Raw genomic sequence first — 143,271 nt, forward strand, 5'->3', positions numbered from 1 at the left:
TTAAACAAAAATCAGAAAGCCTCGTGGGGATATCACTCTTAGCAGCATTAATAAGCCAAAGTGGAAATTATGAAAACCAAGATAGAGTGACTAAAAATGGGAAACAAGATTTTACCAACAAATGGACCGATTTGTTGCAATTTCGCGGCAGGTGATGAAAACAATAATAATTAAATTGATGTGCCAAGCTTCGCACGTCCAGCACCCAGTTGAGCTCGTCTCCTATCGAAGAAATTTCGTATCCAAAATTGACATAATTTTGTCACCTTCATCATATAAACTATTTAAATACGATTATTAAATTGAGAAAAAAGTTACACTATACTACAAATAAAAAAACAAAATTAACTTAAACGTTAATCACAACTACTAACTTGAACATGGTTCAACTGACTAAGACATGTATTTCCAACCAAAATGTAGTAAATTCGAAGCCTCTTTTGCTACTAAAAAAACGTTCATTACAACTCAAAAAATTCAAATAAAAAAATCATAGTACCAATGACACCAAAGAGAATTACACTTTTTGATTATGCAACTACAAAATAGAAAAATATATATATACACACTAAGCATTCGTTAGTCATTGGTCGACCACTCTCCAATACAATTATTTGACCATGAATGCAGATGGCCGATCATTGATTATAATGCTGGTTGATTTTTAATACATATTATTTCTCAATTGTAACGGTGAATTAAAAAATATATATATATAATTAAAAATATTTATTAAATATCACGTCACAATTTAAAATTATATTTAAGACCCATTATAAAATTACAAGTATCCTAAATTAATCAAATTATGCCACATGTCTCTTTTATGGCCGTCCGATCCATCGGTTAATAATAGATCAACCCATGAGGAGATTGAGTCCAAATCCACAATGAGATTGGATCCAAACTCATAAGGAGATCAGACCAAAACCCATTAAGCTCATGATTTATATAAGATCCACCGAAACTCTAAAAATAGAGGGGGTCACCTCTCATTTGCCACCTTTTGAGAGATTTAGAAGAATTGAAGATTTAGAGTCGTTGGAGCATTCATAATCATCTACAATCATTCAGAGTCAAACGAAACATTCAGAGTTGACAAGACTTGAAGAGTTCATCAAGTTGCAAACTCCATCTGCTGCAAACAAAAGAACAATTCATAAGCTACAAGTCGAAGAACTTCACAAGTGAAAAGTCGAAGATTTAAAAAATTCTTTAACTAGTTTAAAGCTAAAGATTCTAAAGATCCTTCAACAAGCAAGAAGTCAAACTCATTGATTCGAGAACAAGCTCACAGCCATCAGATTAAAGTTTACATATGAGATAATTAATAAGAATATTATACATTAGAGATTATAACACTCACTTATATAAATACAATACAAGTTCATTCAATTCGAATTTCTCTTCTTTAAATTTCTGGTCGAACATATGCAATTGTAATGATAATTAAAAGACAACTAATAATAAAGAGAAACGATATAAAAACGTATTTGACGTGGTTTGCTTTCTCAATATACCCCACGATCATGCTAAATAATACGGTTAACAATTAAAAGTTAGTACAATTTTCAAGCAATATTGACGAATGTATAAAAGAACTCCATTCTTAAATCATGCCACAATACTTAATCGACTCGTTAATTAAATTTTTTCAAACACAAGCTTTCCTTATGTATATGCAGTAGACCATTGGTAGAACTCCCTTTAGATGGATGTACTAACAATTAATTTTTTTCTAGTTTAATAAAGGGATAAAAATTGTTCATTTGCCCATTAAGCTATGCTCAAGTCACGTTGGACAAGTAATTGTTGAATTTTTGGCAAAATATAAAAGAGCGAAAATTTCACATCCGAAAGTATACAACAAAGTAATGTGCTTCAAGTACTAACAAAAATGTTTATGGCGTTGAATTTTATACTTATTTATGTGGTAGAAATAATATTCTCTTTTTTTTCTACCACATTAATAATTTTGCAAATACAGGAAGTTAGTAACTTTCTAATAGAAAAAAAAAGAATAATAATAAGACAAAGAAAGAAATAAATGGGGGGATGCGAGGAGAAGGTGGCGCGTTGTAAGGAAATTGAATGATAAATAATAATAATAATATTATTATGGGAAGGATAATAAATGCTTAGTACTATGCCCGGACCTACACACAAACACCTCTACGTCATAAGTAAAATATCTAGGTACTATATTGCACATTCTGATTTTTTCATAAATAATTTTTTAATATTAGTGGTCCACTTCCATATATCGAATAATATTTAAGAATTTGTCGAGGATCACCCGTCTCATGCTATCAAAGTATTTATAAAAGATTAAAGGTTCAAAGCTACATTTGAACAATATACCTCCATTAAAGTAACAATTTAATCTATGTACTATAAAATTGGTTACAAATTAGTCCATATCGATAAAAATTAGGTTAAGGTTTCCATGCTGTATAAATTATAGAGCCATCTATGTAGATCAGTATAATTTTGGTGTCATATGAGCCTGAGAATTATGCACAAAAGCGTAAGAGCCGAGGGGTGAGAGATGGAAGTCCAAAATTGAGCCCAATTAAATCAAGGTCGAACAAACCAATATGCTGATGACCCTTTAATTTGTACACATTAATTCCAGTTGGTAGCCAGGTCAAGTTTATTAGTCTAAAAGAACTAGAATTAATTGAGAGGAAATGGATTCAAATTACATGAATGTCATCTACTCTATTCTTCTTCTTGTTGGTCCCTTAGCTTCTGTTTTGTGGCCTCTCTTGGGGCTTTTTTTTGGCTTTTTCTTTCTTCTTTTAGGGACAGATTGAGTGAGAGATATTAAGGGCACTGGTCCTCTGAATCTGATCTCTGCCAAAAAAAAAAAGAAAAAAAAAAGTATGCGTGCATGTTTGAGAAATTGTTCTCTCTCTGTGTCTCATCATACATAATATAATACAAATACATCATCCATTCTCTCACTACAGTTTTTTGTGTGTGCGTGAAAAATAAAACTTAAAATTTGGGTTTAAATCATAATTTTGTTGTCTTCACTTATCTATAATTCTTGTCTTGTCTTTATTTTAGTTTTGACAAAATACGATGTAGTTTTGAGTCTATATGTATTAGCGCGTTGATATAGATATATTGTTGAGCCATAAATATTAGAATTGTAAAGTGTGTAAACAAAGTCTCGCATTAGTTATGGAATGGAGTGATACATATGATATATAGATGATAACAGTTATCTCAATTAGGTTTAGACATTTTGGATGAAACAAAAAGCAAATTCGTGAATATTTTGTCTAAAATGGATAATATCATACTATTGTGCCTTAACCATTTGAGCTATACTCGGTTTGACAATATATTGTTAATCATTAAAAAAGTAAATATTGACCAACTTCACGTCACTTCGACCGTAGATTAATTTTCGCGATAGAAACTATATCGTTACCAAATTTAAACAATTAGATTAAAATACCACACATATAAAAAAAAAATACACTAATCTTACAAAATCATTACAGAGAGCCCAAAAAAATGTATTTCAAATGCATAAGGTACAACTCCAACTTAATATATAAAATGGGATTTTGATCACATCTCACTTTCACTATCTCTCTTTCTCTCTCTCTCCTCCGATCAATGACCCAGATGGATGATAGCGGCGGCGGCCACCGGAGGTCCGACAGCTACCTCCCGCCGGGATTCCGGTTCCACCCCACCGACGAAGAACTCATTGCCCATTACCTCCTGAAGAAGGTCCTCGACTCCCACTTCTCCTCCCCCGCAATCGCCCAAGTCGATCTCAATAAGTCCGAGCCCTGGGACCTCCCCGGTCAGTCTTTAAATTTATCCTAATTCATCAACTTAAAGTTTCGAAATTACATTGTACGTCTTTTCAGAGAGATTTGAACTCATAAAATTAGTTATTTTATGCTTGATTTTCAAGTATTCTTTAAAACCCTATTTGAAGTTTTGCTGAATTTCTAAAAACTACTTTAAAATTTTTCGATTAATTTTGGAAACGTTAAGAGAAAAAAGAAAAAAGAAAAAAGAGAAACCAATTTTAAAAATGGTATAGAAAATTGAAAAGAGTAATGGTTTTGATTGACAGAGAAAGCTTCGATGGGAGAGAAGGAGTGGTACTTCTTCAGCCTGAGAGACCGGAAGTACCCGACCGGTCTACGAACGAACCGGGCGACGGAAGCCGGGTACTGGAAGGCGACCGGAAAAGACCGGGAAATCTTGAGCTCCAAAACCCGGTCCACACTGGCCATGAAGAAAACCCTGGTTTTCTACACAGGTAGAGCCCCCAAAGGGCAAAAAACCAACTGGGTTATGCACGAGTTCCGACTCGCCGGAAAATTCGCTTACCATTTTCTCTTCGCCGCTTCCTCCAAGGTCCCCTCTCTCTCTCTCTCTCTCCGGTCGCCGTCCACGTCGATACATTAATTATTATTATAATTTTATTTTTTATTCTTCGTTTTTTTTAGTTGCATTAATGGATATCCATTGTTTTTACAAGAAATTCATAAAAGAAAAAAGAACCCCCATTTGTTTTTAAAATGTAGTTTTTTGAAAAAATAAATGGTAGAAGTTAGTTGGTTTTGGTTCTTTTTTTAATAATTTTTTTTTGTTAATTTATACTAGGGTTTTTGTCTTTTTTTTTTCTTAATATCTAGAAATATTTAGAAGTTTTAGTTTTAGTCAATCGAATATAAACATATATGTAATTTTAATATTTTTGTTCGTTTTTTTTTTCTAAAAAAAAAGTGAACTATGTTTCAAAGACGAACGTTGTTTTTTTTAGTGATTGCAATCAAAGGATTTATATCATTATTATTATTTTTGTTTAGTTGTCGAAATGCTTCTTTATTTTCCTATATTTTAAATATGTGAGACGAGCTTACTATTTATAAGTTTATATTGTTTTATTAAAGATATTTTAATTTCGTTTTGCCATGAAATTCAATTCAAATCATGGTTTAAAGATTTTTCTTTTCTGGGTTTTGCTGTCAATAATATAGAGATTAAATTAATGTACAATTATAGCAAAATCTATATTAATTTTTTTTAATTATTTTTAATTTATCACTTTTTTTAGAAGTAGAATAATCTTCTAAAACTATAATAGATGAAATCCCTAAATAAAACCATGTACTTTCTTTGATTAAATATGGTCAAACTTTATCAATAATGGAAACGGTCAAATTTATTAGGTGTTTAGGTTAATTTAGTCTAAGTTTTTTCCCTTTTTTTTATTTTTATTTTGATCAATTTAGTCTAAGTTTTAATTCTTTTATATAGTAATATAAAATGACAAAAACTATTCTATTTGCATCTGAATAATTTGGATTTAATTGGCATTTAACCCAACCCTATTCCTAAACAAATAATAAAAAAATTATACATTTAAAAAATTACATCATAAATAAGTGTATAAATTGGTAAAATGTACAAACATCTAATTATTACAATAATTAAATATTCATATTCTTATAATATATAATATTTCAAAACATTTATTACGTAAACACATCATTTCAATGCAGGACCAAACTCAGTGAAGAGGTTTTAATGTTCGGGAATAATAATAATAATAATAATTCCATAAATGAAATTTATGTTTTATGTTCCATCCCATTTATTTCCTCTTCAATAATAGACCTATGCGTAGGGTGGGGTGTTCATTCATTTATTTTACTTGGGATGAAGATTTGTTAAATTATGTTCAAGTTTGATGTTTTATTATGAATTTTCCTTGATATTTGTAAAAATAAAATAAAATAATAACAAAATCACTTTTTGAAAACTAGAATTAAGTTAAAAAAAAAGAGGCCTATTTGTTTTTATTTTTAAAATTTAGTTACGATATTAAATGTGTGAAATATCAAAGAGATTAGAAGAAGAAAATTATAATTTTTAATAATATAAAAATAGTAACGAAATTGATCGAAAACACAACAACAATAAACCTCAAAACAATTAACAACCTAGTGTAGTTACATGAATGCTCATGCCCTAATCATAAATATCCCAAAAAAGGGGTGATAAATAATAAATAAACACCATAAAAAGATTATTAATTCAAATTCATGGTTCAATTGAATAATATTAGAACTTTAAAATTAATGTTATTCAATTTTAGGGTTAAGCAATGATAGAGAGCCAAAATTTTAAAGTAAAATTTGAGACATTAAGCAAAATCCTAAACCCAAGATTTTATTATTTTATTATAATATATATTTTTAAGGTTTTGAGCTGAAAATAACACCTTTAAAGAAGACTATTTCCACACATTGTTGAACTGAACAGGGAAAAAATTATTAAATATTGCGTCACATATTTATGCACTTAAAATAGGAAAAAGAAAAACAATGTCTGTTTTCATTTATGATTTTCAATTTCAAACATTATATTAAATGCATGAAAAGTATTATAAATGTATGGTTGCTTTTGAATTAATGACTTGAAGACCAATCCTCCACTCTGTTATGGTCTTTGTGGTCTTTTCACCTTTGTAATATATTTTTTGACTTTTCAAATAAAAAAAATGCTCAATTTGGTTTACTTTGTTGCTTGATTGGTAAGGTGTTATATTTCTTAGATTAAAATATTATTAATTATATTTTCTTGTACTTATAAACAGAGAAAACAAAGAAATACATTGTTATCAATCTCTCACACACAAGTGTTAAGTGAAAATGAAAATTGAAAAATTATTTTTTAAAATATGAAAACTAAAAATTCAATAAAGTTTTCAGATGATATCCTAAATTTAGTGACCAAAAGAAAATGAATCAAAATGTTTTTAAAAGACCAAAAGAAAACTACATTTTAATTATAATAAAATTAGATAGCATGTTATAATTATACTTTGCCATTTTGAAACTTTTATTAATTTTGTGTATTTGTATTCATATTTATTTTATTTCAATCTTTATAAATTAGATTTATGTTTACTTCTCAATAAGTATTAGTTTTTTTTTATTAGGATATTATATAACGAATATAGAAAAGTTTGAACTTGTGATTTAAATTGACAAGAATTTCAGTTTCAAAACATAGAATGACATAATAATAATTATAGGTCAATAATATCTAGCTTCAATCGAATGATGAGAACTAACAATAAAACTTTTGAAATTATGAGAAGCTGTGTCTTAAGCTTTCAAGTAATATATAGTCATTGTTTGAGTGTGTTGGTTATATTTAGTCATTTTGTTTTAACCTTTTTCAATTATTATCATATCTATCGGTGGATGTTAGAATTGATTGATGATGAGTTGACAATGTTGGAAATGATTGAGGAAAAATATGATTTACAAAACAAATCGGTTCTTTTGGAGACTACATTTTATTCTGTTTTGATAATCGTTTTTTTATAATTAAACATTTGATTTTCATGACCTTAATTTACAACGGTTTAAAAAGTTATAAATTAATTGAGTCTATTAATTTTCATTTAATCTATATCAGTTTGTTTTTCACCTATATATATAGTTCCGTTGGTTTTGAAGGAGAGATATAGAATAACAAAAATTATTTCCACATATTTTCTAATATTTTTTGATCGGTTCTTTACAAAAATTTTGAACAAGTTTTCAATTCCAGTTCAGACAAGTGCACATTCGAGTTGGACTTTGTGTTAACTTTGGGGAACAATCGATTTTATATGATTTTGTACTGTGGTCGTGGCAGTGGTTCATCTCACGACACAATAATCATTTTCATCTAAAATTTCCATATTTGTCTGGCATACAATAGGTCTAAGATATCAAAATTTTTTTATTTTCTTCGAGTATCTAAGGCATCGGATGATCATTTCATTTTTGACTATTTGTTTTCTAAAGTTATGTTTGTTTGTTGTATGTTTTTACTTTCTTTAAAACTATATTTGCTTTCTTAGCCAATTCATATTTTTTAAAATCCTTAAATCTCAGAAGTAGATGAAAGAATTATGGAGAAGCTTTTTGTTGTAATTCTAACGCATGGGTTTGTGATATTTGGGAAGCAGGATGAATGGGTGATATCCAGAGTTTTCAAGAAAAGCGGCTCCGGCGCCGGTGCCGCCCTGTGCGGCGGAGCAATGAAGAAGTCTCAGCTGAACCCTGAACCGAGCTCGCCTTCCTCGGTGTCTCTGCCCCCACTTCTCGACTCATCTCCCTACCCCTCCGCCGCCTTCACTGAACGTGACGGCTGCTCTCTCGACGACCCGAGAGAGCACGAGCTGCACGTGACCTGTTTCTCCACCAACAACAACCTTGCCGGCGCCGGCTTCCCCTCCGGCGGCGGCCTCGATTTCTCCACCTCCGGCTTCCCGAGCCTCCAGTCGCCGTTCTTCTCCACCGTGGCTCCGGCGCCGCTGCAGCCGCTGACGCATCTCCTCGCCGGCGGCACCGACTTTGATGGGTGCGGCGGAGGTACGGCGGCGGAGGAGTCGAGACCAATCGGTTTCGCTGACATGGCTGATACGTGGACCTTCTAAAAAAGTCAAACCTCTCTCTCTCTCTCTCGCTAGAATCTTGAGATTTTCATTAATAAATGATTAGCGAAGCAATTTGAATGGTTAAAATTTAGTACAAGTTTGTTGTTCTTCACGTTTTAAAACTTGTATCAGATTAGAAAAGAAAAATAGGCCACTGATCTTTGTATCATACTTTTTCGTTAAAAATATATACTTGGTCTTTGAACTTTTGTTAAAGTATAGTTCTTGAGTTTTCGAAAGTAACGATCCAGTGCGGTTCAGTTTTGGAATTGCATGTATCAAATATCTTTCTCACACAACCAAGTTCTACTTCCTATTTTTTTTAAAAAATTGATTAGTTTAATGCAATCTATAAAAAAATAACGTACAATTTTTTTTTTTAAAAAATATGTTATAACAATTGTTTCTCTTGATAATTAACAAATAATTTAGAGTATTAAATAATATGTATATATATTTTTTGAAATGTACAAATTATCAATGATAAATTGTACACAATTTAACAATAGGTCTATTTTAGTCCCTATAACTAAAACACAGTCATTTAATATTAATTTACTAAAAACTATAATCTATTTTTTCATATTTAAAATTTAAATTTATCAAACATAATTAACTTCACATTGTAGGCAAATTTTCTAAAGTCCCATTTTACTAACAATTATTTTATAATCTACAAAAAAAAATCCCAAATAAACCTTAATTTTACACCTAGCTTGATTTCATAAAATTATTTAGTAAATCCTCAAAGATTTTTATTTTTATTTTGTCAAAATAATGAGTAGAAATTAAGGAGAGGTAAAAATTGTAACACAGGTAGAATTACAATGAATTGAAAGTTTAGAGTGAAAAATTGACGTAGAAGAAATATATATATAAATATAAATATATATATATATATTATATTTTTCCTGAAAATATATTTACCAAATCGATGAAAATTTTCATTAAAAAAAAAATCGATGATTAAAAAATGACAAAATGTTACCACATTCAAAAGTCAAAACTGGTTACAGGCTGAGAGAGAGAGAGAGAGAGAGAGAGAGAGAGAGAGAGAGAGAGAGAGAGAGAGAGAGAGAGAGAGAGAGAGAGAGGGAGGGAGAAAGAAGGGTTCGTTTTCATGGAAGATGGCGACAATTATTCAAAGGTTTCGTTCGGAGTTGGCGCTTTCTTGTGGGTTAAGGAACCGATTTCTCAATAATCCCGCGTCTTCCGCTCCTCCAAGCTTCCTCACTTTCATGTCTCTCTCCTTCTCTGCTTCCCTCTCGCTGAGCCTCGTCTCCAATCTCAAAGGTAATTCCCAACATTTCCATCCAAATTCAAATCATCCAATTGAGTATTGTGATCGGGAGTATTTGTTTGGTGGGGTTTATTTACGGTTTTTCTTACCAACCAATTATAGGACGGAGAAATTTAAGATTTGGGGGTCTGTTGAAATTTTCAGGATCGTTGTCACTAAGCGCTCGGGAGAGATCAATCCGTCGTGGTTCCGTAATTTGTATGGCCAAAAGATATGCTCCCAACACTACAAAGAGAAAGGTACGCAACTATGCATTATATCTGTTGGTGTATGTGTTATGTCGACACTTCTTATGTCAATTTGTATGATGTCCCTCACAATTGCAGCATTCTGTATGATATATGCTTGATATGATATAGATAACTTGTATTTATCTGATTTAATTTGTATCTTTGATATGAGATGACTGGCTGACAGCGAAACCTGATAAAACTTCTGTTGGGATTATTTTGCTGTGAAGTTTGGTACATTTTCTGTTCCAACTTTTTAGTTTGTACGTTATGCAAAAGTGAACCAACTAAATCACTGGGAACAGTATTTTGCAATTTGTTTGTTATGTTAAATGTTACTGTTGATTCATGATTTTCAATCAGGTGTCAACCGTAAGGTATAGATTTCTGTGGAGTTTTGTATGTAGGGGAAGGAATGATCATGTGGCTAACTTATCAATTGCATTCAAATGCAGAGGTTGAGTAGGAAGAGGGGTGGTGATCCAGGCAAGAAAAAGAAGACGAGGAGAAAAGGGAGAAAGAGAGATTTCAAAATAGTCCGACTCTCCTCGGCTGCGGGGACTGGCTTTTTCTATGTGAAGCAGAAGAGCAAGAACATGGCTGACAAGATTCAGCTCCAGAAATATGACCCTCTTGAAAAACGTCATGTTCTGTTCACTGAAGTCAAGTGAGTTAGATCACCCTTTGTGATTACTAATAGATAGATAGGTATATCGAACTTTGTTGGTATTTTGTAGATCCAAAGCTTTCTGATTGCGTGGAAATACTGCTCCTCTGACATTTTGAATCTTCTTCTGGAATTTAGTGGAAAGATATTATTGAATGCTGAGTATATTGCCATATTTTGGGACATATTATCGGAAGGAAATATAAAAGAAACTTCTAAGATAAGTGAAGAAAGAATCGATGATTGGGATTGATCAGGCAGCTTTTGGATTTAAAAGGTTGAGATTCGGCATATTTTGAGCGATTATTTATTCTAGTTGGAGTATGAACTGTTGATTATTGAATTTAGTATGGAAGATCCATTCCTGCCTAAATGAAATCTCTGAAGAATTTAACCCATTCAATAATTTTTTTGATTTTGTCCAACCTGCACAATAAAAGCTTTATAATCAGAGGGGTTCCAGCAGGCAACATTCAACCACATTCAGAAAGTGAGAACCATAGAAAGCTGAACTGGATTGGAAGGCACTCTAAGCATGCCCATTCTAAACAGTAAAACATATTACAAGAAGTTTTTTTGGTATCAATTACAGCTACAAGTATACAACCCCACTCCGAAAAAAGAAAAAAGGTCACTAAGTTATGAACATTCTCCTTCCTTTGTACCCTCATTCCCCCAGCCTGGTAGGATTGATTACAACGGTGTTGCTTTACATTATCCAAATATCAGATGTGGAGGGATGAAATGCAAACCAATTGTTTAGTATGAGAAACCTACATTGTAACACCATCTAGCCAAGAAGAAACTTCTTCAATCGAAGGTCTCTTCCTTGGATCTTGGTCTATGCATTTACAAGTAATACTTAGAACCTCTAAAATCTGTTTTTTGCTATTTGTATCCCAAATTGCAGGATCAACAATCTCCTCTTCTCTCTTTTCTGATTTCTTCTGAATCACCCAAGACACTAGATCCCTGCAGGCTTTTCCTTTGCATACCTCTACTGGCCTCCGACCAGTAAGGAGCTCAAGAAGAACAACTCCAAAACTGTACACATCACCCCTGCATGTTGCAGTTAATGTTTGGCTGTATTCAGGAGGAATATAACCCAAAGTCCCAACCAAGTCCGTGGTAACGTGGGTATCATATGGCCGGAGTAATCTCGAAAGACCAAAATCAGCTAAATGAGCCTCGAATCTGTCATCTAGAAGTATGTTGCTTGATTTTACGTCTCGGTGAATTATGTTTGGCTGACATTCCTTGTGCAGGTAAGCCAATCCATGAGCAGCACCTTGTGCGATTTTGAGTCTTGCTTCCCATTTTAGTATCGACTCATTGTCAACAATCTCATGGAGCCAGTAGTCCAAGCTTCCATTCTCCATGTAGGAGTAGATTAGTAGCCTGTCATTTCCATGTTTGCAGTAACCTTGCAGTGAAACAAGGTTCTTATGCTGCGCTCGAGAAAGAGCTTCTACTTCAGCTTGGAATTCCCGCTCCATCTGACCACAATCTCCTGTAAGCCTCTTGACTGCAGCTTTTGAACCATTGGGAAGGTTGGCTTTGTAAACCAGGCCAAATCCACCACAACCGATTATGTTTGCCTGGTTGAAATTGCTAGTAGCTTTTAACAACTCTGATACCGTAAGATCCCTGCATTCTGAATTTTGAAAGAGCACCAACTTTGATGATCCGAGAGCTCCAGATAACCTGTCGCGTGTGTTAAACTCCTCATCGAAACTGTTATTTTGATCTCGAACGTCTTTCCTGGACATTTTGAGTAGAACCACTGTAAGGAGCAGGAGGACTGCTGCAGCTGCACCGACTGTAAGGCAAAGAATGACGCTTTTACCAATTTTTCTCTTTGAACCAGTGGAGGTTTCGGGTTTTGTTCCTAATCCATTAACAGAGTGACAAGGGTCATCAATTTCCCCGCAAAGTCCTGCATTGCCCTCAAAACTTGAGGTGGGAAAGCTTAAGAATTGTCCTCCATTTGGAATTGGTCCCTCCAAGTGATTATTTGCCACACTAAACTTTGACAGGAATGTGAGCTTGTCGAATGATGGAGGAATTCGTCCATAAAGATCATTATTTGACAAATCTAATGTTTCCAAGTTCTCCATCTCTGATATAGTGCTCGGGATGGACCCAGTAATATCATTTCGACTCAAATCCAAGACATGCAACCATTTCAATCTTCCAATTTCTGGTAAAATAGTTCCATTTATTCTGTTGTAGCTCAAGTAAATCGATGGTGGAAAGCTTGACGCCTGGTTGTATTGCAAACCAGTAGAACTTTGATTTCTTTTGACAAAAAGGGGGATTCCAGCGGATGATGTTGAACTGGAAGAGCTGCAGTTTTTGGAAATTAGTGCTTTCATCCGTGTCAAACTTTTTGGGATTTCTCCTGTCAGAGAATTGTTGGATAAATCCAAATAAAACAAATTCTCCAGCTGACCAATCCAAGGAGGGATACTGCCATTTAAGTGATTCCAAGACAAATCGAGGATACTTAATTTCTTGCAACCTTGTAACCAACCAGGAATTGGTCCTTTCAGACCACAATAACCAAATGCCAAAAGCGTTAAATTATTGAAAACAGTTGCAGTTTGTGGAATTTCCTCATTACGGAAGTTCTTTGTAAGAATAAGAATGGTCAGGTTTTTGCAATTCTGTAGAACAGATAATGCACCGCCCAAGTTTACAATACTGTTGTTCGACAAAGATAGAAATGTCAGAGAGGAAAGCTTCGAGTAATCTCGAGGAATTTGACCGGTTAAGTTGTTTTTGGCAAGGCTGAGAGTTTTCAGTTCATGGCAATCGGATAGAGAATTTGGTAGAGCCCCAGAAAAGTGATTAGAGGCTAGATCAAGCATCTGGAGATCTGGTAATCTAGAAAAATTGAGATCGATAGTACCAGTTAAAGTATTGTTCCTAAGATCAAACACTCGGAGTTTTGAGCATAATGACAGAGATGAAGGCAATATTCCAGAGAACAAGTTAGAATGTCCAACTAACTCCTGTAATTCTGAAAAATTACCAAACACATTTGGAAGTTCACCAGAAAACTTGTTTCCAAATATTATAAAGGATTTAAGCCTAGAAAGCTTACTCAGTTCCATGCTTAATTGGCCAAATAAGCTGTTCCCAGGGATCGAGAAGTACTCCAAAGACGATAATGAATACAAAGAATCTGGAAGATTTCCGGTAAGTAAGTTGTAGTCTGCACGGAAATGTTTGAGGGATTTGCTGCAATTCTCCATATCTTGAAGAACACCGGATATTCGGTTCAGTGATATATCGACAACCTGAATCACATTGGAGGAATTGCAAATCTGTGAAGAAACCTCGCCTGTGAAAGAATTGTTACTTATATTGAAGGCAGCTATATTTTGAAATCCCATAAGCTGGGGAAAATCCCCAGCGAATGAATTGCTGGAAATATTCAGAATACGGACAGATTTCAACCCTGAAGTTGCATTGGTGACTGGTCCTGATAGCTTATTGTAGCTCAAATCGAGAACCTGGAGCTGCTTCAAGCTTGAGAATTCTGTTGGCAATCCTCCTTCAAGCTGATTGTACGACAGATTTAACCAAATTAACTGATCTAAACCAGCAAGCGATTGTGAAATCTTCCCTTTCAGATTCATGTTAGGCAGTACCAACTTGGTCACTCTGTCAGTGAGAGAGGTGTTGCCATAAAATCCACAATCGACACCATCCCAACTGCAGCAGCTGGATTCATTCAACCAAACAGAGAGAATAGAGCTATTTGTAAGGCCTTTCACAAAGCCCCTCAACGCCAACAAATCTTTTGGATCACAGACGATTTGATTAGGCGGTTTCAGACCCAAGGAAAAAGAAAGCAAGCAAGTCAAGATTATCCATGTTTGAAAGGTCATTTTGACTAGATTTAGCACCATCACCTCTGAGAATCTCATGTTGAAATCAAAAGCAGAGCCCACTGCAGACCTAGTCAAGACTCATTTTCTGTGATTTTGCCACACTAGGCTTTTCAGAGATGAGAGGAATCAATCCAAATAAAGAAATCTTGCAAACTCTCTGATATGAGGAGGAGAATCCCAAGTTGGGCAACTTGCAAAAGAAGCAAAAGGAGAAAAGTTCCAATTAAAATAAAGCTGAAATCACCAATCCCTAGTTGATATCATACCGTTCCCCGATAACAGTAATGGACGAAACCCAGAATTGAACTTCAACCCGAAAGATCCTTCAGCAGCTCACACCAGAAAAAAGAAAGCAGCAATTTAAGAGAACAGAGGTATTCGAAAACGAAGAAACTTGAAACCCATATGCCCAAATCACGTGAGAAGCAGATCCCAAGAGAAGAAGAAGAAGCTTGAAAGCTGAAACCGAAGAAGAGAGAAACAAATAAACAAATGGATTTGTTCCCAGTAGCTAGCTTAGCTCCAGAAACGCCTTATTTTGTGGGGTTGTCTTCTGCTGAGAGAAATCTGGGGTTAGAGTCCCGAGAAACAATGTGAAATGTGAAATCTGGGTTTTGAAAATTGGGGCAAAAAAGTTTCCACACATTGTCCATATGGCGAACCCAGAAGGAGCACAGCGAGGAAGCTGTGGTTTTATAATCAAATCAGTGAGCTTTTTCCCAAAGAAAGACGCACACAGAGCTGACCTCAATCAAAATTTGTTCCTTTGGAAAAATTCACGGTTTACGAGTTTCTCTCTCTCTCACTATTGCCTTTTTGTTTGTGATTGTCAGCACAGCAGGGACATGGATCTGTTTCTTTTCTCTCTCTGGAAGAAATTGCAGAAAGGAGAGAGAGAAGCCAAAGTCAGACGGAGTTGGAAGCGCAAGAAACGAGGTGAGTTTTCTTTTTTCCTACTCCCACGCTTACTCCATGCACGTGTTCACACGAATTATTTCTCTTTATTACTGTTTTTTTTTTAATAACCGGGAGTCAGAGCTTTACTTTCCTATATTCAGGATACCCGTGCCTATCCCAAGGTTCGGACTCGAGAAATATCAAAATATTTTTGCTATTAAACTCATCGAAAGATTTAAACTTGAGACCTCTAAGCAAAAGATCTCAAATCATGGTCAATTGGGCTGCCCCTCAAGGACTTATAATTTTATCGCTTTCAATTTGATTCTGGTGGCTTGGGTTAGTTTTAGTTTAGTGTCTATAGTCTTAAAATTTTAAATTTAGTTAAACTTTATAGATTGTTTGTTTTTAAAAAAAATGTATATATTGTTTTTCAACAATTTTTACTCGAGATTCTAATGTTTTTTACTGGACCCTCAGTTCTATAAACAACCCGCTAATGTAGTTTATCAAATAGAATAGATTGTCATGTAAATAAAAAATATGGTGTATTGTGTTCGATATTATAATGACAAAAACAATTTATAAGTTTGGCCAAATTATAAGGATTAAATCGAAATTTTTAAATCACAGAGACTAAATTGAAATTAAAACCTAGGGACTTATTTCTATGGGCTAAGTTAATTTTTTTTTTTTTTTTGCATTTTATGCTTTAAACTTAATTTCAATTTCATTTTTATGTTCATTCCATAATAGGCATGCTTTTTTTATGGAAATAGAGAGAGTGATAGAGAAATTTTCATGTGATATTTTGTTTTAATAAGTCAGGCAAGTCACATTGATTGATAAAATAAAATTCGGTTGGATTTTAAGGTATTATTTTGGGTAGAATTTAGCATAGTGGGTAGGCCTAATTTTGTCTTGGAGTGCATTGGATAATGTCTTTTGGATTCGTGTGACTTCTTTTCAACAGTAACTACAAATAATGTGGTATGTTTGGTTTTTGTTACTGTTTACTAATGCCATAAATATTTGGTGGTATGTTTTATTCAAATGATAGAGATGATGCTAAAACTTTTTAAAGTATTGGGACTAAAAATGTAATTTATGATTGTAGTTACAACTTTTAAATGTTTTGTAAATTCAAATATAACCCTTTATTTTATTATTATTTTTTTGTTGAGAAGATGGCCTGTATAACCTAAATATACATTTAAGTAAAAAAGAAAAAAAAATTTATCCAAATGATCCAATTGAAATATATATACTTCAATAAAGGATGAAGCTACTATTTCTTCGCATGTGTTTGTTCGATTGGATTGAACCTGAAAAGAGAGAAAATGTAGAAGAGATTATCGTTTTTAAAAGTGAGGATTATAACAAAATTTGGTAGACAATGTGACAAACTGAGAAAGAAAACTGAAGTTCTAAGACTATTCAAATGATATTTTTGAAACAAATGAGTTTTTTTTTTCATTTTTTTTTGGTAATTTAGCCATTAAAAAATTTGTTAAGTTGAGAAAGCTAACCCCAAATCGTGGAAAAGTATTAATTTACATAATTAAATCTACAAGGTTAAATTTCACTCAATAGAAAGTGATTTTTTATTTGTTTTCACAATTGATGGTATTTAAATATGCTAGTTAGATTGAAAACCTTGGTCTATCCAATCACATTAAAGACGTCAAATTAGTAATTAAATAATTCGAGATCACAAAGATCTCTCGACAAACTTAAAATATATAAAAAAATAGAGAGAATATAATAATTATATTAATGAAGGGGGGATTTGACGTGAAATGCACGCGAGTGGATGGCGCGAGTGGGGCGGAAGCGAGGAGAGTAAAAAGTCAAAAGGAGTTCTAGTTTTTAGCGGTGGAGGAATGACCGGGAATAGCCGGTGGAGGAGAGAGGTTTGGGAGGGGGTCACGGGCTATCGGCCGTGGTAGAAAAAGTTTTTAGTTTTAGGTGAACTGCCACGCACTTCCATTTGTCGTTTTAATTACTCAAACTTTCTCTCTCTTCATGTGACCTCACCAAACCCACCTCTCTCTCTCTCTCTCTCTCATCATTAACTTTTTTTTTTAATTAGTATTGCTCAACTTAACCTTACCACTAATCCGATTTCATATTTTATATAATTCCGCGAATAAGATACTCGCTACCATTATATATAATTTGATGGTTTTTGTTGAACTTAAAAATTAAATTAATTGCTCTCGATATTTTTTTAATCATCTTTTTCATTTTCACCTTGATAACTGAATTGGAGTCTTTAATTTCAATTCGACTTTCAATTTCATTAGATTGAATTTTAAACTTGGATGAATGTTGTAATCTTTACCTTAAAAGCTTTAATTTTAATGAATTATAAAACATGGGTATGATACAAAATTGATGTATGCTATAACCTTTTTTTTCTTTTAATTTTTGAGACATTTATTTGGTTGACATTGATGGAACTTCGTTTAGTTTTGTGCAAGACTTAATTTTGATTGAAATTAATGAATGTTGAGAGATTTTTATCCTGGTTTAATTTAATAAAAATGAAAGTTTAGAGTGAAGATTGATTTTTCCCTTAGAAATTAACAAAACGCTGCATAGTCCCTTATGTTTCAGTCACGGCATGGATTGAATAAATAAATAAACAAATAAATGATGAATTTATGTTCACGAATAAGAGTTACCTAAAAAACGAGCTTAAAGACCATATCATTTTACTTTATTGATGTGGAAGGTATACGCAAGTCGTGTTTGTTGAAAACAATATATTTAGATTTTTAAACATTATAATTTGATTGAAAAGTAGAAAGGACAACAAATAATAACTAATCGTATAAGGTTTGAAACGTAACTAATACTACTTATTATATCTTTGTAACTTCTTCTGGAGTACAACTACAAATACTTTTTCTTAACAAAAACTACAAATAATTTAAAAAAGACGATCTAATACGGGAAGTTGATGTTGTTGGGTGCCCTTCGAGGTTCCCTCTCCGGTCCGACCTTGATTCTATCGAATTGCGGTCTCACTCCCCCTTCGATTTTCTCGGGGCTCGCTTTTTCGATTTTCTGAAGCCATGGATCGATGCTAGTGGGAACCGTGTGCCGAACGGCAATAAGATAAGTCAACGTTCAATCTCTAAGACAGGTTTCCGCTCACTTATAAGTTTTTATTACTTGTATGTGAAGTTACCTTAATCAAATTATTAACGAAAATTAACTACAGCGACTAAATTGAAGGTAAGCTTAAAATATAGAGATTAAAAAAATATAATTTAGACAACCTACTATTTTACAATTTTCCCTCTAATTATTTAAATAGCGATGGTATTTAATTAAAGATCTTCATGGGTTGGAAGAAATTACAAACTCAATTTTTCGAATTTTGTCAAAAGAATGTTGAAGAGTTAAAAAAAATTATTAAAAAAAAATGAAAAAAGGTGCATCTAACTCAAAGAGAATTCATAAAATCAACACAATCTACGAGGTTCATTTAATAACAATTTCATTATTTAACTTTATGTTTTTAAAATTTATATTGACTTCGCCAAAGCAAGCATAGCTTAGCGATAATTGACATATACTTCAACCAAGAGATTGTGAGTTTGAATCCCTTCCCCAACACGTTGTACTGAAAAAAAAAGCATAATTTAATGATAATTAATTATCCTGGCTTCCTTGCAATGTTTTTAGTACATTTTATATCACATTTCTCAAGAACACGTTTTGAATTATTAGCTAAATTTCAAAGCCATAAAACATTGGGTCTATATGATTTTGATGCCATCTATCTTCCATGCTCTTTAAGAATGTATACTACATGAATTAATTACATCAAGAATTTTTAAATTATTAATGGTTTAACTAATAAAGTCTAATTAGTTTAAAGTTTATGTGTTAACATCAGCATAGGTTAAAATATTTTGTTCTTTTCAGAGGTTCAATATTTTGTCCTCACATTTATTGTACAAAATAAATAAGTGTATATATAGTAGTTTAAAGTGTATATTGCAGCGGGTTGAAATCCCTTGAATATTTTGTCAAATTACAAAAACAATCCCTAACTTCCATGTATTTTACCTTTTCAATAAATAACCTCATAATTTAAAATCCTACACAAAACCATAACATAATTTCATTCTCGTGAGAAATTTTGCTTTTTGTATTTGTTGGAGTCCATTTATCGATTGCCATGTGTCAACGTTTAAGAAGATGAACTTACTGAAAACCTGCAGATTGATGCAAGTTCAATTAGGTCGACATAATTTGTTTGAGCCGAGCTATTTCTCTATTTTGGTCGACCTGTCGCAGGTACGAGCTGACCTATTGATGATGTCCACAATAGCAAAGGCAACAGAGGCGTTTCCCGACAACACGCCGCATTTCACGGGTTATCAGATGACCGTTAGAGCGCTATCGGGAGTCTTGTCGGAGTTCATCCCTATAAATGGAAATGGCTGTCACATAAACAAGGAACGCGAATCTACTCTCACTTGAAGCATTAGATCAGACCGAGACTAACTTGCTCGTCGGAGTGCTAACCTTGTTTTACAGGTACTTGGAGGTCAGCTTCCTTCTTCCGATATTCGTAGAAACAGTGTTTAAAGTATAAAAATATCTTCAATCAAACTCCATATGCAGTAATGCACTATTGAAATTAGGGTGTTTTAAGAATATTATTTATTGGTTAGTATCTTTTAAACATTGAATATTCACGCTATTTTAATTAAAAGAAAAAGAAAATAACTTGGCTCATTTGGAGATATAGTTAATTTTTTGGGAGCCAGGTAATCTAAACTTAGAAAAAATTGTATGTAAACATTGGGGACCAAATTATAAATATGAGGTAAAGTTCTTCAATCGGGTTTGAATCGATAGAGGGTAGACTCAACGAGTTTAGTCTGAATAGCAAATCAAACGTAGACCGCTTCTAGATATGAAATGAATGATGAGAGAGGGCATGATCACAAAGACAAAGCAAGCATGGGAAGAGACATTGATGAAAGTTAGGCTCTCGTGCTATATGGCATTCCCACTCCCACTTGACTATTTTTCTTAATAACTTTAAAAGCTTTTCATATATTATCATTGTTCATCATTCAACCTTTTGACACCAAATGCCCCTACTTTCATTTTTCAACTTAATTTTCTTTTTTATCCCGACAAATTTACGATTCATCTCACAAGACAGCCATCCGATCCTACAACATTATTCAATACTGGAAAATAGATAAGAATCAGTTCTTAAAGTAGGTGACCCTTGTGGGTCTGAACTCAATCTCTAGTCCCTCTGGACCAATCAGCCACCATGATGGTTAACTTAATCCTGTTTCTATGTGCTTTATATTTTTTTTCATTTTATTAATATATTTCAAACCATATATATACAAATCCATATAGGTGGGGGTGAGTGAGTTTCTTTTTTTATTGGGAATTTTTTATTTCACTATTTGAATTTTGCTATAAAATTATCTTGAAAGAACATAAAAGGAGGTGCATTCACAAATTGGTAACTGATTGGTTGGTTATATACTAGTATTTTTTTTTCAATGGATCTATGCTTTTTTAGATCTTCCATTTTGTGGCCAAGACCTGTCCAACCCATTAGATTAAAATATTAGATATTTTACTAATTCATTCACCTTGTGTTTGAAACCTTTGATTTGTAATTATTTCCGATGTTTGATTTGAAAAGAAAACGAAGGAATTTGAAACCATGTTTTTTTTTGTTAAAAAACAAATGGTTCGAATTTGGAATGATTTGAAATTAAAACGGAACAAGTTCTAAATTTACCGTGCTTTATAGAAGAAGAAGATAGATTTTCTATTTTTTAAATTTATTCACACCGCTCCATCTTACACCCATATAAGTATACTACAATCGTTTCCTCTTTTGCCCTTATACATAAACCTTTTTGGATCACAATTCAATTAAAATTCAAGTTGATTCTCTATTTCGTTTGATGTGATCCAATCAGTTTTCTTTCCTTTTCATTTCAATTTTATAACATTAATTCGGTCAAAAGAATTCCCATTCAAAATAGGATGAATTTGCAGAGAGATAGGTAGTTTGATACGTTTAAAATTTCTCTTTTATTTTTTTTAACTATATTTGTTATATATATATATATATATACTCTTTTTTTTCATGTTGTTGTGTTTTAGTATTTGTAGAGGAAAAGTTAGTTTAGGTTTAAGTTTTTTAGTCTAAACATATTGGTTCTTTTTTTTAGATTTAAAAATATATAATTGAATGAAAATATTTACCTTTTTTTTTCTTTTTTTTTTTATTTTCATTGGAAGCTTTAATTTATTAAGTTGATTTAATCCATGTCACATTACTATTTCATATTAGAATATTATATTATTATTAATACAATATCATAGAAAATTATATAGCATAATGGTAAAATATTATACTTGCTTTTCTATTTTGGTCAACATCTAAATCAGAAATTTTAATTTCAATTATTTAGAATCAATTTGGTTCCACGATAAATATTAAGGTTCTACTTTAATTGCTTTAGTTTGAAAAATTTAAATCAATTCATTGTCATTACAACTTCGAGTGTTTCAAAATTTTCTAACAATATTTTCTTGGATGGGATTAGACACACTTCAAACTCCATCTATATTATTATTATTTTTAAATTTTATAATAATTTATATTTATATCATAATCTTCATGTGTCATGAAATATTAAAGATACATGCATTAGTGCATGTTAACCAAAAATAAAACTGATACTATCATTTTTTTCTGTTTAAATTTTCAACTCTTATTTTGACCATAAACTTATTAAATTTGATGAATGTCTAGAAAACAACTTGTTTAAATTTTAAGAGGGAAAAACACTAGGTAGAAAATTTAAAGACCAAAATTAAATTTTACATTTTAACTGGTGTCCAATTTTTACTAATACAATAAAGATTGGTCATTGTTGGAGGCAAAAATAGAGCATGACACGTGGATCAATCAAGTCAGTTTGGTACAACCAAATCCTTCCAACTAACTCAACAGAGAAGATCGACCTGTCTTTAAGATCTGACCGAAGAGATCATAAACCAAATCTGAGAATCGATCGAGCTCTACAATTGACCTGAGGACTCTGACCTTAGATACAACGACCGATTTGAGGTTAGATAATCCATAACCGTCGGTCGGGTAGTTCCAATGACCTTGTCCCCTCCTACTGCCTAAAAAGAGACACTCCACCACTCATTTGGGTATACAAGTCTACTATGAGAACGACCTACTTAAGCTTGTGGTTTACTCACTTGGCGTTGGAGTGTTTGTTCCCTTTTTGTAAGTCCTATCTTCCTCAAGTTCGCACTTTGTTAGTTGGTCCAATCGACCATTAAAATATTACGGGGGATAATATGGGTTTATGAGAATTATGAGACCTCATGGGTTTTTTTCCAACTTAGGATTATGAGTGACAGCAACATTTACCTACCAAGATTTAATTTACTATAAAGTTCACGACCATTATGGCATATCTTTTCATCATTATTGGAGTAAATTTTTGTCAAAATATTGTTTGGATGAAGTTGAAAAGAACTTGTTGGTGGGGCAACAACCCAACCAAAATTAGAAAATAAACATTGTTCCATAACAATATATTTAGATAGCTGTGTTTCAAAAGTTTTTTTCTTTTGATCAAATTTTTAGAAGTTTTTCTTTTAAAAATTAAGAGAAAGAATAGTAAATTTAATGTATACAATGTTATTAACTTTTGCAGGTCACGTTATCACATTTTTTTTAAATTGAAAAATATATTTTTTAGGATAAAAGACTCAATCGTTGCAAACTTTAAACTATTGAACTAAATCGTTACTTAATTACAAGACCGAAAATATTTTTTAACCAGTTTATTTTAGAAACAATGCTTCAAACATACATGATATTGGTACTACTAACGACCTATTATGTCTTTATTATTATTATTTTTGACTTCTATTATGTCTTTATTAGTTTGTAATATATTTGTAATAATTACATATAATTTTTTCAGTATAACAAAATATAGGATGAGAGTTCGACCCCACGTATTTTTGGTCGGGATATGTGCTTTACCAGTTATGTTCAAATTATGTCCAAATTGACAATAATTAACTATAATTAGATTGAAAAATATCTTCCCTATATATGATAAATGTCACAATTAATTACCTTAAATCAAATTACCTCAGTAAGAAAAAAAAACTCTCGATTTCTGTATACATTTCCAACCAAATTTTATACAAACCCACACAGACAAGTTCACAAACTTGGACTGGGCCTCTTTGTTTTTCTTATTTATTCTTTAGGCCCAAATTCTTGGATCCACCCATGTACTTTTCCCTTTTTTCGGCCGATGGCATAGTCAGAATTTTTTTAGTTGGAAGTTGGAGCTTTACTCCGCTACACTCGGGGACACGCTGAACTAACTATTTTGTAAAAAAGAACCATTGACAATTTTATTTTATTTCGAAGGTGGAAGGGTCGAACTCATGACCTAAAAAAGAGGTGGCAACTAAATGTAGGGTAAGATTTTTTTCTCTTCGTATTATAAGAATGGTTATTTTATTTTATTTTAAAATGTAGGGTAGGAATGTTTGTAATTTGACTTGGAGTTTTCTATATATAATAATGCGATTATGTTATAGATTATATTTTAAATATCGATGTTGATGGAAATGTCAAAGTCTCAATTTCATGAAAATGTTGACAGAAATATCGATAAAATATTGGTAGATAGATATATTTTTTTTGAAAAATCATAAAAATAAAAAATCCGTAAAAATATTTAAATTAATAAATAAGAATTTCACCCTTTTCTGAATAAGTTTAAAATAATTAATATTAATATTATATTTATATTAGTGAGATTTTGTTGATATTTTTACTATTGTGTCTGATTTGTTTTATAATATTATGGAAATATCAATTTATCCCTCATGTCGATGTCGGACCCGTAGATACATGGAATTGTCGATGAAAATGTCGACATGTTGACCAATATTTAATACCATGGTTACAGAAGTTCATATGTTTTTCGAAAAATTGACGAGAAAGTTATGTGACATCAGACACACTTAATTTTTTTTTCTTCTAGGATGTGCAATCTTAGGTTATTGTTTTTGTATTACCTATTTTATCTAGATGATTTATTGGTTTAGATGCTTTTGTATTTAGTTATATAATCTTTGAGATAAACTTTATAATATTTATTGAAATACAATGTTGGATTAGAATTTGTAAAATGGGCAAATATAAATAGATTCGACAATATTTGGGGTCCTTTTTTTCTAAAGGAAAAGGTACATAAGAAGTAAGGTAGTTAAAGGGTTGGAAAGAAATGGCATTTGATAAAAACCAAAATGGAATGTTTGGTAAGGTATTAAAGAACATAAGTGATTATATTAATTATATTGTATATGGTAAAAAGTTCCTTAGCAGTATATGAAGAATATTAAAGCAACAAATCAAACTACGTTATTTGTTTTGATATTTATTACGATGTTAGTAAATTATACGTTGTTTTACATATTTAATATATATTCATAAAAGTCTTACCATGCCAAAATGACAGAGTTATGACATTAATTGTTATGGATGAAATCTATGTGTTGATGTCGTGAATCATGAAGATTCATATTAGGTATATATGTTTGAAAGTAAAATTTGATAAATATACACCTGAAGTTACATAATTTTGAAACAACAAGTTCTCAGTTTAATTCAATGAACTTAAAATCAACAAGTGATTTTAAAGTAATGAGCACACGTCAAAGAATACATTCATATATGGTATAAGAGTTGCATCCCTTCAGGTTTGAAAAGACATCTTGTCCTCCAAGAAAATTCATGAATCTAAAAATCCAGATCCATTCACATATTTAATACATCATATATCTTTCAAATTCATGTATTTGCATTTAGTACGGTTCATGTATGGATTTGAAAGGGTGTGGGCTGAACTTAGACTATAAACATGTATGTAAATTTGCTTTTCAAACACACCATTTTGAGTTTAATCTCTCTCAAGTTTTAAGTTTTCTTTGTATCTTGTGTTAGAATGCATGTTTTAGAACTTTCAATCTAGTTTGATCAATTAGGATGTGGAGAGTTCGAAATCTTGAATATAGGAACAAGTTCTCATTTATTCTTGATCTTTGATCATATCTTTCCAAGCATAAATATGTTTTAATTTTCTTAGGGTTGGTTTATCATCTTATTATTGAGGTTATTCTTATTATTGTTATAGGGGTTCACCTTGAATAAAGGAGTTCTCATGCATAATTGAAATAGTTCATTTATCATTTGGTATTAGAGCTTTGGTTCTAAACAAATTATATCTTTATTTGCTTTACATTCTTTTTCTTCTTTCTTTATTTTTACTTTCAACCATATCTAATTATATTTCGTGTGACTCTTGATCTTCTCATCTTTGCTTCATCTTTTATCTTGCTTGCCTGAAAAAAAAAGGTTACTTATCATCTTCTTTTGATTCACACCAGTTCACTCATATCTCTTTCTTTTCCATTCTATTTTTTCTTATTTAAAAAATCTTTCTGTGTTTCCTAAATTTGAGATATTTTGTCACTTTTCACATTCTAGGCTATATTGAAATGTTCTTGCATGATTTTCATAAGAATACTATAAGACTTGCTGGAATTTGAAATATTAAAAGTCATAATGTTTCACGAAAGGCGAAGATGTCATGAGAATCATCATATTAGTGAGGATCCATTTTGGAAGGTTATGATAGAAAGCTTGGTTGAAATGTGTCGATCCATGAAGTACATTTCCAAGTTAAATCAAGAATTAAAATTGAAGGACATGGCCATGGGGAGACAAGCTGCACAATCTATTTAGAAAGAGTGAGATTTTCCCGAGCCTCAAAAGGATGACAAATCAATTCAAAATGAGAGAGAACATCCAAATCCCGAGGAAGAGACGAAAGTTGAGATTGTTATGTATGCCCAAGAGGATGACAGATCAATCAAATATGAGAGAGAACATCCAAATCTCCAAAAGGATGATTCGGACAATGTTGAGGTCATTATGTATGATGCCAAAAGGGAAGATTCAAATAATGAGGTTGTTATGTGTGATGAGGAGACAACCGAAGATTGTAAGAAGTTATGCTCTAAAAAAGAGGTTGAGACAAAAGTAGTAGAAAAAACGAAGAGGGTAAAAAAAAGTGAAAACCAAGAGGGAAAATTGTTGATGAGAAAAAGGGTCCAGTTACGAGAGTTTCTAAAGCTAGTATTGTTTTGTTTTCAAAACGACATATATAGGAGATTGTAACTAAACAAAGTTGCTTTCTAACGGATACACTTAAACCAAGTGTAACAAGATTTTCTTTTGAATTCTTGCAGGAGGTTAAATTGCTTATTGAAAAGTAGAAGTCAAGAGTTGCTTCTAAAATGAGTCAATGTTGTTTATATGGGACAAATGAATCCATGAAGCTATATAAGAAGCATCATTCCACCTTCACTCCGCATCCAAGACCAAAAATCCCCAAGTGGAGGGGGATCCAAATAATGCAAGACCGTGGAATCATAACTTCAAATTTGTCATGCGAGGAGATCCTTTAGATTCGAGGACGAATCTTTTCAAAGAAGGGGAGAATGATATGAATATCCAAATCAAGGTATTCACACTTGTTGCCTGTCCTCCAAGAAAATTGATGAATATGAAAATTTATTTTTATTATTTTCTTTTCTATAAGGACATGTTTGGGAGTGATTTTAGCATTACTAAATCACTTTTATTAATATCAAAATGATATGTTTGGCAACAATTATCAATTGATTTTATAAAAAATTTGAAATCAAAATGATTCCCCATGGGAGGTGATTCTCAAGTGATTTTTTGATAAAAAAGAAAAAAAAATTAATAGGAAATTATTTTTTAAAATGGTTATTGATTTAAATTTTAAATTTATTTTTCTATTTCACCTTAAAATTTGAGAAATTTTATTTTTTTTCATTTCTAAAATTTTTGTCACTCTTTGTACTTTATTTATCTTTAATTTTATTTATTCTCTCTCAGTTTCCTTTAAAATTTTTAAATATTTCTCTAAATTTTTAGTTTTCATCCTATATTTAATGCGCTAAAATTTTTGTCAAATTCTATCCTTAAACATTTTTGATTATATAAATATTAGTTGAAAATTTGTGTAACCAAACGTTAAAATAACTATATAAAAATCACTTTCACAATATCAATTATCATTAAATCTAAAATCACTTATTCTAAAATCATTATCAAATATGTCCTAAATCTTTTTATACAAACTCCGTAATTTTTCCAAACCAACCTTAGCAGCACGACTTTCGCATCGTTTGCAAGTGCCCTAATTCGACCCAGATTCATCAAATTCAGATCCATTTAAAGGGAAGAAGAGAAGCAAAAAGGAAGGAGAAGAGAATGGAGGGAGGAAGAGGAGAAGAGACAAATGCCGCTTAAGAAAAGAAAATAAGAAAATTTGTCAATTCATTTAAAAAATATATAAATCAAAGAAGCTTAGTCAATTTTTTGATAACTGTAAGTGTCCAAGTTAGCTTGCGAGCACCTCTACTAATCTCACGGGATAACCGCCTTGACCCTATTTCATTCGATTACCAAGGTAACTTAGCTTGTAGGATATTAAATCCTAGTTAGGTGGCAACCATGGTTTGAACCAATTACTTCCTGGCCACACCATTATGGTTCAAATCCCAAAGACTAATTAGAAACCAACAATTAAGAAATTTAAACTTCAAACACCAAACATGTCACGTTCGAAACTTTAAGGATCAAATGAAAACGAAGTCAAATCTTAGAACCAGAAATTAATTTTAAGTTACATTTGCAGCATTAGGAGATTCTTCTTCTTTCTTCGGTCAAGTTTTCCTCTTAATTTTCAATTCATAGCAATTTCTTCTAATACGCTCTCTCTATCGTAATAAAAGCATCTCTTTACTTTACCTTTTGGGACGTAGATTCACCTCGATTATTATAGCTTCCTGAAGTTTTCTTTTTCTTGTCTACCTCTTGTCATTAAAGCTTCTCCCTAATTTTCAAGGTCTTTAGGTCTCAATTGCATTATTTATTGTTGTCTTAATCTCATCTCCCTCTACCAATCTAGAGAGTTCTTAGACAACTCTCAAATTTAAGAAACAACTTTATTTAAGCGATTCATGGCAATGTCACTTGAAATTAATGTCTATCCAACAATTCAGGCCACTACTACTAATAAAATCCAAAACCAAATATACGTAACTCTCCAAATTTAGCGGCGGGTAGATAACTATTTTATTTTTAATTTTTCGGTTTTTAAAAGTAAGTACACTACTTACTTTTGTACAGTTTTATTGGTAAGTTTTTTCTTGACGGTTGAAAATATATTTTGAATTATTAGCTAAATTGAAAAAAAATTCTCTAAAATCTATTGTTATTTATTTAAAAAATTTTGACCTAAAATTTGAAAACATTTATAAAAGTAATATAACAAAGTTAAAGAACACATATGTGAAAGTAATGTTACTCAGCTTAATTTAAGAAAATAGACGATAAAAAACAAAATGATTCTAAATTTTTAGATTAAAAATACTTTTGGTTCTTGTACTTTTATCGAAATAACGATTTAGATCATGAATTCTGATTACTAATGATTTAGTATCTGTATTTTAAATTAGTAATAAGATTGCTCTCTAAATATTGGAAGCTTAATCGGAGATTTTTTATAGCAGAGACAGCTTCCAAATTATGACTAAATCGTTAGAAAATTGAAGTACTCAATTGTTACCAAAGTGACTAAATCTTTACAAACACAAAAATCAATCAAATGTGTTCTTTCTTTTTTTTTTTTACTAAATTTATAGCTTTTGACATTTGTATTTATGTTTCATCTCGATTGAGCACGAGTTCATAATCCGATCCACCTCGCCGGCGGATTTCGCAGTTGCTCGACGATGGAAATCAGGACCATCGGAGTGGTCGGCGGCGGTCAGATGGGCTCCGGAATTGCTCAACTCGCCGCCACACACGGTTGCCAAGTATGGCTAATCGATTCAGACCCTGCTGCGCTCGCTAAAGCAAATGAATCCATCTCCGCCTCAATCCAACGCCTAGTTTCCAAAAACCTTCTCTCTCAAGTAAGAATCTCTACCTTCGATTTCTCCGCCTGGTTGGAATCAGTACCTGAGTGGAACTTATTTTTCATATGTGCGCCGTGATCTACTTATTATGATTAGGTTGACGTTTTGGTTGAACCAAGCTGATTTACGTTGATACTGTATCTCGTTTTATGTATCTAGTCCAAGAGGCAATCGGTTAAATGTGATTTCTGATTAGTTTTGGCTGGACGGATTTGAGTGTTTATATTAGGAATTTTATGTTGTTTCGCTGCTCTGTGTAAAAGCTCTTAACTGATCAATTGCAGAGAGTCACTAGTAACAATAATTAGGTTTCGATTCTATGGAGTTATGAGGTCGCAATCCATTGATACCCTTTCTTCTACGGTTTAACAACAATATACTACTTCGGAGAAAATAAATGAGAGAATCCCTTTCACATTCCATGTTTGTGCAGAGGAGTTTGTGGTATTGCTGTACCATTCCATACTGAAGGACTAGGAAATCTTGATACTGCCATGACCTGAAAGGATAAGGCACTAGCCCAAGTTGGAAACTAAGTCAACGCAAAGAAGCCAACGAGATCAATGATAGACTTTGGCACATTTGGATGCTACTCAGTATCAGTACCAAATATGAAAAATTGTGGGGTCTTGAGCCAAGGCTTGGCTAAGTCCACTTGATATTTTGAAATAGATCAGTGATTGAACTTGGAAATAGACTCATTCAGAGGACATAAGACCACAAGGGGAGATTTGAGCGGATGGAACTAATGAAACAAGAGTGTACCTTGGTGAGCTTCTTTTGAACTTCTGAAGAAGCCACAAGATGATATGGATTGAACCCAATCCACTTTCTTATAGCTCTTCATATTTGTACATTAAACAGTTACAACAGCCATGATCATTATCAAATAAATCCTTAGAGGAAAGGTTTCAGAAATGGAGAGTGGTAAGGCCTCAATACATTTTCTCTGAGTTAGCATCTTTTTCATTTTCTGTAGCAATAGAGAAATGTAATTGAGAGGAAAGTTTATGGCCTGCTGTTGCAATATATCACAGGCGGTATACAGCAATAGTATGATTATAATAAAAAGCTAATGAGTGATATGACTAGAATGAACAACATGATAGGATCTTTCTTGATTAGCTGGAAATATTACAAATATGTTGAACTATTTTCTTGGGCAGGCTAAAAAAGTAAAGTGACTATGAGACTGCAGGTTCAACCCATGGTGGACACCTATCTACCATCTATCTAGGATATTTAAATTCTATATGTTGAGCTACGTGTAAGCAAATCTGGATACTCACGGTATAAAATGGTTATATGCTAATTACTGGGCATGTGTTATGATAGGATTAACTTGGGATATATCAGTAGGTGGGCTTGTCTAGCATAAAGGTGGTCATTAATAATGTGAATTATGGAGGATGAGGGTTAAGCAAATATTTGGGCGGAGTGTGGGATATAGCCTCTTGAATGTCTAGTTAATCTCTGTATTTCTTCCTCTTTTATTAGTATTACCAATAGCATGTCTCTACCAATGCTCTTTTTCAATTTTTTATGCAAAATAAATGTTTCATCTCCATTGAGCACGAGTTCATCCGTACTGAAAAACTGAGTTGCTATGTATTGACATTTAACGTGGAAAGGTTGACATACCACATTAAAACATAGTTGTTGTTGTCCAAACTTCTTTGTTACTCTAATTAAAATTCTACCGTCTGAGCGTAGACATTTAATCAGCTTGTTAAATCCACCTTACAGGAAGTCAGTGTCAGTGCTCTTCAACGTTTAAAGTTCTCAACTGATTTGAAAGAGCTTCATTCAGCGGATGTTGTAATCGAAGCTATTGTGGAATCAGAAGATGTCAAAAGAAGGCTATTTCTTGAACTAGATAAGATTGTAAAACGCTCCGGTATACTAGCTTCTAATACGAGTTCCATCCCTATCACTCGCTTAGCATCAGCAACCACACGTCCTAAGCAGGTTTCGCCTTCTCTTCCCCCTTATGGCCTTAAATGCATGAATGCTGATACAAACCGTAAGCATATAACTGCAGTTTTTCTTTTAATTGTCATTTTATAGATAGATTTTACTACCTAAGCACGCATGATGTGGTTGGGGAAACATGTCATTGATGAAATTGCAAGTTAGAATGAGATCTCCCTTTGGGCTTCCGTCACACATTAGTGATTGTCCTCTATCTCTCATTTTTTTGAATTGAAAACTCTCTTGGTTATTTGCTTTTCTTTCCGTTTTCTTTTGTTTTGGGTTCTTTTTGGCTTTTTTGACTTGGGCTTGCCCTCTTGTATTCTTTCATTCGTTCTTAATAAAAGTTGTCTTTTCAATAAAAGAGAATGAGATTGCTTGAGATTATAGAGCCATAAATGAAACATTCAACGCCATTGCAGGTCATTGGCATGCATTTCATGAATCCCCCACCAATAATGAAGTTGGTTGAGATCGTTCGAGGTGCAGATACATCCAATGAAACGTTTGATGCCATAAAAACCTTGGCAGAGAGGTGATAGTGACACACTTACTCTTAACGTCGCCTTTGTCTTTCCTTCACCATCAGTTTTCTTCTTTTCTATCACTGCATTTGGTACATGAGTTGGTTAACGACTCTCTCTATTTCAATGTCACGTTCATCTTGCCAATGTCGATATAGTTCTGTGACATCATTAAAACTAATAATAAGCTTTAACTTCTTTACTTTCAGGCTTGGCAAAACAGTGATATGCTCTCAGGACTACTCTGGCTTCATTGTGAACAGAATCCTGATTCCAATGATTAATGAGGCGTTTTTCGCTCTCTACACGGGGGTGGCAACGAAGGAAGACATCGATACAGGAATGAAGCTAGGAACAAATCATCCCATGGGTCCCTTGGAGCTTGCAGACTTCATTGGTTTGGATGTCTGTTTATCAATCATGAAGGTTCTTCACTCTGGACTTGGTGATGGTAAATATGCTCCGTGCCCTCTTCTCGTGCAGTATGTCGATGCTGGTCGCCTGGGAAGAAAGCGAGGAATAGGCGTATACGACTATCGTAAAGTAACACAACCAAAAAAATCGACATCTCGACTTTGAGCCATTCGATTCTGTAAGATACATTTTAATATGCACAATCTTGTTCCATATAATCACCCCTTATGCTGCCTTCAATAAACTCCCGCTGCATCGAGGGGCGGATGTATGCTGGGCTCGGGAGCTCGAGCCCCCCTCAACTTTTGGACAATATTGAATAAATAATTGTCTAGTGGTGCAGTGGTCATGCCCTTCCTGAAAGCTCAAGCCTCCCATCGAATTCCTTGTTTTAGACTCGCAGCCTTCAAATGAGTATTAATTATTACTTTTAATTAAGTTTTGTTTTTTAAACTTGATATTTTTTCTTGGTATTAAATATAAATAGAAATAATAAAAAAATCATTTCAGTAAATTATTTTTTAAAATGATTTATTGCATAAAAAAATCTATAATTCTTATAAAAGGCGAAAAATTAATTTATTATTTCAAATTTCATTATTTTTCTTTCATATTTACGTATAACAATTTGTTATGTGTCCTAGTTCTATTGAATAACTTTAATTTAATAAATTATAAATTTGGTTCATAAATATTTATAGTTGTATTTTATAGGTTCCTAAACTTAAAAAAATATTCAATGGATCTCTTAACTTTCATTTTTACATCTAATAGGTTCTCGAGTTTTTAATTTTATGTTTGATAGATCCTCAATCTATTGGACTTTTTTGAGAACTTAAAAATTTATTGGTTCAAACGACACAGGATCTGTTTTGAGGTTGTATTACTATGTTTACGATTTTTTTTTTCTTTTTCTAAGTTCATAGACTACAAGCTAAATTGAAAGTTTAAAAATTTATTATAATTTTTTGAAGTTGAGAGATCTATTAAACACAATATTGAAACTTTAAAGAAAAAACTTGTAACTTAACTAATTTAGTATCAAAGTATATAAACCGAACGTACATTTTTTTTTACCAATGTTGCGGGACTCGTGGAGAAATCTCCAACTACGCATCCCGCGGAGCTCAAACTTGGGAGAGGGTATCTCCATTTAGTCACAGGTCACTACGCCACCACTCGAGTGTGGCATGCAATTCCCCTAACATTGGATCAACAATTAAATTAAAAATTCGAGAATAAGTTGGTTGTGCATATTTACTGAAAGTTATGTAAAACTCCTTGAAAAAAATTATGAATCCACCGCTAACTGCATTCAATGTTTCCATGCAAATTTCTTGGCAAGGATTTTTCTTATTTGTTCTCTATCAATTAGTTCTTTCTTAATGAATAAAAAAAAAAATTCTTTCTTAAATCTCACTTTGGTCTTATAAAATTTGGTACTTATTTTGTTTTGATGGTTATATTTTAGTGGCCCAACTTCCAAATATTCTATTTTATTTGACTTCGATAAATTTTCAATAATCATTTTGACAAAAATTCAAAATAATTTCGAAACTTTGCTATCATACCTATTACGTCGTAGACATTGAGTCATTAAGTAAGGTGTGTTTGCACCAAATTTTTTGTTACAAAAAATTAACTTCATGTTTTTACATGAAATATATATGAATGTTATTAAATTTATAAACTAGGTTTTGTCTATGTATACATTATAATAACCCCTCACAAAAATGTATCAAATATAATACAAAATTAATTGAATCAATTTAAAGACATTTCAACTACATAAATAATCTAAACTTTAAATACCTACGTGTTTGCATAATTTAAAAACCATCCAAATTCAAAATACTAAAAAATAACATATGTTTATGTATGCTGCTAATTTACAAAATCATTCGTCAATTTTAGTTTCCTCCAATCCTTCACCATGCCTCCAGCATCCATCTCCCCTGCCATAGCAGCACAAACCACGGCACCCAACCGCTACCTTAGGGAAACGAGTCTCTACGTGAAGACATAGGTATGCTGCTCGTTATTCTTTTTTGGGAGGAAAAACAAAGGTTACTCTTTTCACAGTTCAAAATCAAACCGTTATAAAATTCTTTTTATGTATTCAAGAACAATACTTACAAGGTTTAAGACAGGTGAGAACAAAAGATAAAACCTCCCCTTTGAATAGATTTACAAATACAACGTCACAAAGAAAAAATTTTACAAATTGTGGGAAATAAATGACAGGGCTATCTGATTTCTTACAAAATTTTCTTCTTCGCTATTTGAGGAGGAATAAGACCAAATACTAGTTTATGGCCACGTGTTAGTATGCGATTGGAGAAATGAATTTGATATTTGAAAAAGGTTAAAAAATGTTTAAATTTTGTTATGATTTAATCTCTATTTAAAAAATATTGTTAAAATGACATAGAATTTCTTGTATGTAAGATTGATAGGTGTTGAATGATAAAATTTAGTCAATAATTAATTATCACGTCATCAATTTAAAATTATATTTATGACAAATTCTAAATTTACAAGTGTCCTAAATTAATTTTAAAATCGACGAATCAAATTATGCCACGTGTCTCTCTTATGGTCGTCCGATGAAATCAAAGTAATTGGACCAAATCCATAAAGAGATTGTGTTCAAGTTCATGGCTCATACAAGACCCATCAAAACTCTATAAATAGAGGGGGTCATTTATCATTTGGAGAGATCCATAAGCATCAGAGATTCAAAGCATTTGGAGTCATTTACAACCATTCAGAGTGCGAAAGATCTAGAACCAACAAGACTCAAATACCTGAAGACTACGAGACTTCAAGAATTCTGAGTCTTCTCTTTGCCAAGCAATCGATCGAAGAACTTCTCAAGCTATGAGCCGAAGACTTCACAAGCCGAAGACCTCACGAGCCGAAGTACTTCATCAAGCTGCGGATTTCGCCAAGCAAGACGAATACTTCATCAAGCCACAAACTTTACCAAGCATCAAGTTTCATAGTTGAAGACTTTAAAGTTCATATTTGAGAGAATTAATTAGATGATCATATATTAGAGATTGTAATACTACATACAATACAAGTCAAGTTCATTAATTCGAGTTTCTCTTTATTGAATTTCTCGTCGAACAATAGTATCAAATATATTTATAAATTACAAATACTAAATTGTTAAATAATAATAATCAACAATTAAATTTGATGAGATTTTTCTCACTAGAAATTTAATTGTTGCAAAATTTAAACTATAGAAACTAAATTGTTAACAATTTGATAATATAAGCACTAAATCGTTACAATCTAAAGGTCAAACTGAATTGTTACTTCAGTGAAAGCATAGGAACCAAAAGTGCATTTTAACCTTTAAAAAAAATATTAACATAATAATATATTTGGTGTGGGTTCTAGTGAAGGAATAAGTTAGAGAAATCATTATGGATAGTTCATTGGTCCAAATAGACCTAAATCAAAAGGATTTAGACATAATGGTTCTTATCACATGATAGTCACCTGTATAAGAATTAATTTTATACGTGTTTCCATAACAACTAAATGTAGTAAGGTCAGACAATTGTCCTAAGATTAGTCGAGGTGTGGGCAAACTAATCGAGATATTAACAGATAGAAAATAATAATGCTGAAAAGAATTTAATGCATGTCAGGACATACAAAAGCTCGCTTTCCCTTATTCACGTGCTTTTTCTTATTCACGTGGTTTTTATTTAATTTATTATTATTATTTTTTATATACAATTCACAATACTCTCCATTATTATATGATGGATGTGCTTAGGAGAAATAAATTGGACCATTGAAGACGCCTCATTGGGAGCGTGTTGGGCTAAGATGTTACCGTTGGAATATTTTTTATTTCATTTTTCTCTTTTTTTTACCTTAATTTTAGTTAGTAAACATTCAAAACGTCTAGTTAAAAAATTTATTTTTATTCTCTCCTATTATTTTGTGCTTCAACTCATCTATGCTCATCTAGTATATACCATATTAACAAACTTAAATATATTCATTAAATAATTATAAATAAAAGATAGTAAATATTAAAATAATGATTTAAAAGGAGAGATTAAATAGATATTTTAAAAGTTCAATAATTACACTATAAAATATAAAAATTTAGAGATTAAAATACATATTTTAAAAAGTTAAGAATTAAAATAGAAAAATGAATATCACCATTTATTAATCACTTATGAATTAGTTACCAAATGAATTCCATTCCAATTACGACTATTATCCAAAAAAAAAAAAAGAAAAAAAAAATTCCAAAGACGACAAAAGTTCAAATCGTTGAGCGAAATGCACGCGATTATGGCCTCAAGGATAGGACAGTCACGTGACGTGAATAGGACAACGAGAGAGCCGTGATTTTATTTTAACTTTTAACCTTTTTACATTTTTGTACTGAAATCGTGAACCACGCCGTGCTGCGCCATTAAGATAAAATTGACCTTTTTTGTTTTTTAATATAGATCTGAAAATAAAAAACTTAGTAAGAAAGAAATATCGTTTTCAAATTTTCAATATTTTCGAATATGTGTTCGTAGTCTTGGATGTGTTCTATTATTTTGTGAACTAGTAATACTTATCCATTCAATATTTAGTTTGATGTAAAATATTATTTATTAATTTATTAATATATATACTGATGAAGGTAGAGCTCCATTCGTCATCTCCGACTCGACAGGAGACTACACAGGAGACAACTTGCTCAGTAAATAGCTGAACTTGATTATTTGTATTGAGAGTATTTCCAAACTCGACTTTAACGTTCGAATGCATAATTGTACAACCGCATTTCCCTCTTAATTTCACGCCTAAAATCTTGGGAATAACTGTGAATTTTAATTCTTAACACCAACTGTTACCTAGTGTCCTCTCTAAATACTTGAAATTAAAAAGGAAAGGTATACAAACTTTTGATATCAAAATTTTGGAAATCAATTAATGCCAGCTCCTTTCTTGTTAGGATATTTAGTTTTGTATAACTATTATTTTACAATAATATCTAATTTATAATATATTATATTTTATATGTTTTAATTTTGAAAAAATAAAATAAAATAATATTCATGATATTTTAAGTTCTTTTTCTTTTTAATTTAATCATACATTATAAAGTTTCAAATTTAAAATCGAAAAATACCAAAGTTAAAAAGACAAATCTCCGAATGGGTAATCATTGAATCCACTTATTCAATATTCATTTAAATCTGTCCCCAATGGATAGTTTGGGTGACTTGGGGCCTAAACGGAAGACTTTCAAGTCTTGGATTCAAATCACATGGAAGGATACAAGTATGGAATTCGGATGATCACTGCATCAAATGAATACAGTATTTTTATTTATTATTTTGTTAGTATTGTATCTAAAGAGTCTACTGATGTTGCAAGAATTATGTGTTAAAAGTTCCAAAATGAAATATATTAATGGGGGAGGTAAATTGACTCGCTTACAAATGTTTTTTAATTGATACAATTATTAATTTAAGATTTTAATTTATTAAACCTAGGAATATAAATGGATTTTTTTTTGTTTTTTTATTTATTTACTTTTTCTCTATGCATCAGACCTAAAAAAATTAGGCTAAATAATCATAATTATAAAAAAAAACAATGTGTCAAAATATTAATTAAATGTTAACTTAAATTACAAATTTTGTCATTGAACTTATAAAGTTGTATCTAATAGGTTCTTGAACTAAAACAAAATATCTAATACTTCTCCAACCTATTCGAAATATTTTAAAATTCATAGACCTATTAGATAAAAGATTTGGTATCCACGGTTCCCATCTGTTAGAAAAAAATATATATAAATATAGAAAAATGAGTTTAAATCATATGGTGACTACCTACCTAGATTTAATATTTTATGAATTTTCTTAACAACCAAATATAGCATGATTGAGCAGAGCAGTTGTTTCGTGAAATTTATAGACCTTCCAGACAAAAAGTTCAAAGACTATACTTTTATTTCGACCTAAATTATATTGCTTATTTTAATTTTACATTCTAATTCTACATACCATTTTAAAAAATATTTTCCATAAAGATTCCTTTTTGTTAAATTATATCCCAAATTATTTTGTATTATTAACCATGGCAATTTAAGTCAAACAAGCATGTAAGCGCACCGTCAAATCGATCATAGTTTAGTAGTAATTGACGTATATCTCCAACAAGAAGTTGTATAAATAAATAATATAAACATCTTTATATTGCGGAAATTATTGAATTTGGTATTGTTTCGACGTTAAGATTATATATAACAATAAATAATATAAAATATTAAATTGTCTAGTTCATTTTAATTAAAATAGAAATTCAAATTACATTTCTTATTTTTAGATTCATATCAAATAGATTATTAACTCATTCCCTCTAACAAAGGCCCTTATTGACCACTTGAGCCATCTCATGATGGTTACAATACTTAATGTATTTTGTGTTTTAATTTGTTTTCTTCTCTTCCTTTTTGAGGGGATAAGCAATATTGTATGTGATGTCAACTTGTCAAGAAGCCGTGCTATTTTTATAAAAATGTAAAAGTAAAGTTCTTTTTCTTGCAAAGGAAAGGAAAGGAAAGTTATTTTACTTTATCATATCATTTTAAATAATATTTGACAGTACGTTGTCTTTAATCTATGTCTTGAGTCACCGATATCATTTTGTGTCGAAATTATCATTTAATTATCTAGTTGACGTCAATATTTAAATATCAATATTAAAAACATGAGTTTATTAGAAGGGAAAAAAAAAACCTGAAAGTCTACAAGGGAAAAGAAAGTTTTTTTTAGTCGTGGTTAATCAGATAAAATCAAGATTTTAAATAACGATATTAATAGAAACGTGGAAATCTCGATGGAAATATCATAAAACTGTTTTTTAAAATTGTAATTTAACATTTTAGTGAAAAAAAAAATTGTAGAAGAAAGTAAGGAAAGGACAGAACAGGACACGTGAGGCAAAGAGATCCACATGAGACGCCGCGTCGCGTATTATCCCTCTACGTCAGGGGCTTTTTTGTCATTTCTTACCGCCCATGTGTTTTTCACTTAATTATTTTATAAAAAGAGGAAACCCTTTTTTATTATTGCCGCTTGTTTTTGGTGTGGACCTCCTTGTCCTTTTATCTTATTTAGTGACATTTTTGATAAAAAAAAAAAAATTGAAATTGGGAGTGTGCAAATTTTCATAACCTAACATCTATAAGATTAACATACTTTTGTTTTTTCTTTCTCTCTTTTTTTTTTTTACAAAGTTATCAAGTTTTCCTCATTTAACCGTGAGTTTGTGAGTTTGTGACTTGACAATGTAATCAAAATTATCAATCCAAACCTTGTGTAGCTAGGGCTATTATTTCTTATAATATTAAGTAATAACATATATAACTCTCTAACTTCTTTTTCTTTACAAATTCCTAAAAAATCTGAACCATTAATACAAGAGTCTTATTAAGATATCGGTAAAATATTCTATATGGAGGTCTCTCTATCAAAATTCAGCCGAACATCTCATATCATCGTGAGTCGCTTTTGATTTAATATATTTTTATTATCTTGGAATCTTCTATTTTAGTTTTCTAAAGATGTTTTTTTTAAATGTATTTTTTTACATTTAAAATAAACAATTTTAACTTTTTTTTTTCTTTTCACAAAATATCTAAATTAAGTTTATGTCATTAAACATATTTCTTTTAATAAATTTAAATTCGTAATTCTAGACTCAGATAAATGTCATAATTTTTATCATTTTATTCCATAAAAAAACCACAAAAACTCACAATTTTAATAAAAATCAAGTTTTTCAAATTAGATTTGATTATAAAATCTACCGTTAAATAACTCTACAAAATCTTACAAATTTAAGCCAAGAAATCAACTCTAATGTCGTTTTTTTAAGTTAGTAGCATGACAAAAGTAGACATTTTATAAATTTGAGGAGCTAAATACAATAAGCTCAAATGTTTAATCACTAACCTATAATTCTAAATGTAAAAGGTTAAAATTAAAAATATGATCCATGAACTTTGTTTATTGAGCAAAAATATTATTCTAATTGTCTTCGAATCTTTCAATATTTGACAAGCGACCAAGTAGATGATATTATTGAAATTAACCCACCACTTTAATCTTTTATTAATACATTGAGAAGACCGATAAGTGTTAAAGATTTTTTAGTACTACGTGCTGAAGTGGAGAATCACTCACAACCTCTTGATTAGAGATGTATGTCAATTATCCTGAATTATGGTTTAAAGTTTCGGGTAAGTTTTTAAAAGTTGAATGGAATCTTAAAAAAAAAAGAATAAATAAATAAATAAAGTTGAATAGAGCACGTGACGGAATTATATTGCAGTGCTGGTCGTGGCTAACCGGCAATCTTATAATTTGTTGTACTAAGATTAAGAAATAAAATAAAATAAAATCATTAGCCATTCGTTTTTTTTTTTTTTTTTCCTTTTTCGATTTCTGTTTTCTGCGTCTCCTTCACTCCATTTATTTCAATTTCTCGGCTTCGTGTTTTTCAGTACTCAAATTCAACTTCTCACTCTAACCAGTAGAGAGAGAGATATGGTGGGGAGGTCAAAAATGGAGGATGAGAAGAATGCGCCATTGTTGGAGCTTCGTTGTGACGGAGAAGAAGCGGCGACGGGCGGCGGAATCCGGTGGTGGAACAGACTCATCGACGTCGAGGAGGCCAAGACGCAAATCGTGTTTTCGCTGCCGATGATTGTTACCAATACTTCCTATTACTTAATCCCTCTGGTTTCCGCCATGTTCGCCGGTCATCTTGGTGACCTCGAGCTCGCCGGTGCAACTCTCGGCAACTCTTGGGCCACCGTCTCTGGCTTTGCTTTTATGGTAACTTTTCTCTTACTGTCCCATTTTCCCCTTCTTTGTTTTATTGTTCTTTCTTGCCGATTTTTTTAGGTTTCTGAAACCCATGTGCTTAAAAGCAGAACCTTTAAAACTTTAAGTATAATTGATTTTCTAAAATCAGCATCCAAACTTATACAAATAATTTAATGTGATTTAAAACTTTCTAAAATCAAAATTTTAATTTACTCTGATTTTGAGAATGAGGAAAGTGATTTTAGCCGTTCCCAAATACACCCTCTCAAGTTTTTGACCAATACACCCTCTCAGGTTTTTGGTCAAAGATAAGAAACTGCTTTTGGGGTGGTTCCTTTGTTTAGATGATATATAACTTGACCAAACAGAGGGCATATTTTTGGATTTCCTCTGGCTCAAAGTAAGGTACAGGTTTCTTAGTCCTAACTTTTGAAGTCTAGTGAATGATCACTTCAAATCTCTGCATTTTTCCTCTTTGTTTTGACATCTCTCTATAATAGAATACTGTTTCCTCTCTTCTCTGGTCTCTAAGCTGTTTGTTCATGATGCTCTTCAAAAGGATTCCTACTGTTCACAAGAGCAATCTGCAGGGTTGATAAATTCTTGAAGTCTATAATGTATGACACCCACCCCTAGAAATAATGCCTTGGTGGTGTTGGGATATTTCGAAAATGGAAATTATCCTCCAAGGTGTTGAGTTTGAGCTCCAAGTTGAAAATTTAATAATTTGTTGTGGATAGAACTCTTTCCTATGATTGATATTAAAGAGGCATTACAAGGAGCCAGAGAGAATTAGAAAGCTCCCGAACCTCTCCCAAATAGTCCCGACGAAACGACAAAAAGATATTTCTGCCTTCCACCGAGGATGAGTGTATTTTCCATATTTGCAAAAGGAAAATACTTGGCTGGCTCCTCAACGGTAAGGAGCAATCTTGCTCTCACCATCACAATTAAGAGAGAGAAATACAAAAATAATGACATTTTTTGTAAAATAATGAGTTGTCAATTTTTTAATAATGGTGAGGACAAGATTTAGTCCTTACCATTAACCAAGTATTTTCCTTTACAAAATACCCATACAACCCATAACGTACAATGACTCACTAACTCACATTCTATTTGCCTACCCTCCACCTTCTCTTCCTCTCTTTCTCAAACACACTTTCTTCACTAGGGCCTATCAGTGGTCACTTAGAGCTGGCCTTGTGTGGGTGAAACCTCTTCTGGGATGAGTAGGGTGGGCCATGAGCCTAATACAAAGGTGGAACCCGGTACCCTATTACCAAAATATATATAAATATCTAAATATATGAAACTAATCCCCATCTTATCTTTCTCTTCATGCTCTTATTCCCTTTTATCCGTTCAATTGTTCTTTGTTTATAGATAGGACTTAGCGGAGCACTCGAGACACTTTGTGGGCAAGCATTTGGTGCCAAACAATATGGAAAGCTGGGGTTGTATCTGCAAGCCTCTTGCATTGTGTCTCTGTTTTTTCTTGTTATTGTATGTGTCGTATGGTACTACACTGAGCACATCCTGATCTTACTCCATCAAGATCCTGCCATTTCGAAAGTCGCCGCCACATATGTTAAGTTTTTGATTCCAGGAGTATTTGCATATGGCTTTCTGCAAAACCTCATGAGGTTTCTTCAAACACAGTCAATTGTTAAGCCCTTGGTTGTCTTCTCAGTTGTGCCAATGATCATCCACATTGGTGTAGTATATGTTTTGGTGAATTGTACAAGTCTTGGCATCAGGGGACCTGCCTTGGCAAGTTCCATTTCCTTGTGGATATCTTGTCTTATGTTGGGGGCATATATGTTTAAGACAAACAAGTTTGAGCTAACATGGGAAGGACTTTCATCCGAATCCTTAAACTACTTTCTCACGACGCTCAAACTAGCGATACCGTCTGCAGCAATGGTTTGGTAAGTGCCCAATGAGTGGATATATCATAATACCTAGCTATGCTTTCACTAAGTTTAGTTTTCAAAAGTCTTAATAGTTTCACCCAATGTTTTTCATCCAACTTTCTGGCTAAGAAGTAAAGGACTTGATCTAATGCACTTGCTTACAGTTTTTTGTTGTTTAAAATTTCCTAGTTTGGAGTACTGGGCTTTTGAAATTTTGGTGTTCTTAGCTGGACTGATGCCAGACTCAGAAATAACAACCTCACTACTTGCAATGTGGTATATATCTCTACTTTTACCTTGTTTCTATGATATACTTTTACTCGCTTTTATGACTCTGGGCCGATATTACAGTGATAATACAGAATGTATCGCCTTCACGCTCACGTATGGCCTCGGTGCTGCTACAAGGTATGCTACTAGAGATTAGCATTCATTGTTGTTGTGTTCTTTCCTCTGCTTTCTCTCTGTTGGACTGAAATAAACAAACTATGATATTTGTGTCAGCATGAGGGTGTCGAACGAGCTTGGAGCAGGCAATACTAGGAAAGCTAAGAAAGCCATGTTAGTGACTCTAGAAATATCTCTCCTCCTCGTACTTGTGGTTCTTCTAGCAGTAGGTTTTGGTCACAATGTCTGGTCTAGCTTCTTCAGTAATAGTCCGACGATCACGGAGGAATTTGGTTCAATGGTCCCTTTTCTTCTGATTTCGATACTCTTGGAATCGGTACAAGGAGTGGTATCAGGTACAAATAAGCCAGTGGTCTCTGTTTCCTTCCTTTGAAAAGTGCTTTCTTTCTCATATGCTTGCTTCCAACTGCAGGTGCGGCGAGAGGCTGTGGTTGGCAGCATTTGGCTACTTATATAAACCTCCCAACATTCTACATGGTCGGCCTCACGACATCAGTCGTTCTCGGTTTCAAGTTCAAACTATACGCCAAGGTAAACGATTCTTACACTCATTGTTTCTGAAACAGAAGAAGAGCAAGCTTGTGGTTTGGTTATGCAAGTTTTGATTGTTTTGTGCAGGGCTTATGGATTGGCTTAACTTGTGGCCTTGCCTGCCAAACTGTTTGCCTTCTGTTGCTAACATTTAGAGGAAATTGGAAAGGACTAGATGTTACAAATAATGGAGAGAAACAAAAGCAGCTGCTTGTCTAGCTTAGCTAACATTCCAAGGCAACAGCATAACCATTTGCTGAAAACTAACGTAACCAAGGCCCTGGAAAAGCAGTTTTGTTCGGTGTAACCGGTTCGTGGATCCGAGTTCGAATAGCGACTTTGTCCCGACAGGGTCTCGGATTTTGACAGTAGCCTTAGTGTCTAGTGAAGAATGTTGATCTGAGTGAATTTTGTAGCTTGGTCTTTCAGAAGTAATGTAGTGTATGAATGGGAGGAACTGTGGTAATTTTAATATTCCATTCCAACTTATGATGGTTTCTTTGTCTTGTTTTGAAAGGTATATTTGTATAGTGAAAGGATATTTGTAGTAACAAACCTATTTAGTAGTTACAACTTTTCATAAATATTTGTAAAATAGTTGGTGCTCTAGGCTGATTATATTTATTTAACTCATTTTAATAAATATATATATGATTTTGATTTCCAAATCCAGACAATTTGATTAAGATATTAAAAATACCGACACCTAAAACAAAATAAAAAATAAAAAAAAAATTATTCAATATTTTTTTTTTCTTTGAGTACAACATATGAGGTGGGGTATCAAATTCACGATCTCTTGATTAGAAATATATATCAATTATAACTAATCTACGTTTGCTTTGATTTCAATATTTATTGTTTCAATCAAAACTTTTATTAAGGGAAGAATTTGGCATCGTTGACCTAAGAAACTTTTGAAAAATTAAGAGTAATATAAAACTTTTGAAAGGATAGGATACTTTTGTGAGAAATGTTATAGTTCAGGGGTATTTTTTTAATTTACCTAGAGTTAATATTAGACCATTTTCCCTATTCCATGTGTTAAATAAGATATTATCTCGTGGTTGTTATAAGAAAATGACTATATATATATTTTTTAGTACAACATGTGAAGGTGGGGATTGAACTCACAACATTTTGGTTGGAGATATATGCTAATGGAGTTTGCTTGCAAGCATATGTTAAACAAAAAAATCAAATTTGGATTTGAAAGTCACGTCCAAATTCTTATCGTACGAGAAAAATTAGTGAGAGAAATGGTGGAGAAGAAACATGAAGGAAAAAAAATAAATAAATAAGATAGTTAAATCGATAGATTTCCTTTTTTTTTCGAGATAGTAAATCAGATAGAATTTACCATTAAAAAAAGAGAGAATGAAGTTGGTAATTAATGAGAGAATCTACAACTAAAATTGGGAGAGAGAATTATGTAGATTATTTTTATTTTAAATAGGTAGACTCTACTTAGGAACGTATGTTATTTTTTTATTTAAAATAAACATTTTACACGTGACATGAGGTTGTAATTGACATATATCTCCAACCAAGTTATAAGTTCGATCTCTCAATTCCCAGTATTGTACTAAAAAAAAGACTAGAAATTTTTCCAAAATGGAGTTACCATGTCATGAAAATTCTTTAATTATTTTATAAATAAAAAAATAATCCAATTAAGTCTATATTTTTGTTTGAAACAAAATATAAATTATCTCTCTTTATTGTTTATTAGTTTAAGATTTTACTAAAAAAAATTATGTTATAGTTTCAGGACAAAAATCAAAATTTACTCCAAACCTAGCAAGATATATTATTTTTTATCCCAAACTTTTAATTGCTAAGACTTTAACAAGTATTGTAATCTTTCCTTGAACTTAAATAATTGTTACAATTTTTATTTTTTAATAAACTATCATTTGTTAAAAACTAAATATTCTTATGTGTATTTAATTAATTATAAAACATATATATATTTGATATGAAATTGATGAGATTCAATTAAAACTAAGTCGTGGATTTTGGGAGGTTTGTTCAATGATTGATCTTTGAAAATAGTGAGTTTTAGGAGATTTTTACTTGTCTCTTGTTAATATGAGTGATTAAATTTAACAGAACTTGAATGAAGGATAAAAATGGTAACATTTGTTAAGTCTTAAGGTTCAATTTGGTGAAACTTAAAAGTTGTAAATAAGGTAAAAATGATTTTCCCTGAACTTTTATTAATACATAAATAGAAATAGAAAAGTGAAAAAGTATTAATAATGGTTGATGTGTCAATTTGACCGAGAAGATTGACCAAATTATTAGAACCATTATTCTTGAATAAGTGGATTTTTTTGGTACAACATGTGCGGTGAGCGGTGAGGGATCGAACTCACAACCTCATGATTCAAGGTATATGTCAATTACCACTGAACTATGTTCGTTTTGACTCTTGAGTAAATGTATTTGATTAAACCTGCAAAAGTAAAGAGATTACACAGTGCTAGTCACACAAACTCAACTCCGATGCTTAAATTAGAAAAAGTTGGTGTGATACCACGTGTTCATTCTCTATGTACTCCATATGTTTATTATCCACACACATCTGTCCTAGTGTCCAATTGTTACACTTCATGGTTGTCCAAATTGTCTACAAATAGTGGCAATCTATGGATCATATTTGAACATGAAATCGGAATAAAAACAAATTCAAAATGATATAAGTAATTTTTGAATTTCCAAATTTCTATGTATACTCGCTGTGTTTCGTTTAACTCATCAATTTCATAACAATTAAATATTTTTTTAGAACCAATAGATAAAAATAATAAATTATTCAAGGTTTAATTTTTCTCTCAAATTTAATATAAATATGTACACTTAATTGTTTATTAATATTGATTTTTTTATAATTATGAAACCACAAAAAATAGGGGAATAAGGCAAGGATCAAGATAGAAATTCTCCACAAGATCAACCCCACCTTGCCCCTTTAATATATAAAAATAATTTTATATTTTCCAAGTTCTAACCATGTATAAAATATATTTTATATTGATAAGAATGATAAGTACATATTCCATCTATCACATTAAATAACACAATACAATATATTTAACTATGTATCTTTTTTTTAATATAATAATTGGAGTTGAGATTTGAACTTGACGGGAATATATGACTTAATCAGTTAGTTGAGTTAAGTTAATGACAATTACATTGCATCCGCATGCATTAAATAATTTGATTTTTTTAAAGGTCAATTTCACAACGTCTTTTTTTTTTTAATTCAAAACCTCAGTCTTAGCTTGATCAATCATCTCACCTTTTAATTTTTCATAGAAAAGATATAATTTTCAACCAAATGTAGTAGGGTCAGGCAGTTGATCCGTGATTAGTCGAGGTGCGCGCAAGCTAGCCCGGACACACGGATTCCAAAAAAGAAAATGAAGAAGATAGAAAAGATATAACTCCTATAAAAAATCATCTCATCATGTGTTGGAACTTAAAAAAAGTATATAACTTACATCCATGACAAAAAAATGAGAAGAGGAAAAAGGAGAAGAGGTGTGATTCACGTCAACTTCAAGAACAAATTTAAAAGAAAACTTTCTTAAAAAAAAAAAGATGTCCCTTTGAGAAAACGACGTCGGTTTTGGCAATAACACTAATTATTTCAGAGTGTATTTTTTAACAAAAAAGAAAAAAATCTTAATTATACGTCGATGAGTCGATTGGCTTTTAGTTTTTCGACATGAACAATCGACTAACTTAATAGTTTTGATATTGGAAAAATTGACTCCAACCAAACTAGTGGTCAGACCGACCGACTGATGTCGATTTGATCGGTTTTGATTGATCGGATTGACATTTTTTGGAATTTTATGTTCACCTCTAACTATTATAGATCCATGGTGTCATATCAAACATTAAATGATAAAACAATTACATAAAAGTTGATGATTTTATTTTTTGTGCGAGTATAATGACATGTTGGGGGTGGGGTGGGGATTCGAATTAACCTTTCGAACAAGGATACTATAATGGTTAAGACATACATTTCTGATAAAAAGGTTGTAGATTTGGATCCTATCCGATGCACTAAAAAAAGTTGAGAATACTATTAAGAGACAAAGCGTGCCAATAATTTAATTGTGCATCACATCATAATTTCTACTCATGTACTAAAAAAGTTGTGGTTTAGGATTCTCACCCGATACTAACAAAGATTGAAAATGTTAATAATAGACAACGTGTGTCCATAATTAATTTAATTGTGCATCACATCATAATTTCTGCTTAGGTCAATGTGGGTCTATTTTGCACCTAACAATATAGTTGTTCAAATTTTCAATCAAAGATTTATTGCAAGCCAAACGTATCTAACTTGTACTCTTTCAAGGTAGGTCATAGAATTGTTGAAAATGACTTTTTGGACCAATATGGTTTTCCAATTAAAATATTAGTAGCATAAATTTAAGATATGTTTTAGAAACTTATTTTTATAAATGGCCTAAAGTTTTCCAATTTTACATTCCTGGATTTAGCAATTTTTATTAATGTCGATTTTACCCTTATTTGTGACATTTATATTTATTATTTGTTAGTTTTTTTATTTAAATGTAAAAGATTTAAACCCCTAATTTGATTTTCTAAACTTTTAATTATTGTGGGGCTCAAATCATTTATTTCATAATCCCTTAATTTACTCATTGATATATTATACTAAATTGTTAACATCTATTATACTAATCTTTTTGTATTTAATGTTAAGGGATTATGGAAATAATCAATTCAAATAATAATACTTTACGATTGTGTGTATGTCAGTAAATTATATACTTCTATATCCCAATAGACGATACAAATATATATAAACTATATCAGGTTATTGAATTCTTATAATTGAAGCATAATTATCTACCAACTTGGTATTTATTCATAGATATAAACTATATCTGGGTATAAACAATAAGTGTCGATTTCATGATAAAGAATCGATCAACCGAAATCAATCTCACATAAACTTATGAACTATAAACAATAGTGCTCTATATCATGGAATCTTTTTTACCTCTTTTTATCTTGGTCTTTTTTTCACGTCTATTTTTTTCTTTGTTTGCAATAGTATAATAAACATGGTTATATAATATATACTTTTTATTGGTATATATACTATTAAGTTATATAATATATTCCAATTTATAGTATGATATCAACATATTCTAGGTATATATTCAATATTAAGTTATATAATATATACTTTGAAGCATACGTGACATATATTCAAAATTTAATCCTTATTAACATCATACCTCAGCATAAGTATTCAACATATACTCAAATTTGGAGGTTTTTCGTACTAAAAATTAGGTTATATAATATAGTAATATAAAATTTGGAGGTTTTATATAATATATAACCTTTGTGACAAGAATTTTTTTTCTGAAAAAAGAACGAGAAAATAAAATTAAAAAAAAATTGTAAAAACCTAGACTTTTTCCATCCCCTCCCTCTTTCTTCTCTAATCTGTCGTCCACCCCTCCACCCCGTACATTTCCAACTGCCGCGACGATCTCCCATTCAAGCAAGCAGCAGACGGTGGCATACTAGCAGACCATGAACCCACCTCCAAATATTATCGTCAGCTGTATGCGTGTGCGTATGTTCGAGTTGTCGGTGTTCGTGGATTGTCCCTGCAAGGCATTCGTCAGCTTTTGCGATGGGATCGCCGCAACACCACTTCCTGCCGCTTGAGTGCTTCTATCGTGGAGTCGCTGCCGCTTGGATACTTCTACCATGGAGTTGCTGTCACTCGGGTGCTCATCTAAGTGAAGATCGAAGAACATCTCTTTTCCTCAAAACTGTGAAAGGCGAATAAAGGGAGGGATTTGAGGATTTCAATTGAATTATTAAATCTAGGCATGATTTTAGGGATTTGAGGATTTCAATTGAATTGTTAAATCTATGCATGATTTTAGGGATTTGTATCGAAACCGTCAAATATTTAGTTTTTTTTTTCTATTTTTCTATTTTGTATTTATATTTTTATTAATTCTATATTGTAGAGGAGAAATTTATAATTTTATAATGGGTTCTATAAAGAGCTAATCTTTAAACAATTGTGTAAATTCTTAATAGTTAAGTCATTTTTGTAATTTGAAACTCAAAATAAACTCATTATGTACTTATCCATAAATTTAATATATATTCTGGAAAAATGTCACAATGATTTTAAAATATAGTTTAAGTGTGATTTTTTATTTTTTATTTTGAGATTTATTATTTAAGTTCTTTTTTATTACATATTAGTAAAATTTCAAACTTTATATTTTACTCGAGGAATACATTTTTTTTTTTATGTCTATTCATGTGAATGTATGTTAAACTTAATTTAGGGAGTGATTTTGAAAAAAGAAATTTAAGTATTACTGATTTTCTAAAATTACCATCCAAGTGACCTTAAAAATGATTTAAAACTTTTCTAAAATCAATTTTTTAATTTGTCAAACATAAGAGAAGTGAATTTGACAATGACAAAAGTGATTTTGGCAACCCTCAAACACACCCTTACAATCTTGCTCTCTCTGTATTAGTGGATTGGATATATATAATATAACTCAAGATGGGAAGAAATTAAACTATAGGGGAAAATTTTTGATTTCTAAACTCATTATTTGGTATGTAGATCCACGTATTTTTTTAATAATGCTATTTTTAAAATTTATTCCAAAAATATATCATTAGTCAAACTATTTTCAAGAATAATGCTTGAAAAATAGATGATCGTCTATGAAGTGACATTCACAGGTCATCTCTTAGAGACGACCTGCAGATGTGGCACTCATTGGCACCACGTCTTAATTTAAAAAAAATATCAAAACAAAGTCGTCTCTTGAAGACACGACTAACTATTTATGTTCATCTCTTCAAGAGACAACAAACATTACTTAAAACAAAAATAAAAAATAAAAAATAAAAAACTGTTGTTTTTATTTTTAACCAAAGTCCTCTCTGAGTGAGAAATTTCAAAACTACTATATCCTTGGGTATCCATATGGGTCTTGAAAGAAAATCGTTCACTACCTTAGGCTTTCACTTTTGGTGAGAAATTTCGTCCTATTTTTTAGAACAACATTGAGAGAAATTTGAATATTTTACCTTTAGAACAAATGTATAATACTTGAACTCCTCGAACTTATGATGAGAAAAAAAAAGGAAAAGGAAAAAAAGAGACCTACTTTAGCTATACTTTGGCCTTCATAACTATGGTGTTGTAACGATGGATTTGACCCATCTTTAAAATACGTAACTTTTCTCAGGAAGTTATTAAACCTACCTAAAGAGTATTGAGGGTTGAATTGGGTAAAAATAAAAGAAGAATTTTTCATATTTCTTCATTATAGTAAAGAGAATACAAGTTTGTATGGGTGAGAAACAAAAAACCAAAAAACAAAAATTTGTGAGTTAAATCAAACCACACGAGTCAAGACCATGAATATAGATTGATGGATCGAACTTGGAAAATTACACATTCCGAACGGGACCAGCCAACGACCAAAACTCCAGATCGACCAGCCCGTGGGCTTACCAGCCAAGCTCACAGGCTAGTTTGTGGTAGACCTGCTTGAGTTCGACCATTCCATGTGCCAGTCTGGTTGACCATGGGTCGACCCATTCAAGGCCGACCAGCTCGTGCCTGACCTACCGGCAGACTAGGGCCATGACACACTTTAAGCCATTTAGATCGAGGTACAACTAGACGGTCCAAGGATGCTCTTGAGTTTAACAATTTCCTCGATCATCAAACAACCAAGCTATCAAATTTAAATCACACAACCTAAAGAGTTTAAAAAGAGAAGATATTTTGATGACTTTAGATTTTCAACTCTATAAGTAAAGAGAGAAGACAAATAATCAAGGTAAGCTACAAAACTCAATTTCTTACTACGTTTCGTATATACACTTGATTTTGACTAAGAATCGGAATCTGTGTGACTTCAGTAACAAACTTGCAAGTTTTGTTGAATCTATTGGGATTATGAAGCCAAATCGAAGCCGAAACGAGTCAGGACGAGTCGCGATGAGGCAAGAAGTGCAAAGGAACGAAGCGGATTGCTAAGGCCTTCGAGCCGGGAGAGCAGTGTTGCGATGCTCGCGAAAACTCAGAAAAAGAAGGGGGCGCATTTTCTGTCTTGACACTGTGGAGTTTGTAGCGTTGAGACATTACGACCAGTGTCTCAACGTTGCAGCGTTCTTTATAAAAAGAACATGTTTTCATTAGGTTTTTTCGATGGTGTTATTGCACATTAGAGGTGCGCCCAAAGTAGTGTTAGTGCACTGATATTGAGGCATGGCAGCAGTGGTATTGGCATAAATATAGAGACAAGATCCTGGGATTTTAGCGCATCGTCGGTAACCAGATGTCGTGAGTATTTGGTGACATTTTTTATTCCTGTATTCCTAGGGTTCTATTGTTGTAGTTCCTAGAAGTTAGGTGACTTTTGTTGAAGACTCTATATTTAAGAGATTATTGTATTCCCATTGTATCATCCTAAAATCATAGTCGAATAAGTGGTTGTGGAAAACTGGATGTAGCTCATAGTTGGATGAACCAATATAAATTGTTTGTGTCGTTTACTGCACTTTCCCTATATTTCTCTTATTATGTTATCGGCTTAGTTTTCACCGACGGACTGTGGAAGGGAAAATGTTACTTGGTAAGTAATTTTCCCAACAAATGTTATCAGAGCTGTAAGGTTTAGTATCATGGGCCTTAGTGGGAGGTCAACTTCGAGGGGATTATGAGATTTGACGGGGAACATTTTGGGTTTTGGAAGATGAAAGTGAAGGATATTTTCACATATAAGAAGATGCACAAAACCATAAATGAGTTGGCTTGGATGATAGACAAGGAATGTGCCGAGATGGATGACAGGTCGTAGCAATCATCATGTCATGCTTGTCGATGAACGTGGCAAGTCTCATGGCGAGTCAGACGACGACAAGACTGATGAAGGCACTGATGGACATATATGAAAAATCTTCTGCCAACAGCAAGGTCCATTATGAGATACTTAAACATTCATATGGAGTAAGACACATCGGTGAACTCCGACGTTAATGAGGTGACTAAACTGATGAATCAGTTGGAGTGAAGATGGAGATCACTTTTTTAGAGGAAGTGAAGACTATAAAGTTGTTGTGATTGCTTGAGAGCTAGAAACGATGAAGACAGTTGTGTCAAATTTGCCAGTGAATAAAAGTTTGAAGTTCTCATAGATATGTGATGCTGTGATTGCCAAGGAGATTTTCAGGAAAGGAAGTGGGAAGAATTCCGCATGATGAGAACTTTATGGAGTCAACTTTGACAGTTCATAGCAAAAGTAAAAGGAAAATGCATTATGAAGAACAACAAAGACATGGCCAAAGGAGTGGGAATGACGAGATTGAATGTTTTTACTACCATAAGAAGGGCCACTTCAAGAGACACTACATGAAGCTTAAGGAGGATCGAAAAAGGAAGTATAGACAATTTTTTTGTCAGATGACATGTTGTTAGCATGCGATAAGAGTGACACGACATTTGTGGATCCGTCATCAGAATGGGTAGTGGATAGTGCAGTCTCGGTGCATGTATCTTCAGACAAGAGTTAATGTCCTTCACTGCAGGAAATCATGACTCGATGAGATAGGAAATGGGAAGCTCTCCCAGATTCGAGGAATTGGGGATGTTTGTTGGTACGATTTAGAACCCTTTGTGCAAGTGTACATAACCGTTGTAGCAAGTGATAAAAAGATCGTATCAACAAGGATTGATAACTAAAAACTTCAATGTTTACCTAAGAAAACAAATAAACTTAACAAAAATATGTTTAATAAAGAAGCTTGTGAAACCAAAACTAAATAGTGCAAAAAATATTCACTGAGTAAGAAAACAAGTAAATAAAACAATTAAAATCAATCTGGTTATAGAGCAAAATGGGCTTTAATGGGGGTTAACTACTAATGTAATAATGGGGAAGAGTTTATATGACTTCTTCTAGGCTCATGTAAACTATGCTACAGCATTAACGATGTAATATACTGGCGAAACAGACATGAAATCTTTCCAGATTTTCCAGATTTTCTGCTATTCATGTTTTTAGACAAACTTGACAGCATATATACTCAGTTTATAACATTGCTAGGCGAGCTTTATTCCTAAGTACCCACACTCTAACTAAAGTAGAATCTAGCACGAGTTGAAACCAAACACTCCCTATTACAATTTTCCAAGAGTTAATAAGAAGATATTCCAATATGTTGGCCAAGCACATTGAAAATAAAACATTAAAAACAACTTCAACTCAGTATATATATATATCATCATCAAGTCAAAGTAAAGTTTACAGCCCAAGAACAAGTTCATAACATCCTCCCCCTTATAGATACTTAGCTACGCAATGTGATACAAGAAAAGTGAAGAAGAAAATACAAAAATCGTGTACTAAAGAGTACAAAAGAAGAAGAAAATGAGGAAAAATAGCAGCCCTTCACTCTCTTTGTTGTCTTCTTCGGGTTCCTCTCCAAGTGTGTTCCTTCTTCTCTAATCTTGTTCTCTCTAAGGTTTAATGAAGAATGAATGAATGGAGGCAACCTTGAAATGAAAGCATTTATACCCCTCCTCAATTTTAGGACAATCAAAATGGATAAAACGGGGTCCAGCCCAATTTAATGGTGAATTTGTGTTTTACTGCAGTAATTTTTCGAGTAAAAATATGTTACTGTCAACTCTGTTTTTCTGCATTTTTTATTCTGATGCTGCATCAAAACATTCAAAATTATGTCATTCTTCATAACTGTTAGTATTGTCTAATAAGGTAAAGATTTAATTAATGTAAAACGTTATTTGCACAAAATCAGTGTAGAATGGGTGTTAGTGTGGCTATCCTTAGCTAATTTATATGAAATCCTTGTACAAATAACTCTTCTTTGGAGAGTTATCACAACCCTAAATTTGAACTATTGCTTGTCCCCAAGCAATGCTACTCCCGACTCTACACTCAATAGAATGGAAAAACAATGCATGCTAACAACTTCACCAAATGCCTATGATCCATTACTGTGGCTAAGAGTTTCTCAATCTACTCAAGCATCAAACCAGAAAGGAATTAAACAACTCTTGCACTAAGACTAAGGTGTTTTATTCACATCTGACAACTTCATTTCACCCTCACCCTTGGCAACCTTTGAAAAGTCCCCCAACTTATTTTCTTAAATTGATTACCACTCTCCTATCTTTGCTAACTTGCTACTGACTTTAGCTAATAGCTATGGGCTATTAGCCATTCCTGACCCTGCAGCTCTTTGGAATGTTTTTTCTCTCTCTTAATTTAGCATAGCTTTACAAATGAATGCATTGCAAAGGGAATTACAAGAATGAATGCTACAATAAAATGGAAGTCTCCCACCCTCAAACTTAAAACGAAGCATTATCTTCAACGCTTGGTGAATGATATTGGATAAATAAGGACAAAACTCCCCAAACGTAAAATGAAGATAGGATAGATGAAAATGATATATGGAATACTGACTATCTGAAGTGTTTCTAAAGAGGTGAAATTCTTGTAGATTTTCTAAGGTCAGTAGCTTGCTGGCAAGTTGGAAAGGGATACTCAGCCCTTGAAATTATGCTAAGGTTAAATTTCTAGGGCAGCCATGGAATACTAGCAAAATGAAGCTATCCTACACTACTTTAAAACACCATAGAAAAAGGGCAAGAATTGTGTCTTTCCTTTCTAACTATCGCAAGAGTAGAAATCGTGTAAATTTCCATTGACCAGACATCAAAGGCAAAAAAGCTTATAATCAATCAGCGTGCATTATCAGACCATTCTACATTGAACTTCTCATTTTCAATCTTGCTTTTCATATTCCTTTCATTGACTTACACTGAGTGCAGCTAAGAAACAAAAGCAAACTATCCTAAGAATTGAAAAACTAACCATTACTAGAAATTAAACACTAATCTAAAACATGCAAACAAATAAATTAGAGTCAGTATAAATTGTTTGTGTCATTTACAACACTTTCTCTATATTTCTCTTATTGTATTTTTGGCTTAGTTTTCACTAACGAACTGTGGAATGATGAAAGGTTACACAATAGAACCTCCTTTCATTTTAGAAGATTGGGTAATTTTGTACATCCAAATTTATGCATCTAACACGATCACAATGAAGCTTTTTAAAAGGGACCAAATTAAAACCACACACAACTTTCTAAAACGTGACCAAATTAGAACCAAACACAAAAGAGTAGGCCCAGTAGGGTAGGATTAAAAGGGTCATTTAAGCCAGTATATCCTCTTTCTGTTTGATTGAAAATTTCTTCAACCTTGATGGGAAATGGGGAAAGAGATGGAAGATTACAGTAGAGCGCCATTGTTGGAGGTCGGGTGTGCAGCAGCAAAAGAAGAGAGATGGTGGAAGAGAGTAGTGGTGGTGGACATGGAGGAATCAAAGCTCCAACTTGTGTTTGCCCTTCCAATGATTCTCACAAATGTTTTGTATTACATGATTACCTTGGTTTCTGTCATGTTTGCTGGTCAACTGGGTTAGCTTAACAAATAACAAGAAATTGAATTTGGAGTTTGCCCCCAAATGGCTCTGACATCTTTGGACTTGTTTGGTAACGTTCTTCTTTCTATTTTTCTTCAAGAAAACTAAGTATTTTAGAACGTTCCATTTTCAAAATTGTATAAAATTTTTTGAAAACAAGCGAAACAAGTTTTTTATTTTTTTTTCCATTTCCAATTTTCTCCAAAATATTCATAAAATGATTGTTTTGTTATACTTGAGTTGGTATACATTGGAGTCCTGCAATTTATTTTTCTTTAATAAAAAGAAAGAAACAGAAATAGAAACGAAAATATTACCAAACGAGGCCTTAATAATTTCATTCTTTTAAGTTTATGTTTTTGAAAACATGGTGGTGTCCTTGTTCCTTGCAATTTCTTTTGGATGTTTGTTTCACCTTTCCTTAAAACATATATTTAATTTTTACCAAGTTGTTGGTTATATTGATTCAGTCCCTGAACTTTGAAGTTTGAGCTTTGAGGTTTGAATTGTGCTTCTATCTAATTTCTACTACTAACATTATTAACTAAATAATTATGTCACATGCTTATTACATAAATGTTAATTGATTTGGTATGACATGAGAGACAAATAAATATTGCACTTGTCATTCTATCGGTCAAATTATCCATTTCTTTTGGGAATTATGCCTATCAAGTCATGTGAAATCAATTAACGTTTATTTAATAGACATTCCACTTCATCATTCAGTTAAGAATACTAACAACATTTGCATAAAATCATAATTAATTTTAACAAATGGAAATGAAACTTTTGAAAGTCTAGTGACTCGTTAGACATAACAATCGAAGTTCCGATTAGGAACGGAATTTGCAGTTCAAAGTAAACAAGGCCGATGAATTAGAAGATCCCCTGCTTGGTATGGTCTATTGTAATAATCTCTAACATTTCCATTTCAGCACATATCATATAAGAAATGGAGTATTCAACTATTATGAGGCAACTGTGGCAGCAGATCTTAAGGTGAGGATGTCAAAAAATCTGTTGCCCATTTTCTTGCAGTTAGCATAAGATTGTCCTGATCCAAAGCTCATTAGCATCACTAAAACTCAACATGGCCTTAGTAAAATCTGTTCTAAATTCTAGAGAGAGTTGAAAATAAGATGAGAATGCCAACTTTTATCTGTTTTGGTTCTGATGGTTTCCATATCATTTTGATGAAAATTTCTTCTTGTTCTTTAGACAGGACTGAGCGGAGCGCTCGAAACGCTTTGTGGGCAAGCGTTTGGTGGGAAGTTTTACGGGAAGATGGGGCTGCATCTTCAAGCCTCTTGCATCTTATCATTCTTTTGTTCCATCATTGTATCAATTCTGTGGATTTACACAGAGCCAATGCTAGTCTTGCTCCATCAAGACCCCGAGATTTCGACGATGTCTGCAGTGTACATGAAGTTTCTCATCCCGGGACTATTTGCATATGGCTTGCTGCAGAACATCCTGAGGTTTCTGCAGACACAATCTGTTGTCATGCCTCTGGTTTTCTTCTCTGCAGTGCCAATGCTCATCCACATAGCTATCGCATACGGTTTGGTTCACTGGACGCGTCTCGGTTTCACGGGAGCTCCGTTGACCGCTTCGATCTCGTTATGGATTTCATGCCTGATTTTGGCTATATATGTACTTAAAGCAAAGAGGTTTGAGAAATCTTGGAAAGGCTTCTCATTAGAAGCTTTTAGCTACAGTTTTTCAAGCTTAAAACTAGCTATTCCCTCTGCAGCAATGGTGTGGTAAGTTCCCCCAACACTATGTCCTCAATGCTAACTTATCGAACAACAACTGTGAATATTTGAAACTGTTAAAGTTTCAATTTACAGTAATCCATCAACTTAAGCTTTTAATGTTGATTGGTGATTTAACAGAAACAGTTCGACCGATAAGCACACTTTGAAAATTTTAAGTCGCCCACATGTTTTGTTCATGACTCATGAAAACCTTTTTGTTCTCTGTTGTTCGAACTGGTTGAAGTTTGGAGTATTGGGCGGTCGAGGTTATGGTATCCTTAGCCGGGTTGATGCCGAACCCGAAAACGACTACTTCACTAATAGCAATGTGGTAAGTAAATTTACTTTTTCCATGTTCTTCTGATACAAATACAGTCCTTGCATTTTTCTTACTTGGATTTTCATTTTCTGATCCTTTAGTGACAACACACAAACCATTGCCTACATGATCACCTATGGTCTCAGTGCTGCAGCAAGGTTTGTTTATGACAAGAAAGTTCAAATTATCATTTTAGCTTTGACTTTAGTTTCTATTAGTCTGTATAGTTTTAAAAGTTTCATTACGTTCTTTCTAGTTTAGTTGAATCTCCTAATCGTTTTTCTTATGTGCCACTTTTTGGGATTAGTTTTAAAGAACTCAATTATTTACTTGAAAACCTACCCAAGCTTATTTATTTCTTTGGTTTAAACACCATTTCGGTATCTGTAGTTCCGATTTTTGTTCATTTTGGTCTCTGTACTTCCAAAACGTCTATTTTGGTCTTAAAACTTTTGACACGTCCATTTAATCTCTATACTTTTGAAACGTCTATTTCGATGCATCTACTACCAAAAAGTGACTAATTTTACCTCTTAGTTTTCATTTTTTATCTCATTTTTTTCTATTATAAATTTAGCATAACACTTCACTCTCACCAAATTTCATGAAATGTAGTCATAAATTTATATTAAAGGATTTCATTAGGTATAAACTTTGTGTTAAAAGTTTACAAAGAGGACCAAATTAGTCCTTTTTTAAGGATATAAGAACCAAAATGAACACTTTCAAATACAAAGACAAATGAATAAAAGTTGAAAGTATAATGATCAAAATAAACGTTTTTAAAGTACATGGACCAAAATGAACCAGAGTCAAAGTAGATCAAAATAATATTTAAACCTATTTCTTACTCAACTCAAATCCGAGTATAATTAGCCAATTTAACCTTCATAGGTACTTCATATTGGATAATGGATACCAATGCATCATCTCTCTCCTATGCCTCAAGAAAAATGTGTCATATTTGAATTGTCAACATCTAGTTTGGGAAGGCACGGAAAAAAATTGTTGGGAGGACAAACAAAGTCTCATATTGGCTAGAGTAGAATGAGGACAATTTTCTTCATTGGTACGAGGTTTTCTAGACAAAACGAAAAGTAAAACTAGGAGGGTTTATGCTTAAAGTGGACAATATCATACCTGTAGCACGCTAAGATAGAGCACAGCCACGGACCACCTCATATGATATACCTAGTGTCGACACAATCTCAGTCTACCCGACCTGATACGTTTGTCCCTTCACCTTTCTATCAATTTGATAGAGCTTGTCTTGCTTGACATGCCACTCAAGCATTTTTTGTTCCATCTAGGAATTCATGGTCTTTTTCTCAGTTTCATGGAAGGTTTCTTCTCAACCAAATGACAATTTGTGGCAGTACAAGGGTCTCAAATGAGTTGAGAGCAGACAATCTTGACAGGGCCAAAACTGCCATGTTTGCAACTCTCAAGCTCTCTTTCCTCCTCCCTCTTCTAGTTGTTTTGGCACTTGCATTTGGCCACACCACCTGGGCTAGCTTCTTCAGCAACAGCACTGCAATTGCAGATGAGTTCTCTTCGATGGTACCGCTTCTCGCTATCTCAATAACGCTGGACTCAGTGCAAGGCGCCATATCCGGTTCGGTACTAAAAAACTTCATTCCCCTCTCAGCAAACTGCCCTCTTTCTTATGATTCTCATTGAGCTGCACTGCAGGGGTGGCTAGAGGCTGTGGTTGGCAGCACTTGGCTGTATACATAAACTTGTCATCGTTCTACCTCGTCGGCGTAATGATGTCGATCCTTTTTTGGTTTAAGCTTAGATTATATGCTAAGGTGACTTGATTTAACTTTACACAGAATGTTCATAACTTTACATTCATACAAATTTGTATGTTGAACTGAGAATTCTAAAAGTAATAAGATTTTTGAGAAAATGTCTTTTTTGCTACTTTTGCATTAAGGTGAAGGTGGGTGCTATATAATCCACCATTGGAATTATTACAATGATCTTATTTCCATGTATACATGGTCTGCTACCAAATTGGTTATACAAGAATGGAAACAAACATAAATACAGAATATTGACAGTAACGAATAGGAGGGAGAGAGTAATCAATTCCTTGGTTGAAGATGACCTTAATTGAAGGGATGACCATTTACTGAGGTATTGTAACATCCCCCCTCAAACGAGTGGGTGATAAAGTCACGCCGAGTTTGCTTCGTAGCTCACAGAACCTATTTTCGGATAGTGCTTTAGTGAGACCATCAGCTAGTTGGTCATTGGTGGGTACATAACGTACATCAAGAGCTCGAGCTAGTAGTTTATCTCGGACATAATGAACATCCAATTCAACATGCTTGCTGTGAGAGTGAAACACAGGGTTGGCGGCAAGTGAAATGGCACTGGTGTTGTCACACCAAATAATAGGGGTGCTAGGTGGACAATGACCGATTTCGGTAAGTAGGGACTGAAGCCAACTGATTTCGGCGGCAGCATGAGCTAGCGAACGATACTCAGATTCAGTGCTTGATCTAGCAACGACATGTTGCTTCTAGAGGACCATGAAACTAAGGAACTCCCAAGGAAGACACAATGTGCAGCAATAGAGCGGCGATCATCCACGTTACATGCCCAATCAGCATCTGAATAAGCGATGAGAGGAAGTTTCGTGGATTTTTGCAAGAACAACCCATGGGTAGAAGTACCTTGCAGGTAGCGGAGAACGCGCTTAACAGCTTGCCAATGGACAGTGGTCGGATTTTGTAAGAACTGATTGAGTTTGTTGATGATAAATGATATCTCAGGCCGTGTATGAGTCAAGTATTGGAGGGCGCCAATGGTGCTTCTATATAGAGTAGGATGAGGCATGGGATCACCGTCACAGGTCGATAGTTGTTTTCCAGTCACAGCAGGAGTCGGGCAAGGCTTGATGTGGGACAAACCAAGGCACTCCAGGAGATCGGTGATGTACTTGGTCTGTGTGAGGTGGAGACCGGCTGGTGTGCGTTGGACTTCAATGCCGAGGAAATAAGATAGGGACCCCAAATCTTTGAAAGAGAAGGCTTGATTCAAGCGAGAGACAAATTGGTCAATGAAGCACTGATCACTACCTGTTATAAGAATATCATCAACATAGATTAAAATAAAAATGGTTAGTTTCGCAGTGACCAAGTAGAACAAAGAGTTATCAGCTTTCGAGTTGGTGAAGCCCCAACTAGTCAATACACTGCGAAGGCCATTGAACCAAGCCCAGGGAGCCTGTTTGAGACCATACAAGGCTTTATGGAGTCTGCAAACATATTGTGGTTTACTTGAGTCAACAAAACCGATAGGTTGAGCCATATAAACAACCTCATCTAGAAGCCCATTGAGAAAAGCATTGTTTATGTTGAGTTGACGAACATCCCAATTCTTACATACGGCAATAGTGAGGATAACACGAATGGTAGATGATTCACAACAGGGCTGAAGGTCTCGGTGAAATCGATTCCAGGATTTTGATGAAACCCTTTAGCTACAAGTCGGGCCTTTTATTTGTTGACACTACCATCTGGGTTGCGTTTGATTTTAAAAACCCACTTGTTTCCAACAAGGTTAACATTTGGAGGTGGAGGAACCAGGGTCCAGGTGTTGTTATTATTTAATGCAGTCATTTCAGCACGCATGGCAGCATTCCATTCAGTGGATTTGAGAGCTTGAGTGATGGATTTGGGCTCAATATGTGGAATAGGGAGGTCGGAATTGGGTGTAGAGGAGATAGAGAGAAAAGTGCTGATTTTAGGCTTGTAAATTCCACTTTTTGATCGGGTTTGCATTGGATGAGAGGGCTGGTGGAGCTGAGTATGTGGGGCTGAAGGTAGGTGGGAAGAGGAGGCTGGAGATGGGGGAGAAGGAGATGGAGAGCCATATGGTGCTGCTGCAACGAGGTCCAAATCTGACGGTGTATGTAAGGTGGAGCTAATGACTGAAGGTGGTGCAACTACATGGGTGGGAGTAATAATGGGTTGACTTGGGGGGTAGGAGTAATAATGGGTTGACTTGGGGGAGACACATTAGGGGTAGGAGAGTTGGATAGATGGAAAGGAAACTCAATATGGGTAATGATGGTATCATTCTCTTGCTGGTGAGAAATGTTTCCTTGAAGGGAAAAACAGATTCATTAAAGGTGACATTTCTAGAGATGTAAAGCCTACCACTTGAGCTAAGATATTTGTAACCTTTGTGGGAGTCACTATAACCAAGGAACACACATTTGGTACTATGAAATTGGAACTTTTGAGATTGGTAAGGTCGTAGACAAGGAAAACAAGCACACCCAAAGGTTCGGAGAAAGTGATAGTTTGGTTTTTTGTTGAAAGCCTTTTTCCTAGGGTGATATGTTTCGAAGAACTGGAGTTGGAAGACGATTAATGAGATAGACAGCAGAGGTGAATGCTTCCCACCAATACTTTAAAGGCATGGAAGCTTGGGCGAGGAGGGTGAGACCCATCTCAACGATGTGTCGGTGTTTGCGTTCGACAATTCCATTTTGTTGACTAGTATGAGGACAAGGGTGACGGAAAAGAATGCCATGTCGTTGAAGGAAAGAGGAGAAGGGTCGGAATACACCACCCCAATCACTCTGAAGAGTTTTAATCGACAATCAAATTGATTTTCAACAAGGGATTTGTATTGAATGAATGCAGTTAAAGCTTCAGACTTATGTTTGAATGGGTATATCTGAGTCAAACGGGTGAAATTATCAACAAAGTTTATATAGTAGCGGAAGCCGGAGGTCGAGGCTATGGGTGCAGGACCCCAAAGATCACAATAGACAAGCTCAAGTGGTTTGCTTGTGGTAGAGTTAGAGAGAGAATAAGGCAAACTATGAGATTTTCCATATTGGCAGGCATCACAGAAAGGTACTTTTTCATTATTGGAAAATTGGACATTACAACTCTTTAGAATAATATTGAGGACGCGCTCAGAAAGATGGCCCAGACGTTGGTGCCATACATTCTTAGACACACTACTAACACTTGAACTGGAACTAGCAACACAGGTTTGAAAAGGAAATTGACGATTCGACTCAATATGGGCTTTTTGGCCATTATTTGGAGACACCTGACATTTTACCGGGAACTTCAACTGGTATAATCCGTCTTTAAGGACCCCGTGCAGCAACAACCTCTTGGTTTCCATGTCCTTCACAAAACAATGGTGAGGGTAAAATTCAACAAAACAATGATTATCGGCAGTGAGTTTAGCAATGCTCAATAAATTTCTTTTGATATGTGGTACATGAAGAATATTTTTTAAACTAATAGGAGTGTGTTTTGTGTGGTTTGAATGAATTAAATTATGCCCAATATGAGAAACATGAAGTTTAGAGCCATTACCAACTGTCAACATCTCATTACCATTGTAATATGCTTTGATAGTCAGATTTGCAAGATCTGGAGTAATGTGGTTTGTTGCTCCACTATCAACAAGCCAATGAGGATCAGCTACAATTTCTGGAGTAGCCATAAAGGCAGTAGCATTCTTGCTTGTTTTCTCCAAGTTGGTGGGGTTATTGAATTCTTCATTGAATCTATTGTAGCATACAACAGCAACATGTCCAACCTTTCCACACAATTGACAAGTGGGTCGTGAGTTGTTACCTCTATAACCATTGTTTCTACCTCGACCTTGCCCTCTGTTTCTACCAGCCCCCCGTGCACTGTTGTTGCTTCCTCGTGACTGTCCATGGAATTGATTTGAAGAATATTGCTGCTGTCTATTGTTGTAGGGTTGGCTCTGTCGGCTGTAAACATAATTGCCAGTGGCATTTCCTAGATCTCCACTTGTATTCACCAAGTTGAGTCGTACAAGAGTATTTTCAAACGTTATAAGAGTAGAATATAAATCTTGCCAAGATAGTATACCTTTATCTTCGATTGTGCAAAGAATCGGTAAATATTCTGCCTCAAGGCCCGTCAATATGTATGATGACAAATAGCTTAGCGTAACGGGTTTACCAGCGAGTTTCAGATCTTCGGAGGTCTGTTTCATGAAAGCGAGATATTCTGTCATTTTCATGGCTCCCTTTTTGGTGTTTTGCAAACTGTTTCTTAATTGATTGATGCGTGCCTTGCTGGTTGACCCGAAGAGCCTTTCTAGAGCAGTCCAAACTTCATTTGAGGTTTGGAGATTGACAACATCAGCAGCGATGGATGGTGTCATGGACCCGAGCAGCCATCCACAAAGGGCCTGGTCTACAGCGGACCATTCTTCGTGTGCCGGATTGAGTGCTGGTTCTAACGTTCCAATGTCACTTGTTGTCGTAGTGTATTTGGAAGGACATGTATTTGTCCTGAGAACATAGCCGTCGACCTTTTGCCCTCACAAGACCGCAAGGACCATTCCTTTCCATAGTGTGTAGTTCTTGTCGTCAAGCTTTACTGTGAGAACAGTGCTTAGAGGGTGACCGAATGATATGTTGATGGCTGATTGGGGATTGACTTGTTGAGAGTTGTTTATGGTTGAGCCGAAGGATCCTTCGTTTGCCATGTCGGCGTTGGCCTTTGCAAGCTCTGATACCAACTGAGAATTCTAAAAGTAATAAGATTTTTGAGAAAATGTCTTTTTTGCTACTTTTGCATTAAGGTGAAGGTGGGTGCTATATAGTCCACCATTGGAATTATTACAATGATCTTATTTCCATGTATACATGGTCTGCTACCAAATTGGTTATACAAGGATGGAAACAAACATAAATACAGAATATTGACAGTAACGAATAGGAGGGAGAGAGTAATCAATTCCTTGGTTGAAGATGACCTTAATTGAAAGGATGACCATTTACTGAGGTATTGTAACAGTTGATATTCATTTTCTTTTGTTGATTTTACACTGAATGCAGGGTTTGTGGATCGGATACATCTGTGGTCTCTCCTTGCAAAACGTTTGTCTTGTGTTGCTCGTTTTGTATGCAAAATGGATCAAAATGGATCAATCTGTTAATGAAGTAAACGATGTTCCACTTCTGGTGTAGTGGAAGGTTTTAGAAATTGTAGTATGGAAAGAAATAATTAAAAATAAATATTTCGGCATAGTTTGATAATGATTTTGTTGGTATCTCTTGTAATTTTTTTTAGTACAATATGTAGGGTGGAGATTCGAACTCACAACCTCTTAGTCGGAGATAATACTTTGTTGAGTTGCTTAAAGTAAAATCTTAGCCAATATTTAAAAACAAAGATGTATATGTAGAGAGGTTTTTTATTTTATTTTATTAGTTTCTAAATGGAATAGAAGATAAGGAAAAAAGATAAGTAAATAAGTTTAATCTATGAAAACATAAAAATAAAATAAAAACATTCCAACAATCAAAATTTTTATTTAGTCATTTATCTGACATAATCTCAAATTTGTTAACTTTTAACTTTTTATTTTGATTCTAACACAGAATTACGGTATAAGATTCAAATCTTCAATCTGAAAGTAAAAAATATCTTGATTGGTTCAGTTACGTTCATGTTGATAATTTTTTCTCTACTCCTCAGCAACAAAACTATTATTAAATAAGTTATTAAAAGTTTTTTTTATAGAAAATAAGTTATTAAAAGTTAGTATCAAAAGAAAAATTATTAAAAGTTTTACCTAATACCATTTGATTTAGATTATTGCTTCTAAAATATGATTTTTTATTTTTATTTTTTTTAGTTGGGATGAAACTTATATAACTAAATAAACAGGTGAATTAGAGCAAAACAAACGAGGTGATTATTTCATGAATAAAAATCAATAATAAAGACAAAAAAACTACTTAATTCGAAATTGGTGTACATAATTGGGTCTAAAATAGTCATATTGGAACAAGAGTGATTTAAATCTTATTTTTGTCATAGGTCTCTTTTAGTCTATTGGAATATTTTTTTAAAAAAATAATGTGTTTTTCTTAACGAGGCGGATCCATGAAGGAACCAAGGATATTTAGTAATATATACTATACTTGCTGGCGTACTATTTAGCTTCTAGTCCCTCGTCCTATATTCGAACCTCTAGCTTGTAAATTGATATATTTTTCTTTTCCTATTTATTTATGATAGAAGAGATATTATTTTTATTTTTAAATAAAAAATATATTTCTTGTTTAATTAAACTTTTAAATTTTGAAAATTTATTCTTTCAACTATTATATAAAAACAAATCTAATTTTTTTTTAAAAAAAAACCTTTACTAAATATTTTAAATTTTAATATCTTTTACCTGAATTTGCATGGATAATTCATTTAGATTTTATTTTATTTATTTAATTGTTGACATAAATCATATTTTATTTTGAAGAAACTAATTATGTACGTATAAAATCATAATTTTTAGTATTTGCTTCACAATAATTTTTAACATTTATATTAAATAAACTAATATTCATGATGATTTTTTTAAAAAAAATGCATAATGATTTATTATAGTTTAGTTTTCAATATTACTTCTTATAAAAAAAAAAAGTTTTCAATATTACTTAATTTGGATGTGTATAACAAATACATGTAAACTTATAGTGGAAGAAACCATTTTTACCCTAAACTCATCAAATTGTTTTAATTTTCACAATGAATTTTCAATTTCTACAGACTCAACCCTAAGTTTTAGATAAATTTTGTTGTAATTTTTACCCCCTATTTAATTTTTGTTAATTTACCTATTAATTAATTTATACACAAACCAAAGGAAAAAATAAAATAAAAATGACAAAAAAAAACCACTTATTTAACAAAAATTTAACTTTTCTCAAGTTAAGTTTGATTAATTCAAATAAAACAATCATTAAATAATTCCGTTAATACTAATAACATTAAAATAAAATCAACTCTAATGTCATTTCTGTATGAATTCTATCCACTTCATACTAATTATATGTTTCATAACTATTTAACAAATATGATAGTACTTTTTTCAACCATTCTTCTAATGGAAGTCTATTAAATAGTAAATATTGCAATCATTTTTAAAATTTTAGGTGAAATGCAACACGCTTATTCAAGTTCATGGTAAAAATTGATCTTTTTACTTTATATATGTTTGCATTTATGCCTAACGTGATTTGATACTAGGTAAATATTCGAATTCACAGTTTTCTGATGAGAAATAGGTGTTTAACTAATGATCGAATTGGCAAAAAATAATATGTTAATTTTAGTTTCTATTTACAAAATCATGACACCAATTTTATACACAACGAAATATTTTTAATACAAAATTATGAAAATATTTTTTAAAAAATTATGGATAATTTATAGCCATTCTCAATCCTTCTTCTCTGCTCTCTGTGAATCACTCAAATGGCAATTGCATCAGCTGTGGGCGTCAATGGAGTGAAGTTGGCTACAACTTTTCAGGCTTATTTGGAGAGAACGGCCGTGAACGACACCAACGCTCTGTTATCGGAGCTCTGCCGCCAATTCCAGGGCCTCCGATGGGTCTCCGGCACCGGCGCCAGCGGTTTCATCGCCATCAAGGTTCACGGCTACTCCATTCCCAAAAGACAACAGCTAATGGCAATGGCGGCTTCTGGTGGACATTTCTCCATCTCTCTCTCTCCCTCTTTTTCGATTCTTCTGTTCCTTGTTTTACTTCTTACGATTTATGGGCATTTTGTTACTCGAATTGCATCCAATCGAGCTTATTGAATTTGTTTACCTAGTGGAAAAGTGATTTTCGAGGTTTCCCCAATTTTCTTGTCTTCTGTTTGGTTGAATTTTCTGTTGTTAAGGCAAATCCTTCTGCGTCCACTCTGCTTTCAGTTGTCTTTGCTTTCCTTTTCTTTACTTTCGGGGCAATGTTTAGGATGACTTCTAGAGAGTATTGCCCTTCCTTTGGGCAGCTTTTTCCATGATTGCTCTTGGTTTCTTCAGAATGTTTCGGATAATTTTTAGGAGTTCTGGGTAAGTTTTTGCTCTAATTAATGGCTTCCTCGTTTAGTTCTTCTAACAGCACTCTTTTGACTATACAATTAAACTCCATGCATAAGATTATAGAGAGCTTGTTCCTTTGTTTCTCCATTTTCTTATTTGTTGGATTGCAAATAGGTGTTCAGAAGGAGAGAATGGTGCCAGAGGATATGTATGTGTTATCTCATGGTGGGTCTATCTTATCTTCATCACCTCCGAAGCCATATCCACATAACTCTCCAAACTGTTTTGATTGCACACCTCTTTCTATGAAGGTACCATTTCAAGTTTGCTTCAGCACTATAAGTCTGTAACTAATTTTTTCTTATCAATCCCCTTCTATTTGATAAGATACTTCTAATAAGAAGTTCCTTTGAAGATGATGAAAGGAAGTTTCATAAAATTTCAAGATATTGATTCTGGGTCTGTCTTGCTCTAGCATTTGGTTTCAGTTTAATCAATAACTTAAATCTTACAGGCTGATTGTATCACTATCTCTTTGATGCTGCTATTAAGCTTCATCGACTAGGCATTGATTAGTCTTCTCCGACTCAGGGTCCGACTCAGAGAATCAAAGGAAATTCGAGAAATAATGCAGGCATCGACGTTTCTGTGAAGGCCAGGGCTCAAGGTTTAGATAATAGAAACGAAGTATTACCAGTGAGTTAATGTTAAATTGCATTCTACTACTTAATTGGGAAGCTAAAGATTTCTTGGGAAGCTAAAGATTTCTTTCTTTTAGTTTTTCATTTTAGGCACGCCATTTCTGGGCTGCAGGTTTTTGTTAATGGTTTGAGTTCAATTGGTCTTCCTTTCGATTGCAGTTAGTTTCTCATTTATATTTTTGGATGCAGCGGTGCGTAGTTCTTGATATCGAAGGGACTACTACTCCAATATCTTTTGTTACTGATGTACTCTTTCCATATGCTCGTGATAATGTCGCAAAGCATTTGATTTTAGCATACGACACAGCAGAAGCTCAAGACGACATTAAGTTGTTGCGTTCACAAGTAAGATATTTCGGTTCAACAGTTTTTTGATTATGTTGCAATCTGTAGAATGTCTATGTTCCATTTACAGTATTTAACTGGAGATTGTTGTTCTTTGTTAGCTCAATGATAGTTCTTAAATAGAGAAGAGAGTATTTTCTTAAAGCAACTTCCAAACATACCCTAAATTTTTCTGATAAATGACTATGTCATTGATGGCAAGCATCCTACATGGATTTGCATCTCGTAGTCAAACCAATCGATGCTTCTGGTTCGACAACTGGACGTACAGTAAATACAGTTACAATTGTTGCCATAGGAATGGACATCTTTGTAATTATCAACAAAAATGTGTTCAGGTTGAAGATGACTTGAAAAATGGTGTTGATGGAGCTGTGCCTATTCCTGCTGATAATGCTGGGAAAGAGGAAGTCATTGCAGCATTGGTTGCTAATGTTGAAGCAATGATAAAAGCTGACCGCAAGATAACTGCCTTGAAACAACTCCAAGTATGCAACTAAAATGATTTTCTGAGTTCATCTTACTGCTATTCATTTAGCAGATTTTCTGAGTTAGCTGACTTCTAGCTATGCAGGGTCACATATGGAGAACTGGATTTTCAAGCAATGAATTAGAGGGGGTAGTTTTCGATGACGTGCCAGAGTCTCTCGCGAGATGGCATGCTTTGGGCGTTAAGGTCATTCCATTCCCCCATCTTGATTTTACATTCCATTCCCCCATCTCGATTTTCATTAAAACCGGTCACTTGATGCAAAAACAAGTGAATGTCACATGGATTGACAAGTTGCTATTTGGACTAGCCAGGGAAGGTCCTCCTGAAGCTCTAACTCCCACATCGGATATAGACTGAACTATCTAACAATGTTTAGAACCCAACTCACATCTTGCTTTAATGGCTGAACAACCCAACCTTTGAAACATACCAATTTTGAATCCTTATTACTAATGGAATCAAAATCTTTTTCAAATCTCTCTCAATCCAAAAATCCAATATTTGAATTGATGTTCTTTCATTTCTGGCATTATAGGTCTACATATACTCGAGCGGGAGCAGGTTGGCGCAAAGGCTTATATTTGGGAAGACTAATTATGGTGATTTAAGAAAATATTTATCAGGATTCTTTGACACTGCTGTGGGGTAAATCAATGGCTGTTTTTCTTTTTCAATGTTTTAATCATACTCATATCACAAACATGGAACTGCACTTGGATCTCAGGAACAAAAGAGAAATAAGCAGTTATGTTGAGATTTCAGAGTATTTGGGAGTGGACAAGCCATCAGAAATATTGTTCATCACAGATGTCTATCAAGAAGCTGTAGCAGCAAAAGCAGCAGGTAACGAGGTTCTACCTTTTGCTTTTGCTTGCTGTTAGTTTGTGAGAAATTTTCCAGAGGAATTCCAATTGGCTGAAAGATTTCTGTGAAAACTGTCTTCCCAGTTTTCAAATTCGACATTTCTACTTACAAAGTTCCAAGGAATCGTCAAGCTGGTCTTTGTCATCAACTTTCTGTAAATGTTAGTAATAGGAAGTTTACTGGACCGATGTAACGCAAATTTACTAATTTTATACTATCGATTCAAATGTAAATCAACGTTTCAGGGCTGGAGGTGGCAATTTCAATCCGACCAGGAAATGGTCCACTGCCTGATAAACATGGGTTCCAGACGATCAATTCCTTCTCAGAAATCTGAAATGAGGAACTACTTTTTATAATTACATTCAAGTCTGCTGTTCCATTCAGTAAGTTTCCCCTGTTTTCTCCCTCCCTCTGCCATTGATTAAATTGAAGCAATAGCATTTTTGTTTGTACTAGAATAGTTGTACTGGCTTTCGCTTTTGAAGTATTGTAAGGAAAGTAAATAATGGATACTCTTGTGTTATTTTAACATCAGAGTTCAGTTTTGTACATCACTTCTGCTTCAAATTTGTAAAAATTCTTTGTCTATATTAAATCACCAACACAAGCCTAAGCCGATAAGTTGGGATACCAAAACTAACATTTATGGGTTTAAAAATCAATATAAGAACGAACAAGTGTCTAATCTGCAAGAAAATGATATTTCAGGAATTTGAACACATAACCTCTTGTTCGATACGGTACGAGACAGGGGAAAATGGAATCAAATATTATCAAACAACATATTGACTTGAAAACTAAATCAGTAATTAACAAAAATTGATAGTTGTACAACAACCAATATACATTAATAACTGCATATTACGGGATGGAAATAGGTCAAATATCATTGGATCTACAAATAGTTACTGCGAAGCTATAACTTTTGTATTTACATTCCCTCCCTTTGACAACATTAATTTGCATAATAAATTCCATTCCAGGGACATAAAATCACACATCCCAAAGACAAAAGAACCAATATTTCCCGGCATAGAAATGTGAAGAGATAAATTTTCCAAATGCAAAATTTTTAAGAATGGATGAATGGATGTTCAGATTTTATGTACAATCAGGTTCGTGTCATGTTGAACAGTGACTTACCTTCCTTCTTCCCAAAGAAGGAATCATGATGTTCATGAGGGAGCTTTTGCTACTGATATCTTACTTGGTTCAACTCGAAACGATCCAATAACGCCAGAGCTTACACGTACCTGATAAGCTCAACAGAAAATTTCCCTTTTTTCGTAGAATTTATTTCTCCAATCTGAATATGAGGAAAATAACCAGAAGTCAGGAATGCTAAGTTAGCAAATATATAAACTCGGTGCAACTAGTTTCAGTTTCCATTGAGCTGAAAAGCTCACCTTTAGTCTGCCTTTACCACTAACAGAAACAACATCACCAGTCTTCAGTGTGGTTCCATTTTTTGTAACCGGTGTCCAATTGACACGAACATCACCACTGCTGCTCATATAACAACTTCAGGTTCATGTACTTTCACAAAAGAAATGGAAGATAATACATTGCTACACCCTATTCCCCAGAAACTTTGAGAAAGTTATCTATTATCATTCACTACCATATGATGGCACGTTTTAACCACTTACAAATACTTCGATGCCGTAATTCAACAAAGAATATAAGCAAAGCATTACATTATTATGAGAGTTTGTTGTGTATACCCAGTTTAATGTAACTTCATATGTTTTAATTGCCCATTTTAATATTGAGCAAAAGGTGTAACCGATGATTAAGACAACTATGCTCCACTAAAATAGGCAGTAGAGGAGAGGAAACACTATGCTTAGGAATCAACAACACAAAAACCAAAAATTGTTATAAATTATTCCTTTATTTTTCAGGGTAGAAACTTAGAAAATATTCTTCGAATCATTCATTTGAAAAAAAAAATTGAAACCCTTCTTCTTGGATGATCATGATATTTCCTAAAAATTGAAATACTTGATCAATGGAGAAACAACATCACCATTTTTTCAATAAGATACCAAAGTTCATGATTGACTCATTCTATTCTACAAATGATAGCAATGTGAAAGATCAGTTGGTTAGTAGAAGCCGTTGTACCTGATTAAATCCACTAGTTTGGACCGTGAAATCTTGAACCCAGCACTTGCTATAGCATCCACCCTAAGAGATGCCTCAATGGTGTTAAATGTCTTAGTCCTGCAAAGGAGAAAATAAAATAGTACATCAAAATAAACATGGAAACCAATATGAAAATCACTGATATAACTTCATACTTTGGTGGTTCATAATCAAGAGCTGTCAACGGAATCCTCGTACAAGAAACTGTGACATTACCAACCTGAAATTAAGAATGCCATAACAAATAATTACATTTAAAAAAAAAAAGATAACAAATAAAGATATCAATGAAGCAAATATACAAATAGTTTGAGTATCTATTAGGCTATGTAGGCTTCACCAAAATATGTATTTATAGTTTAAACACACGAGAAATGCACCCAGAGGAAGAACATATTTCATTCTTGTGTTAATTTTTGTGTCATCGTGTTAGAAGCAATCACCCAGGACAATGACACTACCTTGCGCAGTGACGATATAAGGAAGTCGACGAGTTCTGGAACAAGTACTACTTGAGCTCCATTTTCTCCCTGAAAATATGGTAACAATAAGAGAATAAAAGAAACATGGCTCACGATAACCTTGTTGCTGCTTTGGATAAAAAATCTAAAAGATATACACAAAGGTACTTGTGGATATAGTCATATAGACAAGGCAAGGAATTAGACATTGTAGCGTAATTTTTTTCATAAAGTTTTGTTCCACGTGGATGGAGTGAAACATAGATTTTAAGAAGTAGCATTTCAGATCAAAGTTCTGGACACAGTCAGGTGGCAGAGCATGATAACCCGAAACACAAATTTTACCATCCGTTTTTGGGATTTGTTAAAGATAATTCTACTTTTTCATTATAGAACCAAATGCAGAGAGCCAAAGTGTAATGCATTTATAATACTTGATGAGTCAAATTCAAACAAAGAACACAAGTCATTTAAAAGAAACCGAAAGTAGCAATGTGCACAAAGAATAAGAACAGACAGTTGTAACTATACTTCAAATGGATACAAAGTAAATACTGAATGCAATGATACCTGGAGTATGATATCGCCAAGCTTTTCCCTAGCAATTCCTGTACCAAGAATTGATCCAAGGAAGTCCCCGTGTGAGCAAGGGTGAAACGTAAAATTTCCTGTGATACTGGGAAGGAAAACTATATTAAGAAGAAGAAAGAACAAAAGAACAACTGATTTTTCCAAAGCTAAGATAAAATGGATTAATGCAGAAGATTAAAGAAAGATACCTCAATGCCGAAATTATGTCTGGATCACTTGTTAGTTCATCTGCATGCCCAACAGAAATCCGGCAGCGCTCTGCCTAAACATTTGGTCAACTTGAAAGAAGTGTGGTATCAGCAAGAGGTCTTAGATTCATAAACCCAAGCCCCAACTTAAAAAATAAAAAAGAGAGAAGCAAAACTTTTATATTCACCTCTGGGTATCCTCCCTGAGCTATTGCTTTCACGTCAGCTAGTTTTTGTATAGCTAGCATTGACTCTTTCACCACAGGTGGGGTGAGAAAGTTCGTATGGAGAACTTCTCGTCTTGACAATGAACGTTTGGCCTAAATGAAACCAAAAGAGTGAAGAATCAGAATCATCCCTCACAACTAAGAGACAAAAGGGTTATCGTATTGCTGTTTTTATACAAAATTCATCAAATTAGAAGGGAAAGGAAGGATTTCTTTTGATAACCAATACCATCACAAGAATATGCTTCACATCTACAATAACACCTTTATCTCCTACTCCGTTGAGTAAAACATCAATGTCTCCTTTTACAGCTTGCACTAATTGACATATTCCTGAAACAGTATAGGGTGGACTCTTAACATGCAAATATTGAATCATTTAAGTAACAATATTTGGGTTACCATAAAGGACTGTGTCGAGAAGAAGTACAAATGAGCCTTTATCCCATTCCACGTACAATATGTATTATTTTTAGAGTTATAAATTGCATTCTTACTACATTTCCACAATGAAATAATTCAAGGATTTGATAGGTGTAGGAGACAGGCAGGAAGTACTTTTTGCCAAACGAAGGTTACGTTGCTCATAATTTGTTATGTTTTTTTTTTTTGTGATATCTAAGGTATCAAAAGGTCTCACTCCTTGCATTATACTCATGTCGTTCTAGGGAAGTTTTGGCCACTATTAAGACCGACTCGAAGAGACAACGTGGACTTTAAATTATTAAGTTTTTAACTTGGAAGCTTGAACCCCATAGCTCATAGGCACCCCTTGGGTACCTGCAAGCTCAAGTGCTCTTTCACAATTGAATGAGACCCTAGAGTAAAAATAAAACTACAAAAGCAGATACGCTGCAGAAGCACTTGATGCAGTAGAGACCAAGGAACATTATGGAAATCGTCAATCATGCTCACCCTTTATGCCATTAATTCAAAATGGAATTTAAGCAATCATAGATAAGTTTAAAAAAATGGAAATTTACTTCCAATTGATTCCCAATCCAAAGGTTATTATCTCCCGAACTAAAACTAATTGTTCTACAATTTCGATCTTAGTGAGCTACCACAGGGCAATTGGAGAAAAAATGCGCCTACTAATCAATAACAATTCATAGTTTCGTAATTGCATTCAGAGGATTTTGCATTGTAGAAGAAGAAACAATGGAGAAGAAAGGGAATCGAGACCTGACGACCCCGGAGGAGAAGACGGCGAAGGAGGAAAACGGGCCTGGTGGAAGGAGAGGTTTAGGGCAAGGGGAATGCGGAAACTCGAAGCTTGAGCTGCTCTTCTGAGACTCCACAGAGCTCCGATGCTCGTAGCGGCCATTGTTAGTGGTACGCGAACTTGATTATTTTCTGCCGCAGATTTTCCGAACTTAATACTTTTAAGTTTTACCTTATTTCTCAGGTCAAATTTTTAAAAAAAAAAAAAAAAAAAAATATTTACCGTATTTCTTATATATTATTTTATTGCCTCGACCGTTAAAATATCTAAAAATTCGATTTCTAATTTTTATAATTGTTGTACTGAAAAAGAATAGATCCATATTTTCATCACATCTTATATGGGGCACAACATAAGAATGAAGGTAAAAGAATCGATAAAATATAAACATATTATTAATATTAATAATTTTTAACTAATAATGATAAAATATTTATTTATTAATTTAAATATTTATTATTAATTTTTTATTTTTACCATTTTAAAAGAAATATCTATGACTATATCTTCATCGTCATTTTAACAAAATTCAAAAATAAAACCTTTAAAACCTTCCTTATTAGTTACCATGTTAAATTACAAATTCGTCCATAAATAAAAAAACAATTTGAGCATATTTCTCAATAGAAAAAAAATATATTTATTACCTTTCACAAATTGAAAATGAACGAAAAAAGATTGGTAAAACTTAACTATTGTTAATTACAACGCCACATGGCAACAACAAGCAACTCAATATGAGGTAGAGTGATTTTTAGATGCTTAGCATACTTCAATTGTCAATTATTACCCCGACTAGTTAGACATATCAAATATGTGAAAGTTCAAAGATATTATCAAAACTTGAACTTTTTAATGTTCATATGTTAAATTTTATAGTAAAGTAATTAGGGTATTTTTGCTTTACCTCTAAGGTTTAGTCAGTAACTTTATTTATAGATATTCTTGTATTCTATAACCTTCTAGTTGAGCCCACATAACTCTTTGTTGTTGGATCACAGGGACTTATGGATCGGGACATCTCAACCAATGGGAGAGGAGGGAAGGTAGGCCCGACCAATGGGCCGCGTCCTGTTCGGCGTCGAGCAGGGGTTAGGACCGAACCCTGGTCAATTTGATCTTCCTTCCGTCGTTGCTTGGTTGGGCTTCTCTGATCTGAAGAGGTCCATTTCTTTGATCGATTTCTATCACATAACAAAAGTTAACCAAATTTATTACTTATTAGAAGGTTAAATTATAAATTACTGTTACGATTTGTTCTTATTTTTGAAATTATTTTAAAGAAAAACTCATTAATCACTCATAAAATAAAAAGTTATTATATCCACGATGAAACTATTTGTAGTTTCATGATTTTGAAGGGAAAAAAGCATTCTAAACAAATAAATTCTATAGAATAAACTCTTGGGAAAAAATAATTTCGACAAAAGCAATTACTAAAAAAAGATTTTTAAATGGTTTAATTATAAAAGTAGAAAATTAGTTTATCCAAACACTCCCAAACAGCACTGTAATCTCCAGAATTATAACTATTTTTGTTTGTTCTCAAAAATAAAAAAATAAAAATTTGCAGTTTCTAGTGTTGTTATTTTATTTTAGACGAGGATTCGAAACTCAAATATTTTAATCAATGATATATATCTTAAACAATTATTGAAGTTAACTTCACTGTATTTTAAATTATATATTTTTTACTATACTAAAAAAAATGAAGAGAGCGAGGTTGCATCTAAATTATATTTGTTACAAATTTTATTATTTTAAATACTGTATTTGCATTATATTATAATTTCATTAAAATGTCTATTTAATTTTTGGTTTTAAAAAACAATAGTGAATCAAATGAAACTACATCCTAAAATTTTAGGAGTTAATTAATTATATGATTTGATTTGAAAAACTAATGCACCACAACAGTAGATATCAAGAGGTCTATGTATCTTGCACGTTCTGAAGCCTAAACAATTATAATAATAAGGACGTCTAGGTTGGATAATTAGAAACTCCCACAAAAAATTATCAGATTGGAACAAAAATTATCACAGGCACCTCGGGTGGAATTAGACTCCTTTTTGAAGTCATAACAATTTCGATGTAGACATATCTTGCTATGAAATTACTGTACCAGGTTCACCTGAAGTAAGATCAAGGAAGTGACATGGATCGAGGCATCTAGATCAAGCCATCTGGGTTGGAGTACTCGATCGGGCCTGATCAAACTGATCATCCGAACCAACCCAATAAGGAGTCGGAGACACAAGGTATCTTTTACACAACTCAACTAAAATCTTTGTTCGATATAGGTATCAGAGTATATTGAGAATAGCATCACATCAGTGTACAAACAAAATTCTAATGGGTTATTGAGATAAATCTGGTCACAATTCCATGCGAACTATGCCCATGGGCTTCCAAAACTAATTCACAATAAGCCCATTTGATGGTTTGGTCCAACCACCAAACTATTTCTTAGTTTGGATGATTATTTTGTATTTAATTTTTAGATTTTAGAAGTTTTAATTATGAACTTAATTAAATTTGTATTTTGATTATAATATCAACACTATTACTTGTATATTTAAGTGACATGTTGAATGACTATAATTTGATAATGCAGCACAATAAAATAGGCTGATTTTAATGGAGTAGATAAATGAAATACATTTTCAAATTAAAATTTTTAATTCGCTCATTCTTATTTCTATCTCGTTGGTCTGGGTCATTAAATTTTCAAAATTGTGTCTAATAAATCTCTAAACCATATATAAAAATAAAATCTAATAAATCACTACACTTTCATTGTTATATATAATAAGCCTCTAATTTTTAAAAAGTGTTTAATAGATCATTAAACTTTTAGTTTTTTATCTAGTATATTCTTAGTTTATCTTGTTAAGGACAAAAAACTTCATGACTTTGCTTTTGGTTTCACCTAAAAGTTCGTCTTATACGAATAAAGATAATTGTCATTACTTATATACCATGAATCTTCTTTAATCAATGTGGGACTTTGTTTGCAATTCTAACAATCCTCCCCTCGAGAATAAAGTACTAGTTGAATCTTGCCTTTGAATAGTCATTCCTCCACCCACAAAGTGTCATCACAAATCACATTGTGGTGGTAATAAAAGCTTGCTCTTATTCAAAGTTCGAGCAGGCATAGATAGATCACAACCACGTATCACATTGTGGGATATACTTGGTGTTGGACACCATCGCACCTTTAATCTCCTCTCCCTCCCTTCAAACAAAGTTACATCCTTCCTATCATCAGTCTACCACTCTACTCGATAGCAATCGTCTCCACTCAAGCAATTTTTATCCTATCTGTGGATCCATCCATAGTTTTGTATGGCTGTAAGGCTCATCCATTTTTTTTTGTTTGGACTTTGAAGATTTCACCAACACAGCTAAATTTAGACCATGGTGAACAAAAAACCCCCACATCTTCACTATGTATGATATAGTCCACTTTGGACATAAATTTGGCTTTTCTTTTTGTTTCACTTAAGATATCTCATATTAATAGAATAATTATCCTCACTTATATATATTATAGATCTCGACTTTATTTGCCCTTCACACAATTTATGGATCACTTTTAAAAATTTGTGAGTCCATGGGAGACGAAGATTGAGGGTTGATAGACATTTGTACAACTTTTAAATTTAAAGATCATAATTTAACCTCAAAATTAAGAGAAAAATGCATTAAAATATTAAAAAAAACATATTAAAATTACAATTTGGAGCGAAGGGGTCAGCACTCAACTTCGGCAGATGATCAGTTAGAAATGGGGCCCAAGGGTTTCAAAAAGTCACGTGCGTCCCACTTTCCATCTCGTGGTCCATAAAGCTCCACGTCATGATATTTCTGAGCCCAGATTAAGATCATACGGCCTATAACTGCGTTTCAGTTGCGGTGTAATAACTACGTGAGTGATCGCGTCAGCATCACCGTCTAATGAAAATGTCATGAATTTAGAATTCAAACACCTTTTACATTTTTCTGTAAAAAAAAAAAAAAAAAAAAGAAAAGAACACCTTTTCTATTTTGCCAAGTGGCCCCTCTTAGTTTTTGCTAATACAATTTCCGCTTAGCTTCAATAATTGGTTAAAAACTTTTTTTTTTCATTTTTTGTTTTTGGAATGATTTTAACGATGTATTAACTAAAACAAACATAGTTCAGCGGTAATTGAATTGATAAAATATCATGGATATTTTTATAAAGGTTACAAAAAAATCGTAAAAAATATTTAAATTAACAAATAAGTATTTCACAATTTATAAATAAGTTAAAAATGATTCATATCAATATTATTGATATTTTGTTGATATTGTCCATATTTTGTCCATGTTTTTATAATACCATGGAAATGTCAATTTATCCCTCAAGTTAATGTTGAACGTATGGGTATATGAAAATGTCGACATGTCGATAAAAATTTAATACGTTGATATATTTAAAACTTTGCTATTAACCAATGTTATTAATTTCCTGAGATGACATGTTTCTCTGGATATGGTAGAAAGATTATGAGATGACAAGCTTATTGTTTAGTTTAAGTGAGTTGAAACTTAGTAGATTGAGAGAGATATATATATATATATATATATATATATTTATTTAGTACAATGACATGTTATAGGTAAGGAATTCCAACCTCACTTTTTAATCGAACATATACACTTTAACCAGTTTAAGTTCGATGAAATTGAGTAAATTGAGAAAATTAGTCGTCCAAAGAAAGGTTTTGCTACACATTTTCAAAAACCATAATCTATGACTCATGCATTTTTTTTATTTTATAAAACTCATTTTCTCATGACTAACATGAGCATATCTCAATGCTAATTGATACCTACTCTTTCTCAAATTGAAAGTTCAGACTCTCGTACTCCCGATTTGTTGTACTAAAAAAAATCATTTTCTTCATAGATGGACTTATCCAATTATCTCTATCTTTTACCTTATTCAAATTTTAATACGACCTAATGCAATCGACTAATTTAACTTTAATGGATATTATATCAAATCATCACCTCTCTGTCACGTTTGAAAAAAAAAAAAGAAAGAAATTGTGTCATATAAGGAAACAATTAACATCCGGTAATAACGAACATAGATATACTAGAGACATGCTTTTTAAAATTATGAAGATCAAATTAAACCAACTCAAAATCAAGTGGTATGTAATCTTAAACCATGGATGTAATATGAAAATTTTCAATATATTAATAGAGGTAGTATGTTGGTATCATATCGTAAAGAAATTTGAACATGCAATGCGCATGAATTTCTACTTTTTTTTTTCCTTTTAATATAATATATGAAGGTAGAGATTTGAACTCACGATATTCTATTTTAGTTAGAGATAGTTGTCATTATTAGTTGAGCTATACTCACCCATCTATAAATAATTTTAAATCACCACATTTATAAATAATTTTCTTAAGAATAACATATATAAATGATTTGTTGGAAAACTTAGAGACTATTCAATTATTTGTTTATACCATAAACAATTATTGATAATTTTATTGAAAAATCAGAAAGGCTTATTCAGTTTTAGAGATGAAAACATTAAAAAGAATAAAGTTGAAATATATAATTACATATACTTAAATGCTTCATTTTGGTCTCAATGAATTTTAGAAGACAAATGATCTTTCTACTTTAAAAGAAAAAAAAAAGTAACGACAAATGTGACCCTATAGAAAAATGGTAAAATGAAAACATAAAATTATACTCTATAGTATTATTTTAACTTTTTTAATTGATATTTATTTAACTAAATAAAAATAATAAACGAGCAAGAAAAAAATAATAAACTACAGATAATATATTTAAGTAAAGTAATTAAAGTGAACTAAAAATGAAAGGGAGAGAATTTATCTAGTGTAGCCTATTTTATATATATATTATAGATTTTGCCTTAGTGTTCTTAAAATATTTTTCTAAAAAAAAGGGTGAAAATTTAAAATACTTATAAAACTAGTTTGAATTCTATTATTTGACGTTGTCTTTGAAATAATTACTTTTACATCCTTGTAAACAGTGACTTTTCGAGGGAAAACAAACATTTTCAATTGATGGTAAAATAAGAAAGGAAATGTCTTCAATTAAAATTATGACATTGTTTCTATTAGTTCTGATTTCATCTGTTAAAAATTTATTTATTTTTCAATTAAGTTCTTGTAGAACTTAAAGTTAAAAATACTCTATCTTTTAAATTAATATGATCTGTTATAAAAATATATATTTGACCCTAAATAGCTCATCAAAATATTGGTATATTCAACAATTGGCAACCTTAGAAAATTTACTATTTAAAAAGTTATAAATAGTCATTTTCTTTTAACATCTAGTTATGGTAAGCACTTAATTAAAAAAAGTTATCACATCATACATTAAAACTTTTAAAATATTAGGAATGAAATTAGGAAAATGTTCCAAATATGAGACAATTATATTTTATCCTTTTTAAAATGAAAATTTAAATGGATAATTACTTGATGAGTTAAAAGAGAATGGGTTTTTTATAATAAATAATAATAAAAAAAGACTAAATAGATGATTTGGTCCTTCAAGTAGCTAGAGGTATATACCATCTTTTGAATGTTTTGAAAATTTCAATTTTACCATCTATGTTTACTTAACTTTCTACTCAAATAATATCATCATTAAAATTTAAAGAGAAGTGATGTTCGAAAATATTATTCTCTACCCAAGCTATCATAATATAAATTTTTTCATATGTTCAACAATAGTTATATATTTAAGTTAAGTTAATACAAGTCAAGATAAGTCATGAAGAGTCTAGCTGAGCACTTTCCAATCGAAACGAGTCAAAACTAATCAAAATTTAGTCAAAATGTTTCCATTTTTATTAGCCGAGAACATAGCGACTTTGTTGGCTTTTATCTCTAATCTTTTGATCTTTTGCTTAGGGTTTTTTTATATGCTACGCTTTTTAATTATTTATCAAGTTAGGAGTCTTTTAGTTTGCTAGTCTTTTTCATTTTATAGCTTTTCATTTCTAAGTAAGTTACAAGTATTTTTATTTACTCAGGACTCTTCACATGGTAATTATTAAGTATATTATTTCAGTTAGTTGTATGGTAGGTAGTTATTTGTCATATTATTTCCATGACATCTATGTATATATAAGGATGACTGTATCATTTTAATCTTTAATGAGAATAAGTAATTGTCCTTTAACTCATTCCTATTATGGCATCAGATGTTAAATCCTTTCGCGTGAAAACTCTTCTTGATTGTTCTTGATTTTTCATCATGCCGCCAACTGATGAGTTGCCCCCCGTTGATCCACCAGTTGCTCCGTCCACGGTTGATCCTTTGGTTGCTTCGTCGGTCATACCAAATTCTTCATCATCGATCTCGCAATCTTCTTCTCTGCCTGGAACTGATTCTGTTCTTAGCCCTTACTATCTTCATCACACGGACAATACTGGTCTTGTCCTCGTCAATCAACTACTCGCTGAAGAAAATTACATCTGGTGAAGCAGATCAATAATGATCACTCTCTTTGTCAAGAACAAATTGGGATTTATCGATGGTACTATCACTCATCCTTCTGGCGACTTATTGCTTGCATGGATCCGTAACAACAATGTTGTTATAGCATGGATCCTCAATTCAGTTTCCAAAGAGATTTCTAGTAGCATTCTCTAATCTGAATTTGCTCGTGACATTTGGATTGATCTAAAAGAGCGATTTGAGATACGCAATGGGCCACAAATTTTTCAATTGAAGCGTCAACTTGCAACTTTGTCTCAATATCAGAATTCTGTAAGTCATTACTTCACAAAATTGAAATCTGTATGGGACAAATTGCAGCAGTATCGTCCTATTTGTTCGTGTTGTACTTGCGGTGGTGCCAAGTTTGTAGTTGATTTCTTGCAATATGAATACCTAATGAACTTTCTGATGGGTTTGAATGAATCGTATGCCAATACTCATGCTCAGTTGCTCCTCATGGATCCTCCACCCTCCATTGACAGAGCTTTTTCTCTTGTTAATCAAGAGGAGCAACAGAGATCTATTTGGTGTCTTGTCTCCAGCATCCACTCCGAATTTTGCAATGGCTGTTCAACAGACATCGAATCTTGGTAAGTCTACTGTTAAGCGAAACTCTGCCAAAGTTCGAAAAGAATGCCCATTCTGTACGCATTGTGGCCTTCAAAGTCACACCATCGAGCGTTGTTACAAGTTACATGGGTATCCACCAGGCTATAAAGTTCCTCATCAAAGATCATCCTCTACTGCTCCTGCTACTCCTACTGTTTCGACTGTGAATTCAAAGACCGCTGATTCTTCAGCGCTTGTTGTTATTCAGAATGCTCCCGATCTTAATCATCAGTATCAGCAATTGATTGCATTAGTACAATCTCAGAAGGGTACCTCCAAGCCTTTGCTTTCTGTCTTTAGTGATCCAACCACATCATATATGGCAAGTACATTGCATCACTTATCATTGTCACGTTTATGGATTCTTGACTCTGGGGCATCCGCACATTTTTACTGTTCTCAATCCATGTTCACATCTATTTTCTGTATTATGCCTGCATTTGTCAGTTTACCAAACCAACTACAGTTCCTAGTAGAATTCAACGGTTCTGTTCAAGTTATGGATGGTATTGTCTTGCATAATGTGTTTTATATACCACACTTTAGCTACAATCTGCTTTCGATCAGCATTTTGACCAAGGATATGGATCACATTAGTGTCACCTTTACTAATGATTGATGCATTATACAAGACAAGTCCACTTTGAGGACGATTGGCAAGGGTAATATGCACCATGGACTATACTTACTTGGAACGACAACTGGTGATATTGATTCAATCGCCCCCACTTGTCATGTGTCTTTAGTGTGCATAAACCCTCGTTTGATGTCTGACATAATCGTTTTGGCCACCCCTCCTTTAAACCTATTCATGCTTTGAGGAAGTCTTTGTCTATTGATGATGTTAGTTCCAAGGATCATTTCTGTTCTATTTGCTCACTAGCAAAACAGAAAAGATTGTCATTTGAATCTCATAATAATAAGACTGATAAGTCATCTGCGTTGATTCATGCTGACATTTAGGGTCCATTTGCACATCCTACACATAATGGCTACCGCTATTTCCTTACTATTGTAGATGATTGTAGTCGTTTTACTTGGATTTTTATGTTGAAGCATAAATCTGATGTTGCTACTGTTGTGCCTCAATTCTTTGCTTATGTTGAGAATTAGTTTGCTGCTCATATTAAATTTTTTAAGTCTGATAATGCACCTGAATTATTATTCACAAATTTCTTTAAGATAAAGGGGGTAGTACATCAATTTTCTTGTGTTGGACGTCCTAAACAAAACTCCGTAGTGGAGTGTAAACACCAACACATCCTCAATGTTGCTAGAGCTTTCTATTTCCAATCTCGAGTTCCTATCAGTTTTTGGGGAGAGTGTGTTCTAACGACTGCATTTCTCATTAACCGAACCCCTTCACCCACCCTGTAGTGGCAAACTCCCTTTCAGTCTCTCTATGGACATGATCTTGACTTTGCTTCGGGTGTTCGGTTCCTTATGCTATGCATCTACCCTCTCTATCCACCGCACAGACAAAATCGTTTTATGTCTCTTGAGATGTAGTAATCCATGAAAATAAGTTTTCTTTTCATGGCACATCTGCTTCTCAGCCAGTAGATCCATTTCCACATGTTGTACTTTTTATTGCCACTGATTACTCAACTGATTTGCCTACTGGTATTACTCAGCCTAATGTTGGGATGTCTGGGATGTCTAATGCATTGCCTACTGATGCCTCTACTCATAGGGTCTCCATTCTTCAGTCTCATTTGCCCCTTTATGAGTCTCATTCTGATGACATGATATCTCAATCTATACCTGTTGAAGTGCCTCATTCTGATGGTGTTGTTGATATATCACGGCCCTTATCTTCTGATCCAACACAATCATCTATTGATCAGGGTACATCAACTACTGTTGCTTCTGATCCAGGTACATCAGTTGTTGTTGCTCATAATCCAGTTATATCAGGCCTTGCATGTATTTTACGAAGGTCTATTCGGACATCCAAGACCCCTTCTTACCTCAAGGATTATCATTGTGCCTTCTTAAATGGTGATACTTTGCCTCTATGGTTCACTAAACATGCATTACATAATCATGTCTCTTATTCCAAACTATCACCTTCTCATTATAGTTTGGCTGTTGGTATCTCTTCTATTGAGGAACCACAATTTTATCATCAAGTCGTCTGCTATCAGCATTGACGTGATGCTATGATTGCAGAACTCTCGGCCATGGAAGCTAATAAGACTTGGTATGTTGTTCCTCTCCCACTTGGTCACCACACTGTTGGTTGTAAGTGGATTTACAAAATCAAGCACAAGTCTGATGGTTCCATTGAGTGTTACAAAGCTCGTTTAGTAGCTAAGGGATATACGCAGCAAGAGGGACTTTATTTTATCGAGACATTCTCACCGGTTGCTAAACTTGTAAATGTCAAGGTCCTTTTAACTCTTGTTGTCTCCAAGCAGTGGACACTTATTCAATTAGATGTCAATAATGCTTTCCTCCATAGTGATCTATTCGAGGAAGTTTATATGGACATGCCTCTTGGGTATAAGCCTTGTATTCCCTCTACCCGATAGGGGGAGCGGTTAGTTTACCGTCTTCACAAGTCTATCTATGGACTTAAACAAGCATCCTATCAATGGTTTGCTAAGTTTTCAGAAGCCCTTTTGTCCTTTGGTTTTCATCAATCAAAGTCTGACTATTCTTTATTTGTACGGGATTCTGGATCTTCATTTACGGCACTGTTGGTTTATGTTGACGATATTATACTTACCGGAGCTTTTTCTCAAGTTCTCACGGATTTAAAATGTCTTCTTCACCAACGTTTTAAGTTGAAAGATCTTGGTCAGCTTAAATACTTTCTTGGTCTCGAGCTAGCATGGTCATCTTGTGGCATTTCGCTCTCTCAGAGGCATTATACACTTTCTCTGTTAGAGGATACTGATTTGTTGGGTTGTAAACTCGTGTCCACTCCTATGGATCCTTCTACTCGCCTTCAAAATGATGCTCATGATGCTATTCTTGATGACACATCAGTTTATAGGAGGCTTATTGGTCATCTTCTTTATCTAACTATATCTCGGCATGATATTACTTATGTTGTTCACAAGTTAAGTTAGTTTGCTTCTTGTCCTAGCAAGGTTCATCTTGATGTTTTATATCATCTGCTCCGTTATTTGAAAAATGCACCAGGACATGGAATTTTTCTGGCTGCTTCCCCTTGATTTCCGCTGAAAGCTTTTTCTGATGCTGATTGGGGCTCATGCCTTGACACTCAACTGTGTAATTCTGGATTCTGTGTTTTCTGGGGTAATTCACTGGTGTCCTGGAAGGCAAAGAAGCATACCACAATTTATCGGTCCTCTGCCGAGGCTGAGTATCGTGCTTTGGCCGCTACAACTTGTGAGATCATTTGGTTAACAAGTTTACTTCATGAACTGCAGGTTCCGGTCCTATCTCCTGCTCTTTTATACTGTGATAACGAAGCTGCCATATACATCGCTACTAATCTGAGCTTTCATGAGCGTATTAAACACATCGAATTAGATTGCCACTTTGTTCGAAAGAAGGTTTCCACTGGTGCTATTCGGCTTCTGCCCATTCGATCACACCTCCAACTAGCTGATGCATTTACGAAACCTTTGCCTGTTGTTGCTCTCAATTCTCCTGTTGGGCAAAATAGGGTTTTTTTTTTTGACATTTTTTCTCATTTTGAGGGGGAGTGTTAAGTATATTATTTCAGTTAGTTGTATGGTAGTTAGTTATTCGTCATATTATTTCCATGACAGCTGTGTATATATAAGGACAGCTGTATCATTTTAATCTTTAACGAGGATAAGCAATTGTCCTTAACTCATTCCTATTAGTAATTGATAGGTGACTAGATTCTCAAATATTTCAATAGGGTTAATATAGTAGAGTAAGTGAATATTTAATGTGAAAAATGCACCTCATAAAAATACATGATATGTTACCATTTATTTACTTAATTTCAACAACATTATTGTTAAGTGCTTCATACGGGAAAAAATATTTTTCTTTTTTAAATTGATTGTGTTTGGTTAAAGTTTTAAAGAATGATTTTAACCGATTAAAAATACTTTTAAAAATTTTCGACAATACCTTAAGAAATTCTAAAAACAAATAAAGAACACTTCCTCTAAAATATATATATATATATATATATATATATATATATATTATTTTGAAAAAGACATCTAAATCCTCGCGTTGTTTCCTTCTTTTTTAAGATTTTTTTTAGTACAATGTTGTGGTGGGGATTCGAACTCATAATCTTGTGGTTGGAGATATATTAAATCTTTATTTTTTCTCTTGAACGTAGCTATATTATATAATTCATAGAATAATTTATCAAACATTATTAGATTTTTTTGTTCAACCATTCCAAAGAAAATGAGTTGGATAATTTAATGAGAATAATTCATGCCTAATAAAATAGGCTTCCTCTTTGCTGAAGCCAATGATAAAGAGATGAAGGATAATCTTGATTAATTAATCCAATTAATGGGATTAGGATTTTTTTTCCTCCATAAAAGGTAGGTCAAAGTTCATAATCAAGTTGAATTTATTTAATGTTGGGATGTCTTTATCCTTTTTTTTTTTTAGAATTTAATTCAAATTGCAGTTATTTCATGTATTATTCAATCTGCTCGTGATTGTATTGAAATCCAAAGGGTATTTTTTCTAGATATTTCAAATGTTAGAGAATCAAATTCAAATCATATTATTTTATGAGTTTATTTGTAAGTATTTTGTCCAAAATTGTACAATTGTTGTCACTTGGCCATTATCACCATATCTAATATTTTCGGCCGTCCTTTTTTTTCCTGTAATTTTGAAGAATTGTGCCTGGATAAGGACCTAAATCCAATAGTTCGGTTCAAAATCATTCAATTGAGCCACCCTTTATTTATTTCAAAGGTCCAGAAGTTAAATAATTCAGAGACTTTTTGAAGTTCAAAGACTCTGAGTACCAAGACTTTGAATATCAAAAACTAACTAAATATAAAATTAATATACTTGGAGCGTACAAAACTTCAAGACACCAATTGATATGATCTAAAGAGGTCGATATGTCCAAAATATTGCTCTAAAGAGATCGACGAACTTGATCCAAAGAAATCGACGAAACTGATCCAAAGAGATCAACAAACTAGGATGATCATTATTTTGAAGCGGTCGATTAACAAGCTATAAAGAAAATAATTCAAACAAGTCAAAAGGTAGATCAAAAGATATCACAAGGCAAGAGGTTAATCTACAAGAAAATCTATAAGCTAGAAGTCGAATGCCTTTTAACAAATTAGAAGTCAAAGGCTCCAAACAGTTTGATTCAAGAATAAGCATTCCAACCAAATTCACGTAGGAGTAAACATGAGAACTTGTACATATTACACAAACTTAATACAAAATTCAAAGTCACCTTTGCGAATTAAATTTTTCTTCGAAAATCTAGTGTCAACGAAGCTTTATGTTTTTAATTGGATGGGAGCACTTGAAATTTTCTAATTGGGTAACATGAAGGATGAGTGTATAACATTCCAAAAATGTCAATTGATAGAAAATAATTTTGTAAATGTCATATCGCGCAACGATTTTTCAATTGTAATAACGTGATTAAGAACTTCATTGAAAAAATTTTATACCTCGAAAAGTAAAATTACAACTTCAAAGACATTGGAGATCAAATTTAAAAATAGAGCAAACTTGTAGGTCAAATTTGGTCCATATATTCTGTGATTAAACTTTGACAATAAACTTTAAGGATGATTGGGCCGATCAATTTTGGCAATTTATTCCAGTTGGTGAATTAATAAACTTCGATGATATTTTTCATTTTTTATATCAATTAGATGTAAGAAAATTAAGATATTTCTAGGAAAAAAAAAAAAGAAAAAACACATGCTTATTTATGAGAATGGTACAAATTAATTTATACAAGCAAAGAATACCCTATGGTAAAGGAAGCAAAATTCAACAATAAATAATTATGATATTTGATTACGGAGAAAATAATCAAAACTCATCCCTAAAAAAAATATAATAATAAATAAATAAATAAAAACTCAAAACTTAAAAACCAAAACATTGAATACGTGGAAGAAAAGCATGATGGCTGAATACAAAAGAGCAACCATGACATTGAATTTGATAGGGACATGTTACAAGTCAAAATTCCCAATTTAATTAAAAAATCTTATTTATATATTTATCGATGAGATTAATCGATTTTTTTACCGCTACTAAAAAATTAACAGTTTTTAATTTTTGAAAGATAAAGAAAAATATATATATTATTTTATCCATTCAATCTCTCCTATTTTTAATCAAGTGATCCGTAAAAGAGAGATGTTGGTGTATAAATATCTAAATATTATTTTTTACTCAAAATCAATAATTTTCATATTTATTTCCAAATATTTAATTAATTTTATTCTATGTTCGGTATTTAACGGACGTTCTCTTCTCGAGGTTAAATTTTAAAAAGAAAAAAAATGGACTTTTTTTCCTCTAATAATTTGTAAATTTATAATTACAATTCACGTAGATCGTAGATGGATTGGGTAAACGAAGTATCACTATTTTTTTTTAATATAGGACAAACGAATTAGTTTTCTTTTTTCTTTTTTCCTTTTTCTAATACAACAGTGAATGCGGGAATTCGAACGAAGAAATGAATTATTTAAATTCCAACTATTCACTTCTTTCTATTTTATGTCTAATCAATCAACATTTATCTAATAAATATGTGAATTAACAATTGGTTAAATAAGGGACATAAAAAAAAGAAACAATTGGTTAAATAATATCAGGATAGATAGTAAATAAAATTATAGTTCAAAGTTTTAGGATGGAGTAAAAAAAAAATATTTAGAAACTAAAAAATATAATCAGGCTCATGGTGATGAAAAAAAGATAGGTTATGGGGGATATTTAATACAAAATCAAGAACATGAAATTTTTCTAATTGGGTAACATGGGGATGAGTATATAACTTTCCAAAGATAAATTTTTCCAATTGATGGAAAATACTAGGATAAATTTTGACCTACTTTATTAAGAACATTTTATACCTTGAAAAGTAAAATATTGGAACTTTAAAATATTGGGGATCAAATTAAAAAATAGAGCAAACTTCGAGGCCAAAAATTATATATTTACCCTATTTTTAAAATAAAAGATTGCCATATTCTTTTAACAACCACGAATTTAAATTTCTATATATTATAATTAGACTTTGACAATAAGTTTCAAGAACAACTGGATCAATTTTGATGATTTATTCTATCTTGTAAGTCATTGAACTTCGATGATATATTTATTTATATCAATGTGGGGAAAGAAAATTTAAAATATTTCCAAACAAAAAAATCACATATTTATGAGAATAGTAAAATTTATGTTATACAAGTAATTAATTTCAAATAAATATGATATTTGCCTACCTGAACATAGCTCAGCGAGTTAAAATAACTATATCGTGAGTTGGAATATCTCATCTAATCCAATATGAAAAAAATTAATTATGATATTTGACTAAGGGGAGAAAAATCAAAACTTAGAACCCAAACATTGAATACGTGGAATAATGCAATCATGATAATTGAATTTGATAGAGACATGTTACAAGTCAAAAATTTCCCATTTTAACTAAATCAACCCGTCTTTTTGATCCCCAATAAAATTTTTGACAATTTTTTAGTGTGTATTTGGTTGAGTCTAGAAATAGAAATTTGAAAATAAGATATTCAATAAAAATAGAGTACTACCCGCCACGTCTCGAGAAGTCTACTGAACATTATCATTTAGAGGAAGGAGATATCGTAATAAGGTTTTCGTAGGTGAACCTGCGGAAGGATCATTGTCTATGCCTAAAACATCAAACGACCCGCGAATGCGTTTTAATAAAATGTCTATGCTAGTGTCGGGGGGCCTCGATTTGGTGGACTCTCGCCCTCATGTTTATTTTTATTGTTTTCAGATATGTGTTTGGTACTATATTTAAAAATCGAATCTCAATTAATTAAAAAATGGTTAAATTTATGTTTAGTAATATATTTGTTTGTCAGCTAAATATTTCGTTCCATCTAAAATAATATTTAATTAATTTATTAATGTTTTTGTTATAAATTTTGTACAACTATTATTTTACAATATTCTATAATTTATAATATATTATATTTTACCTATTTTAATTTTAACAAAATAAATTGAGTTTATAACACGAAATAATATCTTCATTAAAATTTTTATCTTAGAATAATTCTTAAAAAAATTAAATTCAAAATCTGGAAACCCACTCGTATGGTCTCATAATTAGAATCTCAAAACAGTTTTAGAAAAACAAATATGGTAAATGAATATTCACTAAATCAAATCTGAAAACAAGAAACAGATCTGTCAACTAAATGACCTTAAATTTTTTTAAAACAAAAATAAATATTCTTTTCGAATGAGTTCTCTCATATTTATCATAAATTTAACGGTGGTGGAGAGGCAGTGAGTATCTAAATATTATTTTTTTAATTAATTATTTCATACTTTATTCCCAACCATCTAATTAGTTTCAAATATTTAATTTATTTTATTTTTTATATATATACACATATGTATTATTTTTTGCAAAGGTAATTAATTTTATTGTTATTTGACAAAAGGTTTTCTTCTTGAGGTGAATCTTGAAAAATAATTTGTACTTTTTTTTCTATTATAATTTTTAAAATACAATTTCAAGTAGATGGTAGCAAATGAAGTATTATTAGGACGAACGAATTAGTTATGTCCTAACTATTCACTTCTTTTAATTTTAGGTTAAGTCCACCAACATTTATTAATGTAAAATTAATAATTAGTTAATATTAATCAATAGATAACAAATAGATATATAATTAAATAAAACTTTTCTAATATTTAGAAATTAAATAATATAATCAACCTCATCCTCTCTAGATAGTAATGGTTTAATTTAACCAATCTTAAAAGAGATAATTTTGAAATTTCACCCAAAAAATATTTAATGCTTATTTTGTATACCTATTTAATTTTTTTCAGAAAAAAAAAATTATGATAAAATTACTCATAGATGTTATGTTGAAAGTTAAGATTACTGTGTGATTAGAGATATAGTTTTTCACTATTTTTTTTTTCTTTTGACGAGGACACAGTTTTAGTTCCTACAATTTACCTCTTTATAATTCGGTCTCTAAATATATATATATATATATATATATATATATATATTAATGTTGTATACCGTTGAGTTATGTTTTTTTTTTTATCGAACTCACAACCTCTTAGTTGGGGATATATATCATTGTCAATTACGGTTTATCCATGTTCGTTTTGACCAAAAAATTAACCGTAATAGTTAACACTCCTAATTAAATTCCAATAAGTTCTAGATTCAATTTTTGCGGCTAAAATTTAGAATATAAAGGTGATCTTAGTTGTTTTTTCGATCATTTTACTCATTCATTTGTCTTTAACTATTGAACACACTTATTTTTCGTTAAACAAATAAGAGAATGGATAATCAAACCTTCAATCTTAAGAAAAAATCCATATACTTAATCATTGAGCTATGATCGGGCCAACAACTCTTGAACATATACTTCAACCCAATATTTTCCGGATTTTTAACACACATATAGTCACGAGCAATTAACTATCATCGACAACGAAATAGTTCATATAATAATTTTGTTTCTTTCAAACTCAAACTTCAAAGGGTAAATACTAAATTAAAAACCTATCACAACCTCAGAAAAAGAAAGAAAAAAGAAAAAAAAAACTATTAAAACTCGGGTAAATTGTAGGGATGAAAATCGTCATGGCTCTTGAGAAATAGAAATGATTTTTCTACAAGAAGTTTGAGACAGTCCCCAATATTCCGCGGCTCTTTGAAAGTGGAAACGAGGCAAAGCTTATGAGATAAGTTGAATGCGAGCGAGGAAATTGGGGAAGAATATTAGGCAGAAACGAGAGAAATTCCCAAACTTAGCGAAAGAAATCCAAACCCCAAAGAAACCAAAGAGCCTCTGATATAAACACTTGTCCTCCATCTTCCCCTTTTGCCCAAAAAAAGCTCCCTTCTCTTCCCATTTCAATGTCATCTCTCTCTTTCTCTCTCTAAATCCATTCCCTCTTATTTAATTCCCTCTTTCTTTTTCAACCTCCACCAACGCCATTGCTCTGCACCAAGCATAAACAACGGCAGGTTTCTCTCCCTCTCTCTCTCTCTTCATTCTTGTTGCGTTTCTCCTTGTTTCTTCCTTGTGTTGTACGTATTCTCCTTCCCCCATTTCATTTTCGGACGGCTTTCGTCCTTTTATATTGCTTTTGTCTTCTGGGTTATTCGAATTATATCCTCCCCTCTGATTTTCCCCTTCTGGGTATTGGACAAATTGGACTAATTGGACGAATTGGACTAATTGTATTGTTCCCTCTTCTTATTTATGGTTTTGTTTGAATTTCTGTGATGTTTTTTCCTCATGGTTTGGTTTTCTGTTGAATGATTTGAGGATCTGCTCATCTGGGTTGCGTTTGTTTTGAGAGAATTCTATGGCATTTGGCTGTTTCAGAGTGTTTTCCCATGGCTTTCCCAGTAATGGACAAGTTGTCTTCCATTCCATCTTCATCATCAATTTCTTGCCTGATTTAGAATGTACAGATTAGGGTTTCTGCCTAACTATCTCTTGAGTTTAAATATCACCATTGGCTTTGTCTGGTGACCCATACATTTAGTTTTCCATGGATGTGATTTATTTTCCCATTCTTGTATGCTTCTTAAGTTATATCTTATTTTTATATAATTAGCAAATTCCTAATTCTTACCAAAGTTTTGATATATAACTCGGAACTTTTTGGCTGTGTTTTTTTTTCCCTTTAAAATATTTGAGCTAGTAGTTCACGCAAAGCTTGAGGTTATTGTTCACTGTCAATATAAAAAGTTTGCAGACTTGAGGCATTTTTATATTTGTTAATGTTCAGCAACCTTGTGTGAGGTATAAATTATTGACTTGTTCTATTTTTTTAAGGGTCTTGGTCCAAATTTGAACAACTTGGGGTTGTCATTTGGTGCCTTGATCCTATCGGAATCGAGCAATCATCAAGTCCCTGCCGTGGAGAATGATGAACAGAAACCTGAGTTGATATCGATCCATGATAAGATCTTGTGATGGGGTCCTTGAACTTGGAGAAGAAATGGCTATTTCCTCTTGTTATAAGCTCTCTTATATGCATATTCCTTTTTGTCACCTTATTCAACATGGGTCTTGTCTCCTCACTTTACACAATCAATTCGCTTTTCGCAATCTTTCCTGCTCGAATATCTACAAATGACACTGGAGTTTTTGCTGAATTAAAGATTGTACAACCTTCACCTCCTTCTCCACCGCCAAGTCCCCGTTTTGGTTATTTGATTTCTGGGTCAAAAGGTGATCTGGAAAAGCTATGGAGAGTCCTTAAAGCAGTGTATCATCCTTTGAATCAATATGTTGTCCACTTGGACCTCGAATCACCGGCCGAGGAACGATTGGAATTGGCTTCCCGAGTGGCGAATGAGTCCCTTTTTGCTGAAGTCCAGAATGTTTTTGTGATCACCAAGGCCAACATGGTTACTTACAGGGGACCCACCATGGTTGCTAATACTCTTCATGCCTGTGCCATTCTTCTTAAGAGGAGTAAGGACTGGGATTGGTTTATCAACCTCAGTGCCTCTGATTATCCTCTTCTGACTCAAGATGGTTTGTCCATTTCATTTAACTTGTAAATTTGTATCCAATTTATTTCATTTAATCCAATTTTCATTGATTTTGCATTGCAGATCTTATTTACACGTTCTCGGATTTAGATCGAAACCTAAATTTTATTGAGCACACAAGCCAGTTGGGGTGGAAAGAGTTAGTATATTATTCTCTCGTCTCCCTTGTACTTGTCTTTATTTTATCGCATATACTTATAGTCGTTTTTTTTATTGTATTTTACAGGGATAAGCGAGCAATGCCATTGATCGTAGATCCTGGTTTATACATGTCGAACAAATCAGACATATATAATGTCAATCCATCGCGAACTTTGCCAACAGCGTTTAAATTATTTACTGGTTCGTATTCCTCAATAGACCTCTGTTCTTTTTCCCTACAGTAGCTAATCTGCTCTGCAGTTAACTATGTTGTTTGTCGAAATGTCTGACCGAGAAATAATCATCTTCCAAGGGACCGAATCGAAAATTCTTCTGATCTTAATGAAAAATAAATGGTTATGACTTTGAAAATGCATTGAGATCATTGACTTGCAGTGGAGTTTGAACTAGTCTTTTACTTGGTAGGACCCTTTTCCTCATCAAGAGAACTAGTTGAGTATATTCAGTTTTGTGGGAAGATTGAATCTTTCGAGATTCTGTAATGTTTGAACATTCATTATGCAGATAATCCTGGTTAGAAGAAAAATATGAACATGTTCCAAATGTTAAAATTTACTTGTTAAAGGAGATACATTGTGATGGATGGGCCTGCATGGTCTAATTTTTTGGAACAATTGGATAACATGCCTCTCCTTCTGCAGGTTCGGCATGGATGGTCCTGTCTCGTGCGTTTGTGGAATACTTGGTTTGGGGTTGGGATAATCTTCCAAGGACCCTTCTCATGTACTACACTAATTTCGTTTCGTCGCCCGAAGGTTACTTCCACACGGTCATATGCAACGTGCCCGAGTTTGCTACCACGGCTGTGAACCACGACTTGCATTACATCTCTTGGGACTTCCCCCCCCAACAGCATCCACACATACTTTCTCTTAACGACACGGAGAAGATGATCACAAGCAATGCTGCCTTTGCTCGGAAGTTCAAACACGACGATCCTGTGCTAGACCAGATTGACAAGGATTTGCTTCGTCGGAAGAAAGGGGGCTTCACTCCTGGTGGTTGGTGCGCAGGCCACCCCAAGTGTTCCACAGTCGGTAATCCGATGAAACTCAAGCCAGGCGAAGGAGCTCAACGGCTTCACCGTCTTGTAGCTAGACTTGTTTTGGCAGCTAAGTCTGGGGAAAACCAGTGTAAATGATTCTTGTCCGAGTTTCTTGCAATAAGACTCGAACTACACATTCGAGGAAGCCGGAGGCGGAGGAGGAGAACGTTAAATCCCGGGTTCGTCCATCAACTCAAAAAACGCAGTCCATTGCTAAAATGCAGGGAAGGAGATATACAAACCATGGCTACAATATCCATTATAATCTGAAGAAGGTTAGTGCAAATATTAGCATAAATGCATTTTTCCACAGGTTGGGATCGTTGGAGCTTATTAACCAAAGTTACCGAGTTCTATTATTTACACAAAAACTTCATCCCACAATATTCTTATAAATGTTGCAAATTTTTTTAATCTCTCATTTTCATTTTGAGCTTATTTAGATGTTGTATTTCTTCATGAATTTTCAGTTTGTTGACCAAGCTGCCCTTTGTACGTTGAATGGGAAAAGAGTTAAATAAATAAAACCTCTAACCACTCGATTCAAGGCCATTTGCTACTTCTCACTCTCGATGTCGAGATCGTCCCACGTGACTTCTTTACAGTAAATATTTACATATTAGTTCATCTTTTTTTCATGGTCCATTTTGCCATCATAAATGAACTCTAGTTATTAGGAAGAATTCAACTAAGGAATTAAATGGGTATGATAAATTTATTAAACATTCAAATCTGAATTGACTATTTCTCAAGGAAGAAAAAAAGGACACTGTCATATTGTCCATTAATTTGTTGATCAATTTTGTGGAAGTGAAATGGACCTAACATTGACTCAATCCAAAAACAAGGAAAAAGAATTGGAAGATAAGCCAAATTGGGTTATTATTATGGCAGTGTTGACTTTTTGTATTTGTGGAATATCTGATTCCACTTTCAACTTTTCATTAAAAAACTATTGGTGGAAAATCATATTAAGGGTTGACTATGACATATTTTATTTTGAAATTATAGCAAATTATTCCAAAGGTGATGGGTCTTGCCACACCTATGAATCTATCATGTTTCATTTATTTATGTGTTACATTTAGACCTACCCTCAGAATCCTAATGTCTATAAAATAAAATATATGGAGGCAAATACTTCAATATTTGCTATAATTCTCTTTTGCCTTTTCATTTTAAAGCATAAACTTGTATGGTTAAAAATAGTTACAATAACAAATTCTTGGACGACCTTTTCAATCTAACAATGTTTGAAGTTATCAAATTAGTTGGAGCTGCCAAAAAAATCAGTTGAAATCACATAGTTCGACTAATTTCAAAAGACAACTATACGTTTGAAACGATGACCATAATTTGAACTCATGAACAAGAAAAGTCAGCATCTGCAGCCTGATTCTCTGAGGACTAGACCATCATAGTTGCATGCTAAGAACAAAGTAATGGCTAAAAGAGGGGATTTGAATTTGAAGAGGTAATACTAAATAAGGCCTGCCTCTGCCTGCCAATAAGAAAATGTAGGAGTAAACATCTCCTTCTTTGGTCCAACAATTCTCTAGATAATGAAACAAAAACAATGTCATATCCACTTTAACTATACAGCCTAAGGCCAATATTCAAATACAAATTCTCTACAATGGCCAAAATATTTAGACCCTACATCATTTGCAACCAAGTTACACGTGTTACCCTTACGCTCGAGTGCGAGAAGGGAGGAAGTTTTTTCCCCCTTTTTTTCGTAGTAAAAAAAATACTAGAGCTAAAAATAGTCGCGACCCGACCCGATATTTCTTAGGAAGACTTCCCTGTACAAGTACAAGACCACCACCAGCCAATCATTTGATCACATTTCTGAAGTAATATCAGCTTACCCTAACAATGAACTCTACCATTTGCTGTCTTTTGGATATCTACCCATCGCCCCGCTTAACGACCAGATACGAATAATGAATTTGTTGACATCTGTTTCCCGTCAGCTTGAACTTTCCGTCCCTTAGCTTTGTCAAGCCGAGCCCGTCTTACGGCTTCTTGGATATGACGATCGTGGTCCTTCAACATTTGGTCCATGTTGCCAGAAGGAACCAGCAATGGACCAGAGTAATGAATCTTATGACCCTTTGAGCCATAACCTACCTGTGGTATTGATATCATGTACACATGAACAGATACTCAGAAAACAGTTGTAAAAGCATATAGCTCACATTTACTGGCCGATATTTTACAATCTTAGTTTCAAAAAAACCAAAATGCGCTTGAAGGCGTCGTAGTTGCCATACTTACAAGAATAGGGTCTTTGGTGCTGCTCCTTTCTTTGTCGTGTGAGCCTACAATACTATGATTTGAGAACTTCTGATCTGGTACCATCGACGACTCTGAGGTTTCTTTGAAGGAACCGGGAAACCTGCCGATTAGTTTTTGAACCTCTCCTTGTGAAGAGTCAGATTTTTCCCTGCAATCTTCTGCCAGCATACTTCTTCTAGCTGCTACTAGTCCTGTAGTTGTGAAAGAGTCGGCCCCGGTTGAGATTTTTGGAGCATCATCTGGGTTCTTACTGGCCTTTGCCCAAGCAGCCCGCTGAGCAAGTGGCCCTGAATGTGAGGCTTTCTTGGGATGACGCCCCTGAGAATCCAGTCTTACATCTGCTCCTTGTGAAGGTCTAGGTGGATCAATTGGGAAGCCAGATGCTTCTTCGGGATGTGGGTTAAACTTCTCGCTCCGGCTCTTCGAATTTGACTGGCCTTGTCTTTTCTGCAATCAGTAATCTTATTATCAAAACATGTCAACAAAAAATAGAGCGGTTAGACAGACTTCAGATAATGTGATGTTACTCGAGAGGGAGTATGTTATGCTTCCTCACTGGAGGAAGAAACCATAACTGGTGACTGGGAATCCGATAAAAGATATCCAGTTTTGGTTAAAAGATGAATATCTAACCAAAATATGAGAACACAAAACGACAGCAATGCAGCCGCTTCTGCACATTTTGAAAATAGTAACGAATATGATTGATCAAGATCAATAATACCACTGGGCTAAGTGCCTCAAGGAGAAGATAAGCAGCTCGGCTCCTCAAGGGAAGGGTTAAAAAAAAGTTCTTAAGATGTCCGTAAGGATACAATATAAGAGAAACATAAAGTGCACGAGAGTCAACTGGCAAAACTAACAGGATTCATTAGTCATACAATAGTTGAGCTCCCCAGTTAGATTGCAACACCTCAAGAAAGAACTTTTAACAGAATGTTACCTGCATTGACGAGGCTAACTCAGCATTGGCATCTGGTGCAGGGACGGCTCGAGACTCTCTATCTTTCCTTTGGAGGTCTAGTCGATGTCCCTTGCTTCCAACTGCTCCTTGTCTACCAAATTAATCAAGGGAAGTTGTTTAGAAACCACATAAATTGTTCTCATGATGCAAGTCTGATAGAACGACGGGAAACAAGGACAAAGTGCAGTCTGAGATCTATATGGACAGTACCTCCAGGTGAAATTTAAAATTCCTGAGTTTAACTTTTTCCAGGAGGTACGTAGAATCTATAACATTTTGGGAATAACATATATAACTCTTGAAATTTTAGAAAGGAACTCAATACTCATCAGCCAAGAGAGAAAAAATCAGTATAATTTCTAATAGTATGTAGGGTGTGAGAAGGTGGGTTCAGGCTTCTCCCCCAAAAACCAACTAAATACATCCAAACCAAAGAGGTAACTATTTTCGAGTTTTATACTTTAGGAAAACAAACTGATAAACTATTTTCTAGTTTTGTACTTTAGGAAACCAAACCAACCAACATATGAACTTCAAAATATATCCAAACCAAGTCCCTTTTCATGGTTTCGGCTTGTGTACCTACTAGTACCAGAATCTTGAAGTGATGTTGAAAAGTAACCACTAAGTTTAATCTATTCCGGAAGCATAAAGAATTTCAAACATTACAAAGAAAAAGGAAAAAAATAAAGGATAATTCCTTATAAGGTTTTAGTAAGGCAACAGACTTGATAGGACTTGATACTCTTCAGCAAAGGGAGAAAAGTTGATAAGATTTATAATGGTACAGGTAACCATTGGTGATGTTGAGAACTAACCAACACTAAGCTTTCTTTTTCTCAAGATGCATAAAGAATATCATACTAAAAATATATTTATTTATAAGATTCCAGTAAGGAAAGGAACTGATACTCTTCTTCAGCCAAGATAAAAATAAATGCTAAATTTTAATATATTTTTGTAGCATATCAAATACCTTCTGGCCTCCTCATCCCTTATCTTAGCATCAAATTCTTTGCTGGGAGGATACTTCGGCAAGCTAGAAGGATCACACGGAAGTGGCTTTGTTGAAAAGAACTGAAATGTATAAACCAAAATAGTCAGGAACATAAACAAATTGTAGTATCTAGATCCAAAGAACAGGAAAGACACCACAAACACTGATGGAGCTTGTGCTCCACAAAAAATAAAGTACTCATGGAGGAAGAAAAACGATGGGCTATTAAATAAGACCGTGAGATCAATGCACCTTCATAATATTCCCCAAAAAAAATAAAATTTTCATATAGAGAATAAAACCATATGGAATAGATGGAAATTGGATACTCTACTATAACAGTCCTATAAGAAAAATTAAATCATCCAACACAACATACTTCGCTTTTAAGGGCAAGAGCAGCAGACCCACGATCAGCAGGATCTATAGAGAGTAACGTCTCAATAAGAGCTAAAGCTGGTGCAGGGAAATCCTTAAATGTGTCTGCAACACAGCGCCTATAGGGCTGTTGGGGCTTAAATATGGTCGCATGTGGCAACCTTGATTTTCTCCAATAATCCTCTGATGGTGAGCCACATAGCTTAAATATTTTATGTAGCTGTTCCACCTACAACATATAAATCAAGTTTTAACATTAACCTTATAACCATAATGCTAGGAAATCATGACAGCTAACATGAGATAGAAACATAAAAAAAGAGTGCAACTTCTGATTGGTACACTTTATGACAAGGAAAAACACAGCTACTTGAGTATTTACAATGTTGGCAAAAACAACATAGTAACAATTAACAAAAGGTAGTCAAATAAGATGCCCATCTAATCTTATAAAAAAAAAAGGGATGGGCATCTAATCTACACGAGCTCAAGCTAAAGAATATTAGATTGTCAAAGCAACAAAGTTCAAATCTTGTTTCAATAGTTTTTGACAGGAACTAATCCCTAAATGAGATGATGCAGTCCAAAAAGCTTATAACTTGTTTGGATATGATTGTTAGATAAATTGCTATAAACTGACTTGAGTTGTATTATAAAGTCAGGAACCAGAAATAAATTATTGAATAAACATGATCTCATAAGATAACAATCAGCTAGGTGGTTCAACCTACATATTCAAAGAACTCAGCTTAAAATAATATACCTCTGTTCTTCCTGGCATAATGGGCTTGCCAGCATACAATTCAGCGAGTATGCAGCCAGTGCTCCACAAATCTACAGCTGTACCATAATACGTGGCACCAAGTAAAAGCTCAGGTGGTCGATACCAAAGAGTTACAACCCGGCTTGTCAGTGGCTGATTTTGGTGGATATCAAAAAAACTTGCTAGACCAAAGTCTGCAATTTTCAAAATGCCATTATTGTCAATCAAAAGATTGGAGCCCTTTATATCACGGTGTAGAACTCCATGACTGTGGCAATGATCAAGGCCACGTAAAAGTTGTTGCATGTAACATTTGACCTGACCCAAGATAAATTAAACTTCAAGCATCAGTGATTCAAATATTACTAAGTGAACTGAAAGAATGCAAACGTAGTATCTTAAAATGATTAAATCTTCTAGACATTAAGGAGCAAAACCTTGACATTGATAAATTATATTAAACTAAAATTCTGCAATTACCTGAGATTCTGTAAACTTCAGACCAGGGTGTGAAGCTAGTCCAGCCAAGTCATGTTCCATGTACTCAAAAACAAGATAGAGGCTGCAAGACATCCTTGATGTAACTAGACCTTCTAACTTTATCACATTCGGATGATCAAGTCTTCGCAAAATGTGGATTTCCCTTGCCATAAAGCGCACACTCTCAGGTTCCAGGTTGTCAAACCTTACTTTCTTCAGAGCAACAATTTTCTTTTGGTCAAGGTCACGAGCCCTATATACATTACTATAAGTTCCTTGGCCAATCTGCATAAGTAGTCATGTAAACATTAACTATCATCCGAAAAATTTAAATGACCAATACGGCAATACCACAAGATTGTTATAATGCTATAAGGAACAGCACTTAATTCGATTTATTCCAAATATTATCACTCTTGATTATGAGATTTCTTCACTGGGGCCATTTCCACATGTTCCCAAAGACAATGGTAATGGAACAAGGAATGGAGAAAAGCATATGGATTTTGTTCCTTTTTTTTTCTTGGACACTGCAACTAGAGGATTACTAAAAAATACCAAAAGAATCCAATTGAATGTAACATGCTGTAATGGGCATGAGTGGAGGAAGTCAGCAATACATACTGTACGCCAAAACTACGACCATCTAATTTCTAACCATAGCATATGTTAAGATTTTATTCATTTAAAACCTAAAAGAAAAGTGTTTAGCAGCATATTTTACCGTTTCCCTTTAGAAAAAAATAATTAATGCAAATTATGAAAGTTTCAAGCTCCCTATTCTCATTATTACAAATATGCTGCTGCAGAAATTAATTTTTAGTCAATCCTTGTAAGACAAGCTACATTAGTCATCATTGAGCTAAAAAGAATGTGAGGGCAGTTCCAATAAAAGATGTTAATGCGAGGACAGCTCCAATAAAAGGCATGTTGGGTCACCTTATATATCTTTCATTTTATAAGAAAACGCTAGGGGAACTATATTCCTTAGCAAAACTGCCACCTTGACGTCTAAATCATTTCATGAGTACAAATAAGTCGTCTCTTGCCCAATTAGAAATGTCACTTTTAACTGAAACAAGAAGTAAATTTTCCAACGGCATAATTTTCTATAAATGATGTGATGGAAACATTGAAATCTAAACCCTAAATTACATATTAAGATTTCCCAAAACTTGAAATTTTCAATCAAATGCCCAACTTTTTCAGGATGGGGCGTGTATATGTGTCCATTTTCTTCTTTCCCTTTCCTTTTTCTTTTCTGGGGGTGTGTGTGTGTTGGGAGGGGGCCAGTAACATAAATTCAAAATCAAATCATCAAAAGAGCATACTTTATCCAATTTCTCAAAAGAATCGGCCCGTCGGGGTAACCACCCTCTGATTGCCTCTCCAGCAACTGCAGCCAGCCACGGTGGCCACCCTGCAGCAATGTGATCCCCCTCTGCTGCCTTCGGAATTCTACCCATTGCAGGATGTTGAGCACCCAGATACTCCATCTTCTCTCGCTTCCTCTCAAGATTCTCACTCTGCAGTCGACCCGACCCATTCACCTGCTTGTCAATCAACACCACTCTTGCATCATTACCATCATGCTGATCTTTAGATCGATAAGCTTCCTCCCTCGATGACGAAGTCACTCTTGCCACCCGCAGGTCGGAGGAGGTCTTACTTGACAATCTCTCCCTTGGGCTCTCCTTGCTATCTTCTATAGCAGAGGGCTTACAACAAACGCAACCCATAATGTAATAAAACCACCCCCAACAAAATCCTCTTTCAGAATCAATATTCACCCTTCAAAATCATTCATTACTGATATATCCTCCTCTTCTAACATTCCCATATCGTGGAAACTCAACAAAAGAAGCTCAAAAATTAAACCTAAAACACCCACAACTCAACTCATTGCAACTGCAATTACCCTTCAGCATTAAATTGCAGTAAAACCCAACTCAGCCAGAATAGCAACCCCCCTTTTGCAGCAGCAAAAAACCAAAGCAATTTCCGCAACTAAACCCCCAAAATCTTGCAGAATCCTACCAAAATTGAGACGCAGATAAATACCCAATTACATTAATACATACATTCCAGAACCGCGGTTGCAGTCTGTGGAAAATCTCTGCACTCCCAAAAGGTGCGCAGAAGAAAACCCAACAAATAAAACCATCAACTGAACTTACAAAAAGCTAATGATGAACAAAAGGGATGACCCTCGAAGCAGTTTCAGGTTCCCTAGGCGAGAAAAAGGCTTAGAAAAAATGGGGAAAAAATGCAGATAGAGGGAAAAAGAGAGTGAAGGCTGAAGCTTATGGAGTGAACTGGGGCCTGAAGAAGAAGGAAGACATGGATCTAGGGCACAATGATAACAGAAGGTGAATCAAGAAACGGAAAAATCAAATTTTTTTATGAAAAAAAAAAATGAAATGCGAAATTATCATAATTGTTTCTGCAGCTTTCAGTAAGAGAGAGAGTGGCCGTGAACTGCCCATAACATTCTTCTCGGTTACTCCACGCGCTTCTGTTAGCGAGTGTTACACAGTGCCACATTTAATTACTTTAATAACTAACTGCATTTTAGGCGTTAATTACCTTTTAATTAAAAACGAATTTATTGGGAACAAATTATTTTCAATTACATATAAACAAGGAGTTGGAATTGGAATTGGAATTTAATATTTAATATTTAATTAAAAAGAGATAATGCTAAAAAAAAATTTATATATATTTTTTTATAAGAGATAGGTGTCTTAACAAATTTAGTTATAGTTATGTTCGGATTGACATTATATTTTCATAATTAAAGTATAATAATTTCAAGTGAATGAATATATTTATTCTTATTTAACCAAATTCCACTCATTTTCAAAACGGAAACAAAATACTTAAAATTTTAGCTTAAGAGGACTCAATTAATAATATATGATTTAGAATCTATTTAGGTTTGATCGGTAATAATTTACTTTAATTTTAAAAAAATAATGTCTTCTTCTAATTATGATGATTATTGACTTGTTATCTACATTTCTAACCATGATATTTGAGTTACCAAATATAGTAGGAAAGAAAAAACTCTTGAATGTGTAGTCTAGGATTAGAAAAACTCAAGTTAGGAATACCTCATGTGGCACCCAAGTAAATAGGAGGGTACATGAATGAACCTAATGCCACATTCAAATAAGAGATATTCTGAGATCATGGAAGCATGGTTAAGAAAGGCTTAAAAAATTGATAACCACTGCCTATACCAAGAAGGTTTATCTTCCTTTTGGACAGCTCAATCATAAGAACTTCAAATCGAAGCATATTTGATTTGAAACAATCTTCGATTGTGAGACCACGTAGTTGATTTACTAGGAAGCATGCGCACGAGGTCGGAAAATGTCGCAGCAAATAGGTGTCCAATCAAGATTCACGTAGTTTATAGCAAAGTTTAGGTTAAGAAGATACAATGCTACACCACTAAAAAAGATTTGCTATCGAGTATTCTTCTTCTTCTTTTGTATAAAATTTGAACCGACTCCATCCAGATTTTTTGACTTCATACTTCAACATTTCTCAAACCAGTCAATTTTGTTGGTTTATCAATACGTGACAATGAGAAAAGGATGAAGAGTAAATTATGACAAAAGAGTTAAAAGGTAGAACAAAACAAAAGGTGATGAATATGGAAGATTAATTTGTTTTGTTGTAGCATAGTATTGGATAGTGTAGATCTAAAATAGAGGCGCGTAGAAGGGACGCGCGTGGAAGGCGAGTGGGAAGAGGGGAAGGCAAGGGAAATGAATGTGAAGTTTTGGGGACGCCCCACTGCTGTCGCTCTCTCTTCGCCTCACAGCCTATGCTCAGCTCAGTGATGCTCGTTTCGTTTGGCTTTTTTTTTTTCTCTTTTTTATTTTTTTAAATTTCATAAATACCGTTAGGTGAGAAAGTTACTATGCGGCTCACTCACACGACTAAAAAAATAATTTAATTAAATTGAATATGCCACATGCTTTCTAACTTTATCTTCGGATTTTTCTTAAGAAGCATTCAATTTTACCCTATGTTAAGAATTCTCAATTGAATCCATTGCCCGAAAATTTTGTTGATACAGAGCTAATTATTATTTTATTAATATATTTGGATATATAAATATAATAAATTTTTTTATTTGGTGGGTGGAGTTTTGGTTACGAGTGAGTTGGGCCTCAGAGTATTTTTTTTTTTTTAAGAAAAGTGATAATACTTTCATTAAAAACTCTTGTTTAGTTCAGTTCGAGTCAGGTTACGTAACCAAATATGGAGAGAAAAATCTCAGTCCTCTACTCTAAAGCTTTTCTTGTTAGATTGTGGGCTACGGTGTTTCCATTTCGCCCAATGTAACGGTTAAATAACACATCAATAGAATATTTACGTGACTAAACGTGTTAATAAAATAATAATTTAATGATTTATCAATTTTTTGTTAGACAAAAGTTTAACCGTTTATTATACGTGGAATGATATAATTAAAATTTTTTAATGGGTAAAATTCGAGAAGTAAAAAAAGAAAGGATAAATAGTTGAAATTAATCATCAAAGATGACGACTGATTGGTCCAAATAGACTAAGAGTAAATTTAAAGGAAATATGTTTAAATTTCATAATAGTCACCAACCTTAAGAATTAATTCCCAATTCTTTTCGATACCAAATATTATCGAATCAGGTCGTCGTTCCATGAAATTAATCGAACAACTTGTTTGGTAATTCGAATACTCACGGATATCAAAATATATATATATATATATAAATAGATTGTTGGAATTGAAGAAGAGTCTGGGGAGGGGTGGGGCGTGATAAATAATTTTATTTTGGGAAATTGATAATGAATTGATCAATCTTCCGGTGGACATTTTGTCTGCCTCAATCGGTCTTTTTTGTACCCACACACACTCCCTCGTCGACACAGAGATAAGTTTTGGATTTTGTTTGCTTCCCAAAATAATATTAATAATAATAATAATAAATTTAAATATTAGTTTGTTATTTGGATGAATGAAAAATAAAGTCATAAAAATTATGTTCATGCTAGATAATGTCTAATATATCTATGATTAATTAAAAAGTTGTGAGTTTGAATCCTCTTTTGCCACGTGTTGTATTTGAAGAAAAAAAAGTATCTCAACCATCGTTCGTATGGTTAGATTATGGTTGAATTTAACTAAAAAAACGCAAATAATATTTCTTTTTTACGAATGAAATTGCTATTGTTATTATTTTAACAAATTTGATAGAAATTAACTTCATGATCCAGAATTAATTTTTATATTAATTGAAAATACGAAAATTAAAATTAGAGATTGAAATAAAATGAGTCTCAAATTAACTAGATTAAAATAGTATTATGTTTTTTATAACTAATAAGAAAAAATAACTTTTTATTCTCCTCTCACATATTGTATTTAAAAAAAGAAAACAAAAATTATCCCAACAAGAGGTCTTATTATTAGATTATTGTTGAATTTAACTAAAGAAAAAAAGCAAATAATTTTGTTTCTTTTTTTACGAATGAAAATTACTATTATTATTATTTTAACAAATTTGATAGGAATTAACCTCATGATCGAGAATTAATTTTAAGATTGATTAATTGAAAATACAAAAATTAAAATGAGATGTTTGGAAGTTTGGAAATAGAGAGATTGAAATAAAATGAGTTTTAAATTACCTAGAGTAAAGTAGTATTATGTTTTTATATTTATTATTATTATTTGTTGCTTTTGAATAATATTTCATCACACATAAAGGTGGAAGACATTTATCTAAATAATATAAAATAAATATGTATTTTCAAATATATTTAAAGTTAGAAATTTATGTGACGTAAACAATAATATAAAATTTTCTATATTTGGTTACATTGAAAAAGTTAACATTTTTTAAAATTGTATATTAAATTTGTTTTTTCTTTTCTTTAAGCTGAAATTTCTTGTTTGAGTATTTCTTGTCCTGCTAGAGCTTGTTTCACCGATCACCGTTTGGGTTCCTTTTTATAGACGCTTTAATTATTTAAAAATTTAAAATTTGATCAATATATGATTGAATCCTCCCGTTTATATCTCATTCTGGTCCTTGAAAATTTAAGATTATTTTAGTATAGTCCCTGAATTTCATGTCTACTTCATTTGAGCCCTTAAAATTATAAAATGTCAATTTTAATCATTAAACAAAAAATAATTATCTTGAAATATGTGTATTTAATTTAACACACTCATATATTAGAACCAGTGTTCAAAATGTTGATGTCGATGAAAATGTCGAGGTCCCGATTTTACGGACATATCGATGTCGATAGATATTTCGAGAAAAGTAATGGAAATTTATGGAAATTTTTTGAATTAGCAAATAAAATTTGAATTGTAGCTTAATTAGCTTATAATTGATCACCTTTAACCATTAAGTGTAAGAATATGACCATTTTACTTATGAAAATGTCAATGTCGATGGAAATATCGAAAAAAGATTTTTTCTTTAATGAAGATTGATGGAAATTATTTGAGTATGTAAAGAACTTTAATTGTAAATTTTTGACTACTTGTATTTTTCATAATAGGATTCATTTGGAAATGAGATAATTATCGATCTGGTTTCCAAACACATTTCTAAGTTCTAATTAACTCGTACTTTTTACCTACTTCTCTTTTCCAATTTGAATTTACACATTTTTCAAACACATTTTCAAATCAATCATCAATCCAACTTTCCAATCAAATTTACACAATTTTCAAACACCTCAACGTGATTATGTAATTCATCCAAATTATCTACCAATGGGATCCATATGTGCTTCATATTCTACTCATTTGACAACTACCTTCAAAACTTCCAGTCTATGATGACTTAGGAGAACTATTGTAATTTATATCAAAGTTATCAAAATAGTGCACGAGATCATCTATTTGGTATTAATTAAGTTACCTATTCTACTTCATGTTTAACCACTATTTGTATATAATAATATTTTATTTTTTAAAAATTCTAATATTATTTCAATCTTTATTTATGTCAATATTTTACATATATTGTTCAATTCTGTAACTAAGGACTAGATTGGATTAAAAATTATCAACAAAGCAAATTTATTAGTTATACTTTATACAATATTAAAATGCGAGTGTTTCATTGAACAGACTAAGATTACAATCATTGAGGTTGTGAGAAATTATAGACGGTAGTGGCATAGTAGGAAAATGATGAAAATAAAATAACCTTAAAAGAAGAAGAGGAAAAAAAAACATGTCGACATTTGAGTTGACATGTCGACATTTTGTCGATATTTTGTCGGCATGTCGACGACATGTGGGGAAAATTAACTTTTCTCTCCTATGTCCATATCGAGCATGTCGACATGTCTCTCGACATTTTGAACTCTGATTAGAGCTATATAAGTTAAAAGACAAAAAAATGATTATTTTTGTTTAAGGATTAAAATTGATATTTTAAAAGCTAGTCACGAGGAAAATGTAATTTAACCCATTTTTAATATTATATTTGAATTATATTTTGGTCCTTCAACAACCAAAACTTCACACTTTTTTTTTAAATTTTAAATATTCTATTTTAGTTATTGGAATTCTTGCATAAAAAGATTTTATTTATTAATATTGATTTTTTTTTTGCAAAGTTATCATTAAACGATCTCAGGTAAGTTTTTGGAAATCAAATCATTGATTTTTGAGATAGTAATAAGTATTTCAGCCGACTCGAATTTACAAACACAGCTAACATTTTACTATCAGTTGGAAACACGACCAAAATCTCACATTTACTAGATAAGAGAAAGATCACGAACATATAAGTGAGAAACATCATCTCCATTAGTATGAGACATTTTGGGTGGAACAAAATAAAAGTCATAAGAGCTCACGCGCCAAAGTGAACAATAGTAGGATTTGTTGTCCCTAACATTTATTTGTTCTCAATTTTTTGTTTTTTAGTACGACAAAAGTTGGTATATCCAATCTAAAAAAGAAAGAGTAAACACCAATTATCATAGATTAATGCACTACAAGAATAACTCTCTGCAGGTTCATTAATGTAGTTAGAACAAAGAACAATAAAAAACGATTTGATCTATTGAGAATTTTTCTTAGTACAACAAATTGAAGTATGAAAATTTAGACTCTAAGAGAAAATGTAAATATCATTTACTATTAAACTATACTCACGTCGATGCTTCAAAGGTAAGATAATGTAAATCTCGTTTACTAGTTACATATCACTTTATAAAAAACTCACCTAAAGTTAAAATTTAAATATAGAAGGAAAAAGCTAAAAGGCCAAAAAAATATGAGGAAAAACAAAAAAGAAAGAAAGGCCATAAATGAGGAGTGGAAAAAATTGGACCCATCTTCTGTAACTGTGAGACTCCAAACTATAGATGTCTCTATACATTAAATTATCAACAGTTATCCATAAAATCATGCACACATGAAATTTATGGCTCTGTCCTATTTTCTTTGGACCAAACCACCCCTAAATGGGACCCTTTCTTTGTCCTCTCTTCAATTTAACCAATTTTACTTTTGCAAAATGTTTTAATCTCATGTTCATGAGAATGTGAGAAGTATTATAATTGAGTAACAGACAAAATGAAAGTATGGGACAATTTTTTTTAGGTACAATGTAAAAATGATGTGGGATTTCAACTCGCAATATATTTTAGTTAGAATAAGTGTCTTAATTATCAAATATTTCTGGAGTTACATCAAAAAACCAATGATCGTGGTTCTTTTGGTTCATCGATTGATCATGATCGGACTCAATTTTCGGACCGAATATTTGTTTGAGCGTTTTAGGCTTTGATACCATATCAATATTCATAGAATTTCTACAAAACTAATTAACAATAAGATGAATAATACAAGGCTATTATAAACTCTTATTAAGTCCCTAATTATCTTAATATTAACTAGTTGAATTATATCTTAGGTTAGTATTGCGAGACGATTAAAAAACAAGAGTTATATTAAAATAATAATGAAGTATTATTATATTATATGGTAGTTTAATTGTTTATTTTGGGCCCATGTGTAATTGTGTCTCCATAGAGCTCAACATTGAGCAGAGGTTCTCTCATGCCATGCACGTAGACTTTCTTTGGATGTATTAAAAATTCAACTTTTGTCTATAATAATTGACCTAACTTTTATTTTTTTAAAATAATAATAAAATTGACCCAACTTGATTACAAAATATCACAAGCCACATGTCACACTAATTTTCTTTTTTCCATTTTTATATATATTAGTATTTAACACACATGATATATCCAATTTATTCGATTATATATCAAAGTTAATGATGAATTTATCCATATATACGAAACCATTTAAATTTTTGTAAGTACTAAATTAAGGAACCTCTAATTCTACATAATTTTTTTAGATAGAAATTATAACAAAATTAAATAAATTATGTATTTTCAAATCATAAAGTAACTTCCAAACATCTAGTGATAACTTAATGAACTTTATAAAATATGGAATTGATGGAGGAAAAAAATAACAATAAGAGGAGGAGGCACAAAATTAGAAAGAAAAAAGAAATAGAAGAGGAGAGCGGTAGAAGTCAAAGAATATTGTAAAATTATTAAAATTCTAAAATTTTTAAAAAATTTATCTTTAATTAATTAAAGGTTAAGTCATAAATTTTATAATTAATTTTTATTTCATTTTTTAACTTTTTACATTCTTGTAATTTCTGTCATTGTCTTATTTCTATGTAGTAATATACCTTCTACCTACCAAATGAGAAAATAAAAAGTCATGTATTTAGGCTTTTTGAAAAAAGTCATATATTTATTTGTTTATATTGTTACATTATTAATCATTATCACGTGGAGGACAAGAATCATAAAAGGCTTTTTTAACTCAATTAATTGACAAATAATTGGAAAGATTTTTTGCTTACATAAATAAAATGATATAATTTGAAGGGTTTTGTAACATTGAGAATGTTGAGTACTAATATTTATTAGTCAACTGATTAAGAGAGAGACACATTGAAATAAATGAGAGAGACGTGAGGAAGAACAAAACTTGAAAATATTGGTATAAATGGTCACTTTTTGAAGTATAAGGACTAAAACAAATATCTTGAAAGTACGATATCAAAATGAAAAAAACTTGAAAATATAGAAACGAAAATAGACATTATGAAGGTACAAAGGCACAAAAGATGAACAAAAGCTAAAAATATACCGACTAAAATAGTATTTAAACCAAAACTATTTAAATTGATTTTAATAATGAAAAAACAAAGAATAATGTAATTTTTATTTTATTATTATTCAAACGAGTATAACTTAGCAATAATTAGTATATGTCTCCAATGGGGCATGAATTTGAAATAGATAAAATATAGTATACAAAGTTTAAACCCTATTTTTTTTTTTTTAAATAGAAATCTTCGTGCTTCATCCGTCTTGGGATCGAATCGCGATGGCCTCGCTATTTTTATTTTTGTTTTTACACCCTCTGCGTTCGGGGATCAATTGTAGCAGCCTTATTTTATTTTATTTTTTTAAATATATCTCTATTGATTTTTGTTTTTTAAGTATATGTATATTGATTTTTTTAAACATAATTTTATTAATTTTTGTTTTAGATTTAATTTTATTGATTCTTGTTTTTAAATATAAATTTTATTGATTTTTGTTTTTAAATACATATTGATTCTTGTTTTTAAATATATTTTGATTGATTTTTAGTTTTTACATATATTTTTATTGATTTTTATTTTTTAAATATATTTTTATTGTTGATAAATGTCATCATTTTTGTCTTTCTATTAAAAAACACTAATTTACAAAATTCAAGTTTAATTAATATACAAAATCTACCGTGAAAATTTACAAATTTAAGTTAAAAAAAAAAGAAAAAACTCTAATGTCATTTTTATTTACATCCTGCCAATTGTTCATTAAAAAAATATATTTATAACTAATTTGACATACAAAAATATTGTTTTCAACAATTTTTCAGTTGAAAATCTATCAAAGAGTAAAATTTGTGATTCAGATGAAAATTATCACCCTTATTCAAGTGTAAGTAAATTGATACACATTGTTAAAGTTTGATATTTTTCCATTATGTTTAATATGCAGTTTCCCCCTAACATGAAATCCTAGATCCGCCACAAATCAAAAAATTTTGAGTTCAATCCCCCACTCCACATGTTGTACTAAAAAAAACAACGCATAATGTAATTTTTATTTTATTATTTCCAACAATCCAAGTGGTGTCATGGTGTAGTTAGTTATCACGTCAGTCTAACACACTGAAGGTCTTCGGTTTGAGTTCGGGTGACGCCAATTTTCATTTTGAATAAAACGTGTATTTTACCTTATATTATTTTATTACATGAGGTAATTTTTATTTTATTATTTCCAACGATCAAAAGTGGTGTCATGGTGTAGTTGGTTATCACGTCAGTCTAACACACTGAAGGTCTCCGGTTCAAGTCCGGGTGACGCTAATTTTCAATTTGGAAAAAAAGTGTATTTTACTTATATTATTTTATTACATGAGGTAATTTTTATTTTATTATTTCCAACGATCAAAAGTGGTGTCGTGGTGTAGTTGGTTATCACGTCAGTCTAACACACTGAAGGTCTCCGGTTCAAGTCCGGGTGACGTGGTGTAGTTGGTGGTGTAGTTGGTTATCACGTCAGTCTGACACACCAGAAGGTCTCTGGATTGAGTCCGGGCGATGCCAATTTTCAATTTGGAAAAAAAATGTATTTTACTTATATTATTTTATTACATGAGGTAATTTTTATTTTATTATTTCCAGCAATCAAAAGTGGTGTCGTGGTATAGTTGGTTATCACGTAAGAATATATGCGCCAAATTAAGAACCTGATTGATGCTTTAAGAGTCATAGGTAAATAATCACCACAGAAGATCATATCCTACATATTCTATCAGGACTAGGTCTAAAATATGCTTTACTCCTGTCACATGAAAGCAGAGTAAATACTACAAAAGATAATACACTACAATCAGTCAATTTGGTGCAATAGCAGAGTTTAGCTCAGAGTACTACATATAATCACAGGCCCTATAATAACTCAACATATGACGATCGAGGTTATTCTGATCATAACCGTGGCCGTGGAAGAAATAACAGAGGAGGTGGACGATCCTGGTATTCCAGAAATAGAGTACAGTGCCAAATCTGTCACAAATTTGGTCGCACTACTGACAAATGTTACTTTCGGGCTCCAAATAACTCTGCAATACACTATAATGGCAGACAACAATCAGTAAATAATTTTCCTCCATGTTTATGCAAAGAATTGCACAACGGTGCTTATAAACCTAGCTCGAACCCGGTCTCCGGCTCGACCTGAACCGTGGAGTGAACCTGCACAAGAGGGCAAACTCTCCGACGATCAAGTCAGTATAGGTCGGACTCTATATTAAGTTCGAGGTGAAATTTCATACCTGAGTGTGAAATGAGGCCCTCTATTTATAGGTGGTGGATCCGACAACACTTATGACCGGCAGTTATCTTTGATTTTTATCATGTCGAACTTGTCGGGTTTGAGCAGATCGAACCTCTTCGGGTCGAACCACGGCTCTTTACACTTAGCCTCATATACAGATAAACTTGGTCTCCTTGGCAGGTTCGAGGTGGACCTGAGATATTTTTTTATTTCTTTAGCTCCACTAAACGTCCTCCACGTGTCCACAACATTTCTCCCCCAAACACTCCACATCAAAATATGACAGCTATGCTGATGACCCCTGATCTAAACAAAGATACCAACGGGTATCCAGATTCTAGAGCTACAAATCACATTACCAATGACCTGAACAATATCACAAATAGCAAAGAAGTAATGGATGGACAACAAATTCACACAGCTAATGGAGCAGGTTTGTCTATTACACACTCTGGCCCTTCTTCTCTTATTACTCCGTCTAAGCATATTTTCTATCTCCAAAACCTTCTACATGTTCCCTCGGTTACCAAAACTTACTTAGTGTTAGCCAATTTACTAAAGACAACAAAGTTTATTTTGAGTTTCACCCAAATTTTTGTGTTATCAAGGATCAAGCTACTGGTAAAATCCTTCTCCAAGGCCTACTTCATGATGGACTATACTCATTCAAGATGCAAGCATCTTCACCAAAGCTCATGGGCCATTCCAACATCAATCAAGTTTTTCATACTACTACCCCTCTACCTTCCTATACTCTACCTAGTTGTAATTCTCCATTTGATATTTGGCATTGGCAACTAGGCAATCTCTCTACCCCTGTTACCAACAAAGTTCTAAATGATTGTATACCCAATGTTCATATCAATAAAAAGCTTTCATTTTGTACATCTTGTGCTCTTGGCAAAAGCCATTGTCTCCCATTTACCCCTTCTAAAACAATATATACTGCCCCCCTTCAATTAATTATCTCTGACTTATGGGGGCCGACTTTCAAACCTTCTAGAAATAACTACAAATATTACATTACCTTTATTGATTTATTTTCTAAATACACATGGATCTATTTTCTAGAAAACAAATCCCAAGTCTTCTCAACCTTCATTCAATTTCTCTCCCTAGTAGAAAAACATTTCAATATCCCTATCTTAGCTTTCCAATCCGATGGTGGTGGTGAATTCAAAACTTTTACACCCTATCTCAAATCTCATGGGATAGAACATCGAATTTCTTGCCCTCACACCTCTCGACAAAATGGCATTGCCAAACGAAAACATAGACACATTGTAGACATTGGCCTAACCCTTTTGTCCCACTCATTTATGCCCTTAAACTTCTGGAATGATGTTTTCTCAATAGCAGTCTATCTTATTAATAGACTGTCTTCTCCAAATCTTGAATGGGTAAGTTCTATGGAAACGCTTTTCTCACAAAAACCAAATTATTCTTTTTTTAAAACCTTTGATTGTCTCTGTTTTCCTTGTATTCGACCATACAACAATCACAAACTTCAACCCCGCTCTACTCCATGTATCTTTCTTGGCTACAACAACTTGCATAAAGGCTACAAGTGCTGCCTTACTGTTTGTCTCTATATTTCACGCCATGTTACCTTTAATGAAACTGAATTTCCATTATGCAACCAAACTAGCCTACATACTCCTCTCTCTAAAACCACATCTAGAGTTCAAAACACACAGCCAATTATCTCAAATTCGCCTATGATTCCCGGCCCCTTTCTAACTTCTCTCCCAACTAGTTCACCGATACCAAGCCCAAATCTTCTACTTCCTCATCTACCTCACCTAGCCTTAGTCCAAATCCTATTTCTATTAATCCCCAACCTTATCTTGAACCATCTGTCTCTCCACCTACAAATTCGACACCTCCAAATCCTACACCTCTTACAAACCCTTCAAACTCTCCAATTCCTACAAATTCTGCTCCACTATCTGTTGTGGATCCTCCAGACACCTCTCAAAACACTCATGCTATGGTGACTCGTGCCAAGAATCACATCTTTAAACCTAAGGTCTATCTAGCAGATTATAAAGAAGTGGAACCTACTTCTACAAAAGAGACTTTAAAACATAATCATTGGAGGAAAGCTATGAAAGAGGAGTATTCAGCTTTAATGAAAATGGTACTTGGGAACTTGTCTCTCCAGCTCCAAATCAAAAAATAGTGGGTTGCAAATGGGTTTCCAAGATAAAAAGGAACAGTGATGGGTCGATACGAGGTACAAGGCTCGTTTGGTGGTTAAAGGTTTTAATCAAACTGCTGACATAGACTACTCGGAGACCTTCAGTCTAGTAGTTAAACCTATTACCATCAAAGTATTGTTTACTTTAGCACTTGCATAAGGATGGATTCTAAGACAAATCGACATCAACAATGCTTTTTTACACGGATTTCTACATGAAACAATTCTTATAGAACAACCCATTGGGTTTATTCAACCTCAGTATAAACATCAAGTCTGCTACAACTTTGTATGGATTCAAACGGCTCCAAGGGCCTGGTTTGAAAGACTTATAAATTTTTTGATTGAACTTGGCTTTATTGGTTCTAAAGCTGACCGATCCTTATTCTACAGATTTCAAAATAATCAGTGCTGCTACATAGTAATCTATTTTGATGACATAATCCTCACGGGTAGCTCTCCCTCTAAGATACAACAACTCATTATACACTGAATAAACAGTTCTCTCTTAAAGACTTGGGCAAACTAAGTTTTTCTTAGGTATTGAGCTATCCTATCCTACCAAAGATAGCATATTCTTGTCACAATCAAAGTATATTACAGATCTACTACAGAGGTCCAAAATTCTTAAAGCCAATGTCATTTCTACACTTATGGTCAGTGGGTCAATCCTATCAGCTAGACAAGGTGATCCTCTTCTAGATCCCTTCTTGTACAGAAGTGTAGTGGGTGCCCTACAATATGTCACACTAACTAGACCTAAAATTTCCGATTGTGTTAATAAAGTATGCCAATTTATGCATGCCCCTAGCTACCACACAACACTGGCAAAGCGAATTATTCGCTATCTAAAAGGATCATATCATACAGGTCTTCTTCTGTCCAAGTCATCACAATTGACTCTTCAAGGGTACTCAGATGCCGACTGGGCATCTGACCCAAATGACAGGAAATCAACCTCAGGGTTTTGTATCTATTTTTGGGGAAATCCTATTTCGTGGGGATCGAAAAAGTAAACAATTATTTCTAGGTCTAGCACAGAAGCGGAATACCGTGCATTAGTTTTGGCTGCTTCAGAACTTGTCTGGTTAAAAACACTGTTTCGCGAACTTCGAATCACGATTCCCAAGCTCCGATTCTCTGATGCGACAATCTAAGCTCGATACATCTCAGCTCCAACCCTATCCTACATTCAAGAACAAAACATGTTGAAATAGATATCTATTTCATATGAGATCTGGTTACCTAGAAGCAAATCAGTGTACAACACTTACCTTACGTAGCTCAAATAGCAGATTTGGTCACCGAGTCGTTGTCACCACTTCGATTTCATACTCTTGCCGACAAGCTCAATGTTCGAGCTCCCCTCCCCATTGGCTTGAGGGGGTGTTAAGGCAAATCACTATGGTTGTAGAAATCTGTAACAAATCGTAAAAGCCCATCAATCTGTTAAAGACCAAAAATCCTCTATAAAAATGCCTTTAACCCATTGTAAAAGTAAGTGATTTCCAAATACAAAATATCACTTCAAGATTTTCCAAGAATACCTACATGATATTATGCTTTAGATTTTATGTACATAAAAAATACACTTGATTCATACTAATAATTTATTTGAGGAAGAATATTTACAAAATTCCAAAAGAAGTTTTAAAAACTAAATATAATGGTTTAAGAATCCAAACTTTCAAAAGAAAATATAGTTCCAGGAAATTTTGAGCCCCTATTTGTGAAGGGGAACTTGAATTATTTAATGATAAAGTTGCCTTTTTAAGTTTGATTGTGTTAGGCATTAATTATTATGTTTTGGTTTCTTTGGAACCATCAATTGCGCCCAAATAAACTAATTAGAGAATTCTTATGATTTTTTTTTTAAATACATTAAGAGCTTCAACATTTAATCAATTATTTATTGAAAAAGAGCATTTAATGAGTCCATGAAGTTTGTGTACTCTTGGGTGTTTAAAAAATGGAAAAAACTTCCCTCCTAAGATTAAGAGGAAGCTCGTCCGTGGTCCAATAACATATAGACAAGTGGATCACATAGGAATTATACAAAATTAAAAAATCAACTTGTTTATATGCTATTGAACCACACATGAATTCAGGAGGAGCTTCCTCCTAAATCTTCAAGAGGAAAGTTTTAGGAGGAAAGTTTTGTCCTTAAAAAACATGATGACTCGAGAAAACCAATCAACACAATCCAATCTTGGGTACACATAAATGAAAATTCTATTGGTGGATTGGTTCAAGTGTTCACCTAAAATAAGTTTAGGTTAAACCAAACCAACTCGAACTCATTATTAACTTTAAAACTTTTTTTAATCACCATAAAATTATATATAGTTTTATTTATTTCAATTTTATTTTATTAAATAATTTTTTATGAGCATTTAAAAACAACTTTTTAAAGGGTTTTAAGGTACATTTTCACCATATAAATAAAAATCAACTTACAAATTTTGATTCAATGTTAGACAATCGGGCAAATCTACAGTAGCTAGGCCGAGGGCTCGACCCCCTTCAACTTTGAAACGTTTTGATTGTTACTAATCAATAGTCTAATAGAGCATAAATTTTTAAATTGGTGCAGTGGAGCATGGACCAAGCTCCCTTGGCTGCTCGTGTTTGAGCCTACACATACACTTTTGATCCTGAATTTCACGAACGGAATGATGACATGGAGATGAGTGGGTGATTTTAATAATATAATAATATTTATTAATTTTATTCTACTTTTAGCTAGAATTTTTTTTTCCTCTCTAATCTCTTCCTTCCTCCCCCAATACTTCGTTCTTCCCCTTCAATTCCAAAGCCCGATTCCTCCAACCTATCGTCTTCATCTCCAAACGAACCGGCTTATTGGGGAATCCATGCAATGGCTTCCAAACGGGCACATCTGACCCAGTTCCCAAACACTAAATATTTATCTTTTCTGAACCTTGATCCCAATTTCGATGAATCGATGTTTTTTTTATCTCTCTCTACATTCAAGAGGGCATCCGATTATAAGGAAATTGTGAAAACCTAGAACCACGAACCGAGAACAGAGGAAAGTAGGGATGAGGGGGGACGATGTTCTCCAACTGTTGGGGGCTAACTGTCGTAGGTCGACCTGTTCATAAGACATCACTAGGCCGACCTGACAGGTCGGCTCAGACAGTTAGATGCAGCAAAGGACCCCTCACACGTCACACTCGAAGGTAGTGGTAAAACCGGGAATTGCTACGAACCAATGGCCCTTGGAAGGCCACTAGACCGAATAGTGGAATACCCTGATGGGACAGGGAACTACCCATTTGACTATTATAAATACACCCCCACTACACCGAGCCAAGTATGAGAATCTGTCTAAAGCTGATCTGTCTAAGTTCGGATTCTGAACTGACTTGAGCGTCGAAATGTCTTATCTGTCTTTGCAGGTGCCTATAAGAAGCTCGCTCCGAACAGCTCGCGCCAACCTAATAGGTCGCTCCACAGAACTTAGGCAGATTTTAGCATCAACACCAGTAATTACAGAAAAAAAAGAAAGAAAAAAGAAACCGATTTACTTGGAATGTGACGAGATGTTAGAAAGTGTTTTACTTGGGAGAATTTTAAAGAGAGAGGAGTTGGGCGTTGGATCAAAGGGTAACAATGGAGTATTGGAGGAGGAGGGAAGAGGGAGGAAGAAAAGTAAAAAAAAATACCAATTAAAAGTAATATAAAAATAATAAATATTATTATGTTATTAAAATTACCAATTTATTGCCATGTCAGTATTCTGTTAGTGATACTATCTGAATTTTAACCCTAATGACTTTTTAGAACTATTTTCTAAATGTCGGAACCAAATAAAAACATATTCTCAAATTTTTGGACCAAAAGTGTATTTTACTCTATCATTAAATTATAAATATGAATACTATTTTATAAAATATGCTACATAAAAAATATGTTATATAATTTTAAATATCCCCATCCTTATTTGTATTAAAACAAAACAAAACAAATATATATAAATGAAATGATGCATAGCATGTCCATAATTATACAAATGTTAGGTTGATTTCGCACACCTATATATCATAATATCAATGGAATAAAGTAGATATCTATATTTTATTTAGATGTCTTTAAAAATACTAGAAATGGATAAATAAAAGAATGAAAGTGGCATTTCACCATAATTATTGGTGGGTTTGGAATGGGATCTTCAATAGGCCTTTTTTTTTTCCTTCCTTGTCTTCTTTTAATCTTATTAATTAGGATTTGCTAATTATTTATTTGAATAAGAAAAAAAACTCAATTGGCATTATTTGAATTTACAATACTTACAAGTCACATATTTGCTAAAAATTATGTTGAATGTGATAAAAAAAAATCCCTATTGGTGCTCCAAGATGACTCATGAGTCATGCCCAGCTCGGACTGCCGAGATCACCACCACTAGCGTTGAGAGATGCTAAGTATGAGGACCGAGGTGAACCTGGCCGAGGTCCGACCTACCGAGAAGCTCGGTAGGGGCCGATGTGAGCTACTGTCAGCGGCGTGATTATCGGGTGTAACCGACGGTCCCGAAATTACCGGGTGTAACCGACGGTCCCGAGATTACCGGGTGTAACCGTCGCGAGATTAGGGGGATTACCACCCATAAGTAGAGGACCTCGTTCCACGATCAGGTACGATGATTTTCTGACCTCGATCTAAACTGGGAATCCGACCTATACTGACTTGATCGTCGGAGTGCTCACATTTTTGTGCAGGTCCGCCCAAGTATTCAGATCGGTCCGGAGGCCGAGTTCGAGCTGCAATCTGAAATACACTGTTGTGCATATCCTTGCATCAACATTTGGCGCCGTCTGTGGGAACGACAATCTAAGTCATCCCAATCCTTTTAAACCAATACGCGAGCGAAAATGGTTCAACCAGCAAACTCGACCAATACGGCAGATCGAAGGACTCTAGCTGCCAGCGATGCCCACCAGAGGGAGGTCGGAGCAGCAGTGGTAAAGGGGCAAGGTCACGACGGCCTAGCAACAGAACCCCTCCGCAGGTCGGCACGAATCACCGCGCCTGTCCTACCACCTGCGCACCAAGGACATCCAAGGCCACCCGTGGCCGAGGTGGGACCTCTAAGAAGGGCGCCCGGGGTCCACCCCCGACTCCACCAAGTGAGAACTTTGACGCACTCCAGAGAGAAATGGAGGCAATGCGCACACAAATGCGGTCCATGGAGGAAATGTATAACGAGATGATACTAGCTGCAGGCATAGAGTCCCGATCTGAAAATCGAATGACGCGCATTGACATACGCGAGCAAAGGGGTTCCCACCTCGGCCCAGTCGAGGAGGAACATCCCGAAGACAACGAGAGCGAGGGACACACTCGCCAGAGAGGAGACCTCCGTGAACACCTCAACAGAAAGAGAGGCTCATCTCTCCAAAAGGGACCGTCACCATCCCGCTCACACAGGAGCTCCAACCAGCAGGCTGAATCCTCTCGCAACCCAGTAACTCCTGCAGGAGTGATTACAAGGGAGGAGTTCGACCAGCTGAGGGGCCAGCTCGACGCTCAGGTGGAGGCCTTAAAGGCCAAATGTGAGCAGAAAGAAGGTCCGCTGAACGATGGCGACTTGGGAGAATCGCCCTTCACCTCGAACGTTTTGGAAGCACCGATCCCTCCGAAGTTCAAAGCTCCTACCGTGAAACCTTATGATGGGTCGAAAGACCCCAAGGATTATGTTGAGGTCTTTGAAGGCCTCATGGATTTTCAAGCGGCATCAGACGCAATCAAATGTCGCGCCTTTCAGATCGCGCTTACTGGCAGCGCGCGATTGTGGTATCGGAGACTGCCAGCCAGGTCGATCTCGACCTACTCTCAGCTGAGAAGGGAGTTCCTCGCCCAGTTCTCTTCTCGGCATTATGACAAAAAGACAGCGACCCATCTCGCCACCATCAGACAGAAGGAGGGTGAGACGCTGCGAGAGTATGTCACTAGATTTCAGGAGGAGCAGTTGAAGGTCGCACACTGCTCCGATGACTCGGCCATGTGCTATTTTCTCACCGGTCTAGCCGACGAGGCCCTCACGGTGAAACTTGGAGAGGAGGCCCCGGCCACCTTCGCCGAGGTGCTTCAGAAGGCGAAGAAAGTCATCGATGGACAGGAGCTCCTCCGAACCAAAACCGGCCGACCAGAACGAAAGATCGGCCGGAGCAGAAGTGGAAAAGATATAGAAAAGGCAGATCCCAAGTCCAAGGACAAGGGATCCTTTTCCAGCGGCCGAGCTGAGTATCGGAGGGCGGAGAACGGACCTCCCAGGAGCCGACCTTACGAACGCTTCACCCCGACCACGATTCCAATTTCCGAGATCTTAACGAACATCGAGGAGTCTGGAATGGAGAAACTACTCAAACGTCCTGAGAAGCTTCGGGGAGCCCCGGAGAGGCGCAGCAAGGACAAATATTGCCGCTTCCATCGGGAGCACGACCATAACACGTCGGACTGCTGGGAGTTGAAGCGCCAAATTGAGGATCTAATTCAAGATGGCTACTTCAAGAAATTTGTGGGAAAGCCCAGGACCAGCTCGGCAGAGAGAAAGGAAGAACGGAAGCGTTCGAGGACGCCGCCCCGGCGCACTGACCGACCTGCGGTCATCAATACCATTTTCGGAGGGCCAAGCGGGGGTCAGTCCGGACATAAAAGAAAGGAGTTAGCTCGCGCAGCCAGGCGCGAGGTGTGCGTCATCAGGGAGCAGAGGCCGACCTGCTCAATCACCTTCGATGGTGCAGACTTGAAGGAGGTCCACCTGCCTCACAATGATGCACTTGTGATCGCTCCTTGATTGACCATGTGGTGGTCAGGAGGGTGCTGGTAGACGGAGGCGCATCTGCTAACATCCTGTCCTTACCGACCTACCTCGCCCTGGGATGGACGAGGTCGCAATTGAAGAAAAGCCCGACACCGCTGGTTGGGTTCGCTGGAGAATCGGTCATCCCAGAGGGTTGCATCGACTTGTCGGTCACGCTTGGGCAGGACCAAACTCGGGTCACCCAAATGGCCGAGTTCATGGTGATTGACGGTAGATCGGCCTATAACGCCATCTTTGGGAGACCCATCATCCACTCATTTCGGGCCATTCCCTCGACACTTCATCAAGTTTTGAAGTATTCCACCCCCAATGGCGTGGGCACGGTCCGAGGAGAACAGACCGCTTCAAGGGAGTGCTATGCCTTCGCACTCAAAGGCTCATCGGTCTGCGCCCTTGAAACTCTCGCCAGTAGGGATGGGACGCTCGAGTTCAAGGCCGACCTGCCGAGGAGGGAGTTTGCCGCACCCACTGAGGAGCTCGAGCTTATTCCTCTGCTTAGTCCCGAGAAGCAAGTAAGCATAGGAACCAAGTTGGGGGCCACCGACAGAGAGGAGCTAATCCACTTCCTCAGATCCAACTCGGATGTCTTTGCGTGGTCCCATGAGGACATGTCTGGCATTGACCCGAAAATTATGACGCATCGCCTCAGCATAGATCCGTCATTCCGACCTGTAAAGCAAAAAAGAAGACCTATAAACAAGAAGCAGAGTGATGTAATTGTTGAGGAAGTTAGCAAACTTTTGAAAGCTGAATACATAAGAGAAATTTCGTATCCCGAGTGGCTCTCCAATGTTGTATTAGTTAAAAAATCTAACGGAAAGTGGAGAATGTGCGTAGATTTTACGAACTTAAATAAGGCACGCCCGAAAGATTGCTTCCCACTGCCGAGGATTGATCAGCTCGTGGACGCCACGGCCGGGCACGAACTGCTCACCTTCATGGACGCCTACTCTGGGTACAACCAAATCAAGATGCATGTCCCAGGTCAAGGTCATACCGCATTCATAATAGACGAAGGTCTGTACTGTTACAAGGTCATGCCCTTCGGGTTAAAGAACGCAGGAGCGACCTACCAGAGAATGGTGAACAAAATGTTCGCCAAGTAGATCGGTCGGAATATGGAAGTGTATGTGGACGACATGCTTGTCAAGAGCAAGCAGTCTAAGTCGCATCTCTCTGATTTGACCGAAGCCTTCGAGGTTCTGAGGACATACCAAATGAAGCTCAACCCAGCTAAATGTGCCTTTGGAGTCTCTTCGGGAAAATTCCTTGGCTTCATGGTGAACAACCGGGGAATCGAGGCCAACCCCAAAAAGATTAAAGCCGTGCTCGAGATGGAGGCACCTAAGACGCTGAAGCAGCTTCAGTGACTCAATGGCAGGATTGCGGCCCTGAACCGGTTTGTTTCAAGATCGACAGATAAGTGCCTTCCTTTCTTCAAAGTCCTACGAAGGAAAGGGCCGTTTGAATGGACAGCGGAGTGCGAGCAAGCATTTCAGCAGTTGAAAAACTACCTCTGTTCGGCACCTTTGCTCGCCAAGCCTATGCCGGGGGACAAGCTCCAATTGTACTTAGCAGTGTCTGACAGCACCGTCAGCTCGGCCCTAATCAGGCAAGAGGAAGCGCGGCAAAACCCAGTCTACTACACAAGCAAGGCTATGACCGAAGCCGAGACCAGATACCCTCAAATGGAAAAGTTGGCTCTTGCTTTAGTCACCTCGGCCCGACGGCTTAGACCATACTTCCAAGCCCATACTGTGGTGGTGCTCACTAACTTGTCCCTAAAAAACATCTTCCATAAGCCAGAAGCTTCTGGACGCCTGATGAAGTGGGCAATGGAGCTAAGTGAGTACGACATCCAGTTCGAACCCAGAACTGCGTTGAAAGGACAAGCAGCGGCAGATTTCATAGCCGAGCTCACACCACCTTCCGAGCTGAGCGAGTCCGACCTACCGTGGACAATCTATGTCGATCCTCCAATGAGAAGGGGTGCGGGGCCGGGGTCCTCTTGCTCGGACTAGGAGGCGAGCGATTTGAGTATGCCTTGCGGTTCGGCTTCCGGACTTCTAACAACGAGGCTGAGTATGAAGCATTTATTGCCGGCCTGCGAATCGCTAGAGCATTGGGAGCCTCTTGTGTTAAGGTCTTCAGCGACTCCCAGCTGGTTGTGAGCCAGATCAAGGAAGAGTACCAAGCCAAAGACTCCCGAATGGAGAAGTATTTGGGCAAGGTCAGATCGTACCTCGCCTAGTTTCGAACTTACGAAGTAAGCCAGGTTCCCCGAGCAGAAAATTTTAATGCTGACGCCTTGGCCAAGTTAGCATCGGCGTACGAGACCGACCTGGCCAGGTCAGTCTCCGTCGAGATCTTAGATAATCCCTCGATCTCAGAGCCAGATCTGATGGAGATCGGCGCTCCAGAGTCGTCATGGATGGACCCGATTGCGGACTTCATCAGGGGCAACTCACCACAAGACCCCAAGGAGCGCAGAAAGTTGGCCAGGCGAGCAGCTCGGTTCGTGGTCCGAGGTGGAGCATTGTACCGACTCGGCTTTTCCCTGCCTCTATTGAGATGCCTAACCCCTGAAGAGGGCCTGTACGTCCTCAGAGAAATCCACGAAGGAGTGTGCGGCAATCACTCAGGCGCCCGGTCGCTGTCAGCCAAAGTGATCCGACAAGGATATTATTGGCCGACCCTCAGCCAGGACGCCAAGAAGTTCGTTAGAACTTGCGACAATTGCCAACGCTACGGAACCATAATCCACCAACCTCCCGAGCTGCTCACCCCCATCTCGGCCCCGTGGCCATTCGCGCAATGGGGGGTAGATATCATTGGTCCTTTCCCTTTGGGCAAGAGCCAGACCAAGTTCGCTGTGGTTGCTGTGGATTACTTCACAAAGTGGGCCGAGGCCGAGGCGCTCTCCCACATAACGGAATCCAGAGTCACGTCCTTCGTATGGACAAATATCATATGTCGCTTTGGTATACCGCAGGCCATTGTGACAGACAATGGGAAGCAGTTTGACAACGCCAAGTTCAAAGACTTTTGCAGCAAGCTTGACATAAGTCACCTTAGCTCGTCCCCCGCACATCCGCAAGCAAATGGGCAGGTGGAGGCAGTCAACAAGATCATCAAGCGAGACATCAAACTTAGACTGGACTCCAAGAAAGGCAGGTGGGCCGAGGAGCTACCAGAGGTTCTATGGTGGTACCGGACCACCCAAAGAGAATCGACGGGTGAGACCCCGTTCTCCCTGGCCTTCGGCTCCGAAGCTGTAGTCCCGGTTGAGATAGGCATGCCATCTGACAGAGTAGAGCATTACGAGCCTACGGCAAATGAGGAAGAGCTGCTCCTCAACCTCGACTTGTTGGAAGAAAGAAGAGCAATGGCCCAGCTACGCTTGGCGGAGTATCAGGGCAGAATGGCCAGACATTACAACGCCCGCGTTCGACCTCGGACCTTTCAGGTCGGACATCTGGTCTTAAGGAGGGTCCAAACCCATGTGGGTGCCCTTCATCCGACTTGGGAGGGCCCGTTTGAGGTCAAGGGCATAGTCCGACCTGGGACGTACGTATTGGCTGATCTGAAAGGAGACGTCCTCGCGCACCCGTGGAACGCGGAACACCTGAAGCGTTATTATCCTTGAAATGCCAAAAGGCTTTTCAATGGATCTGTAAAAACTGTTTCAAAAGAATTATGATCGGAATAAATGTGATGATTTAATTTCATGATTCCGAGTTCGACCAGAAATTAAATGAGGGCCACGGACTCCCACGCGGTCACATTCCAGCAGTCGGTTAAAATTCAATCCTCCAAAACCTAAGGGTACGAGGTGCGATGCCAAAACCACTGATGAACTTAAAATTCAAACCTTCAAGGTAAAGGGACGATGTGAAAAGTTCAAAATGATCCAGCCTCTGAACCTGAGGGTACGATGTATGATATGAAGAACAGCTACGGACTTAGGATTTTAGCCTTTTAACGTTTTTAAGTTAAAGGTGCGATGTTAAAAAGTCCAGAGTTGGTGCAATGCATTGAATTCTAGACAGAGATTCAAATTCAAACTTGCAATTATTTTAATTAAAGGCGTGACCTCAAAGGTAAGAGGTGCGAGGTGACATTGGCTGCAGTTCAAAGAAAAAGCAAAAAAGGGAAAGATGTTGCCAACACCAAAGTAAAAGCGAACAAAGCTTCTTCATTAAATGGAGAGCAGAGCCAAGGCTTATAGACCTTGCAGCTCTGCCCTGACACTTACAAACAAAAAAAGGAGAAGAGAAGAAAGACAGAGAAATGCCTCATGAAGGATGATCGCCTAAGAGCCTGCCTGAGGAGCGCCCTCCTTAGTGGTGCCGACCTGGTCCTCTTCGAGATCGGAGCAGTCAGAGTCCAGATCTCTGACATACTTATCCACCAATGCTTGGGGGCCAGGAGTGCCGCCAGGCCCAGACGCCCACTGCTCGGCATACTTCTTTTTCAGACCACTGAGATCGATCTGAAGGTCAGGCATGTCGGAAGCAATGCCCTTCATGAGGAACTTGAAGCCCGCGTGAGAGAAGTCTTTGGCAAATCCGTCGAAGTCGGGATGTTGCCTAAACGATTCCTCCAATAGGACTCCATTGCTGAGACGCTCCTTCGCCGTCTCCAGCTCGGCCGTCGCATGCTTCAGCTCCTCATCCTTCGCTTCAAGCGCCCGGAGCATGTCGTCCTTCTCCTTCAGGAGTTGGAACTTTTCCTTCTCCAAGCCCTTGGTGATAGCATGGGCAGCTCGGAGCTGGGTCTTGCGTCTGTCTTCTTCTTTCTTCAGCAGCTCGGCCTTGGTCTCCACCTCGACCTTCAAAATTTCCACCTCAGAGTGAGCCTTCAGCAGCTCATCCTTCATGGTGGAGGAAGCAGCCTCCAAGGCAGCAGAGAACTCCTCTTTCTCCCTTGCTGCCAGAACTTCCCTCCCATCCAGCTCGGCCTTCACGGCCAGAGCCGATTGAATGGAAGCAACGAACGCCTGAGAAAAGGTACAAATAAGAAGTTAGACCGAGCTACCTGTTAGGTAAATTGAGCAAAAACACCAATCTTACCTCAGCGGCGAAGTCGATGGTCCTCTGCAGAACGGACCCTGGGTCACTTACAAATTTGGACGCCCTCCTTAGGCAGCGGTCCAAACTTGCGGCCGAGATGCGGGACACCTGGTCCCTCACCCCAGAACTTGACGGCTCAACTCTGAACCGTGCCGTCACATCGGACGTCCCGCCCATCCTGGCCTCAGGATCGTCCACCCGATTTGCGAAGCTCGCAGGCAAGACCCCACGAGCTCCGACCTCCAAGGGGGAGGTGGTCTTCTTCTTCTTCCTTCTTCGCTTCAGAGGGACTTCCTCCCTCACCTCCTCGCCCAGGGGCGAGACGTCCACCGCCTCGGTTTGATCCCTGGGGCGCTTCTCCCTCGAAGGACCCCCAGAAGACTTCAGCTCGATCACTGGGGCTGGATCTTCCGAGGCTGGCCCTACCACAGCAGGGGTGGCAGGTTTCGATCTCTGGGCGGCCTCAAGAGCATGGGCTCGGCCCTTGGACTTGCGCTTCACGTTGCTTGCAAATCCGCAAACCATGGCTGCGAAATAAAAACAGGGGTCAACACAAGGTTAGAGGAAAAAGGGGGGAAGCAAGCTCGGCATACCAAGTTCGGAGTTCGGAGTTCGGCCTTGAGGATTCAATGGGACGAACTGCGGGGTTGTAATCTAGCAGTCCGGACTCAAGCAGCAGCTTGTCGGTCACCAAGGTTCCGACCTTCCTACCCCTCGGAAAACGCTCCTTGTAATATTTCAGCGTGTCGAAGGAGGCTTGTGTAAGCTCGGGGACTAGTCGGATTGAAACTGCACAAAGACAAAATTTGAGTCAGACCTGAATAACAAGAAAGAAAGTTATCACAAGAAGTAAGAACTACTCCGTACCTAGGTTCTCAAACCTAGTGGGGACGTCAAAGAAGGAACGACCTGACTCGTCCTTTGCAAGCCATTCCCCAGAAGCGTAGAACCACTTCCTCACGCATCCCTTGATGGAGGTCGGCCCCTTAACTATACCGTCTGCGCCTTTCCTTGGGCACATATAGAACCGACCAGGCTTCTTAGCTATCCTTTTCGCTTCGAAGCACGCGAGGAGCTGGTCTACGTCTAACAGCTCGGCCTCTTCACTATCCCGAGCTCGTAGCCAAAAAAGGATGGCCAAAGCGAAAATGACACCCCACCCATTGGGGGCCACTTGAGCCGGAGCCAGCCCAGTTCGGAAAAGAAACTCTTGGACGAAAGGGTGAAGGGGAAGTCTGAGGCCGTACTCAAACATTTTGAAGTAGAGAGTGACCCATCCCTCTGGAGGATTGTCAGCTCTCTCCCCCTCCTCCGGAATCCTAAGGAGGATGTTCTCAGGGATAGCGAACCCCCTACGAAGGGATCCGAGGTAGTGCTCAGGTATCCTAGAAGGGTATTCCAAACCCTGACCCGAGGTGGAGGCATCACTATCCTCCCCGTCATCGGAGAACCTAAAGTTTTCTATCTCCTCGAGCTCGGACTCTAACCTACGAGCTAAATCCTCATCGGATCCTAAGTTGCTGCTAAAAGAGGACGACATGGCAACTATGTTCGAAAGAGAAAGTGAGGGAAGAGACCGACCTACCAAGGGTTCGAGCTACCTTCAGATCGAACTCCAAGAATTCAGGGAACGTAAGGTATGACCTGAAGGATTGGGGGTATTTATAGCTCGTCGGAAAAATTTCCCCACCGTACACGTGTAATCAACGAGCGGCTAGGATCCTCCCTAAGATCCGAAACGTCGGAATATTTGAATATTCCGACGATAAATCTACCGCAACGGTTATATTTTCCCACGAATAGGAAGTCGCCACGCGTCCAAAGCAAGTCGAATGAACTTCTCTGCCAGGTCGAGATCGGACCAGATAGAGAGGGGGCCAATGTTTAGGGAAGAGAATACCCTGGACACGTGGAGGACCCCTATTGGTGCTCCAAGATGACTCATGAGTCATGCCCAGCTCGGACCGCCGAGATCACCACCACTAGCGTTGAGAGATGCTAAGTATGAGGGCCGAGGTGAACCTGGCCGAGGTCCGACCTACCGGGAAGCTCGGTAGGGGCGATGTGAGCTACTGTCAGCGGCGTGATTATCGGGTGTAACCGTCGGTCCCGAAATTACCGGGTGTAACCGACGGTCCCGAGATTACCGGGTGTAACCGTCGCGAGATTAGTGGGATTACCACCCATAAGTAGAGGACCTCGCTCCACGATCAGGTACGATGATTTTCTGACCTCGAACTAAACTGGGAATCCGACCTATACTGACTTGATCGTCGGAGTGCTCACCTTTTTGTGCAGGTCCGCCCAAGTATTCAGATCGGTCCGGAGGCCGAGTTCGAGCTGCAATCTGAAATACACTGTTGTGCATATCCTTGCATCAACAGGTTTGGAATGGGATCTTCAATAGGCCTTTTTTTTCCCTTCCTTGTCTTCTTTTAATCTTATTAATTAGGATTTGCTAATTATTTATTTGAATAATAAAAAAAACTTAATTGGCATTATTTGAATTTACAATACTTACAAGTCACATATTTGCTAAAAATTATGTTGAATGTGATAAAAAAAAATCCCTTAACCACAAGATCCAAAATTGATTATTTATCCAAGTTTAAGAATCAAAACACAATGGTTTATAATAAAATGGCTAGAATTAAACAATTATAAAATTTAAAGAATCAAATAAAACTTTATATTTTTTATTTAACCTTAATTGAACTATAATACATTTTCTTTTAATTTATTTGATAATGAAATAACATACAAACTCCACCTCTATTCTTTACTAAAAAAATAGATAATTTGATTTAGAATAAAAGTAACTAAATTACTTTATAATTATAATTTTATTAATATCATAAGGTTGATTCTACTCAATATTTAAATAATCTTATTAGTAGAATTTAATTAAGGAAAATACTTGCAAGTGAGTAGAATCTTATTCTCACCACTTTAAAAGTTTAATAATTAAGAGAGAGGAATGCGATACTAAATATTATTTTTTAAAAATAATAAGTTATCAATTTTTGAATGATGGTTAGGACAGTTGAAGTATTTTTCTTTTATTAATATAATAATATTTGTCTAAATAATCCTCTTAATAGTAGAGATTTATTATAATCAAAATAACTATTTAAAAAATAATACATCACATATATAAGAATGAAGATATAATACTCAAGGTGAGATTGTGAATCAAAATCAAAAGTTTGATTGAAATTTTTTAAATTTGAGTACAAAATAACATAATGATGGATTAAATTGGTAATTTACCTTAAATCTTAACTAAAAACTTAAATTTATTTATTATTTACCACACAATGAGCTTCATTGTTGTTATTAATGACTCTGTTTAACTGAAATCGATTAAAGCTTCCATCAGCTTCTCCAAAATCATGGCGAATGGCGGATGGAATTTTTGGAAATTGAATTTGACCCATTGATGCCAACTGGGTCTGCAGCACCACAATCAAGGGAATTGGCTGAAGAGCCAGAGCGTGGCGTTTTCCGCATGAGAAGCAGAAGGTATGGGAATGGAGATGGCGACTGGAAGCAGCAATCTCTATGCCAGTTAAGCATATCCCCTGCTCTCCCACCCATCTCTGCAAATCTCAATCCCTTAAATTCAGAACATTCCTCATGGAATTGCAATTGCCCTCCATTAATCTCCATTCCCGATTGCTTCTCTTGCTTCTCCCTCTGATTTTTCAGCTCTTCTCTTGGGTTCGATCGAATGCGTCGGCTTTAGGAATCGATCGGAATTGAGGGTTGTTTCTCATTTTTGTTTTTTCGTATCGTCGAATCCAGATTCTGGAATTTGTGGAACCTTCTGATTCGTTGGTGCTGGAGATCTCTACTGATATTTGGTTTGTGGCGTGGAATGAGGGCTTGTTTGATTTGGGATTTTTGCTTTGGGACCGAGGTTTAGGGTTTTTGGCAGATCGTGATCATCATCCTCTCCTTGTCAACTCGTACATTGGATCAGGGGCGGAGGAATTTTGATTGCTGGGTTTGTATGTTTTGCCCTAGAGATTTACTTCTTCAAGAGACTCCATTGCTGTTCCTCTCTTGTATTTGGTTTGCAATATTACGTAGACTTCAAATCTGTTAAGAGGGAAATTCTTCTTGACCAGGTGAAGATCAAATCAATGGGATCATCTGGGTTTCTGTTGATCTGTATGCTTCATTCTCTGATTGCTCTAACTTGTGGGGCCTTGATGATGTTTTACTCCCACGAGGTGTTTGTGTTTGGCCATGGCTCTGAGACTGCTATTAAGTTGCAGGGATCTAGCCCCCATGATCAGCTTCTGATACAAACATCTGATTCCTTCTCTGGTTTGCTTCTCTTTACTGTTGGATTCCTTTTGTTCATGGTGGCTTTTGTCAAAGACAGAGAGTTCCAAACCTTTTTTGCCAAAGGGTGCGTGTTGCTTCACCTAGCCATGGCCATATGGAGAGTTTACTTTGAAAGGAAGCTCGAGGATCTCGCTCGAGATTGGCCTCGGCAGGTCGTCGGGGATATCACATTGGCATTGTCATGGGTTTTCTTTCTTGTGTATTCATGGAGAGAAAAGTATGATTAACTTCAGGTGCTACTTTCTTTCACCTGGCATTATTGTTTAAATTTGTCAATTATGACTCCTTTGCTTCTTGATTATGACAAGTTTGATAGAAATTGATACAGTTTCCTTACTGATTTAAGCTACAATTTGTGCTCTGAATAGGGGGGTGGGAAGTAGATATAAATATAAGATTGGTTTGATTGGTTTCCATTGACCAGATTAAGCGTAAATCTGCTTTATGTTCTGCGTCTGATGCATAACACACTCACTGCTGATGCTGGCTTATCTTCTGCAAGAATATGCATTTTTCCTTCCTTTATTGATAGAACCAAAGTTTAACTCCATGCCAAAATGGCATTTTGGACCATGAATGTGGCACCTGGGCCTAAAGAAAATAGGGAACAGTTGCTGCTGCATTAGGGGAATCAGGAAGAATAAGCAGCTCATGATAATATTCTTTGAGGTGAAAGGATACATGAATAAATTGATACCACATTGAAATGAGAGCGATTTCGATAAAATTAGCAAAGTTAAGGAAAGCTCAACTCTACAGTGAATCTTATCAGCAGGGTGCAAAACTTCTTTGGTAGCTCACCCATTAGAAACTTTATAGTGAATCTTACACACACAAAGAAGAAGAAAATAAGAATTGTTTTTGGCATAGAGCAATTCTAGGTTGAGTGAATAAAATTTTCTCGGTAGCATGTAAGTATTGATAAAATATGTTGAAAAGACTCGTATTTGGTTAATAGAGACAACTTTCAATTTCGAAAGCATCTCAAGAAGTTACATAGTACGGTCATATTTTAGGAGATGTAGGGACCTGAATCGGGTTCTGGTCGTTTGCAAAGGATCCTAACTTGTTTGATGATTGGGTTAAAATATTTGAGTCCCATCATGGATGACTTAATTTATATATCTTGGTAACCAAATGTAGTAGGGAAAGATAGTTATCCCGTGAAAATAATCGAGATGCGTACAACTGACCGAGACACTTACGGATATATATATATAAAAAAAAGAACTAACAATATGAACAAGGCTACAAGTCCACATTTTGAATGCTTCTCATCCCATTGCTCTGTCTTATCATGTCAATGGCCTGCAACCTATCTAACCTTGAGTCTTTTCTGTTTACTTCATTTATTGCAGGAAAAGGAGCATCCAAAATCCCTTTTGGTGGGTAAAAGACAATATGTTTTTTTTTTTTTGGCTGACTGTACTATAACGCTTTCCTCCACAAGTTCGGTTCATTGGTCAAAAGGACGACTGACTTTGAAGTTAAAGATTCAAATTATGGTAACTATATTTATCTAGAATGGTAAAACATTCTATTAATTTTCAAATGGGAGCATTTGTCGAATAAAATTACTCGAACTATACGTGAGCTAGGCCTAACATTTGCGGGAACTTGGGAAGAACACAGTACCTTGAGACTTCAAATATGTTGTTAGCTTGGAAGCAATGCTTTTGATTTGGACTCCTTATGTGGCCTTGAATGATTGATGTGAATACAAAATTTCCTTTTGTTAAATTGATATATATTGCCAAAGTGCAAAGTTGATAGGCTTGTTGGGCTGTCTCAGGATGATGAGGCAAAATGGGTGGATACAAATATATATTACAATTCACTTTCACTAAGAAAATTTAAAGGAAAATCAGAAAAAGACCTTCGACAATAATATCAAAATCCTCCTTGCGATTTCAGTTTCAGTTTCAACTTCAATTTTTCTTTTTAATAGCGGTGAGTAAGATATTAATGACGACTTCACTGTAGCTCAATTACTGATAAATATCTAAGTTTTACCATTTTCATTTCGTGACTTGTGATTGTGACAGTGAGTCAGAAAAGAAAAGTCAAAATATAAAAAATAAAAATATGGATATAATATTGATATTAATAAATTTTAGTTTGAGTAAATTGCATAATTTTTAGAGTTTTTTTCTTTTTATAACTTTCTATAAATATCCATCGACATCATATCTATCGATATTTTTATCGACATCTACCTCTTTCGTAACTATAGGTAAGAGTTTCAACTTTGGCAAAATTGTAATTCATTAATCATGATATAGTTTTCTTTTAATTATTAGAATAATTAAATTCAATTAAAAAGGGGCAGGAGGAAAAATCAAAAGTTATATATATAATAAAAATAATAAACGGGGCGAGGATGGGTGGGTGCACACTGCACATTCTCCTTTGACCTTTTTCTTTATAATGATTTCTAGTTATGCTATTTATTTTTTTGTTTTCCGGTTTTATAAAACAAACAAAATGTTTGATAACTGTTTTTTTTTTTCAAAAATAGAAAATCGAACTTGTTGGTAACCAGTTTAGTCTTCTAATTCCTGTTTTCAAAAAGACTCGATCTGGTTCAATTAGGTTTATTCCGGGTTTGAACCCTTGACCTATAACTTAAAAAATATGCCCCCTACCACCTTTGCAAATCACGTAATTGTTTCAAGTTATTATGTTTTATTGGCTAAAAAACAATATTTTTTTATTTTGTTTCCTTGGTGATTTTGTCTTTACAGAAAATATGGCAAGGATGATAAAGGCACCAAAGGTCCCTAGGACAAAAGTTAGGAGGTCTATAGTGAATAAGATGATAGAAGACTTATCCCTTATAAATTTTGAACTGGGTCACGAATTGGATTTAATATACTTAGTCCAGTATATAAACCAAGTTAATAATCAGCTTCAAATGATTATTTGGGAAGGACGTTTACTACTAGATGATCAAAGATTGAGTGTCTTAAGATCACTCCTACCTCTCCAATGCCTCGAGACCTTCTTAGATAATGTCTGGAGTCGACACAGTGGAGATGACCTTTACAAGATACTGACTAAAGCTTTTGTCCATGAGCTCAATATACAAGCTGCTTTGGAAAGGCAGAAGCCTCAGTCTATGGAGAAATGATCTGTCTAAATCGAAACAAACATGGAGTGGTTGTTTGCAACCACAAAATTCCAACAGTTCTTTATGAAATTTTTAAAAATTCATTTCCTGTTCGTCGGGTGCAATTGTAAAAGTTTTCATGTACATGTTTGTGTATATATATAGTTGTTGACATATATACTAAATGAAAATTGTGCCCACTTTCGGGGTTTAATTTTACTATGAGCTATGAATGATGATTGTGTTTCATTATTCTCGTAACTTTTTGGTAAAATCTTTGTTTATTTTACAATGTGATAAGTTTGTCTATAATTATTTGGTTCAAACATTGACGATGATTTGGAAACTTAGTGAAATTTCGACTCGGTGTTGAACAAAATAATTATGATAAAATTTATTTGAAATTCGTAAAATATTAAGGGGTAGTGTGTTATGCATGTGAATTGATATATGTGCTAATATGACATGTAGACTCTGAAAATATGACATCTGCTTCAAAAAATATAATTGTTGAATTGAAGAAAGGGGAGAAGCTTAATGAGGATAATTATGAGATTTGAGCCATGAAAACCCAATATGTACTGGAAGAGCAAGAGACTCTAGAAGTGTTAAGCAATGTGTTGACTGAGCCTGAAGAAGGCAATAATGCTCAACATAGGAGGGACAAAGAGGCTTATGAAGTTTGGAAGAAAAAAACTCACTTGCTTGCATAAATTGCTGAGCAGCATGGACTACGATGTTATGCGTGAGTCTCGCTCTTATGACCTTATCCAGAACATGTGGGATGCGTTAAAGTTGATATTTGGTGGGACCTCTGTCACTAAAGTTAGGCAACTTACTATTAAGTTTGATACTTATAAAAAACGTCCTAATCATAATATGAGACAACACATGAGAGAGATGTCTAATATGATTAGTGAGCTGAAAGAAGCTGGTCATGTCCTAACTGATGAACAACAAGTTCAAGCTGCTATTCGATCTCTTTCCCAAAATTGGGAACACATGAAGGTGCATCTTACCCATAATGAGAGAATTTTAACTCTTACTGATGTTTCACGTCATCTTGAACTGGAAGAAGACCGTATAGAGGCAACAGGGCCTTACAACACTGAAGCCTATGTGGCTGGCCCTAGCTCACATGAGAACAAAAGGCACAAGCGTAAACATCAGGGAGGTTTTAAAGGGAAAGGGGATCACAAGAATAAGAAACCCAAGCAAGGTCAGAATGACAAGGGTAAGGGGAAGCGTCCCATGGTTCGTCCTAAAAACAAGAAAGTAAATATCAAGTGTCACAATTGTCACCAAAACGGCCATTATGCTTGTGAGTGTACTGAACCCAATAAGGTACAAACTTTCAAAATGTTTAAGATTTGTTCTTTTACTTCTAAAAGTTGTGTTTCTAGCTCTGTCTTATTGACTGACTCTCATCCTTTGTGGGCTGTAGACTCAGGAGCAACCGACCACGTAGCTAAAGATCGTGGGGTGTATGTGGAATTTCGTCGAATTCCATCAGGAGCTAGGTGGCTGTATGTAGGAAACAATGCCCGTGTGCCTGTAAAAGGGCATTGGTTCCTACAAGTTAAACATGAGGAATGGACGCACTCAACTTCTACATGATGTGTTGTATACGCCTGATATTCGGCGAAATTTACTTTTCTGTTACTGTCTTTCTCAAACTTGGTTACACTTTTACTATGAGTGGAAACTCGTTAACTATATATTTGAACAACATACATTATGGTTGTGGTTTTATTTTCAATGGTTTTATTATATTTGATGTTGCTGAAACGATATCTTACAATTCTGCAAGTTTTTCCCTTATAACGTCATCTGTTGATGTTAATGTTGTCATGACTATGTGGCATGCTAGATTAGGTCATATAGGTCAACATAAAATGATTAGACTGACTAGGGAAGGTTTATTAGGTCAATTTGACAAAATAGAATTACCTTTATGTGAAAGTTGTCTAGCGGGAAAAATGACAAGAAAACCATTTGGTAAGGGAATTAGGGCTGAAACTCCATTGCAATTAATTCATTATGGTATTTGTGGACTTATGAGTATAAAGGCTCGACATGGAAGTGAATATTTTATCATGGTCAAGTTTATTTGATTTCCCACAAGTCTGAAGCATTATAATGTTTTAGAAAATTTGTAAACTTAGTGGAAAATCAATTAGATAAAAAGGTTAAGGCCTTAAGAATTGACCGAGGGCATGAATATCTGTCTAATCAGTTTAGACAGCTATGTGACGAAAAAGGTATAGTAAGGCAGCTAATTACTCCTCGAACACTACAACAGAATGGAGTAGCTGAAAGAAGAAATAGAAGTCTTCTTGAAATAGTTCGGTCAATGATGGCTCATACAAAATTGCCAATCACTTTTTGGGGTGATGCTCTATTGACCATTGCTTATATCCTTAATCACGTGCCTTCCAAATCTGTTTCTTCCACACCCTATGAGTTATGGACTGGTAGAATACCCAACCTTAGTGGTCTAAGGTCATGAGGTTGTTCTACTTATGTACATGAGTCATCACATCCACATGAGAAATTAGATCCAAGAGATAAAAAGAGTATATTTATAAGATACTCGGAACACACAAAAGGGTATGTGTTCATTAGTAAACAAGAAAGTGAGAGTGTAACTGAATTTGAATCACGAGATGCTACTTTCTTGGAGATTGATTTTTCAAGGAGAGGTGAGATCAGTGATGAGATATCCCTATTTGAAAATTATAATCAGAATGATTTGCTTTCATCAAATCTATCGTGGGATAGAATCAGTACTGTACCAACAGTATCTCATCCAAGTGGGAGATATCTAAATACTACGTGTGCATTGGATGAACCACAAACCACTCGTGACTCAAATGATGAGTTGTCACATGATTTAGTGGAGTCAATACGTGAACAATCAACAATGGAGCAATATCTTGGAGTAGCAAGAAACAAACTTGTATAGCCTTGTCTATAATGGAAGCTGAATTTGTGGTACTTTCAGCGGCGGTACAAGAAGCAGTATGGCTTAAGAGATTCTTAAGTCATTTGGGATTTAAAGAAAGTGCGCCTGACTCAGTATTGGTAAACTGTGATAGTCAGGCTGCTATAACTTTCACGAAGAATCCCAAATATCATTATAAGACAAAATATATCGATATCAAATACAATTTTGTTAGAGATATGATTGCACAAAGGAAGTAAATGTGCAATATATATCAACGAGCAACATGGTTGCGGACCCCTTTACTAAGCCTATTCCTAGAGATGTATTTAATAGCCACATTAAATATTTAGGATTGCGAAGACTTTAAGTTTGTATTTCTGAACAAATTGTATTGTATATTTTAAACTATGGAATAAAGTTTTGTACTTTACTATGCAGGCACACAAAATGTTTAGTACGTTTAATGAGAAGTATGTCGTACAGTAGATTGGCTCTCTCACACGAGCAATCACTTCTATGACTTGCGTGTCAGTTAGAAATGAGATAATTTTAAGCATTTTTATTGTTGTAGTAGGACAATAAAATTTGAGAGCAAGTACTAGCTTAAAGTGAGATATCGCCTTGATATGTGATCAAGAAGAGATCATATTATGATCGAAGGTGACAAATCCCATTATTCACCTTAAATTGTCTTTGAATGCCAGATGGAAGTCGTGTTATCATTAGTTGATAAATTATTATGGTAGAGTTGAGGACTCAAGTTAGATATTGAGTATATTTAAACTATCATCTGTACAGTCTTTAGTTGAGACATAGGCTCTAATGGCAAAGAGTAAAATACTGTAACACGTGTTTCATATCACGTGTGCACAATTTGACCACTAAGAGTAGCATAAGTTAATTTATTTCTACTTCTTTGTTGTGTGAGACCCGTGAGATTAAGAAATCTCCACAAGTACCCTTATGATATTTTTAGCTAAAATTTGGAAGTTTTATTACAATGTTAGCTTTCTTAGGGAGGTTGTCAATAGTCATGAATGATTCGATCTAATGGAACCTACCTAGAAAACAGTTGTTTGGGAATGAAAATCTTTTAGGAAAGGGAAGATCATTTCAAGTGTCACATTATAGTGTATTCACAAGTCGACCAATTATATTTTTGTAATATAATTGTGAATACACATATATGAAATTAATATTTCAAAAGAGATCTTGGGTTGTGATAAATGTGACTAAATTACTCTAGGGCACTTCATACTGACTTTACTCACTTATTCAAGTTACTTTACATACTTAACAGTTGTAAAGTGACTCGCTCTCGAAATTAAAGTATGACGGTCATATGGCCTGTTTTTCTTGTATGATTTTTGATGCTGGTGAACTGGAATGTGTTTCCTATTTTTGAGACATCAAAAGAGCTCCATAAGAAGATGAAACATAGTTTTTGTGTGATTCGCCCATAATGAAAGTACATTATGTGCGAGTGTGAGATGTAAGATTCATTAAATAAAACAAAATTCAAATTTGAATATGAAATAAGGAAGCAGTTAAGTAACTGCTCCCCCTCCCCTAAATCTCTCCACTCTCTCTCACTGTGTGTGAGTAATACTGTGCGTGGAGTTTTCTCCAGAAAACAGAGAGAGTGAGAGTTGCTGTAAAAAACACAGAGAAAGAACCGAGATTGGATTGTCTCAAAATTCTTCACCACTTGAAGAATTCAGGCAGCAAATCGTGAGATTTTTCCATTCGTGATTGATCTCCGACCGTGACTTGGTTTTCTGGATTCCACTGCGACGTTACAAGAGATTAGTGATAAGACGAAAAATACACCCATATTTTATATATTTATTTTACATTTTATTAATTTATTATGTTTAAATATTTGAATTTAATTATAATTTATAATTTTGTGGCAGATTGAAGATATTCAAGAATAATAATTTAAAAACGCAATTTTAGAGGATAATGTGGACTTCACCAAATTGGGAAGAGTTCAACCGATAAATACAGACACACTTATTATGGTGGGAAGTTTCAATTTGAGAATTATGAATTTTTAGGATATTTTGTAAATAAAGAGATATAATCAAAGTAGGAAACATAATCCTTAGAAACTCTTTTATTTAATTTGTTTTCTTTCAAAAAGGATATTTCCCAATTAGTTAGGAATTCCTTATTATAGATAATTCCTCTTTAAAAGAGGATAAAGTTAATCTCTATAAATAGAGAAGTCTTATTGGGAGATCGATGATCCAAGTTCCAACTAAAGGCTCTCTTCTCCAAAATTCAAGTTCTCTCCCAGCACCAGGAGTGGCTAGGCTTTAATTCTTCCAACTCAAGGGTGACTCAAGTCCGATTGTAAACTTGAGAGGCTCAAGTTAGATAGAGATTTCTTCTTTTTCAATTATTCTTTGTTTATTGTTCTTATTAATTTATGAACAGTTTATATTAATTAAATTGACATCTTAATTCATATTAATTATTCTACTGTTATCCATGAGTTTGTGATCCGTAATTGTCATGAATTATTGAAATAAGTAGCAAGAGGTTGGCTTATGTGTGTGTATTTATGGCTTTTTCATGTTTACATAACTGGCATAATAGACTCTAGGGAAACAAATGGACAAAATTAATTAACTTGCAGCTATCTCAAATTAATTGATTTTGGTTTAGTCATTTCTCATCATCCTTAATGCTATTCTTTGATTAATATGGAACGCTTTCGTGCCCAGTTGATTAATTAATAAGATTTAATTTTGATACTTGGTCTAAATTAATTAAATTAGGAGAATTAAAACTTACTCGGCTGTTCCGAGTAAGTAGACTAAGTTCTTGAATCAAGAAATCGATTTTTTTATATAAAGCCTATGATCAAGATTACAATTGGATGAAAATCACACTTTTGGATTGGAAGCTCGGTAAGATTGACTTTCCTTTTCCTTTTAGTTTATTTTTTAATTTCAAAATTTAAATACAAACCCCCCATTTTTTAAACTTTGAGAAATTAATTTCACTGGTTGTCTTGGGATTCGACCTGGTCTCACTACTTCTACAACTTAGATTTAGTAAAATCAGTAATTATTTTGGAGGGTCTCGACAACCTTTACCAATTAGTATCCTATATCCACGAAAAACAATATTATCTGAATTCTCTTACTTCTAAACCATTGAAATGAAAGATGATTCCTCTATTTATAAAGTTTTCCACGAGTTTTAGTGGATTTAGGCTTTAATGATTACCGGTTAGGTCCGACTCTCTTTAGTGAATTTAGA

The 143,271-nt window shown here is 34.5% G+C and overlaps 11 protein-coding genes, 1 long non-coding RNA gene and 2 other non-coding genes across 22 annotated transcripts; 10 read left to right on the forward strand and 4 right to left on the reverse strand.

Moving 5' to 3' along the window:
- The first annotated feature begins 3,597 nt into the window (after positions 1–3,597).
- On the forward strand, positions 3,598–8,652 carry LOC111012816 (protein CUP-SHAPED COTYLEDON 2). The gene is made up of 3 exons (XM_022287085.2): positions 3,598–3,826; positions 4,106–4,392; positions 8,009–8,652. Exons 1-3 carry the CDS (start codon positions 3,634–3,636, stop codon positions 8,477–8,479), a joined length of 951 nt encoding a protein of 316 aa, XP_022142777.2. The 5' UTR covers positions 3,598–3,633; the 3' UTR covers positions 8,480–8,652.
- An 850-nt stretch (positions 8,653–9,502) lies between these two features.
- LOC111012832 (uncharacterized) lies at positions 9,503–16,717 on the forward strand. Of its 2 annotated transcripts, XM_088118665.1 has the most exons (4): positions 9,503–9,772; positions 9,924–10,018; positions 10,465–10,676; positions 15,409–16,717. In XM_088118665.1, the coding sequence occupies exons 1-4, from the start codon at positions 9,607–9,609 to the stop codon at positions 15,848–15,850; spliced, it is 915 nt and encodes a 304-aa protein (XP_087974791.1). In that variant the 5' UTR covers positions 9,503–9,606; the 3' UTR covers positions 15,851–16,717. The 2 variants fall into 2 exon arrangements, with proteins under 2 accessions (XP_087974791.1, XP_087974792.1); XM_088118666.1 differs by lacking the exon at positions 15,409–16,717 and having other exon boundaries at positions 10,465–10,841.
- Positions 11,168–14,629, reverse strand: PSKR2 (phytosylfokine-alpha receptor 2). Its single transcript, XM_022287103.2, has one exon. The coding sequence runs from the start codon at positions 14,609–14,611 to the stop codon at positions 11,450–11,452; it is 3,162 nt and encodes a 1,053-aa protein (XP_022142795.1). The 5' UTR covers positions 14,612–14,629; the 3' UTR covers positions 11,168–11,449.
- Positions 16,718–29,218: 12,501 nt separating the features above from the next.
- On the forward strand, positions 29,219–32,880 carry LOC111012899 (3-hydroxyacyl-CoA dehydrogenase family protein). Its single transcript, XM_022287203.2, has 4 exons — positions 29,219–29,605; positions 31,355–31,576; positions 32,002–32,114; positions 32,313–32,880. The coding sequence occupies exons 1-4, from the start codon at positions 29,423–29,425 to the stop codon at positions 32,680–32,682; spliced, it is 888 nt and encodes a 295-aa protein (XP_022142895.1). The 5' UTR covers positions 29,219–29,422; the 3' UTR covers positions 32,683–32,880.
- Positions 32,881–41,006: 8,126 nt separating this feature from the next.
- Positions 41,007–44,814, forward strand: LOC111012784 (protein DETOXIFICATION 18). 2 transcript variants are annotated; one of them, XM_022287049.2, is made up of 7 exons: positions 41,007–41,402; positions 42,780–43,324; positions 43,499–43,585; positions 43,661–43,717; positions 43,814–44,052; positions 44,130–44,248; positions 44,336–44,814. In XM_022287049.2, exons 1-7 carry the CDS (start codon positions 41,112–41,114, stop codon positions 44,465–44,467), a joined length of 1,470 nt encoding a protein of 489 aa, XP_022142741.1. In that variant the 5' UTR covers positions 41,007–41,111; the 3' UTR covers positions 44,468–44,814. The 2 variants fall into 2 exon arrangements, with proteins under 2 accessions (XP_022142741.1, XP_087973498.1); XM_088117372.1 differs by lacking the exon at positions 41,007–41,402 and adding an exon at positions 41,839–42,654.
- An 11,806-nt stretch (positions 44,815–56,620) lies between these two features.
- Positions 56,621–66,070, forward strand: LOC111012815 (protein DETOXIFICATION 18-like). Its single transcript, XM_088118735.1, has 8 exons — positions 56,621–56,831; positions 57,771–57,834; positions 58,054–58,598; positions 58,837–58,923; positions 59,013–59,069; positions 60,288–60,526; positions 60,604–60,722; positions 65,774–66,070. Exons 1-8 carry the CDS (start codon positions 56,632–56,634, stop codon positions 65,903–65,905), a joined length of 1,443 nt encoding a protein of 480 aa, XP_087974861.1. The 5' UTR covers positions 56,621–56,631; the 3' UTR covers positions 65,906–66,070.
- A 2,092-nt stretch (positions 66,071–68,162) lies between these two features.
- On the forward strand, positions 68,163–71,726 carry LOC111012780 (putative bifunctional methylthioribulose-1-phosphate dehydratase/enolase-phosphatase E1 1). Of its 2 annotated transcripts, XM_088118943.1 has the most exons (10): positions 68,163–68,430; positions 68,946–69,082; positions 69,363–69,467; positions 69,662–69,817; positions 70,156–70,305; positions 70,392–70,493; positions 70,846–70,955; positions 71,035–71,153; positions 71,258–71,334; positions 71,420–71,726. In XM_088118943.1, the coding sequence occupies exons 1-10, from the start codon at positions 68,199–68,201 to the stop codon at positions 71,531–71,533; spliced, it is 1,302 nt and encodes a 433-aa protein (XP_087975069.1). In that variant the 5' UTR covers positions 68,163–68,198; the 3' UTR covers positions 71,534–71,726. The 2 variants fall into 2 exon arrangements, with proteins under 2 accessions (XP_087975069.1, XP_022142734.1); XM_022287042.2 differs by lacking the exon at positions 71,258–71,334 and having other exon boundaries at positions 68,164–68,430.
- Positions 71,727–72,003: 277 nt separating this feature from the next.
- Positions 72,004–76,152, reverse strand: LOC111012786 (RNA-binding S4 domain-containing protein). Of its 2 annotated transcripts, none has more exons than XM_022287053.2 (10): positions 75,978–76,152; positions 75,022–75,125; positions 74,754–74,885; positions 74,566–74,639; positions 74,357–74,462; positions 73,787–73,855; positions 73,481–73,545; positions 73,305–73,403; positions 72,584–72,680; positions 72,004–72,483 (listed from the first exon to the last, which is right to left on the reverse strand). In XM_022287053.2, the coding sequence occupies exons 1-10, from the start codon at positions 76,117–76,119 to the stop codon at positions 72,421–72,423; spliced, it is 951 nt and encodes a 316-aa protein (XP_022142745.1). In that variant the 5' UTR covers positions 76,120–76,152; the 3' UTR covers positions 72,004–72,420. The 2 variants fall into 2 exon arrangements, with proteins under 2 accessions (XP_022142745.1, XP_022142743.1); XM_022287051.2 differs by having other exon boundaries at positions 72,584–72,683.
- A 17,876-nt stretch (positions 76,153–94,028) lies between these two features.
- LOC111012861 (beta-glucuronosyltransferase GlcAT14B) lies at positions 94,029–97,675 on the forward strand. Of its 2 annotated transcripts, XR_002601622.2 has the most exons (6): positions 94,029–94,364; positions 95,185–95,892; positions 95,973–96,048; positions 96,136–96,251; positions 96,713–97,391; positions 97,587–97,675. XR_002601622.2 is itself a non-coding variant. In XM_022287157.2 (5 exons), exons 2-5 carry the CDS (start codon positions 95,325–95,327, stop codon positions 97,210–97,212), a joined length of 1,260 nt encoding a protein of 419 aa, XP_022142849.1. In that variant the 5' UTR covers positions 94,029–94,364; positions 95,185–95,324; the 3' UTR covers positions 97,213–97,675. The 2 variants fall into 2 exon arrangements, 1 of the variants encoding a protein (XP_022142849.1); XM_022287157.2 differs by having other exon boundaries at positions 96,713–97,675.
- An 884-nt stretch (positions 97,676–98,559) lies between these two features.
- Positions 98,560–105,422, reverse strand: LOC111012839 (Protein kinase superfamily protein). The gene is made up of 9 exons (XM_022287113.2): positions 105,177–105,422; positions 104,331–105,032; positions 103,000–103,284; positions 102,520–102,837; positions 101,758–101,985; positions 101,358–101,458; positions 100,361–100,472; positions 99,397–99,864; positions 98,560–99,249 (listed from the first exon to the last, which is right to left on the reverse strand). The coding sequence occupies exons 2-9, from the start codon at positions 104,736–104,738 to the stop codon at positions 99,043–99,045; spliced, it is 2,127 nt and encodes a 708-aa protein (XP_022142805.1). The 5' UTR covers positions 104,739–105,032; positions 105,177–105,422; the 3' UTR covers positions 98,560–99,042.
- An 8,998-nt stretch (positions 105,423–114,420) lies between these two features.
- Positions 114,421–114,494, forward strand: TRNAV-AAC (transfer RNA valine (anticodon AAC)). Its single transcript has one exon. It is a non-coding gene; the product is annotated as a tRNA-Val (tRNA).
- An 89-nt stretch (positions 114,495–114,583) lies between these two features.
- On the forward strand, positions 114,584–114,657 carry TRNAV-AAC (transfer RNA valine (anticodon AAC)). Its single transcript has one exon. It is a non-coding gene; the product is annotated as a tRNA-Val (tRNA).
- Positions 114,658–114,952: 295 nt separating this feature from the next.
- LOC148208478 (uncharacterized) lies at positions 114,953–119,094 on the reverse strand. The gene is made up of 3 exons (XR_015788441.1): positions 118,942–119,094; positions 118,720–118,853; positions 114,953–115,660 (listed from the first exon to the last, which is right to left on the reverse strand). It is a non-coding gene; the product is annotated as an uncharacterized LOC148208478 (long non-coding RNA).
- Positions 119,095–132,917: 13,823 nt separating this feature from the next.
- Positions 132,918–135,690, forward strand: LOC111012927 (uncharacterized). Of its 4 annotated transcripts, none has more exons than XM_022287246.2 (3): positions 132,918–133,599; positions 133,720–134,175; positions 135,301–135,690. In XM_022287246.2, the coding sequence occupies exon 2, from the start codon at positions 133,735–133,737 to the stop codon at positions 134,167–134,169; it is 435 nt and encodes a 144-aa protein (XP_022142938.1). In that variant the 5' UTR covers positions 132,918–133,599; positions 133,720–133,734; the 3' UTR covers positions 134,170–134,175; positions 135,301–135,690. The 4 variants fall into 4 exon arrangements, with proteins under 4 accessions (XP_022142938.1, XP_022142937.1, XP_087973054.1 ...); XM_022287245.2 differs by having other exon boundaries at positions 132,918–133,595; XM_088116928.1 differs by having other exon boundaries at positions 132,920–133,156; positions 133,298–134,175.
- The last annotated feature ends 7,581 nt before the right edge of the window (positions 135,691–143,271 follow it).

This window comes from Momordica charantia (genome assembly GCF_013281855.1).
Source record: "Momordica charantia cultivar OHB3-1 chromosome 10 unlocalized genomic scaffold, Mcharantia_2.0 BLBB01000010.1, whole genome shotgun sequence".
NCBI classification, from domain to species: Eukaryota; Viridiplantae; Streptophyta; class Magnoliopsida; order Cucurbitales; family Cucurbitaceae; genus Momordica; species Momordica charantia.

Excerpts from the sequence above, each read along its gene's own strand:
- LOC111012861 (XM_022287157.2), top strand. The coding sequence starts at position 95,325 with ATGGGGTCCTTGAACTTGGAGAAGAAATGGCTATTTCCTCTTGTTATA. Across the intron at positions 95,893-95,972 it reads TCCTCTTCTGACTCAAGATG|ATCTTATTTACACGTTCTCG; the intron begins GTTTGTCCATTT and ends TTTGCATTGCAG. Across the intron at positions 96,252-96,712 it reads AGCGTTTAAATTATTTACTG|GTTCGGCATGGATGGTCCTG; the intron begins GTTCGTATTCCT and ends CTCCTTCTGCAG.
- LOC111012839 (XM_022287113.2), bottom strand. The coding sequence starts at position 104,738 with ATGGGTTGCGTTTGTTGTAAGCCCTCTGCTATAGAAGATAGCAAGGAG. Across the intron at positions 99,865-100,360 it reads AGTTAGCCTCGTCAATGCAG|AAAAGACAAGGCCAGTCAAA; the intron begins GTAACATTCTGT and ends TACTGATTGCAG. Across the intron at positions 99,250-99,396 it reads GCACCAAAGACCCTATTCTT|GTAGGTTATGGCTCAAAGGG; the intron begins GTAAGTATGGCA and ends TCAATACCACAG.
- LOC111012786 (XM_022287051.2), bottom strand. The coding sequence starts at position 76,119 with ATGGCCGCTACGAGCATCGGAGCTCTGTGGAGTCTCAGAAGAGCAGCT. Across the intron at positions 74,886-75,021 it reads TGAAGCATATTCTTGTGATG|GCCAAACGTTCATTGTCAAG; the intron begins GTATTGGTTATC and ends GGTTTCATTTAG. Across the intron at positions 74,463-74,565 it reads GACATAATTTCGGCATTGAG|TATCACAGGAAATTTTACGT; the intron begins GTATCTTTCTTT and ends TTTCCTTCCCAG.
- LOC111012927 (XM_022287246.2), top strand. The coding sequence starts at position 133,735 with ATGGGATCATCTGGGTTTCTGTTGATCTGTATGCTTCATTCTCTGATT.
- LOC111012784 (XM_022287049.2), top strand. The coding sequence starts at position 41,112 with ATGGTGGGGAGGTCAAAAATGGAGGATGAGAAGAATGCGCCATTGTTG. Across the intron at positions 43,325-43,498 it reads CCGTCTGCAGCAATGGTTTG|TTTGGAGTACTGGGCTTTTG; the intron begins GTAAGTGCCCAA and ends AAAATTTCCTAG. Across the intron at positions 43,586-43,660 it reads ACCTCACTACTTGCAATGTG|TGATAATACAGAATGTATCG; the intron begins GTATATATCTCT and ends CCGATATTACAG.
- PSKR2 (XM_022287103.2), bottom strand. The coding sequence starts at position 14,611 with ATGAGATTCTCAGAGGTGATGGTGCTAAATCTAGTCAAAATGACCTTT.
- LOC111012816 (XM_022287085.2), top strand. The coding sequence starts at position 3,634 with ATGACCCAGATGGATGATAGCGGCGGCGGCCACCGGAGGTCCGACAGC. Across the intron at positions 3,827-4,105 it reads CGAGCCCTGGGACCTCCCCG|AGAAAGCTTCGATGGGAGAG; the intron begins GTCAGTCTTTAA and ends TTTGATTGACAG. Across the intron at positions 4,393-8,008 it reads TCTTCGCCGCTTCCTCCAAG|GATGAATGGGTGATATCCAG; the intron begins GTCCCCTCTCTC and ends TTTGGGAAGCAG.
- LOC111012899 (XM_022287203.2), top strand. The coding sequence starts at position 29,423 with ATGGAAATCAGGACCATCGGAGTGGTCGGCGGCGGTCAGATGGGCTCC. Across the intron at positions 31,577-32,001 it reads CAACCACACGTCCTAAGCAG|GTCATTGGCATGCATTTCAT; the intron begins GTTTCGCCTTCT and ends ACGCCATTGCAG. Across the intron at positions 32,115-32,312 it reads ATAAAAACCTTGGCAGAGAG|GCTTGGCAAAACAGTGATAT; the intron begins GTGATAGTGACA and ends CTTTACTTTCAG.
- LOC111012780 (XM_088118943.1), top strand. The coding sequence starts at position 68,199 with ATGGCAATTGCATCAGCTGTGGGCGTCAATGGAGTGAAGTTGGCTACA. Across the intron at positions 69,818-70,155 it reads TTAAGTTGTTGCGTTCACAA|GTTGAAGATGACTTGAAAAA; the intron begins GTAAGATATTTC and ends AAATGTGTTCAG. Across the intron at positions 70,306-70,391 it reads CTGCCTTGAAACAACTCCAA|GGTCACATATGGAGAACTGG; the intron begins GTATGCAACTAA and ends CTAGCTATGCAG.
- LOC111012832 (XM_088118665.1), top strand. The coding sequence starts at position 9,607 with ATGGCGACAATTATTCAAAGGTTTCGTTCGGAGTTGGCGCTTTCTTGT. Across the intron at positions 9,773-9,923 it reads CCTCGTCTCCAATCTCAAAG|GATCGTTGTCACTAAGCGCT; the intron begins GTAATTCCCAAC and ends TGAAATTTTCAG. Across the intron at positions 10,019-10,464 it reads CCAACACTACAAAGAGAAAG|AGGTTGAGTAGGAAGAGGGG; the intron begins GTACGCAACTAT and ends ATTCAAATGCAG.
- LOC111012815 (XM_088118735.1), top strand. The coding sequence starts at position 56,632 with ATGGAAGATTACAGTAGAGCGCCATTGTTGGAGGTCGGGTGTGCAGCA. Across the intron at positions 58,599-58,836 it reads CCCTCTGCAGCAATGGTGTG|TTTGGAGTATTGGGCGGTCG; the intron begins GTAAGTTCCCCC and ends AACTGGTTGAAG. Across the intron at positions 60,723-65,773 it reads AGCTTAGATTATATGCTAAG|GGTTTGTGGATCGGATACAT; the intron begins GTGACTTGATTT and ends CACTGAATGCAG.